At 49.5% G+C, this 140,587-nt stretch overlaps 4 protein-coding genes and 3 pseudogenes across 13 annotated transcripts; all 7 read right to left on the bottom strand.

Annotated features, from left to right (window-relative positions):
* Nucleotides 1-29,002: 29,002 nt before the first annotated feature.
* Nucleotides 29,003-33,337, bottom strand: LOC139360212 (uncharacterized; annotated as a pseudogene).
* A 14,579-nt stretch (nt 33,338-47,916) lies between these two features.
* LOC105495528 (putative elongation factor 1-alpha-like 3) lies at nt 47,917-49,338 on the bottom strand (annotated as a pseudogene).
* A 9,190-nt stretch (nt 49,339-58,528) lies between these two features.
* On the bottom strand, nt 58,529-59,559 carry LOC105495529 (G-protein coupled receptor 42-like; annotated as a pseudogene).
* Nucleotides 59,560-66,469: 6,910 nt separating this feature from the next.
* On the bottom strand, nt 66,470-68,773 carry LOC105495530 (free fatty acid receptor 3). The gene is made up of 2 exons (XM_011765200.2): nt 68,307-68,773; nt 66,470-68,080 (listed from the first exon to the last, which is right to left on the bottom strand). The coding sequence occupies exon 2, from the start codon at nt 68,067-68,069 to the stop codon at nt 67,029-67,031; it is 1,041 nt and encodes a 346-aa protein (XP_011763502.1). The 5' UTR covers nt 68,070-68,080; nt 68,307-68,773; the 3' UTR covers nt 66,470-67,028.
* A 4,904-nt stretch (nt 68,774-73,677) lies between these two features.
* On the bottom strand, nt 73,678-79,559 carry LOC105495531 (free fatty acid receptor 1). Of its 2 annotated transcripts, none has more exons than XM_071086322.1 (3): nt 76,545-79,559; nt 76,125-76,331; nt 73,678-75,759 (listed from the first exon to the last, which is right to left on the bottom strand). In XM_071086322.1, the coding sequence occupies exon 3, from the start codon at nt 75,375-75,377 to the stop codon at nt 74,475-74,477; it is 903 nt and encodes a 300-aa protein (XP_070942423.1). In that variant the 5' UTR covers nt 75,378-75,759; nt 76,125-76,331; nt 76,545-79,559; the 3' UTR covers nt 73,678-74,474. The 2 variants fall into 2 exon arrangements, with proteins under 2 accessions (XP_070942423.1, XP_011763504.1); XM_011765202.2 differs by having other exon boundaries at nt 76,125-76,286.
* A 34-nt stretch (nt 79,560-79,593) lies between these two features.
* Nucleotides 79,594-121,697, bottom strand: LOC105495532 (CD22 molecule). 7 transcript variants are annotated; one of them, XM_071086318.1, is made up of 18 exons: nt 121,679-121,697; nt 120,307-120,406; nt 119,990-120,034; nt 102,912-103,033; nt 101,637-101,678; nt 97,839-97,880; nt 93,276-93,650; nt 90,180-90,485; nt 88,817-89,083; nt 88,407-88,670; nt 85,589-85,846; nt 85,121-85,384; nt 84,762-85,025; nt 82,047-82,143; nt 81,855-81,930; nt 81,270-81,388; nt 80,756-80,840; nt 79,594-80,443 (listed from the first exon to the last, which is right to left on the bottom strand). In XM_071086318.1, exons 2-18 carry the CDS (start codon nt 120,309-120,311, stop codon nt 80,312-80,314), a joined length of 2,763 nt encoding a protein of 920 aa, XP_070942419.1. In that variant the 5' UTR covers nt 120,312-120,406; nt 121,679-121,697; the 3' UTR covers nt 79,594-80,311. The 7 variants fall into 7 exon arrangements, with proteins under 7 accessions (XP_070942419.1, XP_070942420.1, XP_070942418.1 ...); XM_071086319.1 differs by lacking the exons at nt 119,990-120,034; nt 121,679-121,697; XM_071086317.1 differs by lacking the exons at nt 102,912-103,033; nt 119,990-120,034; nt 120,307-120,406; nt 121,679-121,697 and adding an exon at nt 102,786-102,882.
* Nucleotides 118,587-139,940, bottom strand: LOC105495533 (myelin associated glycoprotein). Of its 3 annotated transcripts, XM_011765211.2 has the most exons (12): nt 139,803-139,940; nt 137,671-137,726; nt 136,523-136,591; nt 135,997-136,365; nt 132,877-133,173; nt 132,336-132,593; nt 130,030-130,290; nt 122,162-122,449; nt 121,679-121,775; nt 120,307-120,406; nt 119,990-120,034; nt 118,587-119,104 (listed from the first exon to the last, which is right to left on the bottom strand). In XM_011765211.2, exons 3-11 carry the CDS (start codon nt 136,566-136,568, stop codon nt 120,002-120,004), a joined length of 1,749 nt encoding a protein of 582 aa, XP_011763513.2. In that variant the 5' UTR covers nt 136,569-136,591; nt 137,671-137,726; nt 139,803-139,940; the 3' UTR covers nt 118,587-119,104; nt 119,990-120,001. The 3 variants fall into 3 exon arrangements, with proteins under 3 accessions (XP_011763513.2, XP_011763512.2, XP_011763514.2); XM_011765210.2 differs by lacking the exon at nt 119,990-120,034; XM_011765212.2 differs by lacking the exons at nt 119,990-120,034; nt 137,671-137,726 and having other exon boundaries at nt 139,803-139,923.
* Between the last annotated feature and the right edge of the window lie 647 nt (nt 139,941-140,587).

Raw genomic sequence — 140,587 nt, 5'->3', positions numbered from 1 at the left:
GAGACCCATGTCCTAATTCCTGGAACCCGTGAAGGCTACTTTTCATGGGCAAAAAGGACTTTGCAGTTGGGATTAAGAAGCTTGAGATGGGGAGGTCATTTTGGACTATCTGAGATGGCCCTAAACATAATCACAAAAAGAAGGAGGCAGAGCCGGGCACATTGGCCCACGCCTGTGTTCCCAGCACTTTCAGAGGCCGAGGCGGGCAGACCACTTAAGACCAGGAGTTCGAGACCAGCCTGGCCAATATGGCAAAACCCCGTCTCGCCTCTACTAAAAATCCAAAAACTTAGCCTGCCATGGAGGTGTGCATCTGTAATCCCAGCCATTCCGGAGGCTGAGGCAGGAGAATCACTTGAACATGGGAGGTGGAGGCTGCAGTGAGCGGAGATCATACTGCTGCACTCCAGCCTGGGCAGCACAGTGATACTCCGTCTCAAAAAAAAAAAAAAAAAAGAAGAAGAATCTTTAGATGGGGAGATCATCTTGGACTATCTGAGATGGCCCTAAATGTAATCACGAAAAGAATGAGGTAGAGGGAGAAATCAGACAGAAAGGGAGAAGATGCTGTGATCACGGAGGACCGCAGTGATGTGGCTGCAAGCCAGCGCCCACCAGAAGCCGGAAGAGGCAAAGGATGGATTTTCTCAAGAGCCTCCAGAGAAATGGGATCCTGCTGACACCTGTGTTCCATCCCAGCCGGATCCGGCTGGAGTCACCCCGAAAAGCTGTGGCAAGGGAGTTTCTGCCAAGGAGTTCCCCAAACCATCCCAACATGGGGCCAGATGGGTTCCCAAAGAAAGAAGCACCAACGCCAGGGTGATTAGTGCAAAGCATTTCGGAGGGGAATTTGCAGAGTGGGCTTTGGCATCCTGGACACTGAGAGAAAAGGGAGGGGGCAGGGAAGGGGTTTGCATGAGGGTTTAAGGAATTTGGCCCAGGGCCAGGGCTGGTTTCTTTCAGTGTCTTGGGCAACAACCTAAAGACCTTTATCAGTGCCTGGGAATGTTCAAACTCTGGCTTGGGTTCAAGTCTGCAGAGAAAATGCGCAGCTGGCTGTGTCGCAGGTTGGTCAAGGCACTCTGCTTCTTGGTCAGGATGGAGAAAAAAGGAGGGAAAGTTAGGAGACCCTGCACCTTGATTTCAGCCCCGTGACACTGGTTTTGGATTTCTGGTCTTCAGTACCGTGAGAAAAAAAATTGCTGTTATGTTAAGCCACCAAGTTTGTGGCAATTCATTACAACAGACAGAGGACATAGCAGACATAGCAGCCAACATTTATTGTATTGTATCACATTGTGTATCAAGTGCCACGCAAAGAGCTTTGCAAAGATGAACTCACGTAAACCTTAAAACATCCTAGGAAGTTACACACTCATCCCCTTTAATGGACGAGGAAGCTGAAGTATGTAGAGATAGGAAGTGATTTGCCTGGAGTCATGTATCTGGTGGATGGAGGAACTGAACTCTGAACTAAAAAGTCCATGGCCTTTTTTTTATTTTTTATTTTTTTAGACAGGGTCTCGCTCTCTTGCCCAGGCTGGAGTGCCGGGGCACAATCATGGCTTACTGAAACCTCTGCCTCCCACGCTCAAGTGGTTCTCCCGCCTCAGCCTCTGGAGTAGCTGGAATTACAGGTGCATACCACCACGCCTGGCTAACTTTGTTTTGTTTTGTTTTTCTTTTTTTTTTTTAAAGACAGGGTCTCACTGTGTCACCCAGGCTGGAGTACAGTGGCACCATCTCGGCTCACTGAAACCTCCAACTTCAGAAATCTTCCCACCTCAGCCTCCCGAGTAGCTGGGATTACAGGCGTGCGCCACCATGCCTGACTAATGTTTGTATTTTTTGTAGAGACAGGGTTTCACCATGTGCCCAGGCCGGTCTTGAACTTCTGGACTCAAGTGATCTGCACACCTCGGCCTTCCAGAGTGTGGGGATTACAGGCGCGAGCCCCTGTACCCGGCTGGAGTCCATAGTCTTTACCACCACACTACACTTGCCACTGTACTGTGAGGGCCCGGGTTAGACCCTACTTCCTTGGCAGCCCCTGGAAGTCCTGTGCATCCAACAGAGGAGGACATTGGGGACAGGTCAGGGTGTGAGATGGTGTCACCTGCTTCCTGCAGGGTGGGTCTGTGTGGTCACCAGGCTTCTTGCCAGTGGCCTTCACTCTTTCCCTGAAACCATGAAGGAATAACCTTCAACCCCAGACCCCCAAGACCCAGGCAACTCCCAGCCTTCCACATGTCCTTGTTCCTGCCATAGGCCCAGATCCCAGATGCTGCGATCTGTCGTCAGTCCCCACTCCCTGTCTGTAAACATTCTGGATACACAGGAAGTAGAGGGAAGATTCTATTTACTGTTTCTGTCTACCGTTTACCAAGTTGTTTAGCTTTCATGGTTTCCATGAATGTTTACAAGACTCTGGATTTGATTGTGAAACAGAATGAAGAACTTGGGAGAAGGAATGTTTATTTCAGGAATCCTGGAGAGGTTGCCTGACATTTTCCTCCTTCCCCGAGACCCCTTCTCCATCTGCTGTCCAAGCAGAGGTGACCACTGGACTAGGCACGGGGCTAAAAAGCCCTCCCACTGCCGCTTCGAGGCCAGACCATTGGGTAGTTTGCGTGGGTTCACACCACCCTTGGTAAAGGCCAGAAGGCCGCTGGTCGTTTCCTTGGGCTGCCTTTCAGTGCTGACCCTGAGCAAGGGAGGAGAGGCAGCAGAGTGTCTGGAGGCAGAAACTTGCAGTCAGGTGCTGGCTGATCCTGCAAAAGGCACACCAGATCGGGGGCAAAACTGGTTGCTCTGTGTTCCTCTCCCCAGTCCGACCTTGTCTCTGTTTTCCTCCATTACCTGCTTCTGCCACATACATGACTCATCTTCCCCTCAGAGTTGTGGTATCGCTGGAGTCACCAGGGTTTCTGTCTACTTTGCAGAATCTTAAGAAACTTAAGTTAGACCGCGGATTTTCAGGAAGTGCAGGGAGGATATCAGAAACTCCCGGGTGTCGCAGCGGGGGAGATGGCAGCACATTTGAAAATGCTTGGAAATTTCCCGAGAGAGAGAGAGAAAAGCCCTGGTTTTCTTAATGCAAACCAGAAAGTAAAGTTTCTGTTTATCAGAAGTGGGAGGTGGTTAAAAATAGATTGAGAAACAGTGATGCAGTGGACGTAACACTGTCAGACCCGCTCTCGGGAAAGTTGACGTGAACCGAGATCCTCTTCACGTTGAGCCATCTTCCCTGAGCCCTTTCCACTGCCAGGAGACTTCAGATTCCACAGGAAGCAATGAAGGTTGCTATCAGGAGAAGGTGGGAGGGGAGCATGTAGTCTTAATTTTGGGAGTGTCTTGGGGATCCCTTCCCCCACTTTTTTTTCCTTGAGCCCTTGCTACACGATGATATGAAGCCACAATGAATTAACATCCAGAAGCTCACTTCTGTCTCTAGAAGTCTTTGCCATTTATGAAGATAAAAGCCTTATATCTCATTTGAGGACTGTCAGATGTGCCCAGATAACAGAGACTTAAACACGTAGAGATTTATTTTTCTCATGGGACATGAAGGAATTAGGGAGCCCACGTCCAGGGCTGCTGCTCAGGATTACTCATCCGTCCACATCCTGGGGTCCTCTGGCTGTCTCTTTCACTATCCCCAGATCTTGGCTTTCGCTTCATGGTCATAAGAAGCATCTACATTCTGAGCAGAAAAATGGGGCAGGGAGGACAGAGAGCAAAAGATGTATGAGAGATGGATCTATCCCGTTTTCAAGCAGGAAAATGACAGCTTTTCTAGATGCAGTGGCTCACGCCTGTAATTCCAGCACTTTGAGAGGCCGAGGTAAGAGGATTGCTTGAGGCCAGGGGTTCAAGACCTGCCTGAGCAACAGAGTGAGACCTCCCCCATCTCTGCAAAAAAAAAAAAAAAAAAAAAAATCTAGCTGGGTGTGGTGGTGAACTCCTGTAGTCCCAACTACTTGGGAGGCTGAGGTGGGAGGATCGCTTGAGCCTGGGAATGGGAGGCTGCAGTGAGCTGTGATGGCACTACTGCACTCCAACCTGGGCGACAGAGCGAGACCTTGTCTCTAAAAAAGGAAAAAAGAAAATGATAGCTCTTCTGGAAGCCCTACCCAGCAGACGTCTACTTATTTCCGACTGACTGGCATTGTATCTCGTGGCAACTCCTAACTGCAAGAGAGTTTGGGCAAATGAGTATTAATTGGGCATTTCCCTAACCTAACAAAATTGGGATTCTGTTGGTAAGGAAAAAGGAGAGAATTCCAAAGTTATACAGATCTTGAATAGCAAATATGGGGAGCAAAACCAATTCTGAGCCTAAAATATCTGTGGTAACCATAGGAAGATGTGGGATTTTAGAGGGGGGTTTTATCAATTGTTGTTATTAACAGGTAACATACATACAAAAAGATGAGCTCATCTTAGGGATACAGCTTGATGCATGTTGACATATCTGTACAAATCTGTATGACCACCCAGGTTGAGATGGAGGCCGTTTTCAGTACCCTAGAGGCCCTTTTGTTCCCTCTCAGTCAGCAAACCTTCCACCACCAAGATAACCACTTTTCCAACTTCTACCTCTTTTTTTTTTTCTTTTCTTGTGAGACAGAGTCTCTGTTGAGTGAGTGCTCATATGAGCACTCCCAGGCTGGAGTGCAGTGATGCAATCTTGGCTCACTACAACCTCTGCCTCCTGGGTTCAAGTGATTCTTCTGCCTCAGACTCCCGAGTAGCTGGGGTTACAGGCGCATGCCAACAAGCCCAGCTAATTTTTATATTTTTAGTAGAGACAGGGTTTCGCCATGTTGGACAGGCTGCTCTCGAACTCCTGACCTCAAGTGATCCGCCCACCTCGGCCTCCCAAAGTGCTGGGATTACAGGCATGAGCCACCATGCCCGGCCTTGTTTCTATTTTCTTTGACACAAGCACTGTTTATCTTCCAGTGTAAAAACGCAGTCAACCATAGCACTGTGGGATAGCAGCCAGGAGGCCAGCTGTATCCCGCTGCAGCAGCCACCGCACACGGAGGGTGGAGGGACAGCCACCCTGTTGCGTAGCTCTGTGTGGACCGGCTGTGTCCTTCAGTGCAGGTCCAGTCAAGAGCCGTGGGCCACAGAGGACGCTGGTGCAGAAGCAGAGGGCAGACTAGGCAGAGGCAAGGCTTTCCTGTGCCCTGAGCTATCAGAGATGGGCCAGAGCCTTCAGCTTCCTCGATAGGGCAGAAGTAACCACGCTAGCTCCATTCAGCAAAGGACGTGGACAGAACTGCCGGGCTTGCCTGAGAGGAGGAGAAATGTGGAATTGAGTGAGGCTTTCTGAGAAGGTTCTGCTGGAGTTGAGAAAAATTAGGGTGAGGCACCTCCCTGATTTTATGTCCCTTTTCCTGGGTCCAGCCTCCTGAACAGCTACCATTTGCTTCTTTGAAACACCTATCAGTACCTCCTTTTCCAGCCCTTAATGGAACAGTGAGTGAGGTTCCCTGATTGGGGTGGAGTCTGCTTGTGAGTTTCCCCATCCCATGTCTCTCTGACTCCTGCTCCAACTCCTCACCTCGCCAATTCCTCTCCCAGCTGCCTCAGACTCCCCATACCACCCTCCCTGGACAGGAAGTGTTCTTACAGGAGTTTGAAGCTTCAGGAGTGCCCTCCGGCCACGTGAACACCAGGCGCTAACAAACTTCTGCAAGTTACACCAACGCCGACTCCTGTCTTACTCTCGCAGAGGCCTCCTGGGCTCTTCAGAGAAGGGTGAACTTGGTTGGAGGGAAGAGAGGGGTTTGGTGGCTCTTAGTAAAATTGCTTCCCACAGTGACCTTTGGCAAGTTAGCATAATAACCTGTGCAGAGAGAGGGTCTCCTGTCCTGAGGTCACAGCCCAGATCTCCAGGCCGGCTCTGCCGCCTCTGAATGGTTTGTGGGTCACACACGCCGACAGCGTCGCCAAGGGCTGGCATCAGCCTGCTTGAGCCACAGAAACTGAGTGGACAAGGGTGAGTTCCCCAGCACAGAGGGAGGCCTTCTCCGTCAGGACCGTCTGTGCATGTGCTGTGCAGTCTCCAGTCTGCACTGCGAGGTTAGTGCTTCTTCCTCCCTCTAGAAAGTGTAATGAGGGCCAGTTGTGGTGGCTCACGCCTGTAATCCTAGCACTTTGTGAGGCCGAGGCTGGCAGATTGCCTGAGCTCAGGAGTTCGAGACTGCCCTGGGCAACATGGTGAAACTCTGTCTCTACTAAAATACAAAAAAAAAAAAAATGTAGCTGGCTGTGGTGGCGGGCACCTGTAATCCCAACTACTTGGGAGGCTGAAGCAGGAGAATCGCTTGAATCCGGGAGGCAAAGTTTGCAGTGAGGCGAGATCGCGCCATTGCACTCTGGCTGGGGCAACAGGGCCAGACTCTGGCTCAAGGAAAGGGAGCGTCACAGAATACTCATAACTGACAGTGATGTTTTAACAGCTTACCTTGTATCCTCTCATTTCTTTATTTACTTAAACTTCCAAAGTCGAGTTTTTTCAGGAACCGTGGACTGACATTTCTTGCCTCTTGGTGTGTTGCCATATCGCAGCAGTGTGTCTCAATGTGCTTTTGAGAACTGCTTCAAGCGGGGACCAGATGCGCAGAGACAAGCTTCCAGCCTGGCCAGGGATGGACCCTCTGGGGGGGATGCTCCTCTGGCTGGGCACCAGTAGAAGCACCTGCCTCCATCCACACCCAGACACCATTCCCTTTTCTTCACCGCTGCTTCCCATCAGATGGTCCCCAGGAGTGGCACCCTCCCACCTGGTCTCACAGGAGTCCCCGTGCTTCTCAGGTATGTGTGCCACATCCCTCTTCTATGGACACACAGTGGTCAGGATGCCTGCACAGGGAAGGGCACCACAGTCCACCCCGGGAAAGGTCTTCAGGCTTTCAGTAAAGAACCTGTAAGCACCTCGACTGCTCTTCTCCCCTAGGGCAGAGAACTTTCTTACCCTAGGGGTCCTTTGTCAGAGAGAGGGAGAGCATCCGTGAGCTCTTTCAGAGGCAGCCGAGCCCTCTGCCTCTCCCCAAATCCCTGCTCCTATGAGTCGAATTGATCTCTCCTAGAAATCTAAGTCCTGACTTCCTCTAGGCCTTTTTACATCCGTCTGCGTAGCCCACCCTTTCTTCTTTGGAGGGACCCCTCAGGTAACTTCCATCTGCTCCTCAGTGTGTCTTACCCCTTCCTTCTGTTCTTTCTTTACCTCCCTCCCTCTCCACCTCCACACTGGACTATAGCAAGTTCCTGTTCATTTTTTAGCATGGTCCAGTCAAAGCAGGTTAATCTCTCAGTCTTGGCCAGCAGAGGACATTTCACAGAAATATTCTCTAAGTCCAGGGCCAGCCCAGGAAAAATGCCCCAAGTCCAGGCAGCCTCCCAGAGTCTGCTGCCTTCTGGAGAATCCGGCTCAGCTCTTGCCCCCGCACATCTTCTCCTTTCCAGTGCTCTGTGTCTGGTTCCTGCACCATCTCCTCTCCTGTCCCCGGTGTCTTCTGTCTAAATTCCGTGGGCCCAGGACAGTCCCAGCCTTCTCAAAGGCACCAGCATGTCTCTTGGATTAGGCAGCTGAGTGCAAGATGACAACCAGATCATGCATTTTCATCTCTCCATGGATGGATGGGGATAACATCACAAGACAGGTGGCTGGGTGTGTTGGTTCATGCCTGTGATCCCAGCACTTTGGGAGACCAAGGCAGGTGGATTACTTGAGCTCAGAAGTTCAAGACCAGCTTGGGCAACATGGTGACACCCCATCTCTACAAAAAAATACACAAATTAGCCAGGTGTGGTAGTGTGTGCCTTTAGTTCCAGCTACTCAGGAAGCTGAGGTCAGAGGATCACTTGAGCCCAGGAGATTGAAGCCGCAGTGAGTCTAGATTGTGCCACTGCACTCCAGCCTGCGGGACAGAGTGAGATTCTGTGTGTTTTTTTTTTTTTTTCCAAAGGCAGACATGGTTCTTGCCTTCTTGGAATTGACACTGTAGTTGTGGGGAGGGGTGAGACACTAGTACAGTCTCTACCAGAATATAGGAGGTAATGTGTGGCATCCTTTCAGAAGAAAATAGAACTGGATGATAGAATAGAATAACCTGTGCTGGGGGCAGCAGGTAAGTGTCCCTGAAGAGGTGACATTTGAGCCGAGGCCTGAAGGTGCTCTCCATGGAAGAGCCGGGGGAGGAGCACTCGGGGCAGACAGGACAGTTTGTGCAAAGACCCTGAGGCGATACGAAGCTTGGTGCGATGGAGAAACGAAAAGGAGGCCAGTGTGGCTGCCGGGGGGAGTGAGCGTGAGAGAAGTGATGGGAAACTAGGTCAGAGATGTGACAGCGGAGGGTGGAGGGAAAGCACGTTGTGCAGGGCCCTGTTGTCCGAGGTAAGGATTTGGATTTTATTCCCAAAGTCTTAGGAAACTCTTGAAGGGTATAAGGCAGAGGAGTAAGTGATCTGATGTATGGGTTTCATTTATTTTATTATTTTTTATTTTCTTTCTTTATTTTTGTATGATGTGTGGGTTTTAAGGATTCCTCTGGCTGCTTGTTTGTGTGCGAGTGTCTTGCCCTACTGTCTGTCAAAACTTTTATCTTTCCCTGCCATTAGGGAAGGCCTCGTGATTCAGCAGCTGCTCATTTCTCTCTCTCTCTCTCTCTCTCTCTCTCTCTCTCTCTCTCTCTCTTTCTCTCTCTGTCTCTCCTGGCTTCACTGTCCTCCTGTAGTTGAATCCAAAGCTCATACCACTGTCTGCACAACAGCCAATAAATCAAGAGACAAGATATTGGTGGAAGGAAAATGACATTATTTCAGAGAGCCAGCAGACTGAGGAGATAGCAGACTAGTGTCCTGAGAACCATCTTCAGTAACAGAATTGTAGGTTCCTTTTACATTAGGGATGGGGGAGGAGGGTGGAGCTTAAGATCAAGAGGTGACCGATGATCGCAGACATCTGGGCGGCAGTGAGTGTCCGAGGTGGGGCATTGTGCAACTTCTTTGTCCTTGCTGAGGTCATAATGCTCCTATAAATCTTTAACATGAAATAGCTGCTAGTGTGTACCCTCCTTATCTCCTCGGGGGTGAGTGTTGGGAAGGGACTATTGTCACCCTCACTTTAAAGTTAAACTGTAAACTAAATTCTTCCCATGATTAGCTTGGCAGATGTGCAGGAATGACAAAGGCCATTAGCTTGTGAGGTTAGAAGCAGGATGGAGTCAGCTATGTCAGATTCCACTGTTACACTCCACACAGACCCACTTTCTAGATGAAGAGGGGGAGCATAAGGGTCCTTTGAGTCTCTTGACTGTCCTCACATTATCTGCTTTTATTATTTTCTGTAAATGTTTATGATGTCCTGGATTTGAGTGAATACCACAAGCTTCCTGGCAAGGAGATGTTGATAAGAATGAGTGTGGCTTTCCCCTCGAGTTCTGTCTCGCCCAGCCTCCTGCCCACTCTTGACTAGATCAAAGGGACCACAGGCGCTGAGGATGATGGAGGAATCTCCACTTGGGGAAGAAGTCAAGCCACACATGGTCTCGCCATCCTTAGACCCCTGCAGTGTCCTCCTCTCCGCTCTGGTCACCTAGGGGGCATTCCTACCCCGCCCCTTTCCAAGTGTTCAGCCTGGGTAGGTGGGAGGAGGAGGAGGCATTTCAGGTGTGGAAGTATGAACCTGGAGTAAGGCTGCGTTCCTCTTGCTTTCTGCCAGCTGGCCTCAACTTCCCCCTTTTACAACCCTCCCGTCTGATCTGGCATGGGGAACATCAGGCTTCCATGATGCACCCCGCCCCTGTCCCGAGCACATCTTTCCTGGGGTTAATGGGCGATCTTGCTGAAGACAGACTCTCCTGTGGCCTGCGGAGTATTCAGAAGCCTTTACGTTGGCCAGTGTTTGTCCCCAGCCCTGCTGAGCCACCCTGTCTGGTATCTCTGAAGATGCTGGAGTGCGGTGACACAATCACAGCTCACTTCAGCCTCGACCACAGAGCCAGACTCTGTCTCAAAAAATCCCGTATGTATGTATGTATGTGCCTGATACAGAGCAAGTACTTAGAATTGCTGGCTGTTACTATTATTAATATTTGATTTTTGTTTAGGGTAAGGCTAAATTATATGTGAGAAAAATAAGTCAATTAAAAAAGCTGAAAAACAAAAAACAAAAAACAGTGGCTCTGCCAGGTGTGGTGGCTCACGCCTGTAATCCCAGCACTTTGGGAGGCTGAGGTGGCTGGATCACCTGAGGTCAGGAGTTTGAGACCAGCCTGGCCAACATGACGAAATCCTGTCTCCACAAAAAATTACAAAAAATTAGCCAGGCGTGGTGGCGGGCACTCCACCTCAAAAAAAAAAAAAAAAAAAAAAAAAGCGAGTTTGCTCTCTCTATTGAGTTGGGATGTCCATCTTCTCCTGCCCTCAGACATCAGTTCTCAGGCCTTCAGATTTGGACTGAATTACACCACCAGCTCTCCTGGTTCCCCAACTTGCAGACAGATGGTACTTCTCAGCCTCCATAATCACATGAGCCAATTCCCACAATAAACCTCCCTCTCTCTCAGAATAAGTGAGGTAACACATGTGAAAACACTTTGCAAAACGGCAGAATACTCCTGTATTGTAAATTGTGTGAGAAACAAACTCTGCCAGGTGCCGTGGCTCACACCTGCAATCCCAGTACTTTGGGAGGCCAAGGCGGGTGGATCACCTGAGGTCAGCAGTTTGAGACCAGCCTGACTAACGTAGTGAACCCTGTCTCTACTGAAAAGACAAAACTTAGCCAGGTGTGATTACAGGCGGGTGCCTGTAATCCCAATTAGTCGGGAGGTTGAGGCAGGAGAATTGCTTGAACCCAGTAGGTGGATATTGTAGTGAGCTAAGATCATGCCACTGCACTGCAGCCTCGGTGGTAGGGTGGGAGTGGGTGGTTAAAGAAGCCCTGACTGATAGGGGCCTGGCAGCTAGATGAAAGGGAGAAAAAAAAAGAAAGAGAAAAAGAAAAAAGAAACAAACTCACTCGTCCAAACCAAAGAAAGGACTTAGGGACGGGAGAACAGGAGAAGCGAGACCTTAATGGCTGTCTTGCAAGATGGGGTGTTTGGCGTGCAGGCACACCTGGAACGATTTCAACAAGCAATGTATTCCCAAGTGCGCAAGTCCCTCCACCAGTTCCTCATTGGCTGAGTACTACTGGGTTACAATCTTTCTGGATGTTGCCTGTTAGCAGTTGGGTTAAGGCTTTCAGTATGTTCTTTAGGGTCTTTCTGCTGCATTTTATTGCAGCCCATAATGCATTGCGAGTATCTCAGGACTCTTCAAACATTTGCGTTATGGTCATAGTGGCTGGACTTAGTGGATAAGAAAGAGTAAAATTATTTATGTTGCAAGCTAGCCTAAACTAAATTTTTTTTTTTTTTTTTTTTTTGAGACCAAGTTTTGCTCTTGTTGCCCAGACTGGAGTGAAGTGGCGTGATCTCGGCTCACTACAACCTCTGCCTGCCCGGTTCAAGCGATTCTCCTGCCTCAGCCTCCTGAGTAGCCGGGATTACGGGTGCCTGGCTAATTTTTGGATTTTTAGCAGAGACAGGGTTTCACCATGTTGGCCAGGCTGGTCTCGAACTCCTGACCACAGGTGATCTGCCTGCCTTGGCCTCCCAAAGTGCTGGGATTACAGGCATGAACCACTGTGCCTGGCCCAACTAAATTCTTTGGTGGAGTGGGAGGGGGTGGTTAAGGGGGCCCTAACTGATAGGCGCCTGGCTGCTAGATGAAAGGGAAAGCAAGAAGCGGGATGGGCGGGGGGGTGACTTAGTACATTCTGCTTCTTTATCTCTTTGTAGCCTGTTTAAACCTATATTAAGGCACTTAGAATTGAAAATGGACCACCACACATAGGTTGTTTTCTGTAATTGTAACCAGAAAACTGAACTTTTTTTTTTTTTTTTTTTTTTTTTGAGACAGGGTCTCACTCTCTCACCCAGGCCGATGTACAATGGCTCCATCAATCATGGCTCACTTCAGCCTTGGCTTCCCAGACTCGAGCAATCCTCCCATCTCAGCCTCCCAAGTAGCAGGGACTACAGGTGCACACCACTACGCCTGGCTTAGTTTTATATTTTTTGTGGAGTTGAGGCTTTGCCATGTTGCCCAGGCTGGCCTTGAACTCCTGGGCTCAAGCAATCTGCCTGCCTTGGCCTCCCAAAGTGCTGGGATGATAGGCATGAGTCATTGTGCCTGGCCTCAACTGAACTCTATACAGGAGAGTTTTTTTTTTTTTTTTTTTTTTTTGAGACAGAGTCTCAGTCTGTAGACTCCAGGCTGGAGTGCAATGCGTGATTTTGGCTCACTGCACACTCTGCCTCTCAGGTTCAAGGAATTCTCCTGCCCCAACCTCCCAAGTAGTTGGGACTACAGGCATGCACCACCATGGCTGGTTAATTTTTGTAATTTTTTTTTTTTTTTTTGAGATGGAGTCTTTCTCTTTCGCCCGGGCTAGAGCGCAGTGGCACATTCTCGGCTCACTGCAAGCTCCACCTCCCAGGTTCACGTCATTCTCCTGCCTCAGCCTCCCAAGTAGCTAGGACTATAGGTGCCTGCCACTATGCTCAGCAAATTTTTTGTGTTTTTAGTAGCAACGGGGTTTCACCATGTTATCCAGGATGGTCTCGATCTCCTGATCTTGTGATCCGCCTGCCTCGGTCTCCCAAAGAGCTGGGATTACAGGCGTCAGCCACTACACCAGGCCTAATTTTTGTATTTTTAGGAGAGACAGGGTTTTGCCATGTTGGCCAGGCTGGCCTTGAACTCCTGACCTCAAAGCGATACTCTTGCCTTGGCCTCTCAAAGTGCTGGGATTACAGGTGTGAGCCACTGCGCCCAGCCTAGGAGCGGTTCTTAACTTCTTTCCAGTGACAACACAAGGGGCAGGTTATATCCACATGCTTGATAGGCTCGCAAGCAATCTAGCTGCAATTTCTCCCATCCTGCTCCTGCTCAAGAGAGGGAATGTTAACACCTCTCAGTCAGAAGTTCCAAGGGGCAGAAGAGATGCCTCTGTGCCTGTGGGCACGCCTTAGCTGTTCCCAGCTCCCCAGCTCCAGCCCAGGAGAGCATCACGCCGTCTCTCCATTAGAAGCTCTCCACTCCTGTTCCCTTTCTGCGATCTTTGCCTTCCCTGGTTCTGTCTGTCCCTTGGGAGTGAGCCCCTTGCCTTGCCCCCAACAGTGTGGCCCTCTCCCGATTCCTTCTCCACCAACATCCTTTTCCAGAGTACAGGCAGCTGCCTGGAAACCTTGCTCTGCTCTCATTTTTTGTTGGGGAGTGGACTGGTAGCCTCCAAACAGAAGGCTTCATGCTCCTTACTGAAGTTGCACAGTTGGAGCTGGCTTTTTCTCCTCTGGCTCTGCTCTAGGGACAGCCTTTCACACTAAGATGGGCTGTGTCCATTGGAAAGTTGGTAGTTGATTACCTCTATGAAAAAAAAAAAATCTGAAAAATTCCGCCTTTTCTCTAGAACTGATTCCGTGAATCTAATGTACGGATTCCCAAATGCAGACCTTGGTTGCTTCCCCAGTATTCCTTTGACTTCTACAGTTAGGTATCTGGAGAGGCATCTCGTGAGGCTGTGTAGAGTGGCGGGCGAGAGCATGGACTGGACGCAGACTGCCTGGATTCCAGCCTTGCTGGGCTCCCTTCAGCTGTGTGTGCTTGGACAAGTCCCGTAGTCTCCTGGGCTGTGGTTTCCTTCCCTCTGAGTGGAGGAAATGATAGTGCCCACCTCATGGGCTTTTGTGAAGGCTGAATGGATCGATATATCTAAAACTGCTGGGGAGCCAGGTGCGGTGGCTCACGTCTGTAATCCCAGCACTTAGGGAGGCTGAGGTGGGCAGATCACCTGAGGTCAGGAGTCCGAGACCAGCCTGGCCAACATGGTGAAATCCTGTCTCTACCAAAAAATACAAAAATTAGCCTGGCGGTGTCGGGGGGGCTCCTTTAATTCCAGCTACTCGGGAGGCTGAGGCAGGAGAATCACTTGAACCTGGGAGGCAGAGGCTGCAGTGAGCCAAGATCACACCACTGCACTCCAGCCTGGGCAACAGAGTAAGACTCCGTCGCAAAAATAAATAAATAAATAAATAAATCTCTTGGGTCAGGATCTGGGATGCAGTCAGCGCTGTGTGTTTTGTGTTTGTCCTTCCTCGTGGTAGCCTGGATTCCTTGATGTCCCGGTAGGTCCACTCCTTCATCACAACCAGGACTACTCTCTTATTTGTTCCCTCCTATCCTGAGTCCTAGTAGGTTTTCATTTGCACTCCAGGGTTCAACTGCAGACCCACCAGTGAAGACCGACCAGGTATGTGTATGGGCAGTGGGATTACGTGGCTTGGACCCGAGATCTTTTCTTCCACTTGGAAAAGGTTTACTAGTTCCAGCTTCATCCAGGTATGGTTCCAGGGGAATTGATGGCCTGCTGGCCTGCACGTTCTCTTTCCCAGCACACCTTGCCCTGCTTCTGGGCCATGTCTCTCCAGTGCACCTGCAGGAGACCTCTGTGGATGCACCGTGTCTCCTAGCACTGTCTCCAGCCCACACTGAGCTTGTCTCGCGTGGAAATCTTTGTCCCTGCTGTTGCCTTTGCCTGAAGCGTCCTTGCCCCACACTCTCTCGCGGCTGCCTCTCTGTGATCTTTCCAGTGTCTGTCCTCGGAGAGCCCTTCCTGGCCACTCCATCTAAAGGTGTCCTTGGCCAGGTGCGGCGTCCCACACCTGTCATCCCAGAACTTTGGGAGACGGAGGTGGGAAGATCACTTAAGGCCAGGAGTTCAAGACCAACCTGAGCAACATACTGAAACCCCCATGCCTATAAAAATAAAAAAGGAAAAAAGTAACCAGGGGTGGTGGTGCACACTTATAATCTCAGCTATTCTGGTGGGTAAGGCTTGAGCCTAGGAGTTCAAGGCTGCAGTGAGCCAAGATCGCACCACTGCACTCCAGCATGGGCAACAGAGTGAGACCCTGTATCAAAAAATAATTAAAAATAGTCTGGATGCAGTGGTTCACTCACGCCTGTAATCCCAGCACTCTGGGAGGCTGAGGCAGGCAGATCACCTGAGGTCAGGAGTTCAAGACCAGCTTGGCCAACATGGTGAAACCCCATCTCTACAAAAATACAGATAGTCAGGCATGATGGTGGGTGCCTGTAATCCCAGCTACTCAGGAGACTGAGGCAGGAGAATCGCTTGAACCTGGGAGGTAGAGGTTGCAGTGAGCCGATATTGCGCTATTGCACTCCAGCCTGGGTGACAGAGCGAGACTCTGTCTCAAAAATAAATAAATAAATATAAAAAAAGGAATTCCCCTCTTCTTATTACACTAATTGATTTGTTTTCTTCACTATGCTTTACCAAAATCTGAAATTGTTCTATTTATTCACCTTTTGTCAACAATTCCTGGTAAGAGGTGCTACCAGTCACAGAACTGGTTTTACGTTGCTCCAGTAAAAACTTTTTGCTGTCCTTAGCAAAAAGAGTTGTGCACATAGACATGCTTTCAGGTGAAACCAACACGTGTTTTTAATATGCTACCCCTCACCACCTCTTGGCCTAGGAACAGGGAGGAGGAAGCCACGCTTGCATTATTATTAACTATCTCGGGCCTTTTATCAGTTTGATCAAGTAATAATCATCTAAAGTGCATCTCCTTTGTGGGGAGTCCAAATTCCAGGCCGGAAAAGGTCCAACCACTGTTCCTCCACTGCCGGTGATTTTCCAGAATATGAACTTCACGAGAGCGGCAGCTTCCTGTCTTGTTCACCAAAATATTCTCAGCAGCTTGAACAAGTCCCGTCAGGGAGCAGTTGATGAAGGAGTGAATGACAAGGAGGCAAATTGGGATGCAAGCAGGTGTCTTTTTCTTCCCAAACCCCTGCAACAAGAGCCTTTGAGGAGAGCCGATAGAGTGCTGTAGAGCACAGGAAACCTTTGAAACAGCGCCGAACTGTTGACAGAAATGTAAATTAAAACAGTCATTATGGAAAACAGTATGAAGGTTCCTCAGAAAAGTAAAAATAGCACTGCCATATGATCCAGAAATCCCTCTGCTGGGTGTAGATCCAAAGGAACTGAAATCAGTATGTCAGAGAGATGCCTGCACACTCATGTCCATTGCAGTGTTATTCACAATGGCCAAGATGAGGAGGCAACCTAGATATCCATCATCAGATCAATGGCTAAAGAAAATGTGGGCCAGGCGCGGGGGCTCATGCCTGTAATCCCAGCACTTTGGGAGGCCGAGGTGGGAGATCACTTGAGGTCAGGAGTTCGAGACCAGCCTGGCCAACATGGTGAAAGCGCATCTCTACTAAAAATGCAAAACTCAGATGGGCATGGTGGCAGGCACCTGTAATCCCAGGTACTTGGGAGGCTGAGGTGGGAGAATCGCTTGAACTCAGGAGGTGGAGGTTGCAGTGAGTCAAGATCGTGCCACTGCACTTCAGCTTGGGCAACAGAGCAAAAACTCCATGTCAAAAGAGAAAAGAAAAGAAAATGTGGTGTAGGTATACAATGGAATACTAGCCAGCCTTGAAAAAGAAAGAAACCCTGTCATTTGAGCCTGGAGGGCCTTCTGCTAAGCGTCATAAGCCAGGCACAGAAAGACAAATACTGCATGATCTCACTTACATAAAGAATCTTAAAAAGCCGATCTCCTAGAAGCAGATCTCATAGTGAGAAGTATGCCGGTTACCAGAGGCTGGGGGAAGGGGCTGGATGGGGAAAGGGAAGATGCTGACTGAAGGCTTCCAAGTTTCAGTTAGGAGGAATCAGCTTTAGTGATCAATTGCACATAATGGTGTCTATAATAAATAATAATGTAATGTATATTTCAAAGCCATGAAAAGAGATTTTAAATCTCTTATCTTGCAGTTTACACTGCAAGAAAAGGATAAGTATGTGAGGTGATGGATGTGTTTAATTAGCCTGATTTAATCATTCTGCGTTGTAAACATGGATCAAAACATCACATTGTATCCCGTACATAGATACAATTATTATTTGTTAATTAGGATGGAACTGTGCTGAGCCCACAGTAAGTACTCCACAATGTTTCCTGCTCCCCCAGGACCCAGGCAGAAACTCCAGCAGCTTCGATTCCCCTCCAGGATCCTGGGCATTCAATCCTTTAGTGTTCCTGTCACCACACCCCATGCTGTAGTACAGAATGCGCACAGGGGAGTGGAGACTGGCAGATTCATTCGTCGTGGGGCCAGGACCATGGTGCGAGGCGCAGGCAAGCACAGGGAAAGCCCTGTTCCTGCGCCAGATTCCAGCTGGTAGCCGCTGCCCCAGGAGAAGCCAGACTGACAAAGGCACAGACCACGAGCCACCGTGGGAGCTGGAGCAGCCTGGCCATCTCGCATAGTGGCAGTTGCCACAGCAGGTGAAGCAGGGCAGCATTCTTCCCGGGCCACACACATGGCCAAGAAGCTGGCAGGGGGACCGATAGCACAGACAGGATGCAGCTGCAGAGGACTGTCAACCTAGAGACCCTGGATGCTCTCCTGATTGTGTCCGTCAGCCTTCCCACTACAGGCAACAGACTCCTCTTGCCAGGCTCTCCTGATTGTGTCCGTCAGCCTTCCCACTACAGACAACAGACTCCTCTTGCCAGGTTAAGCAGGAAAGGAATTTTGTTCTTATTCTATTTTATTTATTTTTTATTTTTTTTGAGACGGAGTCTTGCTCTATCATCCAGGCTAGAAAGCAGTGGCGCGATCTCGGCTCACTGCAATCTCTGCCTTCCAGGTTCAAGCAATTCTCCCACCTCAGCCTCTCAAGTAGCTGGGATTATAGGCACCTGCCATCACACCAGGCTAATAGTTGTATTTTTAGTAGAGACAGCGTTTCATCATGTTGGCCAGACTGGTCCCGAACTCCTGACCTCAGGTGATCTGTCTGCCTTGGCCTCCCAAAGTGCTGGGATTACAGGTGTGAGCCACTAAGCTCAGCCTATTTATTTTATTTTAAAATTATTTTTATGGAGATGGGATCTCACTATGTTGCCCAGGCTGATCTCAAACTCCTGGCCTCCAGTGATCCTCCCACTTGGAGCCATCCTCCCATCTCAGCCTCCCCAGACACTGTGATTACAGGTGTGAGTCATCCCACCCAGCCTAGGAATTTTGTTTTTAAAGGGTATTAGGTAGCTTGTGGAATCTCCAGACCAGCCAGAACACCAGGCTTGGAGGGTATGCCTGGATGTTCCCCTTGCAGACACCACTGCCTCCACCACTGGCACAGACTCTGCCGTTTACACACATGTTGGGCACTGCTGCTGCGCCCTCGGCACCTCTCTCTGCCGCCCTGGCAGCTGGCTGTGTGCTGCCAGCTCCCTAGAGTGGCCTCCCGGCCTAACGCCACAGTTGTGCAGCACTGCCCCCAGCTGGGCTTGCTAATTGGCTGGACTTTGGTCACATGCCTGTGCCCTAGATGGGAGCCGACTCTGAGAAAGCAAGTTTCTGCTTCTCCCTTGGGCAGGCATAGATTCACAAGCAGGGAGTTCAGAGGTTCCAGGTGGCCAAAAAGAATAACGTAAGTCCTTGATAGAAGAGGTGTAGTCAGGGCCAGGTGCAGTGGCTCAGGCCTGTCATCTCAGCACTTTGGGAGGCTGAGGTGTGCAGATCATTTGAGGTCAGGAGTTTGAGACCAGCCTGGCCAGCATGGTGAAACCCCGTCTCTACTAAAAATACAAATATTAGCTGGACATGGTGGTGCACACTTGTAATCCCAGCTACTTGGGAGGCTGAGGCAGGAGAATCGCTTGAACCACGGAGGTTGCAGTGAGCCGAGATCGTGCCATTGCACTCCGGCCTGGGTGACAGACCAAGACTTTGTCCCCCCACCCCTCACAGAAAAAAGGCATAGAAACTAACTTCATCAGATTGTTTTACGACTGAGGAGTGATAATATGTGTGGAAACTTCCAAAACCGCAGAATGCACTTCTGACTGAAATCGTTGTTAAGCAGGCATCTGATTTATTGGTGCAGGGAGGGCCGTCGCCAGCACACTGGGGTGAAATGCCATGCCTGGCCCATGGGCTGTGACTCTAACCCTTGCATGTCAGAATGTGAGTGCATTCGTGAAAGCATTACGCAGCTAGCTTTGAATCTTCTCTTATTTTTTAAAATCATAAAAGATACAATTCAGAAATGCCCTTATTCTTTTCCCTTTTTGAGATGTAGTCTTGCTCTGTCGCCCAGGCTAGAGTGCAGTGGTGTGACCTCAACTCACTGCAACCTCCGCCTCCCAGGTTCAAGCGATTCTCCTGCCTCAGCCTCCCAAATAGCTGGGATTACAGGTGTGTGCCACCACACCTGGCTAATTTTTGTATTTTTAGTAGAGACGGGGTTTCTCCAGGCTGGTCTGCAACTCTTGACCTCAAGTGATCTGCCCGCCTCTGCCTCCCAAAGTACTGGGATTACAGGTGTGAGCCACCACGTCCGGCCCTGGAAATGCCTTTATTCTTTATTATTATATTATTTATCCTTTATTATTATTTACAAGTTATCTAAAAAACGTTTGTGTTCATTGCTTCCAGGTAACAAAACACCTTGCTTCAGCTAATTGTGCAAAAATGGGAATTTATTAGCTAAGCTATGAAATTGAAGAGTTGAAAGTGGCTTCAGGAATGGTGAGATCCATATGCTGAAATGAAACTCTCAGCCTCCTGTCTCCATGTCTCAGCTCCGCTTCTCTATGCTGGCTTTGCTCTCAGGCACATTCCTCCTGCGTGGTGGCAGCAAGCTCCAGGATTACCTTCTGCCTTCGTCACCACCCTGTGGAAAGAGAAAGCTGCTTTCTGAATTAGTCTAGAAGAGTCTAGAAAAGATCGACTCTAGATGGACTGAGGTTGTGAAGTCTGGGTTGCATGTCCTGCAGTTACAATGGGGCCAACCTCCCCTTCTCCCCCGTCCCCCTCCCCACATCCCACAGACCAAGAGTAGAGGAGGAGTGGTTAACTAGAGGAAAATTGGGATGCTGCTACCGGAATAAGGACGGATGAACTCTAGGCAGACAGCACCCAGGTACCACTCATGGTAGGTCGCCACACAGAGTGTGAGGACTGTCATATCACAGGCGAGTTGAATGCCAGGGCATTGCTCCACTCTGAAGAGAAATCCAGGCAGAATAAGTGATGAGGGGAGCAGATCTGGATCCCAATACCACTTTTGGCAATTCCCAGCTCTGTGACTTTGAGAAAATGATATAGCATTCTGTGCTCAGGGCAATTCTCTGCTCTGAAGAGGATTGGTGCCTTCCCATTTCAACCTCTGTCATCCCTCCACCAATTTCTCTCCAAGGTTTTGTTCAATTTTCTTAATCTTTTACTATTCTGGTTTCCCTCCTGCACTGGAAATGAAGGTCAGAAAACCTTGTTCCCCAGTAAAGTGAACCTGTGGTCACCTGGGTCTCTCCTCCTTTTCCTTTCCCGGGTGGGAGCTCAGGGTGTCATCTCCCAGGACGTGCTGGGAGTGTTTTAGGTATCTAGCTTCATCCTGTTTCTAAGCAGACAGCTCTTAGTGATCAGCCTTAAGTGGACTTTTACCAACTTGTTGAATAATGTGCATAGATAGAGCCACCTCTGCCATTTCAGGGTCTCCCAGGAACCAAGAACTTTTACACTTGAGCTTGCTATGTGTTAGGAAGAGAAAGGTCAAAAGTTGAGCTATTTCTCAGGCCACTTAGCCCTCTGTTTCCCCTGAAAGTCTGTGCCCACAAATCTCATTGATCCTTTCTAGATCTCAAGCCCTGATTATTCTTTCAGACTTTGTTCTGCTTTCATAATTCATTCAGGCATTCTGTTTCATTTCCTCTCTTGGTGGAGTATTCCAAAGGAGCTTGCCCACTGCCAGTTTCTCCTGTGCTTCCATCCCTGCCCCTGGCTACTCTACTTGTTTGGTCGGTTTTCCCTATTCAGGGTCAAAGTGGAATTGGTTATTTTTGTTTGCTTGTTTCTTGAGACAGGATCTCACCCTGTTGCCCGGGCTGGAGTGCGGTGGCACGACCATGGCTCACTGCGGCTTTGACCTCCTGGACTTAAGCAATCCTGCCACCTCAGCCTCCCAAAGTGGTGGGATTACAGGCATGAGCCCCTGTGCCTGGCTGGAATTGGTTATTCTTTAGCTCAGCCTCACAAAACCTCCCTAGAATCCCTGGACACAGGAGCACCTGAGAAGAAAGCGGGGCCACTTATTAAAATGTCCACAGAGGGCCAGGGCTCCTCACACAGCCCATCGCTCTCTGCAGGCAGGAGCTCTGATTCTGTCTCACACTCTGGCCTCATGTCTCGGTGTCCCATCCCCTACCTCTGCACTATTCCTGGCTTCTTTCACTTGTGCTTTCCTTAAACATATAGACCTGAGTGGCTCCAGTGGCTCCGGAAGTCATTTGACACAGACACATGAGCACATGACAGACAGACCACTCTCCATCTCTCTGTAGGAACCATGTCTTATCTTGGCCCATGTCACATGACCCAGAGCCAAGAGAAGCTTCATTCTCATCCCCATGAACCAGGAAGCTTGGCCACCGCCCCACACCCTCCCTCAGGATCCCAGCATCTTATTTTCCCCTGCCCTCCGTCTCCAATCTGCACTCTCCTCCAAGACCAAGATTTCCTAACCTTCCATTGACTGTTTCTCTCCTGCATGCTTGTGCTTTCTATATAAATGGTGGGACCAGGGGAGAAACCCCCTCTGTGCTGAATTTAATTGCGTCATTTTACCTTCATGCTTTTCTCGAATGTTCACGACAATCTGGATTCGGTTAAGAAAGGCAAGGAGCTGGGAAGTGGGCCACTCCTTTACCCCTGGAGTCCTGGAGACAGTGTCTGTCCCGCTTTGCCACACCATGGTCCATGGATACGTCTGGTGCTTGTGCCAGTCTGCTGGGTTCCTACGAGCGTCTCAGGTGCTTGTTTGAACTCCCTTTCCTCTGAGCAGGTCGTGCATGCCTGGGTCACTCCCCACCACCTATTACCTAGGGTCAGGTTGCAGGGCTGGGGTGGGGAGAAGAGTTGGTGGGAAGGCTGGTGACCCTTCTTGCAGAAAGAACTGGATTTACGCCATCACTTTGGAGAACACCTGGGCAGCTTCTACTGAAATGGAGAATGCACATGCCGTGCCGCCCAGTGGAAGAACTCTCCGGCGTGTGTGCAGAGATACACACAGGGATGTCTAAAGCAGCATTGCCACGCTGGCGAAGAAGGGGAAGTGATTTAAATTTCTATCAATAGTAGAATGGAAAAAAAAACTCGTTTTATTAATATGAAGGACTGTTAGAGCAGACAAAAGAAATCAATGAGATATGTAAGGTTCAGTGATGGAGGCCAGATAGCAAAAGCACGATGTGGGGTAGAAAGTAGCTAATTGCAGAATGACTTGTACTATAGGTATTTATGCATATTTGAAGTAACACAAAAGAATACTAAACAGTGTTTAGGTGCAAAGTATATTTGCAAGGTACAATTTAAAATCATGGACAGGAAGGATGAACTTAAAGTCCAGTATGATGCTGCCTCTGATGAAGAAGGTAGGAGATTCAGTGAGGGAGAAGCATAATGGGAACATCAACCACAAAAACCTAAAGAAATACGACTCAGTGTTGGCCGGTGCGGTGGCTCACGCCTGTAATCCCAACACTTCGGGAGGCTGGGGTGGACTGATCAACTTGATGTGGTCAGGAGTTCGAGACTAGCCTGGCCAACATGGTGAAACCCCATCTCTATTAAAAATACAAAAATTAGCCAGGTGTGATGGCGCACACTTGTAATCCCAGCTACTCAGGAGATTGAAGAGGGAGGATCACTTGAACCCAGGAGGCGGAAGTTGCAGTGAACTGAGATCATGCCACTGCACCCCAGCCTGGACAACAGAGAGAGACTCTCTAAATAAATATCTCACAAAACTCAATAGCAAAACAAATAAAAAACCAAGCAATTCAATTAGAAAATGGGCAAAAGGCATGAATAAAATGGGCAAAAGGCTAATCTTTAGAACAAGGACGAGCATAAAGCAATGAACATACATGACTGTGCAGAGCAATTACATTATGTCCATCTCGGCTTCAAACTGGCTTTAAGCTAAGGAAGGAGAATATTTGGTTTTCAAATCTAAAAAATCCCCAGAGCAGATCTGCTTTAGGACATCAAATGCCTGAATGTGGGGTTTTTCTCTATTTCACCTTCCTTTAAGTTGACTTCAGGCTTAGGCAGCCTCTCTTCACAATGGCCCCAGAAGAGAGGGACCAGCCTTCAAGTTCAAGTTCAGTAGAAGAGATGTTCTTTCTCCTAGTGGTTAAAAGAGAAGGACTGACTGAGTGCAGTGGTTCATGCCTGTAATCCCAGCACTTTGGGAGGCAAAGGTGGGCGGATCACAAGGTCAAGAGATCGAGACCATCCTGGCCAACATGGTGAAACCCCATCTCTACTAAAAATACAAAAATTAGCTGAGCGGTGTGGTGCGCGCTTTTTGTCCCAGCTACTCAGGAGGCTGAGGCAGGAGAATCGCTTGAACCGGGGAGGCAGAGGTTGCAGTGAGCCGAGATTGTGCCACTGCACTCCAGCCTGGCGAGACTCTATCTCAAAAACAAAAACAAAAAACAAAACAAACAAAAAAATGGCTGGGTCCAGAGTGGATGCACTCTGTCACTCGGGCTGGAGTGCAGTGGCATGATCTTGGTTCACTGCAACCTCTGCCTCCTGTGTTCAAGCGATTCTTCTGCCTCAGCCTGCCAAGTAGCTGGGACGAAAAGCGCGCACCACACCGCTCAGCTAATTTTTGTATTTTTAGTAGAGATGGGGTTTCACCACGTTGGCCTGGCTGGTCTCAAACTCCTGACTTCAAGTGATTCACCTGCCTCAGCCTTCCCATGTGCTGGGATTACAGATGTGAGCAACCACGCCCAGCCTAGGTCCATCTTTCATTGGTCTGGATTGAGTCATGCACCCAAGTGTGAACCATCACTTGGTCAGAGGACGAACTGCAGTTGATCAGGGTCGTGGTTTCACATGTGCCCCTGGAGCAGGAGCTAGGGGTGAAGTCAGCTCCACCAAACCACATGGTAGAGGGCAAGGGAGGGATGCAGTTTCTAAGGAGGAAGGGATGCTGCCAAGAAGGCCAAACCAACCAGTGCCACCTCTGATTACTGGTTCATTTTTGAAAAGAGACTGTAGAGCATACTATGATAAAATTGCAATCCTCAGGGTCCACCAATCAGTACACTCTTCCACCCCTTCCTCTTGTTTTTTTTTTTTTTTTTGGTTGTTTGTTTTTTGTTTTTTGTTTTGACGGAGTGTCTACTCTTATTGCCCAGGTTGGAATGCAGTGGCGTGATTTTGGCTCACTACAGCCTCTGCCTCTCAGATTCAAGTGATTCTCCTGTCTCAGCCTCCCAAGTAGCTGGGATTACAGTTGCATGCCACCATGCTCAGCTAATTTTTATATTTTTAGTAAAGATGGGGTTTTGACATATTGGCCAGGCTCATCTCAAACTCCTGGCCTCAGGTGATCCGCCTGCCTCCGCCTCCCAAAGTGCTGGAATTACAGGCATAAGCCACTGTGCCTGGTACACCCTTCCCTCTTATCACTGTGTCTCACCCCTAGGAGCAGGACTTCCCCAAGGTCATTGAGAGTAACATTGTAAATGGTGGCATCTTGAGCCCATCTTTAGGAGAAAGGTCTCCCATAAGTTTACAGAAACCAAGTGACCTGACTTCACATCACAGTCCCTTTCCAGTGGACACTCACTCTCCCCACCATTAACCTGCAAACCAGAGAGGGCTGAGGGGAGCCTTGCTGGTAACCTTCAAACTTGTGTTCCTTGCTTAACACAATGCCCCAGGAACCATTTATTTACCGGGGAGGTGCAACGGAACTAGTTGAATTGCCCTATATTATATGAAGTAGATGCTATCAAGCAGTCTGACAGTAAAATTGAGGCTTTCACAAAGGCTTTGTGAATTCCCCCGTTCAAAATAAAACACACTAAGCCTGTTCCTAACTTTTGCCCTGAAAACCTTTCTTTAATCTTTGCTGACAAGAATTAAATGTGCACTTTCCCCAGGATGACATAGGACAAATATAATTAGTATTACACTTTCTTCCTTCGCCAGTTCCTATAGCCTCTAAGATTGGAAATCCTACATACAGTTTGGGTTAATGTTCCACCTAATTGTAGGTGAAGTAATCCTTCACCATAAAACAAGAAGAAAAACTCCAATTTAAAGAATCCTCAGGCCGGGCGCGGTGGCTCACGCCTGTAATTCCAGCACTTTGAGAGGCTGAGGTGGGTGAATCACTTGAGGCCAGGAGTTCAAGACCAGCCTGGCCAACATGGTGAAACGCCATCTCTACTAAAAATACAAAAATTTGCCAGGTGTGGTGGCGCATGCCTGTAATCCCAGCTACTCAGGAAGCTAAGGCATGAGAATTACGTGAGCCTGGGAGGCAGAGGTTGCAGTGAGCCAAGATCATGCCACTTCATTGCAGCAGCCGGGGCGACAGAGCGAGACTCTGCCTCAAAACAAAAACAAAAAACAAAAAAACAAAACAAACAAACAAACAAAAACATCTTTAGAACAGGAACTAGCATAACGTGGTGAATACAGGTCTGTGCGGAGAGATTACATCCCATCCAACTAAGCCAGTTTTGGCTTTGTTACTTCTTTATATCCTCATGAAATAGTTCTGTTTGTTAAGTCTCATATTTAATACCTCAACAAGCTTTGCATTTTACCAGGCAGACTTTAAACTCACTTTGAGAGCTTAAGTGGCATTGGACTTTATGAAATTTTGAATCATTAAACACATATCAGGTAGCAGAATGTTTTATATGTGCACAATTGCACTTAGCAGAGTAAGCCTGTCTGCCATTTCACCAGCTCAGCAATTCTCAAACTTGTGGATCTCAGGGCCGGTTTATACTCTTGAAAATTACTGAGGGGGTGGGTGTGGTGGCTCACCCCTCCAATCCCAACACTTTGGGAGGCTGAGGCAGGCTGATTGCTTAAGCTTGGGGAGTTTGAGACCAGTCCGGGCAACACGGCAAAACCCCATCTCCACAAAAAATACAAGAATTAGCTGAGCATGGTGGCGTGCACCCGTAATCCCAGCTACTCAGGAGACTGAGGTGGGAGGATCGCTTGAGCCTGGGAAGACGAGGCTGCAGTGAGCTGTGTTCATGCCACTGTACTCACCCTGGGTGATAGAGTGAGACACTGTCTCAAAAAAAAGAAAAGAAAAGAAAAGAATAAAAGAAAATTCCTGTGGGCGCCATGGCTCACGCCTGTAATCTCAGGACTTTGGAAGACTGAGGTGGGCGGATCACGAGGTCAGGAGTTTGAGACCAGCCTGACCAACATGGTGAAACCCTGTCTCTACTAAAAATACAAAAATTAGCCAGGCATGGTGGCATGTGCCTGTAATCTCAGCTACTCGGGAGGCTGAGGCAGGAGAATTGCTTGAACCCAGGAGGCAGAGGCTGCAGTGAGCCGAGATCACGCCACTGCACTGCACTCCAGCCTGGGTGACAGAGCGAGACTCCATCTCAAATGAAAAAAAAAAAAAAAAAAAAGGAAATTCCTGAGGACCCCAAAGAGCTTCTGTTTAGGTAGGCTATATCTGTTTACATTAACCATATTCAAAGTTAAAACGGGGCCAGGCACAGTGGCTGATGCCTGTAATCCCAACACTTTGGGAGGCCAATGTGGGTGGATCACCTGATGTCAGAAGTTTGAGACCATCCTGGCCAACATGGTGAAACCCCGTCTCTACTAAAAATACAAAAAAATGGCCGGATGTGGTGGTGCATGCCTGTAATCTCAGCTACTTGGGAGACTGAGGCAGGAGAATCGCTTGAACCCAGGAGACAGAGGTTACAGTGAGCCGAGATCACACCACTGCACTCCAGCCTTGGCAACAAGAGTGAAACTGCGTATCAAAAAAACCAAACCAACAAAGTTAGAACAGAAAAATTTTAAAATGTGTATTATCTTATAATAATAATAACCATAAAGACATTACATGTTAATATAAATAACACGTTCCTAGAAAAAAACAACTATATCTTCAAAAAATTCGTGACAGTGGCATTGTTTTACATTTTTGCAGATCTCTTTAATGCCTGGCTTAATAGAAGACAGCTGTATTTTCCTAGCTGGTCTGCATTCATTCCGTCATGATATCACGTCACGTAGCTCTCGAAACCTCCACTGTGCACATTATTTGTGCGATAATGAAGGTGAAGAGAGCAATCAGCATCTTAATAGCATTATGAATAGTTTTGACCTCACAGACCGTGCTTTGAGAAATGCTGCCCTAGATTCACATAGTTTGAAGCCACTTGGGTTGGTTTTTCCTTGATGTGTGGTATCAAAGGGAAGAAGGAAGGGAGGGAGGGAGGAACTCACCGAGGAAGTCCTAACATCTTACAGAGTTTAAAATAACCACCAAATAATGGAAACAGAACATACAGTTTCGAAGTCAATGGAGGAATAAATGAAATGAGAAAGAAAAGAAATAAACAAACTGAATCCCAAAAGAAGGCTAGAGAGCAGAAAAAAAGAAACATTAAAAGATGAGGGACGGCCGGGCAAGGTGGCTCACACCTGTAATCATAGCACTTTGGGAGGCTGAGGTGGGTGGATCACCTAAGGTCAGGAGTTCAAACCAGCCTGGTCAACATGGTGAAATCCCGTCTCTACTAAAAATGCAAAAATTAGTCAGGCATAGTGGCACACATCTGTAATTCCAGCTACTCGGGAGGCTGAGGCACAAGAGTTGCTTGAACCCAGGAGGTGGAGGTTGCAGTGAGCTGAAATAATGCTGTCAAACTCCAGCCTGGGCAACACAGTGAGACTGTGTCTGAAAATAAAATAAAATAAAATATAAAATAAAATAAAAGATGAGGGAAATAAAAAGTACAAAATAAGATGGTAGACGTTTCGCTTTTTCTTAAATAGGTGTGTTCACTCTGTGATATTTGTGGTAATTTATTTGGCCTATACACTTGTTATTTGGCTATGCATGGTGATATGGTTTGGCTATGTCCCCACCTAAACCTCATCTTGAATTGCAGTTCCCTTAATCCCAAGTGTCATGGGAGGAACCAGGTGGGAGGTAATTGAATCGTGGGGTGGTTGTCCTCATGCTGTTCTCCGATGGTGAGGGAGTTCTCAGGAGATCTGATGGTTTTATCAGATGGCTTCCTCCATTTTGCTCTGCACTTCTTGCTGCTGCCATGTGAAGAAGGACCTGTGTGCTTTCCCTTCTACCACGATTCTGTTTTCTGAGGCTTGCTCAGCCCTGTGGAACTGTGAGTCAATTAAACCTCTTTTCTTTGTAAATTACCCAGTCTCGGGTACGTCGTTACTAGCAGCGTGAGAATGGACTAATACATACGGAATGCATGTATATTTCAATATATGTACATACTTCACTAAAAGAATTTAAAATAAGATGACAGAAATAAATTCAAATATATTGGAAATTATTATTTTATAACTATACATGGACAAAATAATATAGTTAAAAGACAAATATTGTCCAATTGTCAGGCCGGATTATAAAAAAATCCAACCTCTCTATACACTGCTTAGGAAAAGCACATTTAAAACATAAAGATGGCCGGGCGCGGTGGCTCACGCCTGTAATCCCAGCACTTTGGGAGGCCGAGGCGGGCGGATCACAAGGTCAGGAGATCGAGACCATGGTGAAACCCCGTCTCTATTAAAAATACAAAAAATTAGCTGGGAGCGGTGGCGGGCGCCTGTAGTCCCAGCTACTCGGGAGGCTGAGGCAGGAGAATAGCGTGAACCCGGGAGGCGGAGCTTGCAGTGAGCCGAGAGTGTGCCACTGCACTCCAGCCTGGGGCACAGAGCGAGACTTTGTCTCAAAAAAAAAAAAAAAAAAAGATATAGCAAGGTTGAATGTAAAAGGATGGACAGAGATGGACTAGGCAAATAATAACTAAAAACGAAGTCGATGTGGCTCTGTTAATATCAGACAAAATCAGTGTTAAGGCAGAAGGAATTTTGAAAGTTTCAGTTCACCAGGGAGACAGAACTACAAGGAGAAATAGACAAATTACCATGATAGAAGGAGCATGTAATGCACCTCTTCATGTAACTGATAGATTAAATAGATGAAAATGTTTATAAAGGTTATGAAGATTTGAACATCATAAATTAACAAGTTCGATCTAAGATATATACAGAGAAGATGGCACCCAACAATTGCAGAATCTCTCTTCTTTTCATTACTGGAATACTAGAATACTGTTTATATTCCAAGCCAAAAAACAATTCTCAGCAAATTTCAAAAGACCGATACCATTGAAACAGCACTCTCTAGTTAGAAATAAGTAACAAAAGAATAAAGGGGAAAAAATTCTGTGTTTGAAAATTAAGATACATTTCCAAAGTCGAGAGTCAAAGAAAAAAATCACATGGAATTTGGAGCCTATTTAGAACTCAAAATAATGAGAATTCTGCAAATCAAAACTTGTGACATCCCACTAAAGCTGTTCTTAGAGGGAAATCTGTCCAATGCACTAAATGCTTACATTAACAAAGAAGAAAGGCTAAAGTGAATGAGCATCCAAGTTAACATGTTAGAAAAGGAGCAACAGAGGAGACTGAATAAAGTAAAACGAAGGAAACAATAAAGATAAGATTAGAAATTAATGCAACAAGAAAACAGAGATAAATGCCAGAAAGGATCTTGGTTTTCTGAAAAGACAGATTAATGGACCTCTTGGCAAGACTGAGAAAGGAAAAAAGAAGGCACAAACACAATAGGAGGTAACCACTAAAAAGTATCATGACCTGTTTCTTCCCACCACGTGGACTCTGCTCTGAAGGACTGTTGCTTCTCTTGCCCAGTTTGTCCACCTGTGCCAGTCACTGCTTTGTTTTGGGTGCTGGTCCTTTGAGTCCACATGCAGGCTCCTGCCTTGCTCCCCAGACTTGCCTGTGCTGGGTTGTTCAGATCCGGCATGAGGAACCCCCCTTTCTGAATCAGAGCCAAGGATAGAATTAAGAGCTCTGCGGCAGATAAGTGAATGCTACCATCTTCTAGATACAGAATAGGGAAGATAAAGAATTCCAAGATTCTGATATTACAGGATAAAAAGACTTGTGGTTTACCACGAGGTAGTACCAGCCATAATGAAGAAAATGTTATAGGCTGGGTGTGGTGGCTCACGCTATAATCTCAGCACTTGGGGAGGCCCAGGAGGGAAGATCGCTTGAAGGCAGAAGTTGTTGAACATCCTAGGCAACATAGTGAAACCCTGTCTCAATAAAAAATAAACAATTAGCCGGGTATGGTGGCGTGCACCTGGGGTCCCAGCTAATCAGGAGGCTAAGGCAGGAGGATGGCTTGAGCCCATGAGTTTGAAGCTGCAGTGAGATGTGACCACACCACTGCATTCCAGCCTGGGAGACAGAGGGAAACCCTGTCTCTAAAACAAACAAACAAACAAACAAAACAAAGCAAAACAAAAAAGAAAAAAGAAAGAAAAGAAAATGGAATATATCACAGACACGAAGGAACACTCACTCAATGGCTGAGTTGGCTTTGAGCTATCTACTACTCTCCTTTGCCTCTGAACTCACCTTAGTTCTGTTTCATCGTTCCTCTTTTTGAGCCCTTCTTCCCCAAAAAGTTACCCCAAGCTGGCACCTCTAATCTCCTGTGAAGGTGACATTGGCTATCCCTAAGATCTGCATCTTCTCTCTGCACCTGGCTCTCCAGCGCTTTCACCACTACCCAGACAGTGAGACCCCCCATGCTGCCGCCTTTGTGGCCCTCTGTCAAAGGCTTTGTGCACGTGGAGGAAGAGAAACAGAAAATCAAAGGGTTAGGCTGGGCATGGTGGTTTATGCCTGTAATTGCAACACTTTGGGAGGCCAAGGTGGGTGGATCACTTGAGGTCAGGAGTTCGAGACCAGCCTGACCAACATGGTGAAAACCCGTCTCTACTAAAAATACAAAAATTAGCCAGGTGTGGTTGTGGGGGCCTGTAATCCCAGCTACCCAGGAGGCTGAGGCAGGAGAATCGCTTGAACCTGAGAGGCAGAGGTTGCAGTGAGCCAAGATCACATCACTGCACTCCAACCCAGGCGACAGAGCGAGACTCCGTCTCAAAAACAAAACAAAACAAAATAGAAACAAAAACAAAAATAAAGAAAATCAAGGGGTCAATGCAGCATTGAGAGCACTGAGCAACACTGCGCCCGCCCACCAATTTGACTCTTCCACTGGGGGAACCCACCATGGTAGACAAAGTGTAGGGTCCAAACAGACCAGGAAATTGAAGAGGATCATGGCAGCCAGTCTCCTGGCTCTCCTGCACCTCCAGGTCCCCACTTGGGGCCAGGAGAGCATGATCTGCACAAAGTGCCAGGTGGCAGAAGGTGGTGACCACTATGGGGATGAAGAAGAGCTCCAAGCACAGCTCCAGCTGCAGCACCACGGCCAGCTGCTCTTGGGGGAAGTTCTCATAGCAGATACAGGGTCCTCTGGCATATCTCATCGTCTTCTTGGTTGGTAAAAACTAGACAATGAGGCTAGGCGCGGTGGCTGATGCCTGTAATCTCAGCACTTTGGGAGGCTGAGGCAGGCAGATCACTTTAGGTCAGGAGTTCGAGACCAACCTGGCTAACAAGGTGAAACCCTGACTCTACTAAAAATACAAAAATTAGTCGGGAGTGGTGGCACGTGCCTGTAGTCTCAGCTACTCGGGAGGCTGAGGCAGAAGAATCACCTGAACCCAGGTGCTGGAGGTTGCAGTGAACCGAGATAGTGCCACTGCACGCCTCTCCTCGACCTGATCATTGAAAGGTAGACATTTAAAATAAAACTTGTGGCTGGGAGCAGTGGCTCATGCCTGTAATCGCAACACTTTGGGAAGCCAAGACGGGAGGATTGTTTGAGTCGAGGAGTTCAAGACCAGCCTGGGCAACACAGGGAGAGCCTTTCTCTACAAAACGTTAAAAAATTAGCTGGTATGGTGGTATGCGCCTGTAGTCCTGGTTACTCTGGAGGCTGAGGCAGGAGGATCACTTGAGCCCAGGGTTTCAAGGTTACAGTGAACCATGGTGGCACCACTGCACACCAACCTTGGCGACAGAGCAAGACCCTGTCTCAAAAAAAAAAAAAAAGTTTAAAAATTAATAAAATAAAACTTGAGGCCTTAACCTATGATAGATAACATATCACCGCTGGCCCATCTGTACGTTTCATTCTGCATTCCAGAATTTCAGAAGTAGAGGACCAGATGAATGGGAGCGGTCCTGCTGCCGTGGGGCTGAGCTCCACCGCCTTCCTCCTGCTCCTCCCGGCCAGGCCCTGACCATCTCTCCACTGACTTGTCCTGGCCCCTTTCCCATTTCTGTGGCCTCTTCCCTCTCCTCCTTGGAGAGTAGCCCTGTCCTCTGCTCCCTGCATGCTCTCCTTCCATCCTGTCTCTCCCTGGGGTTATGGTCCCAGCAACCTCTTCTCTGAGCCCAAGTGAGGTCAGGTCCCTTGCCTCTTCCTGCAGGTAGATGGATGGGTTTTCAAAATGTCTGGTTTCAGAAGCAGGCAGCATCTGGTCTAACTGGACCACCTTTTCCTTTTCCACCAGCGGCAGGCTTTTATACCTGGAAGAGTCATGTGGTCAAAAAGAGGAAAGTCAGCAGCTGAGCTCTTTCTAAAGCAGCTTGACCTTCTGGGTCTCCCACCACATTTTGCCCCCAGCAGACTTATTTCACCCAGAGTCCTATTTGTTTGTTTGTTTATTTATTTATTTATTTTGAGACAGAGTTTTGCTCTATCGCCCAGGCTGGAGTTCAGTGGTGTGATCTCAGCTCCCTACAAACTTTGTCTCCCTAGTTCAAGTGAGTCTCCTACCCCAGCCTTCCGAGTAGTGGGATTACAGGAGTGTACCACCACGCCTGGCTAATTTTCGTATCTTTTGTAGACGGGATTTCACCATGTTGGCCAGGCTAGTCTCGAACTCCTGACTTCAAGTGATCCGCCTGCCTTGCCTCCCAAAGTGCTGGGATTACAAGCGTGAGCCACCATGCTTGGCCCAGAATCCAAATTTGAACAGCTTTTTCAGGCTTCCTCCTACCCCTGCATTCCAAGAGGCTGCATTCTGTTTCCTTCCCACAGGCAATTATCCCATACGACTGCACACACACATCCATCTCTCACCTCCTTCCTTCCTTCTTTCTTTCCTTCCTTCCTTCCTTCCCTTCCTCCCTCCCTCCTTTCCTTCCTTCCTTCCTTCCTTCCTTCCTTCCTTCCTTCCTTCCTTCCTTCCTTCCTTCCTTCCTTTCTTCCTTCCTTTCTTCCTTCCTTTCTCTCTCTCTCTCCCTTCTTTCCTTTCCTTCCTTCCTTCCTTCCTTCCTTCCTTGCTTCCTTCCTTCCCTTCCTTCCTTCCTTCCTTCTTTCTTTTTCTTTCTTTCTTTCTCCCCCTTCTTCCCTTCCCTTCTATCTCTTTCTTTCTTTCTCTCTCCCCCTTCTTCCCTTCCCTTCTCTCTCTCTTTCTTTCTCTTTCTTTCTTTCTTTCTTTCTTTCTTTCTTTCTTTCTTTCTTTCTTTCTTTCTTTCTTTCTTTCTTTCTTTCTCTTTCTTTCTTTCTTTCTCTCTCTCTCTCTTTCTGTCTCTCTCCCTCTCTCTCCCTCCCTCACTCACTCACTCCCTCCCCCTCTCTCTCTTTCTTTCTTTCTTTCTTTCTTTTGTTGTTGCTATTGTTGTTTTGAGACAGGGTCTCACTCTGTTGCCCAGGCTAGAGTTCAGTGGTGCGATCACAGCTCACTGCAGCCTTGACCTTTTGGGCTCAAGCGATCCTCACACCTCAGCCTCCCGAGTAGCTGGGCCACAGGTGCACGCCACTGCATCTGGCTAATTTTTTGTATTTTTGGTAGAGACAGGGTTTCACCACGTTGCCGAGGCTGTTGTCGAACTCTTGAGCTCTGGCAATCCACCTGCTTCAGCCTCCCAAAGTGCTAGGATTACAGGTGTGAGCCACCATGCCCAGTCCGAAGTTGGTTTTTAGAAAAAAAACCTAGCACTGTCCCTTGCCTATAACAGACACTCAAATCCTTGTGGAATGTAAGGATGGAGGCTGGATGTGCCTGTGAGTGCTTGCTAACTGATGACACAAGCAAAGAGTGTGTCAGAACCTGCGCCTTTTATCTTCTGTCCTTTATCTGCATTCTGTTGCCCAGGCTACTGGTATGGGGCCATCTTTGGTGCTGAGGTCTAGGTTCCAATGAGGTCAAAGGGAGAATTCAAACTAAGTTGTTTGGCAGCACCCCAAGGCTGTGCTGACCTCACACACAGCTGCGTCATGGGAGAGGGCAGTGCAACATCTCAAATCCAACTCAACGGAGCAATCGTTCAGGCTGAGTCACACCATGTATGAATGGGGGGGCGGGGGTATGTGGCTCCTCTCCAACAAGCCACACTGCTTCCCTGTCACAAAACACAAGGGACCCTTACTCTGTGCGAGGTACTGTTCTAGGAGATAGAGACAAGAGTAAACAGGATGGACAGAAAACAAGTAGACAAACCAGCAAGGCAATTTCACAGGAAGAAAGGAAGTAGGCCAGGCAAGGTGGCTCACATCTGTGATCTCAACGCTTTGGGAGGCCCAGGTGGGAGGACTGCTTGAGGCCAGGAGTTTAAAACCAGCCTGGTCAACATAGTGATAACCACATCTCTACAAAAAATGAAATAAAAAGTCAGGCGTAGTGGCTCACACCTATAATCCCAGCTACTTAGGAGGCTGAGGCAGGAGGAGAATTGTTTAAGGCTGGGTGTTTGAGACCAGCCTGGGCAACATAGTGAGACCCTTGTCTCTACAAAAGAAAGATAAAAATAAAAAATTAGCCAGGCATGGTGATGCACACCTGTAGTCCCAGATACTCAGGAGGCTGAGGCGGGAGGATCACTTGAGCCTAAGAGTTGGAAATTAAAATGAACTATGATGGTACCACTCCAATCCAGTGGTCCTGTCTGTTGGGGGAAAAGGGAGAGAAAGAAAAGAAATTGGCTAGGTGTGGTGGTTCACACGTGTAACCCCAGCACTTTGGGAGGCTGAGGCAGGCACATCACTTGAGGTCAGGAGTTTGAGACCAGCCTGGCCAACATGGTGAAATCCTGTCTCTACTAAAAATACAAAAATTAGCCGGATATGGTGGCGGGCACCTGTAATCCCAGCTACGTGGGAGACTGGGGCAGGAGAATCACCTTAACCTGGGAGGCAGAGATTGCAGTCAGCCAAGATTGTGCCACTGCACTCCAGCCTGGGTGACAGAGGAAGACTCTGCCAAAAACAAAAAACAAAACACCAAACAACAATGACAACAACAACGAAAGCAAGCAGGGAAATTGAGAGAGAGAGCGATGGGCAGGGCCTGTCAGGAAAGGCCTGAGACATTTGAATGGGTGAGAAGGAGCCACTATCTGAAGAGCGTTCCAGGTAGGGGCACCAGTGGGAACTTAGCCTGAACCATGGCTCAGTTGAATTGGACTTGAGACGTCGCACCGCCCACTCCCATGATGCAGCTGTACGTGAGGTCAACACAGCCTTGGGATGCTGCAGAACAGCTTAGTCTGAATTCTCCTTTTTTTTTTTTTTTTTTTGAGATGGAGTCTCACTCTGTTGCCCAGGCTGGAGTGTGGTGGCGATCTCGGCTCACAGCAACCTCCACCTCCCTGGTTCAAGCAATTCTCCTGACTCAGCCTCCTGAGTAGCTGGGATTACAGGCACTCGCCACCACACCTGGCTAATTTTTGTATTTTTAGTAGAGACAAGGTTTCACCATATTGGTCAGGCTGGTCTCAAACTCCTGAGCTCAGGTGATCCACCCACCTCGGCCTCCCAAAGTGCTGGAATTACAGGCATGAGCCACTGTGCCTGGCCTGAATTCTCCCTTTGACCTCATGGAACCTAGGCCTCAGCACCAAGGATATCTGAAGCCCTGAAGCTCTGAGATGGGAGAAGCTGCTGTGTTGGAAGGATGGAAAGGAGGCTGGAGGAGGGGCCCTGGCTGCTCTGCCTGCGGCCACAGGGAGAGTGCACTGGAGCCAGCTGGAAAGTGCTGACTTTACTTTGAAGCTGTTTGCCCTCAGTTGATGGTTGCCTCATCTGTTGATTATATCGTCCTCTCCTGATCTGTGATACGTTCTGATAAGCTACTACAGCCAGTCAGAATCTGACAGCCCCCTTCTGGTTCCACGCCCTTGTGGTATCTTGACAACAGAAACCCGCTTTGAGCAGCCACACCGTCCTTGTCAGCATCCTGCAATGACAGATACGGTAAAGGTCAGAGATGGGGCACCCCAGACAGAATGACTGGGAAGCATTTTAAGATAAAAGGGGGCCAGATGTGGCGGCTCATGCCTGTAATCCCAGCACTTTGGGAGGCTAAGGCAGAAGGATTGCTTGAACTCAGTTGTTTGAGACCAGCCTGGGCAGCATAGCGGTAGCTCATCTCTACAAAAAATTAAAAAAATTAGCTGAGGGTGCTGGTGCATGCTTGTCTTCCCAGCTACTCAGGAAGCTGAAGTGGGAGAACTGCTTGAGCCCGGGAGTTCCAGGCTGCAGTGAGCTACGATCGTGCCACTGCACTCCAGCCTGGGCGACAGAGCCAGACTCAGTCTCTTAAAAAAAAAAACAAAACACACACACAAAAAAACACGCTGGGCCCACGGGCTCATGCCAAAGTGCTGTAATCCCAGCACTTTGGGAGGCTGAGGCAGCAGATCACTTGAGGTCAGGAGTTCGAGACCACCCTGGCCAACACGCTGAAACCCCATGTCAACAAAAAATATAAAAATTAGCCAGGCGTGATGGCAGGCACCTGTAATCCCATCTACTCAGGAGGCTGAGGCAGAAGAATTGCTTGAACCCAGGAGGCGGAGGTTGCAGTGAGCTGAGATTACACCACTGTACTCCAGCCTGGGTGACAGAGTGAGACTCAGTATCAAAAAAAAAAAAAAAAAAAAGGAAGGGAACACAGGTGTCTCCAGCTGTATGGGCACCTGGGCACCAGCATGCACCAACAGGGGAAGGAAGTAGAGGGAAAGGAGGAGTGTGGGCCTAGCTGGGGGACAGGATTTGAGTTAGTTACTGCCCTCATTTGCCTGTAGGCTGGCCCTTCCTTACAGTTCAGCCTGCTGCAGTCCAGCTGTACCTGTTTTGAAATCACCCTGACAGGCTAAGATCAGGAAACCTTATCAGTTGAGAAAGGGAGTTTACCAGATGCCTCCCCTCTACCAGCTGCTGCCCCTGCAGGCCCATGGTGCCAACATCTTGGGAACGGGGCACCCATTACACAGACTCTTCCACCCCGTCCTTCCAGTTGCTCAGGCCCTGAGAGATCTCTGATTCTTGTCTTTATCTGACACTTACCCCACCAGCAAATCCTTTCCACCCTGTCTTCAGAATAGCTCCCCAATCCAGCCACTTCTCAGCACAGCCCTGGTCCAGGCTGTAAGCACTGTGTCTCACCTGTGTCTCTTCAGCCTCTACTCTCTGGCCCCCTACTTCACACCACACAGCAGCCAGAATGGTCTTATAAAAGCACAAGCAGGGCTGGGTGCAGTGGCTCACACCGGTAATCCCAAAACTTTGGGAGGCCAAGGCGGGAGGATCGCTTGAGCCCAGGAGTTCAAGACAAGCCTGGGCAGCATAGCGAAACCCTGTCTCTACAAAAAATAAAAAAAATTAACCGGGTGTGGTGGCACGTGCCTGTAGTCCCAGTTACTGAAGGGGCTGAGGTGGGAGGATCACTTGAGCCCAGGAGGTTGAGGCTGCAGTGACTCGTGATTATACCACTGTTCTCCTGCCTGGGTGACAGAGTGAGAACTTGTCTCAAAATAGATAAATAAATAAAAACGTAAGTAGGCCACATCCATTCCCTACTCAAAACCCCACAGAGGCTCCCCACCTCTCTGATCAAAGCTAGAGTCCTCCCAGTGTCCTGTAAGTTCTGCTCCACGGGCCTTCTGTCTGCAGCAGTGTCTGGCCTCATCTGCTCCTCTTTTCTCCCATCTCCCTGTGACTCTGGGGATTGCGATTCTCTGGGGACTTCTCTGGGGACTGTGATTTGATGACATCTTTCAAAATGAAACACTCCGGCCAGGGGGTAGTGGCTCATGCCTATAATCCCAGAACTTTGGGAGGCTGAGGTGGGCAGATCACTTGAGGTCAGGAGTTCAAGACCAACCTGGCCAACATGGCAAAACCCCGTCTCCACTAAAAGTACAAAAATTAGCCAGACATGGTGAGGCACACCTGTAATCCCAGCTACTTGGGAGGCTGAGGCAGAAGAATCGCTGGTATCTGGGAGGAGGAAGTTGCAGTGAGCTGAGATTCCACCACTGCACTCCAGCCTGAGTGACAGAGAGAGATTCCATGTCAAAAAAAGAAAGGAAAAAAAAAAAAAGAAGGAAAGAAAACAGAACAAAACAAAAAAAACCAAAATGAAACATTCCATACTATTTGACCCAAGAAGCTGATATCTACAGATTTATTGTATGGATATACTTTTCTGTTTTTTATTGTTGTTGTTGTTGTTGCTGTTTGTTTTGTGATAATAAAAAATCGGGAGCAAAGTGTCTATCAGTAAAGGCTCTGGTTAAATAAAGATCGTGGAGCTTCCACATGGTAGGAATCCCACACACCTGTTACAAAGAACGAGGCAGGTCCACGTATGCCAATGTAGACCAGGCCCTGACATGTACTGTTCAGTGGAAAAAAGCAAGGCAGGAGAATGGCCACGCGTCTCCACACCCATTCAGCGAGGACTTGCTGAGCAGCCCCTGTCACAGCACTCGCCGGTGCTGGGGATTCAGCGGTGGACAAGGCCTGGCTCCATGGAGCTGACCATTGCAGCAAGACAGGCCAGAGACTGATAAACAGCGATCACTTAAAACTCACTGAATTTATACACGTAGAAAAGGGGAGGAGACTGTGATTTCCTTTTTCTCTTTCCTCCTTTCTTTCTCTTCTCTTCTCTCTCTTCTCTTCTCTTTTCTCTTCTCCCCTTCTCTCTTTCTCTCTCCCTCCCCTCCTTCCTTCCTTTCTTCCTTCCTTCCTCTCTTTTCTTTTTCCTTCCTTCCTTCTTTCTTTCTTTCTTTCTTTCTTTCTTTCTTTCTTTCTTTCTTTCTTTCTTTCTTTCTTTCTTTCTCCATCTTTCTTTCTTTTCTTTCTCTCTCCATCTTTCTTTCTTTTCTTTCTCTCTCTCTTCCTTCCTTCCTTCCCTCCTTCCTTCTTTTTTCTTTCTTTTTTTTCCACAGGATCTCACTGTGTTGCCCAGGCTGGAGTACAGTGGCACAATCATAGCTCACTGCAGCCTCGACCTCCTGGGCTCAGGTGGTCCTCCCACCTCAGCCTCCTGAGTAGCTGAGACTACAAGCACACAGCACCATGCCTGACGAAGACTTCGTTTCTTATAAAGGGTTACAGCCTGCAAGGTGGCTGTCCCACAAGCTGGGAAGTGTGCCTTTGGCCAAGAACAAAGACAGGCACTTTGAAGAAAGAGGGTTTGAGGTAGGAGTTTTATACTGAATGGGTTGGCTAAGTATACATATTCAACAGATTCCAAGAAAAACTATGAATATTCAAGAGGTAGTCATGACACATGCATATTCAACAAATATGCATGTAACATACGACCTATGTTGGCCAGGTGCAGTAGCTCATGCCTGCAATCCCAGCCCTTTGGGAGGCCAAGGCGGGCAGATCACTTGAGGCCAGGAATTTAGGACCAGCCTGGCCAACATGGCTAAACCCGTCTCTACTAAAAATTAGCCAGACATAGTGGCACACCTGTAGTCCCAGCTGCTTGGGAGGCTGAGGCATGAGAATCGCTTGAACCTGGGAGGCAGAGGTCGCAATGAGCTGAGATAAAGTCACTACACTCCAACCTGGGAGACAGAATGAGACTCTGTCTTCAACAAACAACCAACCAATGTTCACCTTGGAGAGGAGACTTAGCATTTAAATGTTATTACAATTAGGTCCTATATATCAAAAGGTATTTTCAAGACAGGAAGGCAACCTGTGTGCAACCTCTGTAAACCAGCGAGGACCAGTCCATGCTCTTCTTACCAGGAGAAAGTGGCCGAAATCAGTCTCTTGTGCAGTCAAAGCTGTAGTTGTGGCTGGTGGAACAGAGGCTGGAGGTCAGTTATTCAGCATCTGCAGGAACTTCCAAATGTTTCAGTGTTGCTTATCCTGAGACCAGTGCTTGCTTATCTGCTAGAGAAAAAGAAAAGCCTCGTGGCAGTTAGAACATAAGCTATTCTTTAAGTGTAGAGGTGAGTGACTTACCCCTTGTCTGGAATGACCTTAGTCCTATTTATAATTTGGTATCTTACTTCCACGAAAGGTCCGTTCTGTGAGTGTCATGACCTCTATTTTAACACGAATGCTGGTCAGTGTCTGAACTATAAAAGGTGAAGAGGTATAAAGAGGCATGTCTGACCTCCCATCCTTTCACGGCCAGGAACTCAAGTTTTAAGGTTTTTCTGGGGTCCCCTTGCCCAAGAGGGAGTCTGTTCAGTCACTGGGGGGACTTTGGATTTTTTTTTTTTTTTTTTTTTTGAGAGACAGAGTCTTGCTCTGTCACCCAGGCTGGAGTGCAGTAGCGTGATCTCAGCTCACTGCAACCTCTGCCTCCCGGGTTCAAGCCATCCTCCCACATCAGCCTCCAAAACAGCTGGTACTCCAGGCTAGCTCCACCACGCCCAGCTAATTTTTGTACTTTTAGTAGAGGTGAGGTTTGGCCATGTTGGCCAGGCTGGTCTCGAACTCCTGGCCTTAAGTGATCTGCCCGCCTCGAACTCCCAACGTGCTGGGATTACAGGCATGAGCCACCACGCCCAGCCAGAATTTTAAGTTTACAGCAGTTACCTTACCATAAAGCCTGGGGCTGCGGTCTGGAGTCGGGTAGGAAGCCTCAGACTGGGAGGACAGAGGAAGAGGGCGCAGGCAGCCCAGGAAGGCCCCTCGGAGGAGGTTGTATTTGAGGAGAGAACTCCAGCAGAAGAGTCAGAGGCTGGAGCCTGTAGGGACATTCTAGGCAGAGGTACAGCAAGTCGTGAGATAAGCCATGGGGTGTCAGTGGGGGCCGGGGAGGCCAGTGCAGCTGCAAGGGGTCGGGGTGGGGGAGAGCCGTGGGAATGAGGCCGGGGCAGACGACTGGTCCAGATTACGCAGGGCTTTGTCGCCACGGTAGGATGTAGAATGACATCCGAAGAATGATGGGAAGCCCCTGGAGGGCAGCGGTTGTGCTGTAATCTGTGTCACATTTCTGAAGGACCCATCAGGATGCTGAGTGAGGAATAGACTTGGGGAAGGGTCACCCACGAACCTGTTCTCCGCGGCTGTCTCTGGGAAGGGGCTCTGGGCATCGGTGCGGGAGGGAAACTCACCTTTACCCGTATATCCTTTTCTGCCGTTGAAGAAATTCTCTAAATATGTAAGTATGTGTGTGAATGTTTAATGTTGCTAAACAAAATGAATTAAAAGCAAGAAGAACGTGACCTATGATTAAGGCGGAGGCAAGCGGTGTGGCCCACTCCGTCCAGCCACAGCCCTTTCTTCTGTTGAGCTGTTGAGTGTATGGAACCCAAATAGACATAAAAATAGACATAAAAAAGAAAAAGGGACCAGGTGCTGTGGCTCACACCTATATCCCGGCACTTTGGGAGGCTGAGGTGGGAGAATCATTTGAGCCCATGAGTTTGAGACCAGCCTGGGCAACACAGCAAGAACCCTGTCTCTACAAAATAAAAATTAAAAAACTGGGCGTGATGGCATGTGCCTGCAGTCACAGTTACTTGGGAGGTGGAGGCAGGAGGATCACTAGAGCCCGGAGGTAGAGGCTGCAGTGAGCTACAATTGCACCACTGCACTCCAGACTAGGCTACTGACTGTCTCAAAAAATTAAAATTAAAATTAAAAATTAAAAAAAGAGAAAAAATTTTAAAAAGCAAACTTTTGTTTGTTTTTTGATAGAGTCACTCTGTCACCAGGCTGGAATGCAACGGTGCGATCTCGGCTCACTGCAACCTCCACCTCCTGGGTTTAAGTGATTTTCCTGCCTCAGCCTCCTGAGTAGCTGAGATTACAGGCGGCTGCCACCACGCCCGGGTAATTTTTGTATTTTTAGAAGAGACAGGGTTTCACGATGTTGACCAGGCTGGTCTTTAACTCCTGACCTCAGGTGACCCACCTGCCTCGGTCTCCCAAAGTGCTGGGATTACAGGTGTGAGCCATCGCGCCTAGCTGAGAGAACACATTTTTTTTAAAAAAGGGAAAAGGGTATAGTTACGGGCCACAGGGCAATTGGATCTCCGAGCCACACCCCCACCCACTCTTGGCATTATCCAGCGCCTGAGATTTTGCCAGTCACATGGATATCAAATAGCGCCTCCATGCTGTTTTAGTGCCCTCTCATTTTTCTGATTTCTAATGGGCTGCCCATCTCTCAGCAGAACGCAGGCTTCCTTGCTCATGATCATTGCGCTGGACTCGTGTCTCAGCAATGGCTCTTAATTGCAGCAACAGAGACCAACTCTGGCTCATTTAGGGATTTAATGATAAGATATTGAGTAGCTCAGAGATGTGCCAGGAAGGCTGGAAAACCAGGCTTCTAGAATCAAGGAAGCTGCACAGCCAGGGCCACATTAAAAGTCATGCCATTAGCTCAGTCCAGGGAGTACGTGGGAGTCCCCCCACCACCGCACACTAGGACCTAGAGCCACATTCTGTTTGCCACCGCTACTGCCACTGCCAGAAATAATTTTCCACTTTTCCTCCTTTGTGCCATTAGCCTCAGATTCAGAATTTGGGGCAGGTGCACCTGATTGGCTAAACGCAGGCATCAGGGATGCTTGGAAAATAAGGTCCCTGCATCAGTAGTTTCTCTAGTGGGAGATGGGCTCTGCCTCCTCACAAGGCTCATACGTGGCCAGTTCCCTAAACACAGAAGTGGTTCAGAAGCCAGGAAACCAAAAGATGGCCCGTGTCCCCTCAGGGCCCTTCAGAGGTCAGAACAGCTTACACCACTTCCATTTTTTGTTTCCCAGTATATGAAAAAAATGATGCAATACCAAAACTGTGAGATTTATGTATTTGTGTGCTCATTTGGGGTGACCAAAACCATGCTGTCGGCTGGGTGCAGTGGCTCATGCCTGTAATCCCAGCACTCTGGGAGGCCAAGGTGGGTGGATCACCTGAGGTCAGCAGTTCGAGACCAGCCTAGCCAAGATGGCAAAATCCCGTCTCTACCAAAAATACAAAAATTAGCCCCGGCGTGGTGGCTCACACCTGTAATCTCAGCTACTCGAGAGGCTGAGGCAGGAGAAATGCTTGAACCTGGGAGGCAGAGGTTGCAGTGATCGCGCCACTGCACTCCAGCCTGGGCAGTGCACTTCAGAGCGGGACTCGGTCTCAAAAAAAAAAACACAAACAACCAAAACCAACCAAACAAACAAACAAAAACAAAACACACACACACACACACACACACACAAAAGCCAAAACAAAAACAAAAACCGTGCTGTCTTTACAATAACAGAGCAACATTTTTAATGTGAAATAAGTAATGTATTGTTCACGAAATAATTTTAGGATGTTATTTGTTTGGTTTTTGACAGAATTCATCACAGTATAGAGCCAGAAATAGGCCACAGGTTTAAAGTTGGGTGCTGTCAAGATAGCCCTGTGACTGTATGTTTACCTTCATTCAGTATTCATGACAGAAGAGTGATTATGAGGCCGGGGCCAGATGGCCCAGGACTGCGATTCAGCGTTGCTGTGAGTACAGGACTTGTCCTTGGTCAGCGACCCCTCCTAGCACAAGCAGCCTGATCTCTCCGCCAGCCCAGAGCTGCACTGGATGTCGTGTAGACACTGAATGCCAAAGAGGTCAATTACAGCACAGCACCCTCCTGCTTAGAGAAAACACTCCTGTTTTCAATGCCTGAGGCTTGGGAATGGTTTAAGCACCTCGCTCCTCCCCAGTCCCAGGGATGGGCACTTAGAAGCCTGAGCACGTTAAATCATTTATTTACGCCCATGATTCCAGCTACCCTCACGGAGACCCTGGAGGTCTCCAGGCAGTTTGAATCCCTGTGCTACCTTATCTGCTCTTGCTTGGTCAGAATCAAGGTGCTGAATGGTTTCCCATTATTATTTCTCTAATTTTAAAAAATTGCATTATAATGCATGAATATAGCCTTTTAAAAAAAACCCAACGGTACAGAAGTAAAATGTGAAATGCCAGTTCGCTTCTTCCTTCCCACATGAAACCACTATTTTGTTTATGTCCATATATGTACATATACAAATATTTGACTTAAAAATGAATAAGTGAGGCCGAGTGTAGTGCCTCATGCTTATAATCCTAGCACTTTGGGAGGCCAAGGCAGGCAGATCACTTGAGCCCAGGAGTTTGAGACTAGCCTGGCCAATATAATAAAACCCTGTCTCTACTAAAAATACAAAAAATTAGCTAGTGTGGTGGTGCGCACCTGTAATCCCAGCTACTTGGGAGTCTGAGGCAGGAGAATTGCTTGAACCCAGGAGGCAGAGGTTGTAGTAAGCTGAGATCGGGCCATTGCACTCCAGCCTGGGCGACAGACCAAGACTCCGTCTCAAAAAAAAAACAAAAAACCAAAAAACATAAATGGGGCTGGGCCCAGTGGCTCGCGCCTGTAATCCCAGCACTCTGGGAGGCTGAGGCAGGTGGATCACCTGAGGTCAGGAGTTCGGACCAGCCTGGCCAACATGATGAAACTCCATCTCTACTAAAAGTACAAAAATGAGCCAGGCGTGGTGGCAGGCGTCTATACTCCCAGCTACTCGTGAGGCTGAGGCAGGAGAATCACTTGAACCCAGGAGGCAGAGGTTGCAGTGGACCGAGATGGCACCACTGCACTCCAGCCTGGGTGACAGAGCAAGACTCCATCGCAAAAAAATAAATAAATAAATAAATAAAAAATGCGTAAATGGAATCATACTCTATATATTTTTGTGAAATTTTATTTTTCACCTTATAATGTGCTTTCGTAATCTTTTTATGGCAGCCTGTACCAATCTAGAGTCTTTCTAATGGCTACGTGGTACTTTGTTTTAGGACTGTCCTATAATTTATGTAACCATTTAGGATTAATTTACATAGTTTATAGTTCTTTTGGTATAACAAACAGTGCCTCTGCAAATTTGTCTATTATCTATCTATCTATCTATCTATCTATCTATCTATCTATCTATCATCTATCTATCTATATCTTTCTAGCTAGCTAGCTAGCTAGCTATCTGAACAGGTGTGAGTATTTTGGTTAGACGAATCTTTAGATCCATAATTTATGTAATTTCTAGGTCAAAGAGATGTGCCTTGAAATTATTGATAGATATTTACATATTACCTTCCGGATAGTGTTTGATAATTTACATTTCCACCAGCTGTACACGGCATAACCCCTTCCCCTGCACCTTCTCCAACATTGAATGTTTGTATCTTTAATATTTTTGCTAATTATGGGTAAAGATGGGTAAAAATGATGAAATCTTGTCATTTTAGATTACATTTGGAGGATTCTTTCTACTTAAGTGATCTAGGTCCATTTCAAACTACTGTGGGTAAGGATGGACCATTCAGTAAATTATGTTGGGATAGCTGACTATCCACTGGGAAGAATTACAGCCAGGTAACAAGAATAAAAGGCAGGTGCATTCAAGATAAAAAATGGTTTTAAAAATTATAAATGTTATGTAGATATCGTGTAATTTTAAAAGTCTTATGAATAAGGAGGTTTTTTTCCTAGTATGACATAACGTAGAAGTCATCAAAAAATGATCAGACATTTGAGCACATAAAAAGAGAAAACTTATGAAAAACATTACAATCGGCCGGGCGCAGTGGCTCACGCCTGTAATCCCAGCACTTTGGGAGGCTAAGGCAGGTGGATCACGAGGTCAGGAGATTGAGACCATCCTGGCTAACACGGTGAAACCCTGTCTCTACTAAAAATACAAAAAATTAGCCGGGCGTGGTGGTGGGCGCCTGTAGTCCCAGCTACTCCAGAGGCTGAGGCAGGAGAATGGTGTGAACCCGGGAGGCAGAGCTTGCAGTGAGTGGAGATCGTGCCACTGCACTCCAGCCTGGGTGACAGAGTGAGACTCCATCTCAAAAAAAAAAAAGAAAAAAGAAAAACATTACAATCAACAAAGTAAAAGGCCACTATGCTTCTACTTACATACCTGATATGGGGTTTGTCAGCCAATATTCAAAGAACTCCTGTAAGTCAAATAAGAACAAAGCAAGTATTGGGAGAAACACAAATGACTCTACACAATATGCAAATATTGTCTATCTCATTTTTAATCTGGGAGATTAATATGAAAATAATACAGAGTATGATGGTTAAGTTTATGTGTTGGCTTGGCCAAGCCACAGTGCCCAGATATTTGGTGAAACATGATTCTGGGTGTTTCTGTGACGGTGTTTTTGGATGAGACTGACATGTAAATTGGTGGACTCTGAGAAAAGCAGATTGCCCTCCAAAACGTGGGGGCCTCTTCCAGTCACTGAAGTCCTGAACAGCACAAAAGGCTGACCTCCACATGCAAAAGAGAATTCTCCTACACACTGGATTCAGACTTTGTCTGTAGCAGTGGGTCTTCCTGGCTCACCATTAGGCTCTCTTTAGACTCAAACCATAACTTCTTCCTGAGCCTCGAGTCAGCCAGCTTCCTCCATCAGATTTTGGGCTCATCAAGAGTTCACAATCACATGAGCCAATTCCTTAAATAAATCTCTTTATACACACACGCAGACATGCACACACACACACACAAACACACACAGACACACAGAAACACACACACATGTACATAGAGACACACACATAGACACACACCTCCCACCTCAGTCTCCTGTATATCTGGGACTACAAGTGCATGCCACCATGCCTGGCTAAATAGGAGGTTGAGTGTGGTGGCTCATTCTTGTAATTACAGTACTTTGGGAGGCTGAGATGGCAGGATCAGTTGAGCCTAAGAGTTTGAGATCAGCCTATGCAACATAATGACATCCTGTCTCTACAAAAAGTTTAAAAATTAGCCAGGCGCGGTGGCATGGATGAAGCTCAGTGACATTGTGCTGAACGAAAAAAGTCAGCTAGCCAGGTGCAGTGGCTCATGCCTGTAATCCCAGCACTTTGGGAGGCCAAGGTGAGCATATCACCTGAGGTAAGGAGTTTGAGACCAGCCTGGCCAACATAGTGAAACCCTGTCTCTACTAAAAATACAAAAATTAGCCTGGCATGATGGCACATGCCTATAATCCCAGTTACTCGGGAGGCTGAGGCAGGAGAATTGCTTGAACCCGGGAGGCAGAGGTTGCAGTGAGCTGAGATCACACCATTGCACTCCAGCCTGGGCATTGCAGTGAGATTCTGTCTCAAAATAAATAAATAAATAAATGAATAAATAAATGCCAGCTCAAAAGGTTACACACTGTAGGATTCTGTTTATGTGACATTCTTTTTTTTTTTCTCATTAAACTTTTTTAATGGGTCTCAAAATTCTGTGACACATTTTTGGTCAAGTTGTTTCCATTAAAAAGCACTGATTTTAAACACTAATAAATTAAAACTGCCACACGCAAAAAAGAAAACCAAAGTGGTCCACATAATATTATCCTTTCCTTGAACTGAAAGTTTTACGATGCATCGTTATCATTAACCAGTCTTTTAATACTAAACTTAAATGGCCAACTGAAACAGTTCTAAGACCATTCTTCCAGCACTGATTAATACCAGGGTGGCAGGTATTAGGGATAATATTCATTTAGCCTTCTGAGCTTTCTGGGGAGACTTGGTGACCTTGCCAGCTCCAGCTGCCTTCTTGTCCACTGCTTTGATGACACCCACAACAACTGCCTGTCTCATATCACGAACAGCAAAGCAACCCAGAGGTGGATAGTCTGAGAAGCTCTTAATACACATGGGCTTACCAAGCACCATATCAATGATGGCAACATCACCAGATTTCAAGAATTTAGGGCCATCTTCCAGCTTTTTACCAGAATAGCGATCAATCTTTCCCTTCAGCTCAGCAAACTTGCATGCAATGTGAGCCATGTGGCAATCCAGTACAGGGGCATAGCCAGCACTGACTTGGCCTGGATGGTTCAGGATAGATCACCTGAGCAGTGAATCCAGCTGCTTCCATTGTTACCATGACGAACATCCTTGACAGACATGTTCTTGACATGGAAGCCCACATTGTCCCCAGAAAAAGCTTCACTCAAAGCTTCATGGTGCATTTCGACAGATTTTACTTCAGTTGTAGAGTTGACTGGAGCAAAGGCAACCACCATACCAGGTTTGAGAACAACAGTCTCCACTCGGCCATCAGGAACAGTACCAACACCACCAATTTTGTAGACATCCTGGAGAAGCAGGCTTGTCAGTTGGACGAGTTGGTGGTAAGATGCAGTCCAGAGCCTCAGGCAGCGTGGTTCCACTGGCATTGCCATCCTTACAGGTGACTTTCCATCCCTTGAACCAAGGCACGTTAGCAGTTGGCTCCAGCATGTTGTCACCATTCCAACCAGAAATTGGCACAAATGCTACTGTGTCGGGATTGTAGCCAATTTTCTTAATGTACTGCTGACTTCCTTAACAATTTCCTCATATCTCTTCTGGCTGTGGGGTGGCTCAATGAAATCCATCTTGTTAACACCAATGATTAGTTGTTTCACAGCCAGTGTGTAAGCCAGAAGGGCATGCTCTTGGGTCTGCCGATTCTTGGAGACACCAGCTTCAAATTCACCAACACCAGCAGCAACAACCAAGACAGCAGAGTGAGCCTGAGATGTCCCTGTAATCATGTTTTCGATGAAGCCTCTGTGTCCTGGGGCGTCAATGATAGTCATGCAGTACTTGCTGGCCTCAAACTTCCACAAGGAGATGTCAATGGTGATACCACGTTCACGCTCAACTTTCAGTTTATCCAAGACCCAGGCATACTTGAAGGAGCCCTTTCCCATCTCAGCAGCCTTCTTCTCAAATTTTTTAATGCTTCTTTTGTTGATGCCACCACATTTGTAGATCAGATGGCCAGTAGGGGCGGACTTGCCCAAATCTACTTGTCCACTGACGACAATGTTGATATGAGTCTTCTCCTTTCCCATTTTGGCTTTTAGGGGCAGTTTTCACGACACCTGTGTTCTGGTGGCAAACCTGTTGCGAAAAGCTATGTGACATTCTTGAGAAGATAAAACCCTAGTGATAGCACATCTGTGTTTCATAGTGGCTAGGTGTGAAAGGAAGGTGTGACTATCATTGGTCTTTATCTTGATTTTGTTGCTGGTTACGGGAATCTGTCTGTCTGTTTGATTCACAGAACTGTACACATTTCCTGAAAATGTTCATTTTATTGTGTGATCATTTTAAAAATTAAAAAAAGAACCGAATCTCTAAAAAAAGAAAGGACTGGGCATGGTGGCTCATGTCTGTAATCCCAGCACTTTGGGAGGTTGAGGCAGGCAGATTGCTTTAGCCCAGGAGTTCAAGACCAGCCTGGATAACGTGGTGAAATCCCATCTCTACTAAAAATACAAAAGTTAGCCAGGCATGGTGGTGCATGCCTGTAATCACAGCTACTCAGGAGGCTGAGGCAGGAAAATCACTTGAACACAGGAGGTGGAGGTTGTAGTGAGCCGAGATCACACCACTGCACTCCCGACTGGGCAACAGAGTGACTCTGTCTCAAAAGAAAAAAAAAAAAAAAGAAAAGAAAAGAAAGAAAGAATGAATGAATGACATCTGGGTTTCTGGTGTGGGCAGACTGTGGGTGGTGTTGCCATTTATAGAGGTGGAGTAGGCTGGGTGGTGGGGCCAGATTAGGGGGAGGAAGTAAGGAGTTAGGTTTGGTCTTGAAAGTCTAGAAGTTGAGACGTCTCTGTATACAGGTGGATACACAAGAGTCTGGTGCTGGCGATGGAAATGTGGGAGTCACGGATGTTTACAGCCATTGTGATGGATTAGAATGCGTGCAGAGAGGAGAGAGAAAACGAGCAAAGGTGGGCGGGGTCCGAGCCTGAGGAACACCTGCCTTCAGTGCCAGTTGGGAGGGGGAGTTGGGAGGGGAAGGAGGGAGAGCCAGCATCAGTCCTCGGAGCTTCCCTCCCTGCCTGGTCTGTGGCCTCCAAGATCTTTTTGTGGATGAGGGAGACAGCTTTCAGAGAACAGCTGTAGGGGCAGGGAGGGACCGCAAAATAAGAACGAGGGACGAGGAAGAACGTCTTCAGAACGCCAGCAGGTCTCGTCAACTGCCTGTCTTGGGTTCTGAGCAAAAGTATGGGCTGTGCTTACTGCAGAATCACACTTCCTCATGCTCCTTCCCCTTCCCTCCCGACCTCTGAGCCCTCCTCCACCTCGGCTGCTGCAGAGGTCACAGGCCGGAAACCTAGAAGGCAGTCCACAACCCTCAGGCCTGATTCACTTTCCCCACACAAATACTTAAACGTTTTCAATTTGTTATCAGTTTAAAAAAAAATGTAAGATTTCAAAAACAGCAATAACAACTGGATTTTCAGCTTGGAAAATTGGAAAGTATGACAGAGCTGCCCCTACAGCCCCACGCGGTGACAGAAGGTGAAATGAACCATTGCACTGTCCAGTTGCCACCCTTTCCACCACGCCCTGCAGATCTCCAGCACCAAGATAAAAGCTGGTTGCCATGTAGCATTTGTTTGCACATGGTTTCTACACTTTTATGTAACCTGGGTTATCATCCAGCAGTCACACCCTCTGCAGAGCAGCCCAGCAGAAGCAGAGACCCGCTTGGCTGAAGGAAACTTAGCAAGATTTATATTAGGTACACAAACACTACAAGCCAGGAGGTGAGGTGACACCGGCTTTTAAAAACGTTATTGAGGCTTCATTGACACACCATAAAATGCACCCATTGCAAGGAGAGAGTTCAATAAGTTTTGACTTCTTGTGTGACCCCCACTGCAATCAAGTAATCTAACATTTCCATCACCTGAAAATGTCCCTCTGATATCTTCCCAGGCAACACCCTCCTCTCTCCCATCCGCAGCCCCTGGCAACTACTGGTCTGCTTTTTGTCAGAGGCCACACTGTGAATCAAAAGAAAGTTAGCTGGAAAAGCTGTAAGCAGAAGGGTTCACTGCAGAGTGAACAAGCAGACCAGCAAACGTGGGCTAGGGAAGCAGTCTGCTGGCCTGCACTGGCTGGGGATGCCTGGCAGTGTTCCTGCAAGTCATTGGATTGTTCACCAAAGGATTCACAAACAAGGAGTTATTTTTATGGAGGTTTTAAGAGAGCATTCTAGACTGTTTAAAAAAAAAAGATGAGAGTAATGCTCTAAGCATAGAGAACCACTGGAGATTATCAAGGCTAGGCTTACGCCTTTCATGCCAGCACTTTGGGAGGCCAAGGTGGGAGGATCGCTTGAGCCCAGGGGTTCGAGACCAGTCTGGGCCACATAGCAAGACCCCATCTCTACAAATTTTTTTTTATTAGCCAGGCATGGTGGCATGTACCTATAGTTCCAGCCAGCTACTTGGGAGGCTAAGGTGGGAGGATTGCTTGAGCCTGAGAAGTTGAGGCTGCAGTGAGCCATGATCACGTAACTGCACTCCAGCCTGGGTGACAGAGCCAGACTCTGTCACAGAAAAAAAAAAAGGAAAAGAAAAGAAAAGAAAGAAAGAAAAAAGAAAGGGAGGGGAGGGAAAAGGGAATCATCTAATTGTGTGCATTAATTGTAAGTAGTAAATTGGGCATCCAGGACCACATATCCCCATCCTCATGTGGGCATTGTGTGTGTTCAAGTGATTCCACAGGCACAAGGACTGGGTAGCTCTCCTGTGCCCAAGAACACTGAACAGAGACAAGTACTTTTCCATAGGATAACATTGCTCATGGTCCACATCCTACTCTTTCAGCCCTCTCTTGTTTCCATGGCATCCAAGAGCCCATAATAAGTATGAGATTTTTTTTGTTTTTGTTTTTGATTTTTTGAAACAGAGTCTCGCTCTGTTGCCCAGGCTGGAAGGCAGTGGCATGATCTCGGCTCACTGCAACCTCCATCTCCTGGATTCAGGCAATTCTCCTGCCTCAGCCTCCCGAGTAGCTGGGATTACAGGTGTGTGCCCCCACACTCAGCTCATTTTTGTATTTTTAGTAGAGACAGGGTTTTGCCATGTTGGCCAGGCTGGTCTCGATCTCCTGACCTCAGGTGATCTGCTCAAGTATGGGAATTTTTATTAATAAAAGTGCAGGCTTGCAATTGAGATTGTCAGTCAGATGAACATTTTATCTTAAAAATATCCCATCTAGCATTTTTTTTTTTTTTTTTTTTTTTTTTTTTGTCTTGGAAAGCTATGTTCGTGCAGCCCCAGCCAGTCAGCTCTCAAAAGCCTCCTTCTGAATGAGGAAAGTCCAGACATCTTGGTGCTAGAGCTAGTGTCTAGAACAATAAGACATCTGAGTTCAGCCTTAACAGATAAGGCAAACGCTAACATCACATAGCTTCTATAAGGCAAATAGGCAGAGTTTAGAAACCCCAGGACGTTAAAATATTTTAACACGAGAGAAGATGTCATTGGGTATGTTCTAGTAGCATATAGGCTGATCTACTGTGTTCACCTGTAAGTTAGAGGGTATCTGGCCAATAGTGAGTCGACATTTACTACAGTGACTTTGGAGGTTGGTGGTCCCACCTCAACAGGGTCAAGGACGCAGGCCCTTTACATCCTGCTGCTCTGCTGTCCTTACCTTGTTTGTCTTCTTCCTCAAGTTTGTAACCTCGTGGCCCCAACATGGCTGCTGTAGCTCCAAGTATCACATTCTTCCATAGAAAGTTCCAGATCAGAAGTGGGAGAGCAGCTCCTTACGCATCTATTTTTTTTTTTTTATGAGATAGAGGAAAATCTGTCCCAGAGGCCCCCAGCAGACTTCTTTCTTTTTGTTGGCTGGAACTGGGTCGCATTTCCATCTTGAGACCAATCACCAGTAAAGGGGGTCGAGAGCATCATGATTAGTGCCAATCGCGATTTGACCCCTGAGACTGGGGGATCTGCAACAGGGGATGATTGATTGGGTTATCTCACTGTACTCTTCTTTTAATTTTAATTTTTTTTGAGAAAGGGTCTCACTTTTTCACTCAGGCTGGAGTGCAGTGACCTGATCATGGTTCACTGCAGCCTCAACCTCCCAAGGTTCAGGTGATCCTCCTACCTCAGCTGAGACTACAGGTATGTGCCACCACACCCAGCTAATTTTTGTATTTTTAGTAGAGACAGGGTTTAGCCATGTTGCCCAAGCTGCTCTGGAACTCCTGGGCTCAAGTTACCTACCTGCCTCAGACTCTCAAAATGCTGGCATTACAGGCACGAGCCACCACATCTAGCCACTATATTCTTCTAAATCCACTGAAAGCACCCTCTCCTTAAAAAATATTTCTGTATCCCATTTCCTCTTTTGCAACATTTTCTCTCTGCTAGTTCCACCCTGGCTCCCATGGGAAGTGAGCTTTGCACTTCCCCACTTCTACCAGTGTTGATCAGCTTTCTTCTTTTTATGGAGACGGAGTTTCTCTCTTGTTGCCCAGGCTGGAGTGCAGTGCTGCAATCTCAGCTCACTGTAACCTTGCAACCTCACAACCTCAGCTTCCCAGGTTCAAGCGATTCTCCTGCCTCAGCCTCCTGAGTAGCTGGGACTACGGGGACATGCCACCATGACCGGCAAATTTTTGTATTTTTAGTAGAGACAGGGTTTCACCATGTTGGCCAGGCTGGTCTTGAGCTCCTGACCTCAGGTGATCTGCCCACCTCAGCCTTCCAAAGTGCTGGGGTTACAGGCGTGAGCCACCACACCCAGTCACGTTGATCAGCTTTCATTCCTTCTATCCCATCTTTTCTCTGGAATGTGATCCCAGCATCCTTTTCCCAGAACACAGGCTGCTGCTTTGATAGTTTGATTTGCCTCCGTACGAATGGCTTTTCAGAACTGGCCTCAGAGGAAAGTCAGAAGGCTTCCCACAGATGTTAACGAAGTTTTGGGAACCGCAACCATCAGTATCTCTTGGGGACTTTTTACTGTTGTTTTCTAAATCAGAAGAGTCATGTCCTCAGAGAGGAAGGTCAAAAGTTGAGCACCTTCTCACACTGTAACCCCACAATAAAAACCTCTATCTCCCACTTGCAATTCCCAGGAACAGTGGCCTCACTTTTCTTTCAGGTGTCTTTCAGCTTTTTTCGATGCTCTGCTTCCTTTTTTTGGAAGAGTCCTGCAACTAATTTTGTAGACTCCCAGGCTTCTTGCTCTCCCTGTCTGGTCTTTGCCTCCCTTCTGACGTAGGGCAGATGAGCCCTAAATTGGGGCTTAGCCTGGGAAGTTTCTTGGCTTTGCCCAGGAAATTATTTATTTATTTATTTAATTTTTAAATTTTTATTTTATTTTTTTGAGATGGTGTGTCACTCTGTCACCCAGACTGGAGGGCAGTGGTGTAATTTTGGCTCACTACAACCTCTGCCTCCTGGGTTCAAGCAATTCTCCTGCCTCAGCCTCCTGAGTAGCTGGGATTACAGGTGCGGGCCACTACGCCTGGCTAAATTTTGTATTTTTTGGTAGATACTGGGTTTCACCATGTTGCCCAGGCTGGTCTCGAACTCCTGATCACAAATGCTCTGCCTGCCTCAGCCTCCTAAAGTGCTGGGATTACAGGTGTGAGCCACTGCACCCAGCTCACCCAGGAAAGAATTTAAAGGCTACCCAGTGGTAGAAGAAAATGGCTTTATGGAAGCGGTGGTGTTATAGTTTCGGCAGTGTGACAGCTCCATGATTGCCCTTGCAGAGCAGGGCTACCCCATAGCCATGTGCTAAGAGTAGCAGCTTAGGGCAGTTTTGCATTCATATTTATATCTATTTTTAATTACATGCAGATTAAGGGGCGGTTAATGCCCAAAGTTTTAGAAAAAGGGTGGTAATTACCAGGTGTTACCATGACAATGGTAAACTGTCAGGGGACACTGGTGGACGTGTTCTATAGGAAGCCGCTTAAGCCCCGTCCCTGTTTCCCTGTTTTAGCTAGTCCTCAATTTGGTCCAGTGTCTGAGCCCCACCTCCAAAGTCAAGTCCAGCCTCCTGCCTCCCTTCCACCTCCCCCGGCCCTGACCAGGTCTATGTCTGTCCCCTCCCATTGAACCCAGTTGAAGCCGACTGACGGATCCTGTTTTGTAGCACAGCTTCCCATGCCCCACCAGGCACATTCACAGCCTGAAAGGCCACTTACTGCACTCTCCAGTGGATACATGTTTAACTCCGGAAAAAGCACTGGCATCCTGTCTCCCAGTGGGGAGTTCCTGCTTTGCCTCCTGCCTGCCACTGCCACTGGTTTACTGAGTAGTCTGAGCTTAATGGGCTCAACCCTGCAATGGTCTTACTGCCTTCCCTGGGATGGACTGAACCATCTTTGTCAGTTTCTTAGGTGGCTTCCAAAGGTTTCTGGTTACTCTTGGTGATTTTTTCTTTTCTTTTCTTTTTCTTTTCCTTTCTTCCTGTCTCTCCTTTCTTTCTGTCTCTCTTTTCTGTCTCTCTTTCCTTCCCTCCCTCCCTCCCTCCCTCCCTTCCTCCCTCCCTTCCTCCCTTCCTCCCTTCTCTTTCCTTTGTTTTTTTGTTTTAGGGTCTTGCTCTGTTACGCAGGCTGGAGTGCAGTGCTACAATCACGGCTCACTGCAGCCTCGACCTCCTGGGCTCAAGCGATCTTCCCGCCTCAGCCTCATGAGCAGCTGGGACCATGGGCACGTGCCCCTATGCCCCTATGCCCAGCTAACTTTATTTTTCTTAGAGGAAGGAGTCTTGCTTCAAGCAATCCTCCCACTTCAGCCTCTCAAGGCACTGGGATTACAGGTGTGAATCAGCGCACCCAGCCAACACTGGGTAATTGAAAATTTCTAGTTTCCTGTCACTCCCCTGTAAGCTGAGACTTGACCTGTGGCCCCGGGAAGCTGTAGCCGAGATGGATTGAGTCTTCCCTTCCTCTTGTCCTTCTGGGTTGACCTGCCCTTGGTTTCAGTAAAGGATGATCTCTCCTTCTAAAAAAGTTCCTCTTGTAAACCTTTAAAAACTTGTTTTGCTAATTAACAAAAAGATATTGCTAAAAAACCTAGTTCTCAAAAGTCAAAGATACTCGGATGCATGAGATCATGAGTAAGAAAGGAATATGTACTTCTGCTTAGAGGATCAGAGTCTCTGACACAGAGATGCAACCTTGATTTTCAACCCACCAGAGCTTCAGATAAGGAGTTTTTCAATACAGAGTTCTACCTTTATCTTTGCTTCATATTTTCCAGAGAAACAGGATCTTGAGTAGTCTTCCTGACCTCCACCTGACACTGGCCTGTTTCCACACATCCCTGCTTTGTGTTGAGGCCATCACACACCTCTTCATCTAAATTCACACTACCCTTAGCTCAAATTCGATGATAACTGGCTCTCTTCTCTTGCACGAGGCCCCACACTTCTTCCGGAGTGTGATCTCCCTTCCTGTAGCAAGATCTTCAGCCTAATTTTGTTGGGCTACAGTTCCGTGAGACAGGCTCTATCAGTATATGAGATGGGACCATTTCCGTGGCTCAGACATTCTCAGCAGCAGCGATGTTGGTCCCAAATAGGTGAAAACTAGTTCTTGGGGAACAACAGCAACAAAAAATCTCACAATGATTTGTGTCTTGTCTTATCTTGTCTTTTCTCTTTTCTTTTCTCTTTTCTTTTTTTTAAATTTTTTAATTTTTTTTGAGATGGAGTCTCACTCTATCACCCAGGCTGGAGTGCAATGTTGTGATTTCGGCTCACTGCAACCTCTGCTCCTGGCCTCAAGCGATTGTCCTGCCTCAACCTCCTGAGTAGCTGGCATTACAGGTGCGCACTGCCACTGTGGCTAATTTTTGTATTTTTAGTAGAGACGAAGTTTCACCACATTGGCCAGGCTGGTCTCGAACTCCTGACCTCAAGTGATTTGCCCGCCTCAGCATCCCAAAGTGCTGGGATTAAAGGCGTGAGGCACTGCGCCCAGCTGGTTTCTGTCTTTCTAAAGGGCCACAACATGTAAACAGACAGTGTGTTGGTTGCACTGAAATTGCATAAGCAGGCAGAGGAATGTGCTGTGTAGGAAAGATGTATGTCCAAACAGGCTCCTGAAGGGGGCAAGGATGTAAAAAGTTGAAGAGATCTTGCGTTAGCTAAGATTGAGGAGCCCATGTGAGTCACCTGCCCAATCATTGACTCCAATTATCATAATCTGTATTTTTCAAGAAGGCTTCTTTACTGGGGAGAGGATGCACCCACACAGATAGTCACTGTGCTTTGCATTTAGTTCTGTTTCTTATCATGGCCTGTTTACATTTGTCCTGCTCAGACAGCCTTATCTGACTGGGTCAGGTGACCACAGGTGACACAAAGCTGGAGAACAGCAGGGTGGCTTAGGGCATGGGTGTCAGAGTCAACTGACTCCAGCTTCCCATCCCACTTCAATCGCCCACCAGCTATAGGATCTCAGATAGGAGATGTCGCCTCTCTGGGCCACTCCCTCTTCTGAAACTGGGGATAATGCTGGTACCTACCACAAGGCTATTGAGAGATAGAAGGAGATGATGTGTCAGGCTAAGTCCTCTAGACAGGGCAGCTGTTATTTTCATCCCTGCAAGCCAGATCCTCTCCCGGCATCCAGGCGTCCCAGTGTTTGGCCCTTTTCCTCCAGTCTGGTGTTTTCTCCTTCCATCCACCAGTCCCACCCGGCCCAAGCACACCACCAGAACAAAACCGGAGAAAAGGAAACACTGTTCTCTTTTGCTTGCTTCCACATTTATTCGGGTAATTTTTCTTCTGTCATTGTTCATAAATGACTCTGATGATCCAGATTTATTGAGCAATGGGAACTTTCTGAAAAAGGCACTGTGGGAGCAGAATGTGGCCTCATTCCTGGCGCCCTGTCTCCCCCACTCCTGACTCGCTGGCTTGGAGCAGCCCTGAGGATAGGGTTCTTCCCTCTCCTGCCCCTGTCACTCACTGGGCAGCCCCCTCAGACCCTGGGCACTGCTCTTAGCTCCTCTGCCACCCTCAAAAAAGCACAAGAGCTGCCTGCTGCTACGAGAACCTCATTGTTCTCCAGAGCAGCCTCTCACCCTGACCCCTTTCCAGAGCCCAATCCATGGTGTGTGGGTGGATGGGGATGGAGGTGAGATAGAGAGCTGGGCTTTAGTGAGCACACCCTTAGGAAGGCTAGATGTCAATTCTGCCCCCAAGCCCCATCGGGCCCCAGCTCGCCACTCCAAATCCCTCCTGGCGTGAGCGAGGAAGTGCCCTGAGGATGACACGCCAGCTACACCCTCCTGCCCCGGAGGACCTAGCTTTCAGCATAGGCCACCTGGCCACCAGTTCCACAGCCCTGTTATAGTCCACTACTCTTCCTTTCTTCCGTGAGGTCCTCCTGGTGCCCCTCCCCTCCCTTCTGCTCCTTCAGCTCCACGCTGCCCTTCTGCTGCCACTGGCCCCAGAGCCCACACAGCCTCCTCAGCAGCCCATGAAAGTTGGCTTGGAATCCGGAGGAGTAGACAAGGGGGTCGACATAGGAGTTCAGGGTGCTGAGACGCATCATGTAGATCCTCCACACCGTGCTTTCACCCTGGACAAAGCCCATGACATGGGACATGTGCAAAGGCCCAAAGCAGACAAGAAAGTTGAGCAGTGTGGCTGCCACCAACCCCGCCACCCTTCTCTGCCAGCGGTGTCTGCCCCGCCTGCCGAGGATCCACATCAGGCAGCTGTAGCAGCAGTTCGTGATGGTCAAGGGGACCACAAAGAGGGCCACGACCATCTCCAGCCACACAGGCAGGAGGATGACCAGCTGGTCCTCCTGGAACTCCATGTAGCAGGTGTCAATGGTATTCTGCCTATGGGAGGAGTTCCTTGAGAATTCCATGACATAGACCACACTGCAGTGAGCAGAAGACAGCAGCCAGCAGGCCACACTCACCAGACCCGCCTGTCCCAGCCTCGGCCGGGTCTTGTACCATAGCGGGTGGGCCACGCTCAGGAAGCGCTCAATGCTCACGGCTGTCGGGAAGAGGGCAGTGAGATAGACGGCAGTGAAGAAGATGAATCCGGAGAGAGGGCAGAGGATGAAAGGCAGGGGCCAGCGCATGCCACTGGCTGCCTCCACCATGCGAAAGGGAGGAACAGCAGCAGGAGCAGGTCCGAGGCGGTCAGGTTGAGCAGGAGCACGTCCATGGCCACCGGGCAGCACTGCAGCTTGCCCACGAAGACCACCAGGGCCAGCAGGGTGAGGGGGAGTCCCACCAGGAAGGTGAGAAGGTACACAGAAAAGGCGAGCCAGGGATTGCCGGAGAAGTAGGACTTGTCGGGGCCTGCACCCATGGTGGTGGCCACTGGTGAGAGAGAGTGACATGGAGTTGGTAGTGGGGGGCCTTCCTGCCCCTGGCCAGCAGCATCTCACCCAAAAGGGCACGTGGTCACCATGCCCACCCCTCTTGTCTCCGGGTATCTTCCAGGCGGGGTCAGCCTGCCTGTCTTCCTGAACATGCCCTGTCCCCTGTCTCTTCCCCAGCAGAGAAGCACCAAGATGCTCCTCCACCCAGCCCCTCGGGCCCAGGCTCACCTGCTTCTTTGAGACCCAAATGCTCCGCCGCACAGCACCTTGCTGTCTCTCCAGACCTAGAGCAGTTGGCTATTTATCCGGCAGAACTGATAAAGACCGGGCCGTGCCCATGATATCACTCACTGTTGAGCAGTGGCACAAAGATGCCTTGAGCTCCATTGCCAGGGCTGGTCAGTATGCAAAAAGGGGAACAAATTCCACGACTGCGTGCCTCCCTCCTCATGCAGCCTCAGCTGGGATGCTCTAAACAGGCCCCAGCCGACGTCTTCCTCCCCTCCCCTCTCCTCCACTTGAATTCTGTCTGCTTCTCAAGAATGGCACTTATCCAGTTTGCCTTGTAAGGGCACAAAGCATGAGGCAGTGACAGACTGGACTCCGTGAGGTCTGTTCCTTCCCGACTTTGTGATTTGGGGGAAGTGATGTGGCTCTGCTTTCTCCCCTACAGAACAGGGATCGTCATAGTACCCGTATCATATTTCAAAGCATGAACACATGCAGATTAAAACATATATACAGATAGATTAAAATGTTAATAATATAGGTCAATTGCTTTTTGGAAATATTTATTTTAGATTTGGGAGCACATGTGCAGGTTTGTTATATGGGCTTATTGCATAATACTGAGGTTTGGGCTTCTATTGAACCCATTATCAAAATTGTGAACTTGGTACCCAACAGGTAGTTTTCCCACCCTTGTCCTCTACCCTCCCTCCCCTGCTTTGGAGTCCCCATTGTCTATGGTTTCCATCTTTAATGTTTGTGTGTATCCATTGTTTACCTCCCACTTAAAAGTGAGAACCCAGCGTTTGATTTTCTGTTTCTGTGTTAATTCACTTAGGATCATTCACTTAGGCCTCCAGCTGCATTTATGTTGCAGCAAAGGACATGATTTCATTCTTTTTCATAGCTGCATAGTATTTCATGTTGTATACACAGCATTTTTTCTTTATCCAGTCTACCATTGATGGGCACCTAGGGTGATTCCATCACTTTGCTATTGTGAATAGTGCTGTGACAAACATATGCACGCAGGTGTCTTTTTGGTAGAATGATTTCATTTTGTGAAAAATGACATTGATAATTTGGTAGGAATTGGGTGGAATCTGCAGATTGCTTTGAGCAGTATGGACATTTTAATGATATTGATTCTTCTGATCCATGAACATGGAATGTTTTTCATTTGTTTGTGTTTTTTAGTTCTCCTTGTAGAGATCTTTCACTTTCACTTCCTTGGTTAGAGGCATTCCTAGGTATTTTATTTTTTGTGTGTGGCTATTGTAATTAGGATTGTGTTCTTTATTTTTCTCTCAGCTTGACAATTGTTGGCATATGGTAATGCTACTGAGTTTTATACTCTGATTTTGTATCCTGAAACTGCCAGTCTCATTTATCAGGTCTAGGAGTATTTAGGAGGAATCTGTAGGGTTTTCTAGGTATAGAATCATGTCATCAGTGAACAGAGATAATTTGACTTTCTCTTCCTATTTGGATACCTTTTATTCCTTTCTTTTGCCTGATTGCTCTGGCTAGGACTTCCACTACTATGTTGAATAGTAGTAGTGAGAGTAGACATCCTTGTCTTGTTCCATTTCTTAGGGAGAATGCTTCCAACGTTTGCACATTCAGTATGATGTTGGCTGTGAGTTTGTCCTGGATGGCTCTTATTATTTTGAGGTATGTTCCCTCGATGCCTAGTTTTTTGAGGGTTTTTATCATGAAGGATGTTGGATTTTATTATACTTTTTTTCTTCATCTATTGAGATGATCATATAATTTCATTTTTAATTTTGTTTATATGGTGAGTCACATTTATTGATTTGCATATATTGAACCATCTTTGCATCCCAGGAATAAAACCCACTTGATCATGCTGAATTATGATTTTGTCGTGCTGCTGGATTTGGTTTGCTAGTATGTTGTTGAGGATTTTTGGATCTATGTTCATCGGGCTATTGGCCTATAGTTTTCTTTTTTCACTGTGTCCTGCCAGATTCTGATATCAGAATGAGACTGTTTTTGTAGAATGAGTTAGGGAGGAATCTCTCCTCCTCAATTTTTTGATATAGTTTCAGTAGGATTTGTACCATCTCTTCTTTGCAGGTCTGGTAGAGTTTGGCTGTGAATCCGTCTGGTCAAGGGCTTTTTAAAGTTGGTAGGTATTTTATTACTTATTCAATTTTGTAACTCAATATTGGTCTGTTCAGGGTTTCAATTTCTTTCTGATTCAATCTTGGTTGTGTGTTTCCAGGAATTTATTTGTTTCCTCTAGATTTTCTGGTTCATGTGAATATAGATGTTCATCGCAGTCTCTAAGGATCTTTTGTATTTCTGTGGAATTAGCTGTAATGTTGCCTGTGTTATTTCTCATTTGCTTTTTTGGAGGTTTTTTTTCCTTTGTTAATCTAGCTTGCAGCCTATAAATCTTCTTTATTCTTTCAAATAACCAATTTTTCATTTCATTGATCCTTTGAATGGCTTATTGGTCATAATTTCATTTAGCTCTACTCTGATTTTAGTTATTTCTTTACTTCTACTAGCTTTGGATTTAGTTTGCTCTTGTTTTTCTAGTTCCTTTAGGTGTAATGTTAGGTTATTAATTTGAGAGCTTTCTAACTTCTTGATGTAGGCATTTAGTGATATAAACTTTCCTCTTAAAACTGCTTTTGCTGTATCCCAGAGGTTTTGGTATGTTGTGCCTCTATTTTCAGTTGTTTCAAAGCATTTTTTGACTTCTGCCTTAATTATTTGACTTCTTCCTTAATGACTTACCCCAAAGTCATTCAGGAAATAGTTGTTTAGTTTCCATGTATTTGTGTGATTTTGAGAATTCCTTTTGGTATTGATTTCTATTTTTATTCCACTGTGGTCTGAGAAGATGGTTGGTATGATTTTCATTTCTTTAAATTTATGGAGATTTGCTTTGTGACTAAGCATTGGGTCAATCTTAGAGTATGTTCTGTGTGCAGATGAGAAGAACGTATATTTTGTGGTCGTTGGAGTATTCTGTAGATGTCTATTAGGTCCATTTGATCACGTATCCAATTTAAGTCCAGAATTTCTTTGTTAGTTTTTTGCCTCAATGATCTGTCTAATGCTGTCAATGGCTGCTGAAGTGTGGCTGTCCATCTCTTTTCTTAGGTATAGTAGTAATTGTTTTATAAATCTAGGTACTCCAGTGTTGGGTGCTTATATAAACAGGATGTTAAATCTTCTTGTTTAATTGAACCCTTTATCATTAGGAAGTGCCCTTATTTGTGCTTTTTTACTATTGTTGGTTTAAAGTCTGTTTTATCTCATACAACAATAGCAACCCTTTGTTTTCCATTTGTGTGAAAGACCTTTCTCCATCCTTTTGAGGGTTTGGGTGTCGTTATATGTGAGATGGGTCTCTTTAAGACAGCAGAAGGTAGGGTCTCATTTTTTTAATCCAGTTTTCCACGCTATGTCTTTTAAGTGGAGTGTTTAGGCCATTTACGTTCAAGGTTAATATGTGAGGTTTTGTTCCGGTTGTGATTTATCATAGTGTTGTTAGTTACTTTGTAGTCTTGATTGTGTAGTTGCTTTATAGGGTCTGTGGGCTTTGTACTTAAGTTTGCTTTTGTGGTAGCGAGTATCATTCTTTTGTTTTCACGTTTAGAGTTGCTTTGAGCATTTTTTTTTTTTTTGAGACGGAGTCTCGCTCTGTCACCCAGGCTGGAGTGCTGTGGCCGGATCTCAGCTCACTGCAAGCTCCGCCTCCCGGGTTCACGCCATTCTCCTGCCTCAGCCTCCTGAGTAGCTGGGACTACAGGCGCCCGCCACCTCACCCGGCTAGTTTTTTTGTATTTTTTAGTAGAGACAGGGTTTCACCGTGTTAGCCAGGATGGTCTCGATCTCCTGACCTCGTGATCCGCCCGTCTCGGCCTCCCAAAGTGCTGGGATTACAGGCTTGAGCCACCGCGCCCGGCCGAGCATTTCTTATAGGACCAGTCTGGTGGTGATGAATTCTCTTAGCATTTGATTGTCAGGGAAAGAGTTTATTTCTCCTTTGTGATGCTTACTTTGGTAGGATATGAAATTCTTGGCTGGCATTTTTTCTTTAAGAAGCCTAGAAGGCTGGGAGCAGTGGCTTACACCTGTAATCCCAGCACTTTGGGAGGCTGAGGCGGGTGGATCACAAGGTCAGGAGTTTGAGACCAGCCTGGCCAATATGGTGAAATCCTGTCTCTACTAAAAATACAAAAAAATTTAGCTGGACATGGTGGTGCATGCCTGTAATCCCAGCTACTTGGGAGGCTGAGGCAGGAGAATTGCTTGAACCCAGAGGCAGAGGTTGCAGTGAGCCAAGATCACGCCACTGCACTCCAGCCTGGGCGACAGAGCAAGACTCCATCAAAAAAATGAAGCCTAAAAATGGCACCCAATCTCTTCTGAATTGTAAGACTTCTGCTGAGAAGTCCACTGTTATTCTGAGTGGACTCCCTTTATAGGTAATTTGGCTCTTTTCTCTAGCTTCCTTAAAGATATTTTTCTTCCATGTAGTCTCATGACTATGTGCCTTGGGGATGGTCATTTTGTATAGTCCCTCTCTCAGGCATACCCTGAATTTCTTATATCTGCATGTTGACCTCTTTAGCAAGATTGGGGACATTTTCCTGAATTATACCTTAAGATGCATTTTCCAAGTTGCTTGTTTTTTCTTCTCTGTCAGGAATAAGTCATTCCAGGGCTGGCAGAAGGATGGGGAGGAGGAAGGCAAGGGACGGGAGCAACCTCCGCCGGCCGGCACTGGAGGACCCAGGCAGTGGCCTCAACTCCAAGGACTCTTCCCGGTGTGCGTGGCTGGAAATATTGGGTGTCCCTCCCTGAGGCACAAGGGATTCGGCCCCAGCCGGCTACGCAGCTTCCTTGCCTCAACCCCGGGAATCCCGTCGGCTGTTCAGCTCCCCGGTGGGGTCACTTGGACCTCCCAGGAGGACCTAAGGAAGATTTCTAACCTCTCCGGACGCTCTCTCCGGTGAGAAGCCAGCTCTGCTCTATGATTCTGTCTGTGTCTCTCACTATGCCCATGCCTCTGTCTGTCTGTCTTTGTTTCCTCCCTCAGAATGACAACACAGCCTCTCCACATCTGTTTTCTCAGGCATGTGTGGGTCACCTGACCACTCGGCCCCCTCCGAGTTCCAGGTCCCCCATCATCAGCCTCTCTCTGTGCGGCCTGGCAGCTCCAGTCACCAGGCTTCAGCGGGGACAGCAAGAGGGTCTCAGGCTATCACCACCTCCCTCCAAAGATGCCATCTCCCTCCCTCTCCCGTTCTCTGACAGCCCCTTTCCCTTGGCTTCTGAGATGTAAGGAAAATGCTCACCCCCACTCCCACGATCGCTCACACCCTGATGGCTTTTCATCTTCACCACCCCTGGGCTTTTGCTTATACAGACTGGTCTGAGCTGGGCAATGGCTGGGGACAGCAAAGCCCATGAAGCTGCCTCTGATTCCCTCTTATAAACCCTGGGAGAGGAGTGAGACTCCAGCTCTTCATGGCTCTCTTTCCACTGTGGCGTTTTCAGCTTTTCTGTTCTCTGCCTTGGGGTGGCAGTGCCCATTCTGAAGTTGCAGGATTCCACAGCAGCTTTGTCCCCTTTCTGAGCCATGAAGACCCCTACTTGCATCCACTTCTTTGCAGCCACCAGGGCTGAGTGCCCCGGGGATGGACAGGTGAGCCATGGGACCGAGAGACAGCTCGTGGCTTCAACTCTCCACAGAGTCCCTCTCCTCCCACCTGAAATCCCGTTCTCCACACACAGCCCGTCCTCATTCTTCCAGCATACTTAACCCCAGGGAGGAAGCAGATATTTAAAGACCATGGTGTCGAACTCCCCAACATTCTGAGCCCAGCTGTCTGCATGCAATAGGTGTTCAACAAATGCTTCTGAAATACTGCCGACAGCACGCAAACAGGGGCTGGTGAGTCTCAGGTTGGGGAGGAGGTCCTGAGCAGCTATTTCTCATGGGCCACCACTCGGGGAACATGAAAACTTCCTGAATGGCCACACTTTGATGAATAGAGCTCTGAGGAACATCCTTCTGACTTTGCAGAAACCTGAAGTCCATTGTACTGACTAATAATCTTTTTAATTTCTTTCCAAGAGGACTTTTTTTACTGGGAAAAGGTTGAACCCACACAGATAGCCAATATGCTTTGCATTCAGTTCTGTTTCTTATCATGGCCTGTTTACATTTGTCCTGCTCAGATGGCCTCATCTGACTTGGGACATTTGACTGGGTTAGGTGACCACAGGTGACACAAAGCTGGAGACCAGCAGAGTGGCTTAGGGGCATGAGTGTCAGAGCCCACTGATGCCAGCTTCTGGTCCCACTTCAATCACCCACCAGCTATGGGATCTCAGGTAGGAGATGTCACTTCTCTGGGTCACTCCCTCATCTGAAACTGGGGATAATGCTGGTACCTACCACAGGGCTATTGAGAGATAGAAGGAGATGATGTGTCAGGCTAAGTCCTTTAGACAGGGCAGCTGTTATTTTCATCCCTGCAAGCCAGATCCTCTCCCAGCATCCAGGCATCCTGGTGTTTGGCCCTTTTCCTCTGGAGTCTGGTGTTTTCTCCTTCCATCCACCAGTCCCACCCGGCCCAAGCACACCACCAGAACAAAACCGGAGAAAAGGAAACACTGTTCTCTTTTGCTTGCTTCCACATTTATTCGGGTAATTTTTCTTCTGTCATTCTTCATAAATGACTCTGATGATCCAGATTTATTGAGCAATGGGAACTTTCTGAAAAAGGCACTGTGGGAGCAGAATGTGGCCTCATTCCTGGCGCCCTGTCTCCCCGCTCCTGACTCGCTGGCTTGGAGCAGCCCTGAGGATAGGGTTCTTCCCTCTCCTGCCCCTGTCACTCACTGGGCAGCCCCCTCAGACCCTGGGCACTGCTCTTAGCTCCTCTGCCACCCTCAAAAAAGCACAAGAGCTGCCTGCTGCTACGAGAACCTCATTGTTCTCCAGAGCAGCCTCTCACCCTGACCCCTTTCCAGAGCCCAATCCATGGTGTGTGGGTGGATGGGGATGGAGGTGAGATAGAGAGCTGGGCTTTAGTGCGCACACCCTTAGGAAGGCTAGATGTCAATTCTGCCCCCAAGCCCCATCGGGCCCCAGCTCGCCACTCCAAGTCCCTGGCGTGAGCGAGAAAGTGCCCTGAGGATGACATGCCAGCTACACCCTCCTGCTGCAGAGGACCTAGCTTTTGGCACAGGCCACCTGGCCACCAGTTCCAGAGCCCAGTGAGTGTTCACTGCTCTTTCCTTCAGCTGGACGGTCCTCTCTCTTCCCCTCCCCTCCCTTCTGCTCATTCAGCTCCACGCTGCTCTCCTGCTGCCACTGGCCCCAGAGCCCACACAGCCTCCTCAGCAGCTCATGAAAGTCGGCTTGGAATCTGGAGGAGGAGAAGTAGAAGACAAAGGGGTCGACACAGGAGTTCAGGGTGCTGAGAAGCATCACGTAGGTCCTCCATGCCGGGCTTACACCGCAGATATAGCCCACAACGTGGGACATGTTGTAGGGCCCAAAGCAGACAAGGAAGTTGAGCAGTGTGGCTGCCACCAGCCCCGCCACCCTCCTCTGCCGGCGGTGGCTGCCCCCTCTGCCAAGGATCCACACCAGGCGGCTGTAGCAGTAGCTGGTGATGATCAGGGGGACCACAAAGAGGACCACGGCCATCTCTAGCCGTACAGGCAGGAGGAAGGCTAGCTGGTCCTTCCGGAACTCCAGGTAGCAGGTCCCATTGATGCTCTGGCTGTGGGAGGTGTCCCCCGAGAATTCCACAATGTAGACCACGCTGCAGTGAGCAGAGGCCAACAGCCAGCAGGCCACACTCACCAGACCCGCCTGTCCCAGCCTCGGCCGGGTCTTGTACCATAGTGGGTAGGCCACGCTCAGGAAGCGCTCAACACTCACAGCGGCCAGGAAGAGGGCGGTGAGATAGACGGTGGTGAAGAAGATGAATCCAGAGAGCGGGCAGAGGATGAAGGGCAGGGGCCAGCGCATGCCACTGGCCGCCTCCACCATGCGGAAGGGCAGGAACAGCAGCAGGAGCAGGTCCGAAGCGGTCAGGTTGAGCAGGAGCACATCCACGGCCACCGGGCAGCGCCGCAGCTTGCCCACGAAGACCACCAGGGCCAGCAGGTTGAGGGGGAGTCCCACCAGGAAGGTGAGGAGGTACACCGAGAAGACGAACCAGTGATTGCCGGAGAAATAGGACTGGTCGGGGCCTGCACCCATGGTGGTGGCCACTGGTGAGAGAGACAAGGAGTCGGTAGCAGGGGGCCTTCCTGCCTCTGGCCAGCAGCATCTCACCCAAAAGGGCACGTGGTCACCATGCCCACCCCTCTTGTCTCCAGGTGCCTTCCAGGCGGGGTCAGCCTGCCTGTCTTCCTGAACATGCCCTGTCCCCTGTCTCTTCCCCAGCAGAGAAGCACCAAGATGCTCCTCCACCCAGCCCCTCGGGCCCAGGCTCACCTGCTGCTTTGAGACCCAAATGCTCCGCCGCACAGCACCTTGCTGTCTCTCCGGACCTAGTGTGGTTGGCTATTTATCCAGCAGAACTGATAAAGACCGGGCCGTGCCCATGACGTCACTCACTGTTGAGCAGTGGCACAAAGATGCCTTGAGCTCCGTTGCCAGGGCTGGTCGGTATGCAAAAAGGGGAGCAAATTCCACAACTGCGTGCCTCCCTTCTCATGCAGCCTCAGCTGGGATGCTCTAAACAGGCCCCAGCCAACGTCTTCCCCTCCCCTCTTCTCCACTTGAATTTTGTCTGCTTCTCTAGAATGGCACTTATCCAATTTGCCTTGTAAGGGCAGGAAGTGTGATGCAATGACAGAGAGCGAGCTCCGTGAGGTCTGTTCCTTTCCGACTTTGTGATTTGGGGGAAATGACTTAAATTCTCCACGTCTCTGCTTTCTCCCCTACAGAACAGAGCTCGTCATGGTAGTCATCTCATAGATCAACGCATTAACACATGTAAATTAAAACAATATGTAGGTAGATTAAAAGACTACTAATACATGTCGAATGCTTTGACGGAAGCCTGGCATGTGGTGGTGAGTGGGCAGCTGATGCCAGCTGCTATTTTCCCTGTCACTGGTTCAGGATTATCTCTGGGGTGATAATAATAATAATAACAATAATAATAATAATAATAATAATAGCAGTGGTGGCGATGATGACAGCAGCTGCCTTTTCGTGGGCACATAATCCGTAGCAGACACTTTGCTTCTAGAGCAACGCTTTTATGTCATATCCTTGTCCCTCACCGTGGTGAAGTCACTTGTTCCAGGTGATACAGCTTGTGAAATGTCACCACCAGGGTTCAAACCCAAGTGCTGTCCAGTTTCACGGGTGATCTCTTAGTTCATTCAAACAATCACGGGGCACGATGAGATATGATTTCACACCCACTAGAATGGCCACAAGCAAAAAGTCAGACAATGCCTATGGTTGGCGAGAATGTGGAGAAACAGGGGCCTCATTCGCTGCTGGTGAGAATAATGGGAGGTGGTGCCCCCGCTTTGGAAAGCAGGTGGCAGTTGCTTAAAAAGTTAAACATAAATTCACCATGCGATCCAACAATTCCACCGTAGGTATTTACTTAAGAGAAGTGGAAACTCAGGTCCACTTAAAGACTCAGTCCTAAATGTTCCCAGCAGTGTTGGTCATAGTCGCCAACAGTGGAAATGTCACCTGGCAGCCCATCAGCTGGTGAGTGAATAAAGAAAGGTGGCACATCCATATACCGGAATTCTATTTGGCCATAAAAAGGAATGAGCTACCCATATACACTACAGCCTTATGCTGAGTAAAACAAGCCAGACATAAAGACCATATATTGTCAGATTTCATTTATATGATATGTCCAGATTAGGCAAAGTTATAGAGTCAGAAAGTAGATTCGTGGTTGTCTGGGGGATGGAGATCAAAATGAAAATTAAGTTGGTTTTTTCCTTTTTTTTTTTTTTTTTTCCTGATACAGGGTCTTGTTCTGTCACCCAGGCTGGAGTGCGATGGTGCGATCTTGGCTCACTGCAACCTCTGCCTCCCAGGTTCAAGAGATTCTCATGCCTCAGCCTCCCAGGGCGCTAGGATTACAGGTGTCCACCACCACGCCTAGGTAATTTTTGTATTTTTAGTAGAGATGAGGTTTCGCCATGTTGGCCAGGCTGGTCTTGAACTCCTGACCTCAGGTGATCCACCCGCCCCAGCCTCCCAAAGTGCTGAGATTATAGGCGTGAGCCACCCTGCCTGGCCCAATATTAAATTTAAATGAACATGAAGGATTTTACTAGGGTCATGAAAATGTTCTAAAACTAGCTGGTGGTAATGGACCCACACCTGAGTCAATTTACTAAAAATCATCGAATTGTACACTTAACATTGGTGAATTTGATGATATGTACATAATATCTCAATTAAGCTGTTACAAGTACAGCAGCAGGCTGTGTGCGGCAGCTCAGGTCTGTAATTTTAGCGCTTTGGCAGGCTGAGGTGGGAGGATTGCTTGACCACAGGTTGTTTGAGACCAGCCTGGGAAACATAGGGAGACCCTGTGTCCACAGGGAAAAAAAAAAAAAAAAAACAGGAAAGAAAGAAAAAAGACATTAGCTGGGTGTAGTGGCATGTGCCTGTGGTCCCAGCTACTTGGGAAGCTGAAGTGGAAGAATCGCTGGAGCCCAGGAATTCAAGGCTGCAGCGAGCCACGACTGTGTCACTGCACTCCAGCCTGAGCAAGAGTGAGACCCTGTCTAAAAAAAAAAAAAAACCCGCAGTCGTGAACGAAAAGTTTCTGCTGTCATGCTGTTTACATTACGTTTGGTGGTGAGGGCTTGGGGATGTAGAGGAAGGCTCGTGAAGACATGGATGCTGAAAAGGCAAAGAGCCACTGGAGGGAACACTGGGGTGGGGGAGTCATGGGTGCACAGGCTTGACCTGCTGGGTTTGGTGATAGGAGGTTTGGGTCTCACAGGAGTGAGAGGCGCCTGGGGTGGATCTCACTGAGTCTCCCGGGTCCCAGGGAGGCACTGGATTTGCCCTAAGTGGGAGGAGGCAGGAGGAACGGGGAGAAGCAGCCCAGTACCCAGCAGGGGCTGTGGAGCAGGAGCCAAAGTGAGTGGGCCCTGGCGCCCCGCGGTGCGGGAGGAGGCACTGGGGCTCCCTGGGGTGGAGTTTGGGGTTTTACTGAAATTCCCTGGTGGTGTCACTGCACAGGGGTCGGGCTTGTTTCTGGCTTCCAAAAGAAGTTACTTAATTTCTCTGGCCTGTTTCCATATTGATAAAACAGATGTAGAACTTTCTTTGGAAGGCCAGTAGAGGCATTCATTTATTCATTGAGCAAACATTTACTGAGCACCTACTGTGTGCCAGTCTCTCTTCTGGGTGTTGGGGGTATATCATCAGTTACAAGAACAATCCTTGGATGCGTAGACATTTCAGCCCGAACAGAGCTCATTTGTAGAAATTGGTGTGTGCACGCCAGCTGGTGGCTGCCATTTGTTGTGCTCCAATACATCATCATGTGCATGGCATTGCTGTCACTTAGAGCAGGTGCCCAGGTGTCTGTCTCCTTCACAGCCACAGCCACTCCCCTCTGCCCTCCCTCTCATGGATTTGGGATGCCATCCTTTGCAAAATGGACCACAAATACAGGGTTAACTTCCACACGCCCAGGTTTCCCAAATATCCCCTGGCCCTTGGGGGTCCCGCTTGGAAGGATCACATCCTGCTTTTACCCTGTCCTTGCTGTAGGGCCTCAGGCAACTTTCTTCATCCTGTTCCAGGATCGCAGCTACCTGGTGCAGCACCTTTGTGCAAACTGGGTGCTCCCTTTCCAGAGGAGCCCACCCCGCACCAAGTGCTGCCTAAGGAGTGGCTGGTGCATTTCTTCAAATTAGAACACAATACTCCTTCCCTTGATGCAAGCAAGACAGGCATGTGGCTTGCTGAACAAAGCACAGGCTAGAATTTAGGCAGTGTTTGCCCCTCTGCCCAGTACCCTCATGTAGTGAACACCCACCCATCTGCACAGAAGTCGCATGGCTAAACCACAAGGTTGTGTGAAGCTGAAGTGAGACAACACTCATTGCAGACACTCAGCATGGCACCTATCACATATTACAGACTATATAGTTGACCTTTGAATAGCACAGGTTTGAATGTGCAGGTCCACTTACTTGTGGATTTTTTTTTCAGTAAATATATTGGAAACATTTTCAGAGATTTGCAACAATTTGAAAAAAACTTACAGAGGAACCACAAGCCTAGACATATATTTTAAAAATTAAGCAAAAGTTAAGTATGTCACGAATGCAAAAAATATATGTAGGTACTAGTCTATCTTATCATTTACTGCCACAAAATGGATGCAAAGCTTTTTTTTGTTTGTTTGTTTTTTGTTTTTGAGACAGGATCTGGCTCTATTGCCCAGGCTAGAGTGCAATGGCATAATCTCGACTCACTACAATGGCATGATCTAGGCTCACTGCAACCTCCGCCTCCCAGGCTCAAACCATCCTCCCACCTCAGCCTCCCAAGTAGGCATACACCACCATGCCCAGCTAATTTTTTTGTATTTTTGGTAAAGACAGGGTTTCGCCATGTTGCCCAGGTTGGGTAAATCACTTATAGAAAGTTAAAATTGGCCGGGTACCGTGGCTCATGCCTGTAATCCCAGCACTTTGGAAGGCTGAAGCGGGTGGGTCAACTGAGGTCAGGAGTTCGAGACAAGACTGGCCAACATGGCAAAACCCCATCTTTACTTAAAATACAAAAAATTAGCCAGGTGTGGTGGTGGGTGCCTGTAATACCAGCTACTTGGGAGACTGAGGCAGGAGAATTGCTTGAAGCCGGGAGGCAGAGGTTGCAGTGAGCCGAGATCACACCATTGTACTCCAGCCTGGGAGACAGAGCAGGACTCTGTCTAAAAAAAAAAAAAAAAGTTAAAATTTATCAAAAATATATGCACACAAACACAAACTCTACTTGGTGCCATTTGAAGTCAAGAGAAATGCAAGCAAACATAAAGATGTGCAGTATTAAGTCATAAGCACATAGTTACTGTAGATATACTATACTCCTGTAATAATTTCGTAGCCACCTCCTGTGCTGTCTCCGTGAGCTCAGCTGTTGAGTATCTGCTTAAAACACCACGTGAAGCTAATCGTCTCCTGGTGAGCAGTTCTCACCAGCACATTGTGTATAGAAGTAAAAAGCGATGTCTCGTAGTTATTGCATATTTTTCACCACGTTTAGTGCAATACGGTAAACTCTGAATAACCCCCTGGGCCTCATATGCGGGGCTGCTAGTGATGCCAGACTGCTTCCAAGAAGCAAAGAAAAATTACAACATTACAAAAAAGGGTTGAACTGCTTGATATCTACCATAGATTGAGATCTGCAGCTGTGGTTACTGCTGCTTCAGACAGACACTTTCTCTTATAAACAGACAGCATAAACTTACGGTATGAATAAATACAGCACAGTGCTGTGAAGGTATTTTCTCTTTCTAATAATGTTTTCAGTAACATATACTTTTCTCTAGCTTACTTTCTTGTAAGAATACAGCACATAATACATATAACATACAAAATATGTCTTTTTTCTTTTTTTTTCCAGAGAGAGGGTCTTGCTCTGTCACTCACGCTGGAGTGCAGTGGTGCGATCACGGCTCATTGCAGCCTCGATCCTGGGCTCAAGCAATCCTCCCACCTCAGCCTCCTGAGTAGCTGGGACTACAGGCACGCACAACCACGCCCAACTAATTATTTTTATTTTTATTATTTGTAAAGGTGGGGGTCTCACTATGTTGCCCAGGCTGGTCTTGAACTCCTGGCTTCAAGCAGTCTTCCCGCCTCCGCCTCCTAAAGTGCTGGGATTACAGGCATAAGCCACTGTGTCTGGCTTCAAATTGTCTTACTCAATTGTTTATATACTGAGTAAAGCTTTTGGTCAACAATAGGCTATTAGTAGTTGAACTTTGGGGGGAGTCAAAGTTATGCACAGATTTCCCACTGCGTGGGGGTTCGGCACCCCATCCCCACGTTGTTCAAGAGTCAACTGCGTAGCCGCTGCCCATCACTGCGGGACCTTGCATTTTCCCTCCCCGGCTGAAACATCTTTTCCGGCCAGCCTCCGTTCCCAGCTCCAAGGCTGCCCCCTTGCGAGTTTCACGTGGTATAACAGTGTCATTATCCTGCCTCCTGCCTCCTCTCCTACTCCGAAATCAAATGTTCTCACCTGGCAACTGATTTCAGCGTAGCGTGTCCTCAAGTGCATCACCGGAGTGACCGCTCGTGTGGGTCAGAAACAGATTGCCTCCTCCTTCCCGTAAGTACAAGGCCTCTGCTCGCGGCCCACTGAAGACAGGCAGGTGAGGACGTGCAGAGGGCAGAGACAGACGAGAAAGGGGCCGACGTGTGCGGGGGCAAGCTTACCTCCCCCTGCCGCCTTGCTTTGGCTCCGTGCTCCTCTCTTGACTGGGGTGCTGCCCTCAGCAGGCGCCGCTCTCCGCTTGAGTGGCTCCAGGGAGGCCTCCGGGCCAGGCTGCCCTGCAGTTCCTCCGAAGCAGCCCTCCTCAGGGGCCTGGAGACGCAGCCGGGCCCTCCTGCCTCATGCTCCTTCCCCCGAGCGATGGCGTTACTTCTGGGACGTGCTCCCTTGCGTTCTTGCCGCACACACTGTCTTCAGGCCAGGACCCCTTCCCAAGTAACCGGTCACCAGCGGGTTGAGCACCACACTCCAGGCACCCGTGATGAGCCCCAGCTTCCGCCAGGAGCCTCCCAGATTGGGGTTCAGAAAGCTGGCCACATTGGAGGCGTTGTAGGGTCCTACGCAGAGCAGCAGCGTGAGGAGGGCCCCGCCGGCTACCCAGGCGGCCCTCAGCTTCCGCCTGTGGGTCAGGCCGGAGTGGGCCAGTGCCCGGAGGCAGCCCACGTAGCAGAAGGCCGTGATGGCCAAGGGCAGGAAAAAAAGCAGGAGAGAGAGGCTGAAGCGGGCCGGGCCGGCAGAGGCCGGGTCCCAGGCCTCCAGGCAGACGGGAGAGCCGTTGACCGGTGTGTTGATGCCCAGGGAGGTGTTGCTGTGGTCCAGCCAGCCTCCCGGAGCCTCCAACACAAAGACCAGACCCAGGTGACACAGGACGAGGGCCCAGATGGCCGCACACACTCCCCAGGAATAGCACGGCCTCCTGAAGGCTTGGTAGCCCAAGGGGAAGGCCGCTCCCAGGTAGCGGCCTGCACTCAGGGCGGCCAGGAAGCCCCCGCCGGCATAGAGTGGAGCAAAGTGGGCCACCCCGAAGACAGGGCACAGTGAGGCCGGCAGAGGCCAGGCCCCGGAGGCCAGCGCCTCCACCGCCTTCAGGGGCAGGGAGACTGTCAGCAACAGGTCGGAGCAGCCCAGGTTCAGGGCGTAGACCAGGCTGGGGGTGAGACGGCGCCGGGCGTGGGCCCTCGCGCCTCGGATGGCCAGGACGTTGAGCGGGAAGCCCAGCGCAAAGGCCGCCACATAGAGGGCAAAGGAGAGCTGCGGGGGCAGGTCCATGGGGCCACTGTCCTGGCCTGCAGGGCTCCTGTGTGCAGCTGGCTCCCTGGTCTCAGATCTTGGGGCCCCTGAGAGGAGGGGCTCCTGGGATCACTGACGGGTTCCAGCCCTGCCTGGAGGATTAGAATTCACCTGATGGGATCACCGAGGAAACGGAGGCCCACAGTGGAAGGCAGCAGCCAGGGAGCCGCCGAGCCTGGATGAGAAGCTGGGACCTGTGGCCCCTAGTCCTGTGCTTTCTCTCCACCATATCACTTCTTAAAACCAGGGAAGCTCCTGGAGTGTCACAGGAGATAGGATGTGGCACAGATGTCCAAGCCGACTCCCCCAGGGTGCATGGCTGGGAGGTGCAGAGGAAGAAGGCTTCTCCACTTCTGAGACTCTGTGGGGAGAGAGAACTCAGGGGTGGAGAGAATTCAGAACAGGGCTGGGCCCCACAGCCTGAGCCTTCCCTGGGAATGGGAGTTTGACTCCTGAGCCCACTGCCCTCCCCGGTTCCCTGGCAAGGCAAGAGCTGCTCCCCCACAGTGGAAAGCCGGCAGGGCAGCAGGGAGGAGAAGGGTGTGGATGAGGTGAGGGTGTGGCCAGGGGCAGGAAAAGGGGGTCCCCCAGGGAGAGCTCAAGGGTCAGCTGGGCCCCATCCATGTCATGGTTGAGCTTAGCAGTTCTCAGGGGCCACCTGGGCAGGGGTCTGGAGGTCTGGGGAACAGTTAGGTGAAGAGAGGAACCACAGAGAGAGGGACCCACCTCCTGGCGCCGCCAGATGTCTGTGAGGCTCAGCAGTCCCCTCAGCGGGCTGATGGAGGATGCCCGGGATGAGCAGTGAGCCGGAAGGGGAGGAGGGCGGGTGGCAGGGCCATTAGCCTGAGGTTCTAGCAGCTTGGGTGAGCAGCTAATGGGGCATCCCGGCTGGAGGTGAGGCCACACCAGAGGAGGTGAGGGGCTGGGAAGATGCTGGAACACAGAGGGGCTAGGGAGGAATCGGGGTCCTGTCTGGGTAGGGACCGGGTGTGTAGCCAGTGCCTTGCAACAGCAGGGCTTGGGGGCTTGGCCACAACCCAGTGCTAGTCCCTCCCCAGCCCTCCTGCTTGTTTATACCCGCGCTGGGGCCAGGTCTGCTCCACCCTCGATGCACCCCTGGGCAGGCCCCGGGTCTCACTGGCTCACCTCTGACAACACAGGGTGCCCCGTGACCGCAGCCATGAAGCCATCTCCACGTGGCAGTGGGTGTGTGGGATAAGGAGTGATCACACCCAGGTGCAGCTCTGCACAGGTTGTGGGCTTGTTTTCGTTTTTGCAAGGAGGGGCCCCTCTGTTCTGCCTCTCCTTCCCCTCTAGTTCCAGGATGGTGGCTTCTGACCTTTCCAGGGCTGGAGAAAGGAGCAGGAGGAGGAAGGCAAGGGATGGGGGCAGCCTCTGCTGGCTGGCACTGGAGGACCCAGGTTGTGGCCCCCACTTTGCCTGACAAGGGGTGGCACAAATGTCCAAGCTGACTCCCCCCAGGGTGCATGGCTGGGGACATTGGGGGGCACTCCCTGAGGCACAAGGAATGTGGCACCGGCTGGCTGAGTAACTTCCTTCTCTCAGCCCTGGGAATCCTCCCAGCCTTTCATGTTTCCCATTTGGGTCACCTGAGTCTCCCAGGAGGACCTAAGGAAGATTTCTAACCTCTCTGGATGCTCTCTCAGGTGTGCCCATGCCTGCTGGTGAGAAGCCAGCTCTGCTCTGTGATTCTGCCTCTGTCTCTCACTGTGCCCATGTCTCTGTCTGTCTGTCTGTCTGTTTCCTGCCTGAGAATGACAACACAGCCTCTCCACATCAGTTTTCTCAGGCGTGTGTGGGTCACCTGACCACTCTGCCCCTTCCAAATTCCAGGTCTCCCATCATAAACCTCTCTCTGTGTGGCCTCCTGGCAGCTCCAGTCACCAGGCTTCAGGGGGAACAGCAAGGGGGTCTCAGCCTGTCACTAACTCCCTCAAAGACACCATCTCACTGCTTTTCACACCTTGGAGTCACTAAATTGGTCCATGCTCTCCTTTTTCTCCCCCAGCGGGAGCCGCGCATGGGGTGTAGCACCCGCTGTGAGCAGAGAATCGGCCTCCTACTGTTCCGTCTGTTGTTGGGAACCGAGAAAGGGACAAAACCGAGGAAGAATCCAAAGCAGTGCCATTTCCCCTCCTATAGCAAAAGTGAAGCCCCGGGGAGCTGTTGGGTTTTCCAGATCATCTCTGCTTTGGATCCACCCACCTGGCGTCTGGATCTTTGCCCAAGGTCACCTCCTCCAAGGGCCTTCCCGGGTGCCTCAGCCACACTGATCCCTCCCGTGAATCTCACTTTTGTTGTCTGTCTTCAGTGCGACATCGTCTTGGCTGGCTCCTGAGCTAGAACGCCGGGCCTCCTGAGGGCAAAGGCTTTGGTCTGCTTTGTCTACTGCATGTTGCACAGCAGGTGTTTGGGAACCTAATTGCACGATCCATTATCTGGACCCTGGGAGGACGGTGAGAGCTGGGGTTGTGGAGGGCGGCGGCTTGCGTCTGGAGTCCTGGCCGCCCAGCTTCCTGGGCACCTGTTCTTCGTGCTTCAGCAATGTCTATTGATGGCCACATCTCATGGTCAATCAGCCATGTAGTAGGTTTATGTCAGCAGCTGTGCTGAGGGACAGGGTGGGAAGGGGAAGACGCTCGATGGTTGCCAGGGAGCCTGAGCCAGGCCCTTCAGGCTTAGGACTGCCTCAGCTCCCTTCAGGGGGTCTTGCCTTAAAAACCCTTGGCAGCCCTAGACTACAGATCCCCAAGGTTGGTCCTATGCCTTATCTTTTTGGTGCCCTAACAACTGGCTCTGTACTGGGTGCATTTCCAGGTGCTCAGTATCTGTGTGCCGAGTAAATGAAAAAAGGGTTGAATGACATCAGACCTCATTTTGGGCACAGACACCCCAACACCCTCCCTGTCTCATTTAAACAGTTGTTGTTGTTGTTGTTGTTTTGAGACGGACTCTTGCTCTGTCACCCAGGCTGGAGTGCAGTAGTGTGATCTCGGCTCACCGCAACCTCCACCTCCCGGGTTCAAGCGATTCTCCTGCCTCAGCCTCCCAAGTAGCTGAGATTACAGGTGGGAACCACCATGCCCGGCTAATTTTTGTATTTTTGGTAGAGAGAGGATTTTGCCATGTTGGCTAGGCTGGTCTTAAACTCCTGATCTCAGGTGATCCGCCTACCTTGGCTTCCCAGAGTGCTGGGATTACAGGCGTGATCCACCACGCCTGGCCTTTAAATAGTTCTTAAAGTCTCACCTGCCTCCAGAAAAGTTAATGGTGCTCATGAGAAATCAAACAAGGGACAAAGTGGATTGATGGGGAGATCAAGGCCTCCCTGCACCATAATTCCTAGAGTTACCATCCAGGTACTGAGCAGAGATGGGAGGGAAAGGAGGATGGGAAAGGAAGGTGGCAGTTTGGGGAAACCTGCCACATGCCAGGAGCCGATCTCCTTGATGGTCAGATAATCACACCCCTGCCCTCTAAGGAGAATGGGCCCCTTTGCCGAAGCAGGTGAATGGGTGGAGAAAGATCAAACCTGAGAAGCGAGAGGGGAGCTGGGGCACCTAACTGGAAAGTCTGAATCAGTGAAGAGAATTACGGAACGGGTGCAGAGGACCTTGAACGACAGAAAAGCTGTGAGGTTTCTCAGGGTGGCTGGTCTTCAGGACTTTCTCTGGCAGCTATGGGTTGTGCAAGAACTGAGTAGCGTCACTTTTGGGAAGAGCCGTTTTGAACTGGCTTCCCCTTTTCACATTCTTCGAGAAATGCAAATAAAGGACGGGGGTTTGTTTTCTGGGGGACTTTCAGTTTCTGTGCTGGGTCTTAGTGTGGCTCCAGCATATATAAGACGATGCCTCACTTCTTATCGTGGGCCACCTGCGTGGTAGGCAGTGGTCTCTCCCTCTCCACTTTACAGATGGAGAAAACGAGGCTCAGGCAAGCTGGTGAACCCTGCCAAGATCACTGGGCTAGTTAAGCCAAAGAATCAAGATTCAAGCTCTCACGCTTGTCTGCCTGCAGAGCCAGTATGCTTTTCCTAACAAGACACCAGACTCTCTAATCTGCTGGTCTGATCACTAAACCACGGTGACTCCATTTCCTTCCCCCCAGGCCCCGTGAAGCCTTTCCCCTCTCCTCATCCCCACTCTGACTCCACAGACTGAAAAGCGTTCGCTGGTTCTTTGAAGTGGCATCTGAGCCATTTTTATTGTGAGCTCTGTCTCCATGGCATGTTAATCCATACCAGTGTGTCCGTCTCAAACCCGGAGTCCTTGGAGTCAAGGGGCTGCTGTTATGTACGCCTCCCTGTGCAATGCCTCACTTCCAGAGGGGAAGCCAGGCCAGGACCGGGCCCTTTCCTACTTCATTTCTGTCCTTTTCTGGGCTCTCCCCCAGAGGCAGAAACTGGGCATAGTATTTGTGACTGGGGATGTCAGATCAGGGGTAGGGGACCAGAGAGATGTAGAAGGGAAGGAAAAATGATGACAAGCAGATCCCAGGAGGGACACAAGCCACTGGGGGTGGGGGTGGCCAGTGGCCGTGGTGGGGGCAGGGGGAGGTGTGCATGTCAGGGCAGGTGTTTAGATGGGTTTCTGGGTAGCAAGGAGCTGGGTGGAACAGAACAGGGACAGGAGCTTTGGAGTGTTGGGGTTACCCTCACCGAAAAGGCTGGCTCTGAGCCAGGCACAAGGTTCTCCACAGTGAGCATGTGTGTGGTGTGTGTGGTGTGTGTGGTGTGTGTGGTGTGTGTGTGGTGTGTGTGTGTGTGTGTGTGTGTGTGTGCACGCGCGCATGCGCATGCGCGGAGAAGGAAGCCATGTGGTGGTGTCTGGGGAAGCTCTGGGACTTCCCTGGCCCCTGCTGCCCCCAGCGCCTCCGCCGCAGTCCGTCCGGTGTCAGTGCTTGACGATCACATAGTCCACATTTTCTTGTGCCTGAGGCCGCTCCCCGAACCCAAACTGAATCAGCTCTGAGTAATGAATCCCCTCATCTTCTGGAAAATCTGGAATGACGTTCTCATAGTCGCCCTGAGAAAACCACGTGGTGGTCAGCCTGGCCCCGCTGTCGCCAGCCTCCACCGCTGCTTTTCTCTGCATTCTCTCCTTCATTCCACCCGGGGCTCCAAAAGCCCAGGCGGGCGTCCTCGTGTCAGGAAACTGGCTGTGGCCAGTATCCAGGACCCAGAGGTACCTGCCTGGCTCTGACCCGCTCTGCCAGAGCAACCGTCTCCAACACCCAACCTCTGCCACGATGGATGCCTACCCAAGTCCTTCCTATGTGGGACCCACCGCTGAAGCCAGGCGTCTGTCCCCAGCCTTCCACAGCCCCACCCTCCTTACCACCTGACGCTTCTGCAACACTGAATAAGTGACTGTGTCATCGCAGTCTGGGGGAAGTCTCTGCAGCTCGGAGGTCTCTGCATCTCTGAGAGAGAGGGCAGACAGATGACCACGTATGAAGCATCTCCCATGAACTCTCCTCCCTCTCAACACCCAGAGCCCCCAACAGCACCCCAACCTCAGCCCCTTATGTAAAACCTGAGGCCTCCCCAGTGCCCAAAGCTCACAGCAGGAGCTCATGCAAATGTGTGTGCAGGGAGTAGGCGTGGGTGTGTATCACGAGGTCTTGACCTTTGTGATAAGAACGGACTGGGCATGTGCGCTGCTGACTTGAAGAAGCAGGTCCACTTCCGGAGACTGGCCCTTACCCAGAGGCTTGTTACGGAGCCAGAATAAGGTAGTGCATGTATCAGGGTGCCTGGCATGGGCCTGGCACAGAGGGCAGGCGAGACAAGAGCTTTTCCTCCCGCCTGCCTCCCAGGGTGCAGGGTCACCCTCCTGGTACCCTCAGTACCCAGTTCGTGGTGTGTTCGTCTCGGGAAAGCGCAGGGTGGCGTAGCTAATGCCATCTTCCATCATCGGATTGTAGCATCCTAGGGAGTGGGGACCTTCAGAGAGGGGGGTCCTTCTAACCTGGGAGGGAGACGAGGGTGAAGTGCTAACCACCTGTTACCCAACCCTCGTCCCCTTCCCTGGCCTCTGACAGCCCAGGTCTCCCCAGAGGACATTTTATCTCCTTCCTTCACCTTGTTTCCCCACTCAGCTTCACGGTCTGCCTCGTGCCTATCCCTTTTTTTGGTCGGGGGGGGCAGAGTCTCAGTCTGTCACCCAGGCTGGAGGGCAATGGCGCGATCTTGGCTCACTGCAACCTCCGCCTCCCGGGTTCAAGCGATTCTCCTGCCTCAGCCTCCTGAGTAGCTGGAATTACAGGCATGCACCACCACGCCCGGCTAATTTTTAAAATATTTTTGGTAGAGACGGGGTTTCACCATGTTGGCCACGCTGGTGTCAAACTCCTGACCTCAGGTGATCCACCTGCCTCAGCCTCCCAAAGTGCTGGGATTATAGGCATGGGCCACCGCACCCAGCTCCATCCTACCTTTTTGTTCCTCACAAAGAAGCTCTGGCCACTGGAATTCTCCTGAAGCCCCTGCTGGCTCTGTGTCCTCTTCCAACTGAGAAATAAAAGCACAGGTGTGAGGGTCAGGGACTCCACAGGCTGGAGGCTTCGAGATGGACACGGGTCTCTGCCAAGGGAAAGAGGAGGTGGTTGGGGGCAGCAGGAGCTCACCGTCGCTGGACCTTGAATCCACACATTGCCAGGATGAGGATGGCCAAGCAGGACCCAAGTCCCACAGCCACTCGCCTGCCAATGGTCTCCGGGCTATCTGGGTGGAGAAAGGAGAGACCTTAATCAGCTGAGAGGCCAGCTCTGCCTGGCAGCCTTTGCCTGGAAGGCATCCTGGACTTCTCCCCTGCATGCATGGGACAGGGGTGCAGAGGAAGAGGGTGACACCGGCCCCTGCTTGCTCTGGGCCTCCCTTTAGGAGGAAGGCACTAATTCTCCTGAGGAGCTGCTTTTCCCACAGACACGGCACGCCCAGAGCCTGTGACCCGCACTCGCATGAATGGGTGCAGCTCTTCACAACAGTATGGCTGTGTGATCAGCTCTGAAAATGCACCTGTCTTCCACCCAGCAATTCCACATGGGAATGCATCTTGCAACTGTCCTTGCAAGCATGCCCAAAACAAGAGGCTGCAGACCTAGGCCCTGAAGAGGGCACTGGGAGGAGGACGTATGCAACCTTCATATGCGAGGACTCCATGGCCCTGGGAAAGAGGAGGCTGTCAGGCTGTCTGCAGAGGGGACACCCAGGGAACAATGGTTTTATATGATGGGATGTGTCTGTTAGATTTCTGATAACATGTTCCAGATATTTTCCTTTGGCCTTCAGTTGTGCTGGTGATGGTTCCCTAGATTGACTGATTGATTGATCGAGACAGAGTCTCGCTCTTTTGCCCAGGCTGGAGTGCAGTGGTGAGATCTTGGCTCACTGCAACCTCCACCTCCCGGGTTCAAGTGATTCTCCGGCCTCAGCCTCCTGAGTAGCTGGGACTACAGGTGCGCACCAGCACACCCAGCTAATTTTTGTATTATCGGTAGAGATGGGGTTTTACCATTGGCCAGGCTGGTCTCGAACTCCTGGCTTCAAGTGATCCACCCACCTCAGCCTCCCAAAGTGCTGGGATTATAGGCATGAGCCACTGTGCCTGGCCAGGTTCCCTCAATTTAAGGCCATGTTTCCAATTATTAATCTGAAAAAGTACAATGAATTAATTAAATATGTTTCCTATGCTTCCAGATTCTTTTCTGTTGTTGTTATTGTTTTATTTGTTTATTTTTTAAAAATTTTTTTGGTATTTTTTGTAGAGATGAGGTCTTGCTATGAGGTATGGGCTATGTTGCTGGTCTCGAACTCCTGGGCTCAAGTGATCCTCCCACCTCGGCCCCTCAAAGTGTTGCGATTACAGACATGAACCACCACGCCCAGGCTCCAGACTTTAGACACTCTGTGTATGCATAGATACAGAACAATGTCCAAGCAGTATTATTACATGGAAAAAAGCAAAGAAAATTCCTGGGCAAAGTGTGAGCTCTGCCTCGTCTGTGTCACGAGGAAGGGTGTATGTGCACAGACCTCTGTATGTGAATTGTGTGTGTGAAAAATACCCCTGGGGGGAGATGGGATGACTGTGTGCAGTGAGGACCTTCGGTGGGGATAAGAGTCCTTGGGAATCAAGAGTGAGCCGCATCTGTCTTTCCACTATTTACCCTTTCATGCTTACATTTTATTTTTTTACCGTGTGCTTGTATGATCTGTTTAAAAATCACTGAAGTCAACTACTCTGGAGGCCAAGGCAGGAGTATCACTTGAGCCCAGGGGGTTGAGGCTGCAGGAGCTGAGATTGTGCCACTGCACTCCAGCCTGTGCAACAGGGTGAGACTCTGTCTCAAAAAAAAAAAAATCATTTACATCTTAAAAAATAAAAACAAGGAGGCTGTCAGGGCTGAGAGAGACAGAGTAGTCAGAGAGAGAGAGAGAGAGAGAGAGAGACAGGGACTCAGTAGGCGCTCAGGACATCTGGAAGGTGGAGCAGCCTGAGAGGGGACCCTAGACAGAGGCAGGAGAGACTGCAGGGGAGGTAGAAAAAGAGAGAGACTGATGACGCAGGACAGGATGACTTCTCCAGCACAGTGGCAGGTGGCCTGGAGCAAGGGGTGTGAATGGGAAAGGGGACAGTGAGGTGGGGAAGAAGGGGCCAGCTGGTCTGGAAGGCTTTTGGGGAAGTCACAGGAGCAGACAGGGCCAGAGAGGAACCTGAGAGGAAACAGGGAGGAACTAAGGGCACAGTGGCTCATGCCTCTAATCCAAGGGCTTTGGGAAGCTGAGGCAGAAGGGTCACTTGAGGTCAGGAGTTTGAAACCAGCGTAGGAAACATAGTAAGACCCCATCTCTACAAAAATGTAAACATTGGCCGGGTGGTGCATGTCTATAGTCCCAGCTACTCAGGAGGCTGCAGCAAAAGGATTGCTTGAACCCAGGAATTGGAGGCTGCAGTGAGGTGTCATTATGCCACTGCACTCCAGCCTGGGTGACAGAGTAACACCTTGTCTCTATAAGAAGAAGGAGAAGGAAAGAGAAGAAGAAGAAAGAGGAGGAGGAGGAGAAAGCAGAAGAAGAGGAAGAAGAAGAAGAGGAAGAAGAAGAGGAAGAGGAAGAAGAGGAAGAAGAAGAAGAGGAAGAAGAAGGAGGAGGAAGAGGAGAAGGAGTCGAAGAAGAAGAAGGAGAAGAAGAGAGAAAAGAAAGGAAAGAAGGAAAGAAGAAAGAAAAGAAAGAAAGAGAAAGGAAGAAAGGAAGAAGAAAGAGAAAGAAAGAGAGAAAGAAAAAGAAAGAAAGAAGGAAAGAAGGTCACCACCAAGAACAAGAGCAGGAAGAGGCCTTACAGTAGACGGTGAGGGTGATGAGAGGCGAGTGGCCCTTGCCCACTCTGTTGGTCCCCTGGCACCAGTAAGCACCGGAGTGCTGGACCTTCACCGGCTCCAATCTCAGCATCCGGCCGGAGTAGGGAAGGCTTTGGTTATTCCAGTCAAACCAGGCGTAGCTGTAGACGGGAGGGTTGGCGTCACTCTCACAGGTCAGGGTTGCTGTCTTCCCCTCCATCACTTGGTTCCCCTGGCTCATGGACACACGCAGCCTCCTGGGTGCATCTGCATGGCGGGCAGGGGGAGGGGGTGCAAAGTCACCACCAGGCAGGCCACTGGTCCCCGCTCTGCTCCACTCCCAGCCTCTGGCCCCAACTCACACAGCACTTCGAGTGTCCAGGCCTTGGACGCCGTCTGTCCTATGGAGTTGTTCACCCAGCAGCTGTAACTCCCAGCATCTTCTGGGGAGATGGAGTCAAAATTCAGCTGGCTTTCTTTCCCCAGAAGGCTGCCATTTTTCTCCCAGAAGAACTGGACTTCTTTGGGGTGGCTGCTTGAGAAGTCACATTGGAGGCTGACCAAGTTCCCAGAGTGAATCTCAGAAAGGGGCTTGATTTTCCGGACCCTCACGCCTCGGGGGGCATCTGGAGGGCAAGGGTCCCAAGCTGACCTCTCCGCTCCCTGTCCCTTTTGCTGTCCCCAGGCCTCCCCTCCCCTTGGCCCTGAGGCTGGGCTCCTGCCCCTCAATTCTCTTGAAGACACTGGCCCAGGCTCTGGCCTCATCCCCTTCTTCCCCTCATCCCAGCCGGGACACCTCCCAGATCCCCCTGCCTAGCCCAGAGACTCACACAGGACATTCAGGGTGACAGGGGAGGCCCACGAGCACCAGTTGTTACAAGCTGCGCAGGCGACAGCTGTGTTGTTCCAGCCAATGTTTTGGATCTTCAGCACCCCAAGTGATGGCTCCTCCCAGGCGCCACGGGGTCTCCATTCATAGTGGTTAACAATGGGGTTACTGGAACTGTAGTTACAGGAAAGGGTCACCGTGTCTCCTTCTCGAATCGGCGTGGGGTTTTCAATCACCATGGTCACCTTCTTGGGAGGATCTGGAAGAAAGCTGGAGAGGTGAGTAAAGAAAAGCCAGCTGTCCATAGTACCTCTTCCCTCCTGCTCCCTCTTCTCCCGTTACCTGTCCCGGGCATCTGCACAGGTCCTAAATTAATCTAAGGGGGGCTTGTGCTTCCTTCCTGTATCTGTGCAAGAACAGAAACCTTGCCCTGGCTCTCTGGCCTGGCTGTGGTTTGGTGCAGGGGTTTGGGGCACAGTGCTGAAGCCAGACGGCTGCCGAGAGGTGCACGGGCATGGGCTGCGGGTCTCAGTTTATGCATCTGTCAAACGGGGTCCTGAGGCCGGGCACGGTGGCTCACACTTGTAATCTCAGCACTTTGGGAGGCCGAAGCGGGCGGATCACCTGAGGTCAGGAGTTCTAGACCAACCTGGCCAACACAGCAAAACCCCGTCTCTACTAAAAAGTTTAAAAATCAGCTATGCATGGTGGTACATGTCTATAGTCCCAGTTAGGAGGCTGAGGCAAGAGAATCGCTTGAACCTGGGAGGTGGAGGTTGCAGTGAACAGAGATCAAGCCACTACACTCCAGCCTGGGCAACAGAGGGAGACTCCATCTCAAAAACAAAAGGCCACGGAGGGTAGGTGGGGGGTGAGTCCTGAGAGTTCCTAACCTCCTGGGAATTGTTTCAAGAAGGAAATGAGACGATGCCCTTAGAGCAGAGTGTGGCGTGTGGCAAACACTCCACAAACATCGCTGCGGCTGTTGCAGTCGCACATCCAACTGTCTGAGATGCTCAGGATTTGGGCACCCTGTACCGTTAGCACATATGACATCTCAAGGTCCAAGGATGAAGGCTATGCGTTTTTTTTTTGTCCTGTGCCCTACTCGGTGACAAGATTCACTGTGTTAAAGAGGGTCTCACAATGGAGAGGTAATGAGACAGTTTGCCCCAGTTTTTATCAAAAATTTCAAGACCTCTTTTAAGACTCAGGCACTGCCTAGGTTGGCTAAGTCTCTGTTTGTGTCCCTCATGGAGTCCTGGTATCTTGCAGTTAATTATTCTTTTTTTTTTTTTGGAGACAGAGTCTCACTCTATCTCCCAGGCTAGAGTACAGTGGCCTGATCTCGGCTCACTGCAACCTCTGCCTCCTGGGTTCAAGCGATTCTCCTGCTTCAGCCTCCCAAGTAGCTGGGATTACAGGTGCCCACCACCACACCCAGCTAATTTGTCGTATTTTTAGTAGAGACAGGGTTTCGCCATGTTGACCAGGCTGGTCTCGAACTCCTGACCTCAGGTGATCCGCCCACTTTGGCCTCTCAAAGTTCTAGGATTACAGGCGTGAGCCACATGCCTGGTCAATCCTTCTTTTTTTTTTTTTTTCCTTTTCTTTTCTTTTCTTTCTTTTTCTTTTTTTTTTTTTTTGAGACAAGTTCTCACTGAGTCATCCAGGCTGGAGTGCAGTGGTTCGATCACCAGCTCACTGCAGCCTCGACCTCTGGGCTCAGGTGATCCTCCCACCTCAGCCTCCTGGGTAGCTGAGACTACAGGCGTACATGACCATGCCAGGCTAATTTCTTGTAGAGATGGGATTTTACCATGTTGCCCAGGCTGGACTCGAACTCCTGGCCTCAAGTGATCTGCCCACCTCGGCCTCCCAAAATGCTGGGATTACAAGTGTGAGTCATCATGCCCAGCTCACACCTATAATCCCAGTCCCAGCATTTTCTTTTTCTTTTTCTTTTTCTTTTTGAGACCCAGGTCTTGCTCTGTCACCCAGGCTGGAGTGCAGTAGCAGGAACACAGATCACTGTGCAGCCTCGACCTCCTGGGCTCAAGCAATTCTCCCACCTCAGCCTCCCCAGTAGCTGGGACCACCAGCACGCACCACCATGCTCAGCTAATTTTTGTATTTTTTTGTGGAGATGGTATCTCGATGTGTGGCCCAGGCTGGTTTCAAACTCCTGAGTTCAGGAGACCCTCCTGCCTCAGCCTCCCAAAGAGTTGGGATTGCAGGTGTGAGCCACTGCACCTGGCCTCATTCATTCAACAAGCATCTACAGGCTGGGTGCGGTGGCTCACGCCTGTAATCCCAGCACTTTGGGAGGCCGAGGCGGGTGGATCATGAGGTCAGGAGGTTGAGATCTGGCTAACACAGTGAAAGCCCATCTGTACTAAAAATATAAAAAATGAGCCGGGCGTGGTGGCGGGCGCCTGTAGTCCCAGCTACTCAGGAGGCTGAGGCAGGAGAATGGCGTGAACCCGGGAAGGTGGAGCTTGCAGTGAGCCAAGATCACACCACTGCACTCCAGCCTGGGTGACAGAGCGAGACTCCGTCTCAAAAAAACAAACAAACAAACCAAAAAAAAAAAAAAAAAAAAAACCCAAGCATCTACCAAGCACTCTCCGTGAGCTAGGCACACAGCTGTGAACAGCAACAAACAACAGAGCCCCTGCCCTGAGAAGCTTACAGGTCAGGAGACTCTGGCTGCTCCTTGCTCTTGACTCTAGGACCCTAGAATGCCCTGCACCCCATCTGCCTTCCGCCTTCCCCATCCATCTTCTCTCCCTAGAACCAGAGACTCTGTGGCTACTCACACTGGACATCCAGCTCAGTTCCCGGGCCCCTCTCTCCAATACCAAGAATGTTTTCCGCCTCACAGGAATAAGTCCCAGCGTGCCAGGGGAGGATCTTTTGGATCTGGAATTGCTTCTCTGTCCTTCCCTGCACTTCTTTGCCATTGTGGTACCACGTGTAATTTGTTGGAAGAGGATTGGCTGGTGATATGCAAAGAAAGTTGACTTCACTTCCCTCCACAGCCGGTGACTGGGAGATCTGAACCCTGGAAGGTTCCGGGGCATCTGGAAGAGGGGGCAGAGGTGAGTGGAGGGGTGAGGAGAGCACCCCCAATCTGTGCACACGGTCCCGAGAGCCCCCGTAGCTTGCCTCTCCGGGTCCACCCCTGCTACCTCCCTGCCTGGCCCATCCCCAGCTGCGAGGGGCTCACACTGCACTTGCAGGAACACTTTTTCCGACGTTGCCGGGCCCACGTCATTGGAGACCCTACAGCAGTACCTCCCAGTCTGGGACTTGGTCACTTCGTGCAGGGTTAGCATGAGCGTATTCTGCTCCTTCAGCAGGATGCCATCCTTGAGCCAGGATACCGTCGTGTACTCCGGGTTGCTGCTGTTGACCTTGCAGGTCATGGTCACAGAGTCCCCCTTCCTCACTATGGTTTCATTGGGAGTGACCTCGATCGTCAACTTTGGGGTGTCTGAAGGAGCAGAGGGGCAGTCAGGGAGGGGGCGGGGAATTCTCAGAGGGCGGAGGGTGTGGAAAGTGCTTTTATTCTGACAAAGTGGTGACCTGCCAGTCCCTTCACCCAGGTGATGGTCACGGCCTCCTAACTCGGCTCTCAGCTTCCCCCTCCCACTTCCTCTACCTGCTAGTCTCCACCAGCAGCACGCAGGGTTCCTAACACCATCCACCAGACCTCACCAATTCTGCTGGAAACCATGAGTGGTTTCCGTGCTTTGCATAGAATCCCAAACCCTCACCTCAGCCGTCGGGATCCAGAGTCCTGCTCCATCTCCTGCCTCCTGTCCTACCATGTGGCCCTCAGAGGCCGTGAACTTCAGCCTCTGAGGTCCTCCCACTCCCAGCTCCTGCCTCAAAGCTTTGAACCTGCTCTTCTCTTTCCCTGAAATCCTCCTCTCGCAAATATTTGCTGGCCTCAGCCCCTTCCTCCATTCCAGTCAGCTTAAGTGCTCACCTTCTTAGAGAGGTCTCTCTCCATCACTCCCCTCTGCCGGCCTCATTTTTTCCCTAACACACATATCACTACCTACAATAGTGTTGTATATTTCTTTGTTAACATTGCTTTGTTCCATATTCTAATGTCTTGGCTCATGCTGTGTATTTCTTTGTTAATCCATTTGTTGTCTGTCTCTTTCACTGCAGTGCCGGCTCCGTGTGGGGCAAGAGCTTTGCTCACTGCTGTACCCTGCCCCCCACCCTGTGCCCCCCACTGGCAGCCGTAATAAGGCCTGGTGCCTAGTAGGTTCGTGATATATATTTATTGAATGAATGAGGCACAAGATAATGATGCGAAAAAAAAATCTCCACCAAGAGGGGAACAAAAAGACCTAACCAGATAATCCCCAAATCATGTCATGGCTTGAGGATGGACCGTTTTATTCTGTTAGGCTAAAGCAAATCTGTTTCCCAAAACACCAGGGCGGCGTGACCGAGGTTGGAGGACGCCACCGTCTGTGCAGGCTTCTCGGTGCCCTGGGTGTGTGCCCCCTGCAGGGCTGGGGAGAAGGTGACACAGACCTTGCCCTTCCCATAGACACGTCGGGGAGACTCACGCTTCACGTTCAGCTGCACCGTGTCTTCGGAGAGGACCTTCCCGTCCACATCGTGAAGCTCGCAGGTCACGATCTTCCCATGGTGACTCCACTGTGGCGAGAACTTGAGCTCGCTCCGGGTGAAGACAGACTTGGTGCTCAAGGAGGTCAAGGTGACAGCAGCCTGCCTCATTGGAGCCCCCTCTAGTAACCACTGCAATTGGATCTGATACCCATAGCAGGAGAAATTCAGCAAGCAGGTCAGAGTGACTTCCTGGGATTCTTGAAGTTTTGGAGGGAGCTGGATACGAGGTGGAAAAGGCCTTTCTGCAAAAGAACAGAGTCCACGCTGGAGCCTGGGGGACTGAAGATGTGAACGTACACCTGGCTTTAGATGTCCTGTCCCAAATCACCCCTCAGGAACCCCTTGCCACTTCATTCCACCTCTCTCCAGTCCTGCCTTTTTTTTGTTGTTGTTGTTTGTTTTTGTTTTTGTTTTGTTTTGTTTTTTTGAGATGAAGTTTCCCTCTGTCACCCAGGCTGGGGTGCAGTGGCGTGATCTTGGCTCGCTGTAAACTCTACCTCCCCAGTTCAAGTGATCCTCCTGCCTCAGCCTCCCAAGTGGCTGGGATTACAGGTGCCCACCACCATGCCCAGCTAACTTTTTGTATTTCTAGTAGACACAGGGTTTCGCCATGTTGGCCAGGCTGGTCTTGAACTCCTGACCTCAAGTGATCCTCCTGCCTCAGCCTCCCAAAGTGCTGGGATTACAGGTGTGAGCCACCACATCCGGCCTCGATTTTTTTTAGAGACAGGGTCTTGCTCTGCCACCCAGGCTGGAGTGCAGTGGCACAATCCTAGCTCACTGTAGCCTTGACCTCCTAGGCTCAAAGCAATCCTCTCACCTCAGCCCCCTGAGTAACTGGGACTACAGGCATGTGCCACCACACCTAGCTAGTTTTTTAAACATTTTGTAGAGACAGGGTCTTTCCATGTTATCCAGTCTGGTCTCAAACTCCTGGGCTCAAATGATCCTCCAACCTCAGCCTCCCAAAGTGCTGGGGTTAGAGGCGGGAACCACTGCACCCAGCCCAGTCCTGCTTTTCTCCACTTTGAATCACTTTTGCTCACCTGAAATCCTCTCTGAAAGGCCTTGACCACACTAAACCTCCTTGGGAACTGTAATCCACTCTTTTTTCATTCTCATTGCCAGATGTCTGCTTTCTGAATGACTGCAAAGTTCTATTCCCACCACCTCTAAGTGAATTTTATCAGTTTAGTTCACAGGCTTTTCAGCTTTGACAAACCTGTGTTGGTTTCATGGCTTCCTTCAGTATTGCAGCCATCCAAACACCGCATTCCTTTAGTGGGGTGGGTCTGTGTGCACCCAGCCTCAGCTCTCCCCAAGGCTGGACCACCTCCTTCAGACAGCGGGGTCTGAAACTGCATTGCTCACTCCAAACTTAAAGCTGCTTAGAACTGCCCATCCAGGAAACGGTGTGGAACGGAGTGCCCACACTCCCTATGGCAGGGGCCCCTCACACCTGTGTTTCATGGGTCAAAGCCACGCCTACATATGCAGTGCTATGGCTGAACTTATGTTATACAAATTGTAAGATGTTCGTTTTGCTTCTTTTCTTTTCTCTTTGTCCTTTTCTTCCTCCATGAAAGATTAGTTACATTTGGTCATTTCAGTAGCAGGTAACCATTAATTCACTAATAATTGTTTAACTTACATCCTGACCCCCCGGCAGCTGCCTGCAAGATAAATGAACTTGTCTCTCTTTCAAAGAACAATGATCCTTAGGTCACACAGACCTCCTTGATGACATCCAGAAATTTGATGAGCCGAGAGACACAACAGCTTTAATGATCAGGAGGTCACCTCCTGCACACCTACTTTATTCATAAAAGCCCCCAGTAACGCTCAAAGTCGGGTCAGATTTGAGAGTTTCTCTCTTCTGTCCCCTCGCTTTGGCTAAATTAAATAATCCTTTCTTAGCTTCTAAGTACTGATGTGTCAGTGTTTGGCTGACTACGCATCGGGAGCTCAAACCTGGCCTGTGGGGTTCGACAACGGTGTCATCTAACCTTGAAGAGCTCATGAGAACTTGCCATGAACATTAACACACTGAGAGATTTCACTGGAAAATCTAGATTTCCATCATCTCTTGAAAAACCAGAAGATCAGGCCGGGTGCGATGGCTCACGCCTATAATCCCAACGCTTTGAGAGGTTGAAGCAGGAGGATTGCTTGAGGTCGGAGTTCAAGACCAGTCTGGGCAACATAGGAAGACCCATTTCTACAATAAATTAAAAAGTTAGCCGGGCATGGATGGTGGCATGCACCTGTGATCCTAGCTACTTTGGAGGTGGGAGGATAGCTTGAGCCCGGGAGATCAAGGCTGCAGTGAGCTGAGATCGCACCACTGCACTCCAGCCTGGGTGACGACAGTGCGAGACCCTGTCTCATAAAAAGGGAAAGGAAGGGGAAGGGGAAAAGAAGAGAAAAAAAGTTAAAAAATATTTTATGATTTTTATAACACAGGTTCAGTTATGGCACTGCACATGTAGGGGTGGATTTGACTCATCAAACACACGTCTGGGGCCTCTGCCCCAGGGAGTGTGGTTACTCCGTTCCACACACAGTTTCCTCTATAGGGAGCTCTGAGCAGCCCTAAGTTTAGGGTGAGCGATGCAGCTTCAGACCCCGCTGTCTGAAGGGGGCAGTCTAGTCTGGGAGAGAGCTGAGGCTGGCTACATGCAGACCCACCCCACTAAAGGGATGCGGTGCTTGGATGGTTACCGTACTAAGGCCAAACACGAGTTTGTCACAAAAGCTGAAAAATACATGGTGAGAAAGAAAGAGAGAAAGATCAGGAGATCCGACAACCTTGGAATCCAGGTCCCAGAGGGGCAGGAACTGAGGGTCAGATGGGACATCCGAGGTCCCGCAGCTCCGACTAGTGCTGATGCGTCGCCATCGTCACCCGCTGGCGTCCCCTGCCTGAGCTCTGCAGGAAGCTCGGTTTGTGAGCTCTCTGCCAGGAGTCAGGTATTTCCTGCCTCCCACTCACCCCTGCCCAGAGCAGAAGACCCGCTCCCCGAAGGCCTTACCGGAGACATTGAGGTGTATTCGTTCCATCCATTTCTCAGTCTTGGACACCATCCTCAGCCCCAGCTGACCACTGTCATTGACGTGCACTGGGTGGATACTCAGTGTGCAGTTGTTGTTAATCTTGTTCCCCAGGAATTGCACCCTTTTCTGCCCTGAAGGAACCTTCCCATCCTTTGTGCTTTCATAGAGTCTGGTCCCTTCGAACTTCGACATGTTCTGGTTATACTCAGGATTGTGGAACAGGATGAAGGTTTCCAGGGCACCATCTAGGACTCTGTAGGTGCAGGGGACCCAGACGCAGGCCCCCTCCCAGGCGTAGATGGTTCCAGGGTGCTCAATATTCCATTTACTTGAGTCAGAGAAAGCCAAGTATTCTAGAACTCACCACAGTGATCAGAAAGCATTACTGAGGGGGCACGAGAGCCTTCTTTTACAAATTATTCTTTATTTTAAAATTTGTTTAATTTTTAATTCTTTTTAGAGATAGGGGTCTTGCTAAGTTGCCCAAGCTGGCTTCAAACTCCTGACCTCAAGTGATCCTCCCGCCTCAGCCTCACAAAGTGCTGACATTTCAGGCATGAGCCATTGCACCCAGCTGAGAGCTTTCCAAAAACTAAAGAATTCTCTCTGAAGATAGTGGGAGAAATACAGAGATACACAAAGACAGCAGGATGCAATGAGAGAAGCGTATGTATATATGGGAAACATATATATTTGTATGTACATCTATCTATACACACTGCCACCCCCACCCTACCCTATGTTGACGCCTCTCTGCCCGGGTCTTTCCTCCTCCTCCAGTGCCCACTGACATCCCAGAACCCCAGTACTGGCCCAGGCCACAGTCCTTACCCAGGAGCAGGAGCCAGGGGCCGAGGAGATGCATGGTGTCGTGTCTGGGTGGAAGCCTGAGCAGGGGAGAGTTTGTCTTTGAGCCATCTGGCCACTGACTTCTTCCACATGGCTTTTCTTGCTCACCCACTGAGCTCCAACCCTTCCCCTAGATCTAGGAGGACTGGGTCTGGTTGCATTATGGGGATGTGGCATTTGAGATGCTCACAGAGTTCTTTCTTTTTTTTTGAGACAGAGTCTTGCTCTGTCTCCCAGGCTAGAGTGCAGTGGTGCAATCTCCGCTCACTGCAACCTCTGCTTCCCAGGCTCAAGCACTTCTCTGGCCTCAGCCCCCCAAGTAGCTGGGTAAAGGCAGGTGTCACCACGCCTGGCTGATTTTTGTATTTTCAGTAGAGATGGGGCTTCACTGTGTTGGCCAGGCTGATCTTGAACTCCTGACCTCAGGTGATCTGCCAGCCTCGGCCTCCCAAAGTGCTGGGACTACAGGGGTGAGCCACCACTCCTGGCCGGGAGTTTTTTCTAGGTATGCTGTGCCTCTCCTTCAAACTGAGAGCCCTGTGAGGGCAGCTTCTCTCTCTTCCCAGAACTCCTTCCTTTCTTCCTTCCTTCCTCCCTTGCTTCCTTTTTTCCATCCATCCATTCATCCATCTCTAATTTTACAAACTTCCTGCCTGGCTCGCAGGCTTTGAGTGGCACCAGACCACTGAGTGCCTTGAATGCCAGGCCCCGGATAACATGGAGCTCTCTCTGGTGCTACTCATCAAGGATTATACTCAGGGACAGACATGGTCAAAACTTGGTTTGAAAGACCAGGCAAAAAGGAATTTTAAAACCAGTAACAAAGTATGGGTGAGCCAGGTGCAGTGGCTAACACCTGTAATCCCAATACTTTGGGATGCCAAGGCAGGCAGATCACTTGAGGTCAGGAGTTCAAGACCAGCCTGGCCAACATGGCAAAACCCCATCTTACTAAAAATGCAAAAAATTAGCTGGGCATGGTGGCGCACACCTGTAATCCCAGCTACTCGGGAGGCTGAGGCAGGATAGTTGCTTGAACCCGGGAAGTGGAGGTTGCAGTGAGCCAAGATCGTGCTACTGAACTCCAGCCTGGGTGACAGACCCAGATCCTGTCTCAGAACAAAATCAAAACAAAAAATAAAGTGTGACACCAGGAGAGCATTTTGAGGGGTCTGGAAGGTCTCTGGAGAATGCCCCACAGGCCAGGTAGGAAACGTAAATCAACCAAGTGGGGACAAAGGTTGTACCTCCTCTAAAGGTGGTAGCTGTCTCAGTTCTAGTCAGTTATTGCCAGACAGAACCTGAGCTCAGCACTGTCTGACCTTCCACTGTAAGAGAAGTAAGAAGCTAAACTTCTAAGTGGAATGACCTACTTAAAAAGAAAAATAGACCAAGGAGAAGTGGCCAATGTGGGAGGATTACTTGAGGTCAGGAGTTTGATACCAGCCTGACCAACATAACAAGACCACGTCTCTACAAAAAAAAGTTTAAAAATTAGCCAGGCATGGTGGCGCACACCTGTGGTCTCAGCTAATTAGGAGGCTGAGGTGGGAGGATCAGTTGAGCCCAGGAGGTCAAGCCTGCAGTGAATGGTGATCTCCCTACTGCACTCCAGCCTGGGCAATAGGGCGAGACCCTGTCTTGAAAAAATAAAAAATAGGCTGGGTGCGGTGGCTCACGCCTGTAATCCCAGCACTTTGGGAGGCCGAGACGGGCGGATCATGAGGTCAGGAGATCGAGACCATCCTGACTAACACGGTGAAACCCCGTCTCTACTAAAAATACAAAAATTAGCCGGGCGAGGTGGCGGGCGCCTGTAGTCCCAGCTACATGGGAGGCTGAGCCAGGAGAATGGCATGAACCCGGGAGGTGGAGCTTTCAGTGAGTGGAGATCGCGCCACTGCACTCCAGCCTGGGCGACAGAGCGAGACTCCGTCTCAAAAAAAAAAAAAAAAAAGAAAAGAAAAAAGAAAAAATACACAAACTAAAAATATGCAGAGCTGGTCAAACAAAACCTATCTGTGGGTTAGGTTCTGTAATTGCTGCCTATCTTTCTCTCTTTCTCTGCAATGAGCTTATCCTCCACCATCCCTGACCTCTGCATAGAGTTATATTTACATAGAGTTAAATTTAAGTCCCAATTTACATGATCGTGGCCCTCCGTGCTGGCCCCCGGGGACCCCGAAGGATGTGACAGCAGAGTGTGTCTCCGGTCTCAGCACCAACCCAAGTCCCTCCCACTCACCTGCCAACATTTCCCACGCATCAGTGTTCCTCTCTCTCTCTGTGTTTATCTCCTCGGGCCACACGGCTCATGCCGAGGGCTGCCAGGTGTCAGTTCATGGGTGTGGGGAAAGCTAAGCTGCTTGTGGACAGGAGGAAGGGGGTCTCGCTTGACCTGAGCATGAATTTGGGGTGCAGGGTCTGAAGCTGAGGCAGATTCCCCAGGCAGAGTTGACATGAGCCCTGCAAGTGCTCATAATGTCATATGCAAAAAACGTCTTCAAGGTCACATACACTTGAGAAAGGCAGGGTTAAAGAGTTAAGTAAAATTATTATTATTATTATTATTATTTTTTGAGACAGAGTCTCATTCTTCTGTCACCCAGGCTGGAGTGCAGTGGTATGATCTCAGTTCACTGCATCCTCTGCCTCTAGGGTTCAAGTGATTCTCCTGCCTCAGCCTCCTGAGTAGCTGGGACTACAGGCATGTGCCACCACACCTGTCTGATTTATTTGTTTGTTTGTTTGTTTGTTTTAGTAGAGATGGGGTTTCACCATGTTGGCCAGGCTGGTTTCAAGCTCCTGACCTCAGGTGATTCCCCCCAACTTGACCTCCCAAAGTGTTGAGTTTACAGGCGTGAGCCACCGCACCTGGCTTAAGTAAGATTCTTTACTGCAGGGCTTTAAAAACCTTTTAGGAAACTCTATCTACACCATTAATCTCTAGATATGGAGATTAGAGTATAGCATAATACATTGTCCATACTTCTTTGACCATGGGATCTATTTTACATGTTCCATAAAAAACTTTGCAGGGTTGCAGGACCAGTGTTCTCTGAAATCCCCTTAAGGTTACCTAAGGGGTAACAAGGGCTTTGGGATGGAATAGACTCTGTTTCCTGCAGCCAACACTTGCCTCCAGGAGCCGGGCCATCGTCCCTCCTCTGCCGGCACCCTCCAGCCACAGCCTGCTCTGGGCCGGGCTGGAGCATCCCAGCATGAGTGGGAGATGAGTGTCTCCAGAGCAGGGCTGTGTGCTGCCTCAAGGAGCTCCAGGAGTCTCTGGAGCACAGGAGTAGGGCCCCAGGCCCGGGAATTGGAAGGCTGAAGGTGGGGTGGAGGTTAGGGACAGCAGTTATTATGCACAGAGGCTCAGGACAGGGCCATGCTGTCCAGACCTCCTCAGTCCAGGCCTGTTGAGGGCCTTGCAGAACCTTGGGGCCGGCCTCCCTGGCTCCTTCTTCCCTCCTAGGCATCCAGTAACCTACCCTACTCTCAGAAGACTCAACAGGCCTGACAAGGAGGATGCTCAAGACAGGGGTCTGTCTACAACCTGTTGTAACACAGGTAAGAGAGAGCCAGGGAGGTCCCCACTGTATTCCCAGCTCTGGGAGGTATGCCTGGCCTATAACTGCTGTTCCATAATAATTTGCTTGTTGAATGCAAAATAAAAGCAAAATGGTTTTTACCTCTTTCCGCGTGTCTTCCCTCTTCAGGGACCCTGGCAGCATCTGAGAGCAAAAGGAGAAGTACAGTAAAGTCTCTGGTGACAGAGGTTTCCCCTCCATGGCCACACCCCCTGCTTCTCTATGGCTCTGAGGGGGACAAAGTAGCATCATGATCTGGGGAGTGGGGAAAAGAGACGAATGAGGGGGATGCGGGCTCGGAGTCAGATCGGAAGACTCGAGTATGTATGGGCAGTTCTTCCTTTCAGTGTGTGGGTTTGCAATATCAGATCAGTTTCAGAATGGGCTCCTTCACAACTCCCCCTCTACCCAGCTCTCAGGAAATGCGAATGACTCAAGTCAAGCAGGAGAACTGGAGCCCGCTGAAAAAGGCACAGGCCCACCTGAAAGTATTTGTAGTTTAGTGACACCATCCAGTTATTACCATTTCCACTCCTTTCATCAGAGGCATAAATGGTGGGGAATCTGACCACCTACACTGAAGCCCCCAAAGGTTGAGGGAGGAGCACATAGATATTGAAGAGGAAAAAGATATCTTGGCCGGGAGCAGTGGCTCATGCCTGGAATCCCAACACTTTGGGAGGCTGAGGTGATGGATCACTTGAGGTCAGGAGTTCGAGACCAGCCTGGCCAACATGGTGAAATCCCGTACCTACTAAAAATACAAAAAATTAGCTGAGCGTGTTGGCAGGCGCCTGTAGTTCCAGCTACTCAGGAGGCTGAGAAAGAGAATCACTTGAGCCCAGGAGGCAGAGGTTGCAGTGAGAAGAGATCGCAACACTGCACTCCAGCCTGGGCGACAGAGTGAGACTCTGTCTCAAAAAAAAAAAAAAAAAAAAGAAAGGAAGGAAACGAAAAGATATCTTGTAGGGCTGGGCATGGTGGCTGTGCCTGTGGTCACGCCTGTAATCCCAGCAGTTTGGGTGGCCAAGGTGGGCAGATCGCCTGAGCTCAGGAGTTCAAGACCAGCTTGGGCAACATGGTGAAACCCCATCTCTACTAAAAAAAAAAAATCCAAAAATTGGCTGGGCATGGTGGCAGGTGCCTGTGGTCTCAGCTACTCAGGAGGCTAGGGCAGGAGAATCACTTAAGCCTGAGAGGCTGAGGTTGCAGTAAGCAGATCGTGCCGTTGCACTCCAGCCTGGGCAACAGAGCCAGACCCTGTCTCCAAACAAAACAAACAAAAAAAGATATCTTGTAGGAAGTGTTATTGAATGGAGAGTCTTGAGGCTGAAACCTCATCACTTTTATAATCTTGTAGCCAGCGAGTGTCTCAGGAGCAGAACAGATAGCAGTGGAAGCCATGCACATCCTACAGATGATGAGGGATGCGCTGAGAGGTCTTCCCTCCAGCACCACTGCCCTCTACAGGCAGCTGGCCATAGGGAGGGAAACAGAGAGAGGGAAGAACACCTTCTTCCAAAAGCACCGATGGGGCTGGGTGTGGTGGCTCACGCCTGTAATACGCTTTGGGAGAGCGAGGCAAGAGGATCGCTTAAGGCCAGAAGTTTGAGACCAACCTGAGCAACATAGCAAGACTCTGTGCAGCTACCCAACAAAAACAAAAAATGAAAAGTAGCTGGGCATGGTGGCATGTGCCTGTGGTCCAAGCTACTTGGGAGGCTGAAGCAGGAGGATCACTTGAGCCTGGGAGTTTAAGGCTGCAGTAAGCCATGATAGCACCACTGCACTCCAGCCCAGGCAACAAAGTAAGACCTTGTCTCAATAAATAATAAATAAATAAAATGAACAAAAAGCAGTGATATTCTGGAAAGATGGACTGGCTGTATTTATTTATTCTGCCAAGTATAACTGAAAACCTTGAACATGATAAGACAAGCGTAAGAAGACTGAAAGATGGAGAGAAGCAGACTGGTTAGGGACCTCGGGACTTAAGGAACGGTGGTGAATTCCCTGGGATTTCTCTTTGCCTCATATATCTCCGGGTGAATATTGAAGAAGTCAACAACTGAAAATGCCAAGGGGCACAAATAAAACAAGTCCCAACAAAACAAGTTCTAGCAAAACTATGATTTTCTAGCCAAAGAACAAGGAAAGGGGCATCGTAGAAAGACAGAGTCTTTTAGTCAATACCTGCTCTGCTCCTGCCAAGTTCCATCCTCACCCCTGTCAGCAAAGGCTGGCTGGGAAACCTGGACTTTCACCCTCACCAGGCTGTAACAAAGAACCCTAGGCCACTCCCATACTCAGTCGGAGTGATGCCTGACTTGGAGCTGGGACCTTCACCCCTACTGGGATCACCCTCCCCCAGTGTGGTGTTGGTGGAGACCGTGTGGGCAGCCTGGACACCCACTGCCACCCCAATGCAGAAGTGAGGGCTTTCCCCCACCCCCACTGGAGTAGTGTCAGAAGAGGCCTAGTGGAGAGTTGGGACTTTCACCACCACTCAGTGGTAACAAGCGCCACTCTCTCTCTCTCTGCCACACACAGTGTCAATGAAAGCCATATAGGGAGCAGTAATGAAGCAACCCTCCCACTCCCAGCCTGGGAGTTGTCGTGGATTCCTAGTGGGGAACCTGAACTTCTACCCTTACCTAACAATAACATGGAGGCCTCATCTCTCCCAGTCCCCCAGGTTCAAGAAAGGCTGAATGGAGAACCTGGACTTTTATCCCTGTCTGGAAGCAATGAGGCAGTGCCCCACTTTATTTCACTGGAGCAGTGTAAAGGGAAGCCCGCTACGACAAAAGATTTAAATAAGATCCAGACTCTTATAACATAGTGCCCAGAATATCCTGACTTCAATGGCAAATCACTTGTCATACTAAGAATCAGGCATTCTCAGACTGAGTAACAAAAGATAATTAACAGGCACAAGCATCAAGATGACACAGATGTTAGAATAATCTGACAAAGATTTTGGAGCAGCCATCATAAAAATGTTTCACTGAGAAATTATAAATGTGCTTGAAACAAATAAAGTAATAAAAAGTATCAGCAAAGAAGTAGAAAATATAAAGAAGAACCAAATGGAAACTTTAGAACTAAAAAATACAAGAGCTGAAATAAAAACCATAATGGATTGGCTCAGTAGCAGAATGGAGAGTGTAGAAGAAAGAAGCAGTGAAACAAAACATATAACAATAGAAATTACCCATTCTGAACAATGGAAAGAAAATAGATGAAAGGAAATGGAACAAAGCCTCAAGGACAAGTGTAACTATAATAAAAGAAGATCTAACATTTTGTCATTGAAGTCCCAGAAGGGGAGGTAAAGGAGGGTGGGCCTTAAAAAAATTCCAAGAAGTATTGGCTGCAAATTGTCTTCATTTGACAACATACATGCACAATATATGTCTACAGATTCAAGAAGCTAAGTGCATCACAAACAGGATAAATCCAAAGAAATTCATGCCCAGACACATCATAGTCAAACTTCTAAAAACAAGAGGCAGAGAAAATTCTTGAAAGCAACCATATAAAAATGACACATTACCTATACCAGGAAAACTGTTCAAATAACAGTGGGTTTCTCATCAAAAACTATGGAATCCATAAGAAAGTGACACAATATTTTTCAGGTGCTCAGAGAACTGTCAATCTGGAATCAGTCCTGTATCTAGTGGAAATACCCTTCATGAATGAAGGGGAAATTGAGATATTCTCAAACGAAGGAAAACAAAGAGAATTTTTGTTCAACACAGACCTAACCTAAAATTATGGCTAAAGGCAATTCCCTGAACAGAAAGGAAGTAATTTTTTTAAAAAAGAATCTTGGAATAGCGGGATGGAAGAAAGAACACTTGTTGAATGCGAAAAAAGAACAAAAATGGTTTTTACCTGTTTCCTCACATCTTCCCTCTTCAGGGACCCTGGTAGCACCTGACAGTAAAAGGGAAAGTACAGTAAAGTCTCTGGTGACAGAGGCTTACCCTCCATTGCCACCCCCTGCCTCTGGAAGAGCAAACCTATGGGTAAATACAATAGACTCTTCTTTTCCTCTAGAGTTTACTAAATTACGTTTGACACTCAAAGCAAAAACTGTAACACTGTCTAATTCTGTTCTCAGTGTATGTAGATAAAATATTTAAGCAATTATCCTATAAATGGGAGAGGAAAAAGGGTTGTAAAGGGAAGTAACTGGTAGAGTGTTGAAACCAGTAGACTCTGATAAATTATGTATATTGTAATACCTAGAGCAACCTATAAAAAAGCTATACAAAGTAATATACTCAAAAACACTACAGATAAATCAAAATGGAATTCTAAAAAACTGTTCAGGAACTCACTAGAAGCTGGAGAAAAGAAAAAAGAATCAAAGAAAACAAAAAATAAAATGACACGCATCAGCCTTAGCATATAAGTGATTACATTAAATGTAAATGGCCTAAATAAATGCTCTTTACAAGAAAATAGCTTGAAGGCTAGGTGCAATGGCCCACACCTATAGTCTCAGCACTTTGGGAGGCCAAAGTGGATGGATCACTTGAGGCCAGGAGTTCAAGACCAGCCTGGCAAACATGGCAAAACCCTGTCTCTACTAAAAGTACAAAAAAAATTTGCCAGGCATGGTGGTGCATGCCTGTAATCCCAGCTACTCGGGAGACTGAGGTGAGAGGATTGTTTGAACCTGGAAGGCAGAGGTTGCAGGGAACCAAGATCATACCATTGCACTCCAGCCTGGGTGACACAGCAAGACCCTGTCTCAAAAATAATAATAATAATAATAACTTCAAATATAATGGAAATATACCATGCAAAAAGTAGTCAAAAGAAAGTAGGAGTGGCTATATTAATAACAGATAAAGTAGACTTCAGAGCAAAGAAAATTACCAAGGCCAGAGATGGACATTATATAATGTGGGAAAAGTCAATCCACCAAGAAGACATAACCATCCTAAATATGTATGCACCAAACAACAGAGCTGAAAAATATATGAAGTAAAACCCAGTAGAAATAAAAAGAGAAATAGGCAGCTGGGCTCACACCTGTAATCCCAGCACTGTGGGAGGCCGAGGTGGGTGCAGTCAGGAGTCTGAGACCAGCCTGGCCAGCGTGGTGAAACCTCATCTCTACTAAAAATACAAAAATTAGCCAGACATGGTGGTAAGCACCTGTAGTCCCAGCTACTTGGGAGGCTGAGGCAGGAGAATCACTTGAACTCAGAAGGTGGAGATTGCAGTAAGCTGAGATCGCACCATTGCACTCCAGCCTGGGTGACAGACTGAGACTCCATCTGAAAAAAAAAAAAAAGGAATAGGCAAATTCACAAACATAATTGGGAACTTCAATATTCTCTCTCAACAATAGAACAATCAAGCAGAATATCAACAAGAATATATAAGAACGCAATGACACACCATCAACCAACAGCATCTAATTGACATTCATGGAATTATCTACCCAACAATAGCATAATACACCTTCTTTTCAAGCATCTATGGAATATATACCAAGATATATATACCAAGATATCTATGGAATATAAATCATATGCAAGGTCATGAAACAAACATCAGACATTTGAAATAACTGAAATTACGGAGAGTATGTTCTATTACCACAATGGACTCAAATTAGATACCATAACAGAAAGTTAAAAGAAAAATCTTCAAACACTTGTAAACTAAACAAAGCACTTCTAAATAATCCAAGGGTCAAAGAAGAAATCGCAAGTAAAACTTTAAAAATACACTGAATGGAATGAAAATAAAAATAGAACTTACCAAATTTTAGGAACCAACTAAAGCACAAGAGGGAAATTTATATCACTTTGGGAGGCCGAGGCAGGTGGATCATAAGATCAGGAGATCGAGACTATCCTGGCTAACACAGTGAAACCCTGTCTTTACTAAAAATACAAAAAATTAACCAGGCGTGGTTGCGGGTGCCTGTAGTCTCAGCTACTTGGGAGGCTGAGGCAGGAGAATGGCATGAATCCGGGAGGTGGAGCTTGCAGTGAGCCAAGATCGCACCGCTGCACTCCAGCCTGGGCGACAGTGCGAGACTCTGTCTCAAAAAAAAAAAAAAAAAAAACAGGAAATGTCAAATCTGTAATGTAAGATTTGATCTCAAGAAACTAGAAAAATAAGAGCACATTAAACCCAAAGCAAGCATAAGGAAGGATATGATAACGAAAAAGGGAGAAAGCAATGAAACTGGAAACAGAAAAATAATAGAGAAAAGAAAATATCTTTTCAGATCAACAAAGTTGGCAACCTCTAGCAAGACTGACAAAAAATAAAATAAAAACAGATTGCTAATATCAAGAATGAAATAGGGGATAGCACTACAGACCCTGCAGGTATCAAAAAGATAATAAGGGAATACTATGAACAACTTTACACACATAAATTTGACAATTTAGATGAAATGGATCAATTCTTCAAAAAGTACAAACTACCACAACTCACCCAATGTGAGTTAGATAATTTGAACAGCACTATAACTATTAGGTAATTTAAAATGAGAAAAATAAATCTTCAGACCTATATGTTTTCACTGGAGAATTCTGCTCAATGTTTAAAGAAGAATTTACACCATTCCATATAATCTCTTCTAGAAAATATTAGAGGGAATGCTTCCTAACCCTTTCTATGAAATTAGTATTAACATTAAACCAAAAAAGGAAAGTACAGAAAATAAAATTATAGGCCAGTATTCCTCATGAATATAGATGCCAAATCCTTAACAAAATATAAGCAAATAGAATTCAGTAGTAGTCCAGGCACGATAGCTCACGCCTGTAATCCCAGCACTTTGGCAGGCTGAGGCGGGAGCATCACTTGAGGCCAGGAGTTTGAGACCAGCCTGGGCAAAATAGTGAAAGCCCTATCTCTACAAAAAGAAATGTTTTTAATTAGCTGGGCATGGTGGCACGTGCCTGTAGTCCTGGCTACCTGGGAGGCTGGGAGGGAAAATGATTTCTTACACCTAGGAGTTTGAGTTTGCTGTGAGTCATGATTGCACCACGGCACTCCAGCATGGGTGACAGAGCAAGGCCTTATCTCAGAAAAGGAAAAAAAAAAAATCAACAATATATAAAAATAATTATACAGCATGACCAAGTGGGATTTATTCATTCCAGGGGTGCAAGGCTGGTCTAACAATTGAAAATCAATCAGTGTAATCTTCCATATTAACAGGATAAAGAAGAAAAATCACATGATCATATCCATTGCTGTGGAAAAAGCATTTGATAAAATGAAACACCCATTTATGATTTTAAAACTCTTTGAAAACTAGGAATAGAGGGGAAATTCCTTGACTTGATAACCTACAACTAACCTATAAAAACTACAGCTAGCATACTTAACTAACACTGCAGTCCTGAATACTTCTCCCCTAAGATCATAAACAAGACAAGGATGTTTACTGTCATCACTCCTATCAACATAATGCTGGAAGTTCTAGACAGTGCAATAAGATAAAGAAAGGCAATAAGAAGGACATAGATCTGAAAGGAGGAAAGAAAACTATCTGTATTTGCAGATGACATGATGGTCTAAGTAGAAAATTCCAAAGAACCAAAAACAAAAAAACAAAAAAAAAAACCCACCTAAAAATAGTAAGTGAGTTTCACACATTTACAGAATACAAGATTAACACAAAGATTAGTCACATTTCTTTATATTAACAATCAACATGTGGAAACCAAAATTTAAAATGCAATTCCATTTACAATGGCTAAAAAAATCTCAGATGTAAATTCAACAAAACACATATGACTTATATACTGAAAACTGCAAAACACTGCTGAAAAAAGTCAAAGAATAGCTAAATAGAGAGACATACCATATTCATGGATTGGGAGACTAAACATAGTAAAGATATCAATTCTCCCAAAATTGATACACATACAGATTTAATGCAATTACTACCATAATCCCAGCAAGATTTTTTATAGATATAGGCAAGATTATTCTAAAGTTTACATAGAAGGAACTAGAATAGGCCAGGTATGGTGGCTCATGCCTGTAATCCCAGCAGTTTGGGAAATCAAGGTGGGCAGATCACTTGAGGCCAGGAGTTTGAGACCAGCCAGGGCAGTATAATGAGACCCCATCTCTACAAAACAAAATTTTTAAACAATAAAATTTTTAAAAAGAGAACTTAAAATTTTTTTTTTAATTTTAAATAAAATTTTTTTAAAAAGAACAGTAAGTATATTGTTTTCTTACCTATGGGAGAAGCAAAAAATAGTAATAAAAAGAGCTAGAATGGAAACCATTTCTGAAACAGAAGAATAAAGGGGGAAGAACCACTATACTTGATATCAAGGTTTATTATAAAGTAATATACAGTAATCAAAACTGTGTGGCCCTGGTGAAGATATAGACACATCAATCCACTGAACAAACTAGAGAGCCCACAAATAGACCCACACAAATATGGCCAACTTGTTTTTAACAAAGGAGCAAAACCAATTCAATGGAGGAAAGACAGTCTTTTCAACAAATGATGGTAGAGTAATTGGACATCCATACACAAAAACATGAACCTCAACCTAAACCTCATACTTTCTATAAAAGTTAATTCAGAGTGGATCATAGATTTTCATGTAAAATATTAAGCTATAAAACCTCCAGAAGGGCCGGGCGCCATGGCTCACACCTGTCACCCCAGCACTTTGGGAGGCCAAGATGGATGGATCACCTGAAGCCAGGAGTTTGAGACCAGCCTGGCCAACATGGCGAGACCCTGTCTCTATTTAAAAATGCAAAAACAATTAGCCAGTTGTGGTGGTGCATGCCTGTAGTCCCAGCTACTCGGGAGGCTGAGGCAGGAGGATCACTTGAACGCAGGAGGCGGAGGTTGCAGTGAGCTGAGATCATGCCACTGCACTCCAGTCTGGGCAACAGAGTGAAAATCTGTCTCAATTAAAAAGTAAAATAAAATAAATTGAAAAAGAAAACCTCTGGAAGATAACATAGGAGAAAATCTCTGAGACCTAAAGCTTGGTGAAGCATTCTTAGACATGACACCAAAGGCATGATCCCTAAAAAAATCAATCCAACTTCATCAAAATTATGATTTTTTTTTGCTCTATAAAAGACCTAGTTAAGAGAATGAAAAGACAAATTACAGACTCAGAGAAAATATTTGCAAACCACATATCTGGCAAAGGACTCATATCTAGAACAAATATATAAAGAACTCTCAATTCAACATAGAAACGCCACATAAAAAAATCAGATAATCAATTAGAAGACTGGCAAAAGACATAAAGAGAAATTTCAGCCAAGGGGATATATGGATAGAAACTAATTATCTAAAAAGATATTCAACATCACTAGCCTTTAGACAGGTTAAGACCACGATGAGATATCACTACTACACATCTATAAGAACAGCTAAAATAAAAGATAGTATCAAATACTGGAGAGGATGTACAGAAACAAAATCATTTATATATTGCTAGTGTGAATATAAAATTGTCCAGCCACTCTGGGAAAAAGTCTCAAAACAGTTCCTCCAAAGATTAAGCATAGAATAACCATACACTCCTGCATCTCCACTCCTACGTATATAACCAAGAGAAATAAGAACATGTTCACCCAGAAACTTGAACACAAATGTTTACAGCAGCATTACTCATGAAAGCCAAAAAGTAGAAACAACCCACATGTCCATGAAGAGATGAATGAATAAAGAAAATATGGGAGGCCTAAACAATAAAATATTATTTGATAATAAAAAGGAATGAAGTACTGATAGATCCTACAACATGGATGAACTTTTTTTTTCCCCTGAGACCGAGTTTCACTCTCGTTGCCCAGGCTGGAGTGCAGTGGCGCCATCTCGGCTCACTGCAACCTCTGCCTCCTGGGTTCAAGCGATTCTCCTGCCTCAATCTTCTGAGTAACTGGGATTACAGGCATCCGCCACCACGAACAGCTAATTTTTCGTATTATTAGTAGAGACGGGGTTTTACCATGTTGGCCAGGCTGGTCCTGAACTCCTGACCTCAGGCGATCCACCCGCCTTGGCCTCCCAAAGTGCTAGGATTACAGGCATGAGCCACGGTGCCTGGCCATGGATGAACTTTGAAAACATTAAGTGAAAGAAGCCAATCACAAAATGTCACATATTGTATGATTCCATTCATGTGAAATATTCAGAAAAGGCAAATCTGTAGAGACAGAAATAGATATAGTGGTTGTGTAGGGCTGGGGTGGGGTGGGGAATGTGAGAGGAAATGAAGAGTGACTGCTAATGGATGTGAGATTATTTTGGGGGTGATGAAATGTTCTAAAACTGGTTGTGGTGAAGGTTGCATAACTCAGTGAATAGGCTCAAAACCATTCAATTGGACATTTTATATGGGTGTGTTTTATGGTATGTGAATTGTATCTCAGCAAATCTGTTATGTATGTAGAATAAATGTAATATATAACAGCTTTATATACAGTGTGTGCATATATGTGTGTGTATGTATATTGTGTGTATATATATATAAAATAAAAATCACGCTGGGCGTGATGGCTCACACCTGTAATCCCAGCACTTTGGGAGGCTGAGGCAGGCGGATCACCAGAGGTCAGGAGTTTGAGACCAGCCTGGCCAACATGGCAAAACCCCATCTCTACTAAAAATACAAAAATTAGCAGGGCATGGTGGTGTGCACCTGTAATCCCAGCTACTCAGGAAGCTGAGGCAGGAGAGTCACCTGAGCCGGGGAGGCGGAGGTTGCAGTGAGCCGAGATCCCACCACTGCACTCCAGCCTGGGCGACAGAGGGAGACTCTGTCTCTAAATAAACAAATAAATAAAAACCAGTCCAATTAGAAAATAGGCAAAAGACATGATAGCCCATGTCCCTGAAGAAGGTATATAGAAGGCAAACAAGCACATGAAAAGATGTCCCACATCACCAGCCATTAGTGAAATGCAAATTGAAACCCATGACAAGATACCGCTTTAGAACAGCTAAAATTAAAAAACCAATAATGACAACACCAAACACTGGTGAGGATGCTGTGAACTTGAATCGTTCACACATGACCGGTGGGAATGCAAAATGGTCCAGCTACTCTGGAAAACAGTTTGTCAGTTTCCTGAAAAACTAAACAAAATATACCTACCAGATGACCCAGCAATTGAATTGCACTCCTGGGCATTTTATCCCCAAGAAACGAAAACGTATGTCCACACAAAAACCTGCACACAATTAATTATTCACAGCAGCTTTATTTGTAATAGCCAAAAACTGGAAACAGGCTGGGCGCGGTGGCTCACACCTGTAATCTCAGCACTTTGGGAGGCTGAGGGCGATCACCTGAGGTCAGGAGTAATCCCAGCATTTTGCGAGGCCAAGGAGGGCGATCCCCTGAGGTCAGGAGTTCGAGACCAGCCTGGCCAACATGGTGAAATCCTGTCTGTGCTAAAAATACAAAATAAGCTGGGCGTAGTGGTACATGCCGGTAATCCCAGTGTAAAAAGTAAAGTAGAAGTTCCTCTTCAGAGACTCTCCTCCCCATCTAATTAAGAATAAATAGTAATTTCTCTTAGAAGCAAAATTTATTCAAAGATCTGTGCTAACATTCTTAAATATCTTCTAGCCGTAATAAAAAAATCAATGTACTTTATGTTCTTAACTCCCACAATTTAGCCTAAATACTTCCCCTAGCGTGCTTATACTAGTCCAAGAAAGCATTAAGTCATAGCCTGTTCCTCTTCCTTATGTAGAAATGTTTTTATCTTTCTCAGCATTCCACAAGTTACTTCCTCCTTCTTTTTGTTCTCCTCTGCCTTTGCCTCTTTTAAAAAGTTCTAAGTTGCTAGCCAATCAGGACAAATACAGAATGTGAGGTCCCGTTCCAGCCAATAGAAACCAGACGTAGCAATAAAGCAGCTGTGTCAAATTATAAACGACCCTGTCTCCTTTGTTCGGTGTACTTTTGGAGCAAAACCGCCAGCGAGTATACCCTTTCTGCAGAAAGTAAAAATAGCCTTGCTAAAGAAATTAAATTTATATTCAAGTGCTATTTCTTTACAGCACCAAAAAACAAGCATTTCTAACACAGGCTACTCAGGAGGTTGAGGCAGGAGAATTGCTTGAACCTGGGAGGCGGAGGTTGCAGTGAGCCGAGATAGCGCCATTGCACCCAGCCTGGGCAACAAGAGCGAGACTCCATCTCAAGAAAAAAAAAACAAAACAAAACCAAAAACTGGAAACAACCAATGCGTCCTTCACTAGGTGAGTGGCTTGACAGATTACGCTACATCCATGCCATGGAGTACTATGCAGCAATAAAAATGAGTGAGATATGAAGAGGATACAGGTAACAACTTGGACGATTCTGAAGAGCAGTACAGAGAGTGAAAAAAGCGTCTCTAAGGATCACATGTGTTACAACATTCTTTTTGTTTGTTTGTTTTTTGAGATGGAGTTTCGCCCTTGTCCCCCAGGTTGGAGTGCAGTGGCTCGATCTCAGCTCACCGCAACCTCTGCCTCTTGGGTTTAAGTGATTCTTCTGCCTCAGCCTCCCCAGTAGCTGCCTGACACCATGCCTGGCTAATTTTTGTATTTTAGTAGAGATGGGGTTTCACCATGTTGGCCAGGCTGGTCTCAAATTCCTGACCTCAAGTGATCCACCTGCCTTAGCCTCCCAAAGTGCTGGGATTACAGATGTGAGCCACCACGCCCAAGCGTAACATTCTCAAAATGACAGAATGATAGAGGTGGAGAAGATGAAAAGTTGCCAGGAGTTAGGGATGGTGGGGGAAAGTGTTTGACTATGAAGGGCGTAGCACAAGGGAGGTCTTTGTAGTAACAGAATAATTCTGTATCTGGACTGCAGTTGTCATTATATACATCCAGATGTGATAAAATGACAGAACTGTACACACATATTATACAAATGTCAAATTCCTGGTTTTGATACTGTCCTGAATGATTTAGTCGAAGTAACCATCAGGGGATGCTGGGTGAAGCACACACCAGACTTCTCTGTTCTATCTTTGCAACTTCTGTGAATCTATACTTACTTTTTTTAAAAAAAGAAATTTAAGAGAGTCTCCCTCTGTCACCCAGGAAGGAGTGCAGTGGTGCGATCATAGCTCATTGCAGCCTTGAACTTGAGGTGGGCTCAAGCAATCCTCAGCCACCTGAGTAACTAGAACTACAGGCATCAGCCACCATACCCTGTTAATTTATGTTTTATTGTTTGTTGAGTTGGGGTCTCTCTACATTGCCCATTCTGGTCTCCATTGCTTGGCCTCAAGCAATCCACTTCCTCGGCCTTCCAAGATGCTGAGATTACAGGTGCCAGTCACCGCACCTGGACATAAATTTTTATTTTCTTAATTCCAGCAATCTTAATGGGGGACTCCAGGCCAGGTGGCCAGGTCGCCAGGTCCCAAAGGTCTCAGGCAGGGGACCCTTTGGGACTTGAATTCCTGCTCCTCACCTAGAAGGAGTAGCTGAGGTTTCTGCTGGCCACAGCGCCAGGTGTGGCTCATAGTCTTGCTACAGGAGGGGATTGGACAATGGGTCTGTGGACGTGTCTTGATTTCCGGAGGCCAAGGGCTGCGTGGAGAGGGCAAGGGAGGAGGAGCACAACTCCTGAGAATGCAGCCTCGGCGCTTTCACTCTTCCTCCCCGCCGTTCCTCCAAACATGTCGTTGGTCTCCTTTTTTGGTGACTTGACTGTCACCCCCTTACCAGGGAAGCATTGAAAGCAGGCAATGAACAGAGTCCCTGAGAGCCCTGGGTGGCCACTCCCTGCCTGGCTGTGTCCCCCTCACCCCCCCCACCTCTGCCCAGGACGGTAAGATGGGAACAATGATAGTGCCTTCCTCACAGGGCTGGCGACAGCACACACAGGACACGCTCAGCAACCCGAACATCCCATGACAAGCATGTGGTAAACAGACGTAGGTTCCAGTCCCAGGTCTGCCATGTGTTTGCTGTGACATCTGTCGGTTTCCCCTCCCAGGGTGATAATAAGATTGCTGTTACGACTTCAGGGCTGTGCTGCGACAGGTCCCCAGTCCTTACAGCACTTTGCACGGTGGCTGCTATGGAACGGGCTCTCTGTGAAAGTGAGCCGTCATTATTCCAGACATTGTCAGGTACCCTGCTGACCCATCACTCCCTGCAGACATCAATTCACGCACCTCTGGCTACTCAGCCCCAGCCTGAGCTTCACAGAGAGACCCTTTGAGACGAAACCGTCATTTCCTTCCCGCTCCCCGGGCAGATCGCGCTCTAGGGTGGGAAGGGGTCTTTGGCTCAGCTGCCACCAGACTTCTCTGTTCTATCTTTGCAACTTCCTCTGATAATTATTTCAAAATTAAAAGAAAATTTTTTTAAAATTCGCGAGGTGAGGTTGTCACCTCCTGTTGAAGGAGCAGCCTGGAGTTGAGAGCGAGAAGAGTGGGGAAACAAAGAGGCTTGGCTACTTCTCCTCTTTTTTTTTTTTTTTTTTTTTTTTGAGACCAAGACTTGCTCTGTTGCCCAGGCTGCAGTGCAGTGGTGCAATCTCAGCTCACTGCAACCTCCACCTCCCGGATCCAAGCAATTCTCCTGCCTCAGCTTTCTGAGTAGCTGGGACTACAGGTGCGCACCACCACGCCTGGCAAATTTTTGTATTTTTAGTAGAGACAGGGTTTCACTATGTTGGCCAGGCTGGTCTCGAACTCCTGACCTTAGATGATCTGCCCACCTCGGCCTCCCAAAGTGGTAGAATTACAGGCATGAGCACCACAGTCGACCTTTTGTTTTCTTTTTTAGCGACCGAGTCTTACTCTGTTGCCCAGGCTGGCGTGCAGTGGTGCAATCACAGCTCACTGCAGACTCAAACTCCTGGGCTCAAATGGTCCTCCTGCTTCAGCCTCCTGAGTAGCTGGGACTACAGACATGCGCCACTGTGCCCAGCTGATTTTTAAGCATTTTTTTCCTACATACAATGTCTGCTATGTTGCCTAGGCTGGTCTTGAACTCCTAGAAAGCACTTCTCAGCAGTGCAGTGCATCTCCATCCCTGGCCAGTCGCAAGAGCCCAGCCCTGCATGATCACCCACCTGGGGAGGAGGCTCTGGAGTGGCCAGTGCCGCTGGGAGCTCTTTCATCAAGGAGGATAATGGAGCTGCCTGCCCCAGGCACCGTCCCAGGGACAGGGTGGGGAGGCGGGCCAGGGATGGATCGGTCATCTCCGTCAGGAGTGACTCAGGAGGTTGGCAGACCGGGAGGGACAAAGAGACCCGTGTCATGACCATGGCCTGGTGCCTGGGTGTCCTCCCTCCCGCACATGGTGGCCCAGCCCTCCTGGCACGTGAGGCCATGAGACCTTCTCACCTCCCTTCCTGCCTGGCCAGCCCTCATCTCAGCATCTGCCCCCATCTCTCTGAGTCACTATGTCATGTGTTCTGATTCTTCCTCAGCTTGGCATTTCAGAGGGAGGGGGTGCCATCTGTCTTCCCTGTCCCTGAGGGCCTCCCTGGGCGTGAACTCGGCCGGAGTAGGTCACTCTTGCGTTCTGCACTGAACCTGCCCCTCGCGCTTTCTTCGACCTCTTAAGGAAGCAGCTGGAGTCACCTTTGACTCTTCAAGTGAGTCCTGCCACTTCCTCCTCCAAAATGGGTCCTGACCCCACTCCTCTTTCCATCTCCACTTCCTCTCTCTTGGACAATGGCCAGGGCCTCCCAGCCCTGTCCCTGCCTCCACTGATAGCCTGTGTTCACTGTCCATGCAGCTGCCAGTAGGCGTCTGAAGCCTCAAGCCCTCCATCACACCCTCCGAGCTCACTTCTCCAGCGGCTTCTCAACGTGCTCTTTGAAAGCCCAAGTTCCAGCTGGGCGCGATGGTTCACACTTGTAATCCCAGCACTTTGGCAGGCGGAGGCAGGCAGATAACTTGAGGTCAGAAGTTCGAGACCAGTCTGGCCAACATGATGAAACCCTGTGTCTATTAAAATACAAAACTTAGCCAGGCGTGGTGGTGCATGCCTGTAATCCCAGCTACTTGGGAGGCTGAGGCAGGTGAATCACTTGAACCCGGGAGGCAGAAGTGGCAGTGAGCTGAGATCACGCCACTGCACTCTAGCCTCAGCGACAGAGCAAGACTCCATCTCAAAAACAAAACAAAACTAGAATTAAATTCCATTGCTGGATGGAGTGGCTCACGTCTGTACTCCCAGCACTTTGGGAGGCTGAGGTGGGTGGATCACCTGAGGTCAGGAGTTCAAGACCAGCCTGGCCAACATGGTGAAACCCGGTCTCTACTAAAAATATAAAAATTAGACTGGCGTGGTGGTACATGCTTGTAATCCCAACTACTCAGGAGGCTGAGGCAGGAGAATCGCTTGAACCCGGGAGGCAGAGGCTGAAGTGAGCTGAGATTGTGCCACTGCACTCCAGCCTGGGCAACAGAGCGAGACTGTCTCAAAACAAACAAATAAACAAGCACCAGTCCTGCCTGTGGCCTACAAGACTCTGTGTGATCAAGCTTCCTTGGGCAACCACTCCACCTCCATCACTCCACTCAAGCATGCTTCTTTCCTTCTTGTTCCATGAACGTAACAAGTGCATTCTCGCCAGGAGTCTTTGCACTTGATTTTGGCCTTCCCTGGACCCACATTCCCCAGGAACCCACAGATCTCCCTCCCTCACTTCCTTCCGGTCTCAAGTCAAATGACTTCTCTTTCTGAAATGGCAGCCTGACCCAGCACAGCCTGACATTGCACCCCTCTGTGGTTCCTTCACTGTCAGAGGTCACGTGTTTGCTTGTCTTTCGGATCGTTGTCTGTCTCTTCTGCAGAACGTCAGCTCTGGGAGGCCAGAGAGTGATTTTTGGGGGGCACTGCTGTGACCCTGGGGCCCGGCATAGGCCTGGCACACAGAGGTGCTCAGTGAGCATATGTTGAATTCTGGTGTTCTGGTGGGATCCAGGAGCTGGGTGGGGAAGTCTGAGAGAGTGAACTCGAACTCAGGTCCTACTTGTTTGTTTGTTTGTTTGTTTGTTTTTTGAGACAGGGTCTGACTCTGTTGCCCAGGCTGGAGTGCAATGTTTCAGTCTCGGCTCACTGCAAACTCCATCTCCTGGACTCAAACGATCCTCCCACTTTAGCCTCCCGCGTAGGTAGGACTACAGGTGCACGCCACCGTACCTGCCTAATTTTTGTATTTTTTGTAAAGACAGGGTCTTGATACGTTGCTGAGACTGGTCTCAAACTCCTGGGCTGAAGCCATCCACCAGCCTCAGCCTCCCAAAGTGCTGGGATTACAGGCATAAGCCACCGCGCCCGGCTCGGTCCTACACATTCACCATGGTTGAGTGCCAGTCCCTCCTAAGGGTGGTCTTTGTGTCAAATTCCTTCATTGTTTCCCAAACTTTAGAGGTTTGCCTACAACCTTCAGGACTTTTGTCCTGTCTATGAGTCACCTGCAACATGTTTATTGAATACATTTTAAAAATCAATTCAGTTGATTGATTTTTTTTTTCTTATTTATTTATTTATTTATTTATTTTGACTTAGCCTCATGTGAAGCCGGTTTGGCATTCTGGTTTCCTGTTGTTCTGGCGCATACTAAATGAAGCATACACAGTAGCGTCACAGTGGCTCCCGGGGCCCTCAAGCTGCACTTTGGGCAGAGCGGGGTTACTCCCCGATCCCTGGTTATTGACAATGTTCTGCTCCTCTGGGCGAAGTCCTCCCAGGCCAGACCTGCTGGAGCCAGGATCTGTCGTCAGGGGACAGGTGTGTCAGGGCAGGGCTGTTGAGCATGTATGCAGCGGATCTGGAAGGGGCTTCCCTCCCGGCTGCCGAGAGGGCCCTGTGTATCCCCAGCCCCATCTCATGCCTCTCCGGCCTTGCTTCAGCTCCTCGAATTTTGCAGTTTTGCTAAACATGTTCCCACTTGGGGCCTTCACACATATGTGAGTTTCCTTCCACAGGGAAGCCTCCTCTGGCCCCTCAGACCTCAAGTCACACTTAGATTCTATGCTGTAAAACAGCGGTCCCCAACCTTTTTGGCACCAGGGATCGGTTTCATGGAAGACAATTTTTCCATGGACCTGAGAGTGGGGAGGGAGCTGGGGATGATTCAAGCACATTACATGTATTGTGCACTTGATTTCTATTATTATTACATTGTGATATACAATGAAGTAAGTCTACAACTCACCATCACGTAGAATCAGTGGGAGCCCTGAGCTTGTTTCCCTGCAACTAGACGGTCCCATCCGGGGCTGATGGGAGACAGTGACAGTTCATCAGGCATGATCTGTGAGTACGCAACCTAGATCCCTCGCATGCACCGTTCACGATAGGGATCGTGCTGCTACGAGAATCTAAAGCCGCTGCTGATCTGACAGGAGGCGGAGCTCAGGCGGTCATGCTTGCTCGCTGGCTGCTCACCTCCTGCTGTGCAGCCCAGTCACTAACAGGCCACAGACCAGTATCAGTGTGTGCAGTACAGCACTGGGGACCCCTGCTGTAAAAACTCTGAGCTACCCCTTGGGAGCAGGTGTCACAGTTGTGGTTTGATATGTGCATGAGATTCTTTCATGTCCTTCTCCCTGCAAGACTGTGAGCCCCGTGCGGAAAGGGCATGCACTCTGCCAGCTTGGACAGGCCCCACAGAGTGCCTCCCTTCCCACTGCCCACGGCCTGGCCCCCACCCATGTCTGCTTTCCTCCTGCATGTGGACTTCCCGTCCCAGCCAAGCAGCCCCATGTCACCTCCCCTCCCGACCTGGTTTGTTCATTCCTGCCTCTAGGCCTTTCTTTTGGTCTCTGTGCTGCGTCCTCTGCCTTCTTCAAAATGCAGGGAGAGGTGGGCATGGTGGCTCATGCCTGTCATCCCAGCACTTTGGGAGGCCGAGTTGGGTGGATCACTTGAGGTCAGGGGTTCAAGACCAGCCTGGACAACATGGTGAAACCTCGTCTCTACTAAAAATACAAAAATTATCTGAGTGTGGTGGGCACCTGTAGTCCCAGCTACTCAGGAGGCTGAGGCAGAAGAATCGCTTGAATCTGGGAGGCAGAGGGTGCAGTGAGCCAAGATTGTGCCACTGAACTCTAGACTGGATGACAGAGTGAGACTCCATCTCAAAAAAAAACAGAAAACAAAACAAAACAAAAACCAGGCAGAGCTGCCGTATAGGAAACCCTGCCCTCACGGCTGCAGCCCACGGCTTAACCTGACTGCTCCTCCAGCACCCGAGCTCTGTGAGCAGCCTTTGGTTCTCACCGACACAGCCGTGTAGCACAGCGTCGGAGTGTGGCCTCTGCAGCCAGTGGTTGGGGCTCAAATCTGGGCTCCACTGCTAACAGCTGGGGACCGCGGAACTGATATAACTTCTCCAGGCTTCAGCCGCTTGTTCTCAAACATGCACGTGCATCAGAATCCACCAAGGACTTCTCAAAACACAGATTCCTGGGCCCCACCCCAGGGTTTTTGATTCCTGAAGTCTGGGGTGGGGGCTGAAAATTCGCCTTTTTAGCAAGCTCCCTTGTGCTGCTGATGCTGCTTCCTAGGGACCACACTTTGAGAACCATTGTCTAGTTGTTAGGGAAGGTAAATGAGGTTAATGGAGATTAATTAACGCAAACTGGGTAGAATCATAGAAAGCGTTCAACAACTGTTAGTTACTAATCCCATTTACACGAGACACTCTGGCCCTTTTTTACTTCCTGACAGGTATTATAGAAAAAGTGCAATTGATACAAAAATTAGCTGGGCGTGGTGGCAGGTGCCTGTGATCTCAGCTACTCGGGAGGCTGAGGCAGGAGAATCGCTTGAACCCAGGAGGCAGAGGTTGCAGTGAGCCGAGATCGCACTACTGCACTCCAGCTTGGGCGATAGAGCGAGACTCCATCAAAAAAAAAAAAAAAGAAAGGAGAAAGAACGAAAGAGAGAAAGAGAAAGAAAAAAAGAAAGAAAGAAAGAAAGAAAAAGAAAGAAAGAAAGAAGGAAAGAAAAGAAAAGAGAAAAGAAAAGAGAAAGAGAAAGGAAGGAAGGAAGGAAAGAAAGGAAAAGAAAGAGAGAAAGGAAGGAAGGAAGGAAGGAAGGAAGGAAGGAAGGAAGGAAGGAAGGAAGGAAGGAAGGAAGGAAAAGAAAAGAGTGTATTTGAATCAGAAGAATTGACCCCAGGGCCTGGCCACACCATTTCTGAGCTCCGGGACCCTGGGAAAATCACCTAACTTCCCTAAGTCTCAGCGTTCTCATTGTCATAGAGTTGTCCTCGGAGACCCTTCTCAGGATAGCCTGAGCCTCTGGAAAGTGCTTGGTATACAGCTGGTGCTTAATTAATGTTTCTTGAACTGAATGTAGGGATGTGTAAAATTTGCTGACACTGCAAATTGCAGCATGAATATGAGAGATGGGGGTGAAACCAACATGGGCTCGTGAGACCTACATCTGCGGCTCACACTCCAAGCTGCAGGGACCAGGAGGTAATCTCAGTGTAAGAAGCCGGCCAGGTGTGGGACAATAGGGAGTGCTGGGGACTGTGGCCAATGCACAGGACCCTCCCTTTCAGCAAGCCATGGCCACGTGCAAGTGCAAGCCTGGTGCTGTCAACTGATCTGACTGCAACAGAAACCAGCATGAGGATTTTTATGTGAAATCACCCAGAAGTCAAACCAGACCCAGCCCGCAGCTACCAGCTCAGAGTGGGAGCAACTTAATGGCCACTGACCCTGGGTTCAAGGCTAAAATCCCTGGGCCCTTGCCTGCACACCAGGCTCAGCCGAGGGCAAGGAGAAATTCTGTCATCGTTCTGTAGACGGTGGGATGGCAGACTGCCCAAAGACGGGTCAGAAAGCATCAGGATCTAGACTGGCTTTAGCTTCGGGGCATTTATTTCATGTCCCTTTTGTACAGGCCCTGGGGCCAGGTGTCGGGGCAGGAGACCAGGCAGGAAGTAGCAATAAATAACACGGACAGACAGAGCTCCTCTCCGGACAGATGAGGGTAAAGGTGGTTGGAGAGGAGCCGTAATGAGGGCGTGGGGGTGTTGGCAGGGAGGGGCAGCTGGGAAGGAGGGGGAGGTCAGGTCCCCAGGACCTCACTGTCACCTGCCTCATTCCCCTCCTGCCCCAGCCCCCGCTACTTTTGGGAGGAAGGGAGCCCGCAGCCAGTGGGGGCCAGCGAGGGTCCTGAGGGGGGTCAGCCACATGGGCTGCCCCCAGCTCCTTCACTTGACCCGGATTTCAGCATACTCAGCTAGCTCCTCCGTCAGTGTGTAGCTGTCCTTGGTGGGCCGTTTCCCCAGGTCCGAGTGAGAATAGCTCAGGTCCAGCTCTGGGGGTTCTCCCCGAAGGCCCAGCAGCCTCCTCTCAGATCCCAGGCGCCTCTCGCTCTAGGAGGGGAAATCACCCATTAGCAGGGTCCTGCTCCCTGCCTTTTCCCCATGCAGAGGCCAGAGTATTTGCACCCTCAGAGCTCCTGAGTTCCGTACCAAGTAAATACCTGTGTCAACCTCCTTTCTCAAGGACCGCAGGCCCAGCAGGCCCAGCGGTCACCAGGTCCCACTCTGGAGCTTCTGCCAGTGTTAATCATTGCTGAGCTTGAAATCTGCCTACAAATTCAGTCTATCCAGGAAGCTTTCTTCTTCTTTTTCTTCTTCTTCTTTTTTTTTTTTTTTTTTTTTTGAGACCCAGGCTGGATTGCAATGGCTCAATCTCGGCTCACTGCAACCTCCACCTCTGGGGTTCAAGCGATTCTCCTGCCTCAGCCTCCCGAGTAGCTGGGATTACAGGCGCCCGCCAACACGCCTGGCTAATTTTTTGTATTTTTAGTAGAGATGGGGTTTCACCATGTTGGCCTGGCTGGTCTCGAACTCCTGACCTCAAGTGATCCAACCGCCTCAGCTTCTCAAAGTGCTGGGAAGCCACCTAGTCAGGACCCCATCTTTCCAAATTCCTGGAAATACCTGGTTTGGTACGTATCCCCCATGTTTAGATCCGGCATGGGTTCCCCCTCCATCTGGGAGGTCCTGCAAGTGACACGTGGGTTCCCCTCATGCTTCCCACCCCCCAGTCACAGGAATTTGGACACACAGGACGGGGGCCACAGACAGAAGGGAGCTGCAACAGGAGAGACTAGACAAGGCCAGCACCGCCGGGCAGGCCCAAACTTCACCAGAGACCACCTTGACACCTGACAGGGACACACGGACATGCACGCCAACCCCAGGGCCCAAGGAGGGCCCAGAGGAGGGCACACTGAGGCCCCTGGAACCTACCTCCTGGGGCGCTCAGTGAGAATCCAGGGTAGAGACCTCTTTGGACTATTGGAGAAGGAAATGCAGTCACAGACGCAGGCAGCGGGAGGGAGGGGTTCCTTGGGCCCCATGTCCCATCGCCCCCTACAGAGCTTCAGCCTGGGCACTTCCTCCCCAGCCTCCAGGTCCAACCCAGCCCTGGAATGTCCTTCCTCTCCTCCTCTGAGAGGCCACCCCACTCCCCTGCCCCTTGGCCTCACAGGCCCCTCCCAGGCCCTCGGTGATCCTGGTATCCAGGTTCCCAGGCCAGCCTGGCGCTGCAGGGCTCTAGTCCTTACCTCATACTTCTCTGGTGCCCCCGAGATGCGGAAGTCGCTGCTGAACAGGACGGGAGGGCTGTCCCCTGCCGAGAAGCTGGGGCTCTCTGTCACGTTCTTTCTGTAGGGCGGGACTCGTCAGACCTCCCTCTGCCCTCCCTTTCTGCACCCCCATGTGTTTTAGGAGTTCGGCTCAGGGGACCTCAGAGTTCTCCCACCCATCTCTAAGATGTGGCAAGCAGCCCTTTCAGAACCAGCCTCTCCTGCCCACACAGCCCATCCTTCCCACCTCTGCGGCCCCTGCCTGGCTGGGGATGAGCCACCTGGCCGCTGGGCTCTGCTGTTTTTCAGGACCCCCGTCTGGATTCTCCAGGTTCCCCCTCATAGGCTCTGGGTCTGTCTGCCCCTCTTGCCGCCAGGATGTGGAGCAGAGAGGTGAATTTATTTCTCAGGACAGCTGATGTGTGTACACCACAAGGAAGAAACACAGCTGCAGTTCAGTTGGGCCAGGTAGCTGTGGTTTGGGGCTGGAGAGGTTTTCTGTCTGTTTATTTGTTTGCTTGTTTGTTTGTTTTTAGAGACAGGGTCTCTCTTTGTCACCTAGACTGGAGTACAGTGGTGAAATCATAGCTCACTACAGCCTCAACCTCCCAGGCTCAAGCGATCTTCCCTCCTCAGCCTCTGGAGTAGCTGGGACCACAGGCCCGTGCCACTATGCCTAGCTAATTTTTTCATTTTTTTGTAGATGGGGTCTCCCTATGTTGCCCAGGCAGGCCTCTAATTCCTGAGCTCAAGCAATCCTTCCACCTCAGCCTCCCAAGTAGCTGGGACTACAGGTGTGTGCCACCATGCCTGGCTAATCAAAAAAAAATTTTTTTTAGAGATGTGGTCTTGCTGTGTTGCCCAGGCTGGTGTCAGATTCCTGGCCTCAAGCAATCCTTCCGCCTTGGCCTCCTAAAGTGTGGGATAACAGGTGTGAGCCAATGCACCCGGCCAAGGCATATATTTTTTGCCACAGATGTGTGTAATCTTTGGGGCTTCTGGCGTCAAGTGGACCTGCTGTTGTGGCTGTAGGGGGTACCTGGGCTTTCCCCACCACACTGGAGTGTGTAGCGGAGAGTTACTGGAGATAGGGAGGCCGTCAAAATAGAATGTGGGGAAACAGGCCTCAAATGATGTGTGTAAAGGGCTCAGCCCAGGCCCTGGTGTGCCCCTGACCAGCAGGGGCTGGACTTAACAGGAACCGTCTCTCCTCTGTCCCGCTGAACATCCCAGAGCAGAATCTGCCTTCTCTACACTTAGGGTGCTGCCTTCCCCTGCCCACTCCAGGCCTCCATCTCCCACCAGGTCCCCTTTTTGGATCATCCCCAGATCAGCCCCGGCTGGCACTCACTTCCTGCGTGTCTGGGTAATGTAGCAGACGATGGCAATCAGGATGGCAAAGGCGACCACAGCGCCCACAGGCCCGATCTTGGCCCACATCAGTCGATCTGAGGACAGAGAAGACCCAGGCGCCCTTAGGGCTATGGGTGGTGGTGACAACACCTGAGAACTTTGGAGACGTGCTGGGGTGACAGTCAATGTATTCACGCAGCCGGGGCATCCTTGCACTGACTGACTGGCACGGAGGCTCCTGGCGCCAGGGCAATCCCTTTTGTGCTGGAGAGGCCCTGGGGAAGGGCTCATACCGCCAAGGTCAGAGCAAACTCGGGGCAAACTCAGGGCGGCTTCTCCTCTCCACCCGGAAAGGGAGAATTTGACCTTTTTCTCAATCTGCATAGCCCATGCTCTGTGGCTGTTGGTCAGCCTTGGGAGCTTGGATCCAAGAGGAGCCCGCTGCCTCCTGTGGCTCCCACCCCAAGTCCATGCCACTCACGGGCTCCCTGGAAGGGCAGCTCCAGGCTCTTGGCGCCATAGAGGTTCCTCGCGGTGCAGATGACGCGGGGCGGGGCCTGGGCCTGCCCCCGCAGCGTGAGGATGCTGGTGAGCACCAGGCCGCTGCGCTCGGAGTACACGAACTCCCGCTCGCTCTCGTTCACGGTCACATTGCGCGACGGCAGCTCAAAGGCCACGGATGGCTCCGGGTTGGACTTCACCACGCACAGGCACTGCACCGTGTCTCGGGCTGCCGCGCAGTGGGACTCCAGGAGGAGCACAGGAGCGACTGCAGAGGCAAAATCAGGACTGAAGGTGGCCAGGAACCAACGAGGCCCGGCCCGGGAGACTCCTTGGCTCAAGGCAAGGCCAGCGTGGCCAAGGATGGGGGCGGTAGCTTCAAGTAGAGCCCTCCAATTTCCCCCTCCTTTTTTCTCTGTCCTGACTGAGAGTGCCTTGACCTCACTACGACCCTGCCGGCTGCCTGTTTTCACTGCAAGCTTCACTAACCCACGCCAGGGGCCTTGAACATTCCCAGGCACTGATAAAGGTGTTTAGATTGTTGCTCAAAACACTAAAAGAGGTCGAGCACGGTGGGTCACAGCTGTAATCCTAGCACTTTGTGAGGCCGAAAAGTGGATGGATCACCTGAGGTCAGGAGTTCGAGATCCTGGCCAAGATAGTGAAACCCTGTCTCTACTAAAAACACAAAATTAGCCAAGTGTGGTGGTGCACACCTGTAGTCCCAGCTACTCGGGAGGCTGAGGCAGGAGAATCATTTGAGCCTGGGAGGCAGAGGTTGTAGTGAGCTGGGATCTCGCCACTGCACACCAGCCTGGGTGATAGAATGAGACGCTGTCTCAAAAAAACCCCAAACAACAACAACAAAAATGAAAGAATGAAAGAAACCAGCCCCAGCCCTGGGCCAAATTCCTTAAACCCTCATGTAAACCCATACCCTGACCCTCACAGACATGTCTGGGTAGAACCTCCCTTTCTCTCACTGTAGCACCGTGCCAGTTCCCCTCCCAAATGCTTTGGACTGGTGATCACCTGGTGTTTAGTGCCTCTCTCTTTGGAATCCCAAGTGGCCTCATTTCAGGATGGTTTGGGGTGCTCTCTTGGGGCGATTCTTCTGGTGCCGCTTTTGAGGCGACTCTAGCCTCAGGTTCGGCCTGGACGGAGCACTATGTCACAGGGATGGGCTGTTTCTCCTGGGCCCTGGCTCTTTCACTCTCTCTAACCTCATTCACTTTGAAATACATAAATCAGATCACAGCACTCTGCTCAAAACCCTCCTTCTGTTGCTCCGCGATTCACCTAAAATACAAATCCTTTATTTTTTATCGTTTTGAGACAGGGTCTGGCCCTGTCGCCCAGGCTGAAATGCAGTGGCAGTACTATAGCTCATTTGCACTCCTGGCCTCTAGCGATCCTCCCGCCTCAGCCTCCCAAAGTGCTGGGATTACAGGCATGAGCCACTGCACCCAGCCACATTCGACCATTTTTGACATGCAGAAAAAATTTCACATAGTTCAATGTAGTATATACAGCAAAAAGTACGAATATTCACCCTAAATGAAATCAGTACAGATTGCAAACAGCCTTGTGTTCTTTAGGGCAGATTTTGCCGTCAAATCAGGGTGTTGCCAAAATTGCAAAAAGCCTTTTGATTTTAAAGCTTTATGTTCAGAACTGCAGAGGACGGTAAATCCATCTTACTCATGACAGTTACTGGAGGGTTTTTGTTTGTTTTTGTAGAGACAGGGTCTTGCTATGTTCCCCACGCTGGTCTTGAACTCCTGAGCTCAAGCAATCTTCCTGCCTTGGCCTCCTAAAGTGCTGGGATTATAAGGTGCAAGCCACTGTGCCCAGCCCAAAATACAAAGTCTTTCATCTACAAGGTCCCTCAGGCCCTGCCTGACCACATGCTCTCTCCTTCTCTTCCCCTGGCTTAGTCCTTTCCAGCCACACCGGTTCCTTGCTGTGTCTCAAAATCGTGGAGCTTTCTGCCACTCCAGGATCTGTGTGTTTCTCCCTCAACCTGGAACACTTCCATCAATTGCCTGTGGAACGCCCTCCCTCGCTCCACATCGGCCTCTACCCACGCGGCATCTCCTTCTCTGACCACACAGGGAAGCTGCACCTCGCTCCATGCATCATTCACTCCCTGCCTAACTCAGCTCTCCTCTGCAGCACTAACCCTCCCTGCATCACACGCTGATATAAGGGGCCCCCTGTTTTCATCAAGACAGGGGCTTGCTCCATCTCCACTCTGGGCCTCACACGTAGAAGGGAGGAACTATGGAAATCTCCCAGCCCCCGGTCTCCCCAGACCCTTGGGGCTCACAAGGTTCAGACTATCCCTTCCTTTCTGGCTTCCAGCCTCTGCTCCTTCCTTTCAGTCCCTGCTGCAGATGCCCCCTACTTCCTCCCCTAAAGCCCCCTTGAACCCTGGCCCCCCCTCACCCATGGGATTCCCTTCTGCCACTAGCACCAAACACCACCCTCCACCCAAAGTCACTTGGTTGAGCTTTGCTTTGCTGCCACTGGATTACAAAAATAGTACTGGTAGGCTTTTTTTTTTTCATTTTCAAAAATAGGAAATTATTATTATTATTATTATTACTATGATTTTTTGAGACGGAGTCTCTCTCTGTCGCCCAGGCTGGAGTACAGCGGCGCGATCTCGGCTCATGGCAACCTCTGTCTTCCAGGTTCAAGTGACTGTCCTGCCTCAGCCTCTTCAGTAGCTGGGACTACACGGGCGTGGTGATGCCCGGCTAATTTTTGTACCAAAATACGAAACTGTTTCCCAGCACCGAATGCTGCTTTTTAAACTATGTTCTCTTTCTCGGCCGGAGAGTCCAGCACCCTCCTTGGCTTGCTCTAGACTGAGCACAGGTTCTCAGTGAGTTCTTACCAAAACCCACTTCCACACAGGCAAGAGACCCTTGGCTCACCTACCCCACCTATTTTCAATTTCCAGCAAAAAGAATGTGCCGGTAATGGTGGTGAGAGTCATACGGGCACACGGATTCACGACAGGGATGGGAACCTCTGTGCATACGTCTCTAAGTCTACTAAATAAAAAGTCCTCTTTGGGCAGAGATGCAATATGCTTGCTATAGCGTTAACCAGCTAACACACCATAGAGTACATTAATAACAGCGAACCTGAATGGACAGACTTAAAACTTTTTCAAAGCACTTCCACTCAAGACAGCATCACTGGTGCTCTGGTGACAAAGTGTCCGACCTGGATGTTGGCGGAATGCCGATACCCTGCTGGTGCACGTGCTTAGTATCTTTGCAGGCAACCTGTGAAGCTGCAGAAACTGTTATGGGGCTCTAGACAAACCTCAAAGACAAAGGTACAAAGAATGAGGAGTTTGCAATGGGATGGATTTGGCTTGAATCCCAGCTCTGCCATCTACTGGCTGGATGAGGCCACTCAGCCTCCTGGACCTACAGGATGGAGTTCTCATCTATGCAAACCAGGGGGTTACAGTCAGTAACTCACAAGGGGCTACAGGACTCCGAAGATAGGCGCGCAAGTGTGTTGTAAACACTTAACATCCCATCCGGGCGTGGTGGCTCACACCTGTCACTCCAGCACTTTGGGAGGCCAAAGCAGGAGGATCACTTGAGCCCGGGAGTTTGAGACCAGCCTGGGCAACAGAGCAAGACCCCATCTCTACAAAAAATTAAAACATTAACTGGGCATAGTGATGCATGCCTGTAGTCCCAGCTACTCAGGAGGCTGAAGTGTGAGAAACAGTTGAGCTCAGGAGGTTGAGGCTGCAGTGAGCAATGATCAAACCATTGCATTCCAGCCTGGGCAACAGGGCAAGACCCTGTCTCTAAAAAATAATAGTAATAATAAATATGTTTAAAAAATAAAATAAAAACACTTAACGTCCCACCCAAGTACTCATGGGTAGATAGACAGAACCATTCCAGCCGAGGGGTCACATGAGCAAAACCTCAGCAGCAGAACACACACAAATATTTAACCTGGAGTCCAAAGGAAAAATCAGTGAGAAAGATGATGACATCCAATATCCACAGAGTACGTAGCACTATGAACACTCAGTATTGTTCTCTTAGTTCTTCTTTTTTTCGGGGGCAGTGGAGGGGTGGGACAGAGTCTTGCTCTGTCATCCAGGCTGGAGTACACTGGCTCCATCTCAGCTTACTGCAACCTCCACAACCCCCAGGCTCAAGCGATTCTCCTGCCTCAGCCTCCTGAGTAGCTGGGACTACAGGTCTGCACCATCACGCCTGGCTAATTTTTGTATTTTTAGTAGAGATGGGGTTTTGTCAAGTTGGCCAGGCTGGTCTCGAACTCCTGGCCTCAAGTGATCCACCTGTCTCAGCCTCCCAAAGTGCTGGGATTACAGGCGTGGGCCACCATGCCCAGCCTAATTCTCTTAGTTCTCACAGCCATCTTTGTGGTAAGATACTGTTATGAACCCTTGCTAAGGGTTGCAAAACTGAAGTCACTTGCCTGAGCTCTTGCAGGAGGATGGGGACAGAGCTGGGATTCTGGCCCAGGTCTGTTCAGCCCTATTGGGACTGGATGCCAGTCAAACTTCTGTTTCCTTGTATTAAACTGGGGTGAAGAATGGTATCCTCCCCCCAGTCACATGGTTGTAAGAACAAAATAGGTCAATATGTGCAATGTGGCCGGGCGCGGTGGCTCAAGCCTGTAATCCCAGCACTTTGGGAGGCCGAGACGGGCGGATCACAAGGTCAGGAGATCAAGACCATCCTGGCTAACACGGTGAAACCCCGTCTCTACTAAAAATACAAAAAAATTAGCCGGGCGTGGTAGCGGGCGCCTGTAGTCCCAGCTACTCGGGAGGCTGAGGCAGGAGAATGGCGTGAACCCAGGAGGCGGAGCTTGTAGTGAGCCGAGATCGCGCCACTGCACTCCAGCCTGGGTGACAGAGCAAGACTCCGTCTCAAAAAAAAAAAAAAAAATATGTGCAATGTACTCAAGCTAGTTCCCTAGACATCTCAGGCACTCGGCAAGTTTGCACGCTTCCTACATGCCCCGTGCCATTCAGGGCTCTGGGGTGGGCAGGTAGGACAGAAGGCCCTGCTCAAGGGTCACCGCCATTGTCAGTGAACATTGGAGCCCTGGTGCCAGGGAACATTGACTGTATGCAGAGGGAGGGAGCCTGAGGGTCACACTCTCCAAGGGCAAGCACTTTGACACAGCCCTGGGTGAAGAGTGGGGAGCTGGCAGGTGGGGCAGGGGACAGGGCCACTGCTCCCCTCAATTCCAGCAGGGTGAGGCCTGCACACTCCATATCTGCCTGTGTGTTCGTTTTCAAGAGAAGCCAGATTGAGTCCTGGAGTGCTAAGAGCTGTGAGGGAGGTGAGGCAGCCAGAGGTTTAACAGCTGGGGCAGACAGGAGTCTGGAAGTATCGGGCTCGGACCAATTTTATAGCTGCCTGGCCTCAGGGAATTCCGCCCCTGAGTTTTCTCCTTGGTGAAGGGGAGAATGATAACACACCCCTGTTTCACAGGGTGACCCTAGGATTGAAACTGAACCAGATAGGCCGGGCGTGGTGGCTCACGCCTGTAATCCCAGCACTTTGGGAGGCCAAGGCGGGTGGATCACTTGAGGCTAGGAGTTGGAGAACAGCCCAGGCAACATGAAGAAACCCCATCTCTACTAAAAATACAAAAATTAGCTGGGCGTGGTGGTGCACGCCTGTAATCCCAGCTAGTTGGGAGACTGAGGCAGGAGAATCGCTTGAGCCTGGGAGGCAGAGGTTGCAGTGAGCCAAGATCGTGCCCCTGCACTTCAGCCTGGGCGACACAGCGAGACTCAGTCTCAAAAAAAAGAGAAAAAAGAACTGAGCCAGAAAACAGCTGTAGGGGATTCAAGGTCTGGCCCAGGGCAGGCCCCTAATGCCCGCTTGCTGCCCACTGCTCTTACTATAAAGGAGAGATCTGCGCCCCACCAGAAAATGTATGCGAGGTGGTGCTGCATGCTTGCTCAAGTGCTCCCATCACCTCCTCTCTCTGACTCTTAAACTTAAGAATCACTGGTGTGGGGTGTAGCAGGGGACAGGGGACAATAAGAGGGGGAAGCTGACCCAGGATGGCACGCACAGATGGAGGGAGCAGGGGACCACGCAGTCCCGCACCAGGATCACATCAACCCCACTAGGGAACAGAACCAGGAGGGAAAGTGCCCAAAGATTATAGGTCAGCAGGGAAGGGACGGCTTTGCCACGAGAGGTGGCCCCACAGGACTAACCTATATCTGCCATGTACTGATTGTCACCATGTACACAGCACAGAGCATATACCGTGTAGCAGACACTGCATTGAATTCTTTGCATGTTGAATGTCATCAAACTTTCTGACAAATTTGTGTGGTGGGCGCCATTATGGGCATCGTGAAGACCAGAAAGGTGAAGTTTAGAGAGGAGTGCTAGAAGCCAACAGGAACTTGGGGGGAAGCAGGGGAAATGGAAACAGGAAGGCGACATTCCAGAGGGAGTTGCTTGAGGAAGGGGAGTCAAAACTGTGACTTGGCTGCTACAACCTGGAGTGATGGCTGTGGCGGTAGGGGTGGTGGGAGATGGTGGCACAGTCCATAGTGAGGAGATGAGAAGCGCTGGCCAACCATGCAATGGTGAGTTTCATTTCCAAGACAGTAGCTTTCTATGTGCATCTATGTCATCTCTCCAGCTATTCTCTACCTGTTCATAAGCGTGGTGTCTTCTCAGCCCTATCCTCCACCTTTCACAGAGCCGCACAGTCTTTTGTGTATAACAACTACCCCATCAATGTATTCTGCTGTCATAACATAGGATGAGGTCAGCCTTGGGCAGGGAAGAAGAATGGAACCAGACTGCCTGGATTCAAACCTCAAATTCTGCCATTTCCTGGCTGTGGGGACTTAGGCAAGTGGCGTAACCTCTCTGGGTCTCAGCTTCCTTCTCCATAAACAGGGGAACAGTAATAGAATCTCCCTCATGAAGATGTCATGAGGATGAAATGAGTGGGTTGCTGTACAGCGCTTCCAACAGTGCCTGGTACATAGCGACACTCTACACAGGTTAGAGACCATGGTCATTGTTTTGGTTAATGCAGAGGGGCAGTAGCCACAGGATCCAGAAATTCCATTGGTCAAAAGTCCACCCCAGGCTGGATGCGGTGGCTCACGCTTGTAATCCTAGGACTTTGGGAGACTGCGGCGGGCAGATCATCTGAGGTCAGGGGTTCGAGACAAGCCAGGCCAACATGGCAAAATCCTGTCTCTACTAAAAATACAAAAATTAGCCAGGTGTGGTGGCTGGTGCCTGTAATTCCAGCTTCTCAGGAGGCTGGGTCAGGAAAATTGCTTGAACCCAGGAGGCAGAGATTGCAGTGAGCGGAGATTGCGCCACTGCACTCCAGCCTGGGTGACAGAGCAAAACTGTGTCTCAAAAAAAAAAAAAAAGGAAAAAAAAGGTCCACCCCTGGATGTGGGAACACAGTATTCTCAGATGGGATTTTATATTCCTGCTGTGAATTCAGCTTCCCTTCCTCGTCTCTCCGGAGGACAGGCAAAGCCAACACTGATTGGGATGCATGGGCACCCACAGTAACCCTGGTGTCCCCCACGGAACCATCCATCCCTGGCATAGGGGAGTGAAAGTTACTCACACTCCACAGCCAGGTTGAAGGGGAGTGGAAGGTACTCACACTCCACAGCCAGGTTGAAGGGGAGCGGAAGGTACTCACACTCCACAGACAGGTTGAAGGGGAGCGGAAGGTACTCACACTCCACAGACAGGTTGAAGGGGAGCGGAAGGTACTCACACTCCACAGACAGGTTGAAGGGGAGCGGAAGGTACTCACACTCCACAGACAGGTTGAAGGCGGTGGCCCTCTGGCCATACTGGTTCTCAGCCACGCACCAGTACTCTCCATCATCCTCAGGCGACACGGCTGGCAGCTCCAGCTGCAGCTCGCTCTCGTAGATGACTGTAGCCAGGATCTGCTTCTCCTTGAAGATGGTGAGAATAGGGTCCGGGTTGCTCTGCGTAGAGCACAAGATAGAGACCGTCTCCCCCTCTACGGCCACCATGGTCCCGTTCACCGTCGGCTTCCAGGGTGCATCTGAGGGGTGGGACGGGACTGATGGTCAGAACCCAGTAGATGTTTCTGCCAGCCACCCCCAGATAGGACCCCAGATCCCACCCCAAACCTAGCACACCAGTTCAGGAAGGCTCAAGTGACCCCAGTCCCGGCTATCTCGTTTCCAAGAACAGCAGCTCTGTAGCCAGAGTGCTTGTCTTCAGATCCCGACTCTACCCCTGCCCAGTTGTGTGTGGGCCCACGTCTTAACCTCTCTGGGCCTCACTTTTCTCATCTGGAAAATGGGCTTTATAATAGTTCCATCTTCATAGGGGCAATCATCTAACATTCACTGAGAACCTGCTGAGTGACAGGCATTGCTCTAGCTTGAATGCCTAAAGCATGTGGAAAGAGCAGATGTACTTAAATAAAATATATACTTTGTAAGATGGGAAGAAGTATGTAGAGAAAAATAAAGGGGCTGAGGGTATGGCAAATCAGGGTAGTTATAGTTTGGGATAGGATGATGGGGAAAGGCTTCAGCGAGCCTAGGAGGTGGGCAGAGCCAGCCATGGGAATACTGGGGGGAAAAGGGCATGTCAAAAGCACGCAGGAAGCCAGGCATGGAGGTTCATACCTGTAATTCCAGCACTTTGGGAAGCTGAGGCAGGCAGGTCCCCTGAGGTCAGGAGATCGAGACCAGCCTGACCAACATGGTGAAATCCCGTCTCTACTAAAAATACAAAAATTAGGCCGAGCTCGCTGGCTCATGCCTGTAATCCCAGCACTTTGGGAGGCCAAGGCAGGCAGATCACGAGGTCAGGAGTTTGAGATTATCCTGGCCAACATGGTGAAACCCTGTCTCTACTAAAAATACAAAAATTAGCCAGGCGTGGTGGTGTGCGCCTGTAATCCTAGCTACTCGGGAAGCTGAGGCAGGAGAATTGCTTGAACCAGGAAGTGAGAGGTTGCAGTGAGCCAAGATTGCGCCACTGCACTCCAGCCTGGTGACAGAGTGAGACTCTGTCTCAAAAAAAAAAAAAAAAAAAAGCCCGCAGGAGCTATGGAGCAAATGTTGGCTGGGGCTGTCATTGTTAATATCCCCAGTGCTGGGCACTTTGCCTCAATACACATTTGTGAATGAATGAATGAAAGAATGAATGGTCTCTCCTTGGTTCACAGCTAAGAATCCTCTTCTGACCAGCTCCCTTCTTGCAGGCCCAATAATATAAATTTGCATACAAGGGGCTGGATGAGGCCTGAAGTCCCCTCAACCCTCTCATTAGAACTACAATGAAATTCATTTAAAAATGCGGATTCCTGGCCAGGCGCAGTGGCTCACGCTTGTAATCCCAGCACTTTGGGAGGCTGAGGCGGGAGGATCACTTGAGCCCAGAAGTTTAAGACCAGGCCAGGGAACATATCCATTCTCTGTCTCTACAAAAAAATAGAAAAATTGGCTGGGTGTGGTGGCTCCTGCCTGTAGGCCCAGCAGTGCAGCAGGCTGAGGTGGGAGGCTCGCTTGAGCCCAAGAGTTTGAGACCAGCCTGGGCAACATAGCAAGATCCCAACTTTACAAAACAATTTAAAAACTAGCCTGGCATTTGGTGGTGGTGCACACCTGTAGGCCCAGCTGCTTGGGAGGCTGGGGTGGGAGGCTTGCTCGAGCCCAGGAGTTTGAGGGCAAGGGGTGCTATGATGGCACCACTACATTCCAGACTGGGCAACAGAGCAAGACCTTGTCTCCAAAAAAATTTCATAAAGTAAAATTTTCTGGGGCCAGGCCCACACCAAGTCCCAGAACAGCCAGGAGCTGCCCTCAGGAAGCTGCAGCTAACAGGCTTCCCTAGGAGGCAGGCCTGGGTCTTATCCTGGGAAGGAGGGTGAGGCAGAGCAGGTGTTCCCCAGATTCTTGTGCAAAGAACGAAGGTGCACATTGACCTGCAACCCTCCTGTCCACCTTGGTCTCGACTGTGTTTATGGCCCGTCCCCTGCGGGGCTCAGCCCCTAATCGCCCTGGATGAGGCCTCTTCCCTTTGTCTCTCGGCTGCAGGTGGGCGTGTGGACACACAGGGCAGGCCACTCACACATGACACTGAGCCCCACGGTGCGGTTGTCCTGGCCGTAGGCATTCTCGGCCAGGCAGGCGTAGACGCCGTCCTCGGCGGGGGTCACCTCCTCCAGCTCCAGGAGCAGGCTCTCGGCCACGGCCTCCCGGAGCACCGTCCCGTCCCGCATCCAGGTCAGCAGCGGCGGCGGGTTGCTGTCAGCCCCACAGAGCAGGCTCACGTGGGAGCCCTCGATGGCTTCCACCGAGGAGTTCATCTCCACAATCACCGGGGGGTCTGAGGCCCGCGACACAGCGACTTTAGTGAGCAGGTGCTGGGGACTCGGCCCAGTGCCCTCTCCCCGCCAGCCCGGCCCAGCTTCCAAAACTGCCCGGCCTCGCCCTCAGCCTTGGCCCCACCCCGGGACTGCCTGGTTCCGCCCCCACCCCACCCACCAATCCCTGTCTGGCCCTGGCCCTGGCCCCGCCCCCATCACTGCCCGGCCCCATCCCCAGGTCCATCCCCTCCTTGGGCCCCGCCCCACCCCGTCCCACCCCGCCCTGCCCGCACCCAGGCTCACACTTGACGTCCAGGCTGGCGTAGCCTTCGAACTGCAGGGTGGTGTTGGGGAAGGAGGCCTGGCAGCCCAGCCGGTGGCCGTTGGCCTCCCTCGTGGGCACGAAGTGCAGCAGCGACACCTGCACCCAGGTGCCCTCGTCCTCCCGCAGCCGGCCCAGCACAGCGGGCTCCCCCAGCCCCTCGTGGCCCAGCCAGCTCAGCTCAGGACGCAGCTCTGGGCAGTTGTCTGGCACCATGCAGCTGACCTCCACTTCCGTGCCTGCCACCACCTCTGGGGGCACTACGATGTTGGGGGTGTCTATACGAGGCGGGGAAAGGGAGGGCTGAGGAAGCAGCACTGGGCTACGGTCCCAGTCCCACCCCACCCACCCTCCTCCTTGTCCACCTCCATTGCTGGCAATGGTACGCCTCAAGGGTACCGCCTCCGCTCCCTGCCTCCGGATCCAGAGTTCCCCTCACCCTTCCTCTTCTTGGTCACCCCGGAGCCCTCCACGGAGCCATCGGAGCACCATCGTAATGAAAATCACAGTGTCGTGGCCAGAGCACTTGACAGCGTTTAACTTGCCAGTCCCTCCCACGAAGTGAGAGGGCAAGTACTGTAATTTTGCTTATTTTGCAGATGAAGAAACTGAGGCTGCAGCTGGCACCAGGTAACACTGGCTACAAACCCCGTAGCTCTGGCGTCAGTGTGGGCTCCCCACACCTCATCGCTTCCCAAGCGGCTCTCCTCTCCCATGCCTGCTTGGTTTACCCTCTGCCTGGCACGTGAGTGTGTGTGTGCAGGGGGGTGTGTGTGTGTGGCGTGGGTGTGTGGTGCATGTGTGTAGTGTGATGTGTGTGGTTTGTGTCGTGTGTGGTGTGTTTGTGATGCATGTGTGTAGTGTGTGGTGTGTGGGTAGCATGTGCATTGTGTGGTTTGTGTGTATGGTATGTGTGCAGTGTGTGTTGTGTGTGTGATGTGTGGTTTGTGTGGTGTGAGTTTAGTGCTGGTGTATGTGGTGTGTGGTCTGTGTCATGTGTGGTGTGTGTGTGATGTGGGGGTAGTACATGTACGTGTGCAGTGTGTGGGGGTGTTGTGCAATTTGGGTTGTGTGTGGTATGTGGTTTGTGTAGTACGTGGTATGTGTGTGTGGTGTGTGGTGTGTGTGGTGTGGTGTATGTGGTGTGAGTGTAGTATGTGGTGTGTATGTGGTGTGTGGTTTGTAACATGTGTGATGTGTGTGCTATGTGTAGCACGTGGTATGTGTGTGGTGTGTGAGTAGTGCATGTATGTGTGCAGGTGTGTAGGGTGTAGTGTGTGTGGTTTGTGTAGCATGTGATTTGTGTGTAGTGCGTGGTGTGTGTTTGGTGTAGGGGTAGTGTCTGCAGTGTGTGTTGTGGTTTGTGTAGTGTATGGTGTGTGTGTGCAGTGTGTGGTGGGTATAGTGTGTGGTTTGTGTGTGTGGTGTGTACATGGTGTCTGATTTGTGTGGTGTGTGTTTGGTGTGTGGCGTGTATTTGGTGTGTGGGTAGTGTGTAGGTAGAGTGTGCAGTGTGTGGTGTGTGGTTTGGGTAATGTGTGGTGTGTGTGCAGTGTGTGGTTTGTGTAGTGCGTGTTGTGCATGTTTGTTGTGTGTGGAGTGTGTGGTTTGTGTTGTGATGTGTGGGTAGTGCATATATGTGTACAGTGTGTATACATAGGGTGTAGTGTGTGCATGGTTTGTGTGGTGTGTAGTGTGTGGTGTGTGGGTAGCATGTTCAGTATGTGGTGTATGTATGTGGTGTGTGTACTGTGTGGTGTGTGTAGTGTGTGTGGCGTATGGGCAGTGTGTGCAGTGTGTGGTGTGTAGTTTATGTGGTGTGTGGTGTGTGTGTGGTGTGTGGTTAGTATGTGCAATGTGTGGTGTGTGGTTTTTGTAGTGTGTGGTGTGTGTGGTGTGTGTTTGGTGTGGTGTGTGTGTGTGTGGGTTCTATGTGTGTAGCATGTGCAGTGTGTGGTGTGTGGTTTTTGTAGTGTGGTGTTTGTGTGTGTGATGTGTGTTTGGTGTGGTGTATGTGTGGTGTGTGGGTAGAGTGTGTGTAGCATATGCAGTGTGTGGTGTGTGGTTTGTGTAGTGCGGTGTGTGTTGTGTGTGTTTGGTGTGTGTGTGTGATTTGTGTGTGGGCAGTGTGTAGGTAGCATGAGCAGTGTGTGGTGTGTGGTTTTTGTAGTGCGTGATGCATGTGTAGTGTGTGATGTGTGTGTGGTGTGTGGTTTGTGTAGTGTGTGGTGTGTGTGGTGTGTGGGTAGTGTGTAGGTAGAGTGTGCAGTGTGTAGTGTGTGATTTCTGTAGAGTGGTGTGTGTGTGTGTACTGCACCTCTGCAGTCCCTTTCCGCACCAGGGTGAACCCGGCTGTCTCATAGGGACCCAGCACTGAGGGCTCCAAGCAGCAGCGCCACTCAAATGAGTGACTGCCTCATTTGAAATGAGGCAGGGGGATCCCATGAAATCAGGCAGTGTGCCCTATTCTGATTGCCGTGTCTGGCCATAGCTGTATTCTATTTGGCTTAAAGGATTTAAAAAAAAAAAAAAAAATCTGAATCAGCAGCCAAAATTCAAGAATTAGGAGATTACACCAAAGAATCCAAAATTCTGGTTTATCTTGAAAACTCAGAACGCCTGACAGCCATGGCCCTGCTTTCTGTTGGCCAGAGCTAGAGGCCACGTGCCAGGTGCTGCCCTGGGCACTTGACAGCATTTTACTCATTGCCTTAAGTGCTGTTCTTATCCCCATTTTCCAGAAGAGAAAACCAAGGCCCAAGGAAGTTAAGTCACTTGCCCGAGGTCACTACGCTGAAGTGGGGACCCAGCAGCCTTGCCCCTACCCACTGGCCCCACTGCCTTTCTCCAGGTGTTTCCAAAAGAGTAGGAGCACCTGTTTCCCTCTGAGGCTAGCAAGACTATTCTGGGGCCCTGCTTTGTTCATGTGTGTCATCTGCATGGTCTGCGTGGGCCTTGAGGTTTGCACCCCCAGCCAAATCAGCACCTCCCAGATCTGCCATCCAGGCCTGCTGGGGAAGGTGTGGGGAGGCCTTCCGGCCACACTCCTTCCTGCCCCGCTGCCGCAGCCCCCGGTGCCTGCACAACCGCTGGGGACTCACTGATGATGTCCAGGACGCTGTGCTCTGAGAAGGTGTACTGGTTGTAGCCGCCCAGGTCCCCACGGAAATAGTACTTCCCGCCCAGCTCGGGGCTGACGTTGCTGAGCAGGAGGGTGCAGTTGCGCAGGCCCAGGTCCCCCAGGAGGCGGCTGCGGCCCTGGAAGCTCTCGTGTACGACTTGGGTGCGCGACTTGAAGACCACCGGAGGGTAGTTCTTGGGGTAGGGGCTATTGAAGTACCAGACGCCATGCACCACGGCGGGCCGCAGCTCATCCGGGAAGTCAAAGCGGCAGGGGATGGAGACGCACGTGCCTTCGAAGGCCGAGATGGAGGAGGGCATCCAGGCACCCCAGTGACCCCCTCGGGAGGCTGCGGGCAAGCAGGAGAGCTGAAGTTCAGGGACACATCCTACCTGATCACCCCCTCCAGCTCCCATCCCCGACCACGTGCCAGGGGGTGCAGGGACCCACCTCCAACCTGCTCAGGGGCCAAGGCCCTTGAGTCCCCAGCACCTGTCGGCCATTACCTGAAATCATAATCCAGAACAGAGGCAGTGCCGTGAGGAATATCATTCTGTACAGCAAGTGAGTGATCGCTGGAAAGGGAGAGGAGAGGGTTAAAGGCTGGGGGAAGTGAAAGGGGGTGTTCCATGCGGCCTTCAGGAAGGGGCTCATTCACATGCTAGCTGCTGCTGCTATTATTATCTATTAATGCCTTTATTTACTTGTTTTTCTGAGACAGGGTCTTGGCTGGAATGCAGTGACACAATCACAGCTCACTATAGCCTCGAAATCCTGAGCTCGTGTCATCCTCCTGTCTCAGCTTCTGGTATGCTCCACCACACCCAGTTAATTTTTCTTCTTTTTTGTGGAAATGGGGCGGGAGGGGTCTCACTATGTTGCCCAGGCTGGTCTTGAACTCCCGGCCTCCGGCAATATTCCTGCCTTGGCTTCCCAAAGGATTACCGGTGTAAATCACCTTGCTGGTCTGCTGATATTTTTTAACTTTTTACTTTTTGAGATGGGGTCTCAGCTCTGTCGCCCAGGCTGAAATGCAATGGTGCAATCATGGCTCGCTCCCTGCAGCTTCAATCTCCCAGGCTTACGCGATGCTCCAGAGTAGCTGGGTCCTCAGGTGCGCACCACCATGCCTGGCTAATTTTATTGTAGTTTATTTATTTTGTTATTTATTTATTTATTTATTTTTAGAGATGGGAGTCTTGCCATATTCCACGTTGCTCAGACTGGTCTCAAACTCCTTGGCTCAAGCGATTCTCCTGCCTCAGCCTCCCAAAGTGTAGGGATTACAGGCGTGAGCCACCTCACTCGACCTGCTGCTATTACTTATAATTACAAACCCTTCGATGGCATTGGCCATGCGCCAGCCCTCATTGCTTATTCTGCTGTCTTAACTCATTTGATCTCTTTGAGGAAGATGCATTATCCTCATTTTATAGCTGAGGTCCAGAGAGGTTAAGTGACTCGCCCAAGGCCACACAGTCGGTCTGCAGTCTTAGCCGCATGCCCTGTCTCTGTGCAGTGATGATGTGCTGATCAGTATCTTTGTCATTATGATGGCCCTGGAGAGCTCCAGCAAGTAAGAACCAGAGAGCCAAGGCAGGGCCAGCATTGCAAAGCGGAAGCAAGGGAAGAGAATTGGTACCCTGCCCCTCACCTGAGTCTCCCTGAGTTGGGAACGTCTTCTGGGTCCACCTGAAGCTGCCAGACAGCCTGCAACAAGAGTCACTCAGGTGCAAGGGGGTGGGATCGGGGCCCCCAACCCGCCCTCGCTTCAGTAGCTCCTGCATGGGTTGTGATCTGTTGTCAGGCTGCCCGTGTGGCCTCCCATCGTGCCTGGGACCCTCCCACACAGCCTCGAAGCCACTCTCTGGCAACAACTCCCCACAAGCTGGGGTGTGGGAGAACTGTGGGGAGGGAAGGGGGGAACGGCTGCATCGGGGTTCCGGGGGTGAGGCAGGGGGGTGTGGCGAGTGGAGTGAGGGAGCAGATGTCCCACGGCCGGGGCCTGGGGGTGGCGGGCAGGGACCCAGCGCCATCAATGACTGGGTTTCACAACATCAGCATTCCCGACATGCCGTGTGAATTCCTGCCGCCCTCTCCCACCCCACAGACGGCCCCTGGTGTCTGCACCCTCACCAGAAGCTGGTCCCCGGTACAAAAGAGTCCTGTTCCCTCGGGGAGGGGATGCTTTAGCCTGCGGGGGGCTTTCAGGGTGGGTGGGGAGTGAGAAAGGGGTCAGGCACTCCTGACTGGGCTTTGCGCGGGGCCAGGAAGGCCCAGGGCGGGGACTAGCGAGCCCCTGGCACCCTGCTGCTCCGTGGGTTGCCTTGGGGTTGGAGCCAGGGTTTCCAAGTGATTGCTTTTCCCAGTCTCCACCACCCTCTTCCCACGGACAGAGACGCGTGCACACACATATCCAATCGCCGGGATGAAATGTGACAGATGTAGCCCCAGTCAGAAGGGGCAGGCACACACAGCAGAGACTCACACGGACACCCAGACAGGACCCTGAACACACAGACAGGCACGGGGACCCCTGTGCCCACAGAGATGGGCTGGCACTCACACAGTTCCCGAGGCATGCGTGCAGTGCCCCTGCTGCTGTCCACACACACCTGGACAGACATAGACCTGGCATTCGGCGCGTACACACACACACACACACACACACACACACACACACAGCCCTGCATGCACGGCAAGCTGACCAAGATGCAAGGAACTGCACACACACACTGAGGATGGCTACACACGGGTCCAGCCAGACACGCGCCAGTGGACACCTGGCCGACGCTGCCCTTGCACCTGTGACGGGAAGGTACAGGTGAGAGATGCAGATAAGGATGAGCACGTGCCTGGGCAGACATGAAACCATCAGGTAAATCATGTACTCTTAACAGCGGGGAAAGCCAGTTCTCGGGATGGGGGCCAAATCAACCTCAGCTGTTACAATGTGTGTGGTCACAGTCCATAAACATATGTACAGCAGATCTGTTGGGTTAAAATGTCAAGGGAAGGATGAGATGAGGACAAATGCATCTAGAAAGTTTCCTTAGTTGGGGCCGTGCGCAGTGGTTCACGCCTGTAATCCCAGCACTTTGGAAGGCCAAGTTGGGAGAATCTCTTGTGCCCAGAAGTTTAAAACCAGCCTGGGCAATATAGTGAGAGTACTGTCTCTTAAAAACATAGTAATAAAAAATAAAAAGTTTCCTTAGTGGGGATTAATGAATAAAAGTTGACTGAGGCTCACAGAGGAAGGTGCATGGGCAGCCGTGTGTGTGTGTGCGCGTGCACACACACACACACACACACCTGTTGGGTGCCCAGGTGCTAGAATGCAGTCACTTACAGTCCATTGCCCCATCTACCTCCCAGATTGCAGACTGCAGGTATCTGATCACCTGGACATCCTTCCATTCTTCAGCCAGACCCAGACCTTCTCCACCCCATCTGCTCCACACTTGGGAACCCCAAGGAAACCTCTCCTGCAAAACCTTCACCCACAAGGGGTGCTGAGGGGGGCCCTTTGTTCTTTCTCTCTGCGGTTTCTTCCCAGAGCCCCATCGCTGCCCCAGTGATGGTCCCAGCCCATCCCCAGAGCAGCTCCAAGCCACACCCTCCTGCATCCTAAATCAGTGGCGGTGCACAGCGACGCTTCCTCACCCAGAGCACCTGACTCTGCTCACGTCTGGGTGCCACTGCCCCGGCGCCCTGCTCCCCATGCCCCGGCCTCCCTGCCCCGGCGCCCTGCTCCCCATGCCCCGGCCTCCCTGCCATCGTACTCACTTGGACGCAGTTGCTTCTGCACCTCTGCTCCGCCGGCCCAGCTCGCAGTCCCCTGCCTCCCAGGGTCTAGGCCCCCACTTGCCAGCCCCTCCCCTCCCCCTGGGTGCCAGGGGCCGCCTGCCTCCAGGGCCCAGCTCCTCCCTACCCCCGGGGGAGGGGGGCACAAAAGGGCCCTTGTCACCACAGGGCTCGGACTGGGCAGCCTGACGCTTGGGTTCTCCTAGCTCCTTCCTGGAGGGGTTGGGGGTGGCTGCCTTGCTCTCTCCCCATCCTCCATCCCTGAACACCCTGATTCTGGGTCCTGGGGAGGGGGGGCAGTCTAACCTCTTTGGAAGTCCCAGGCTGAGGGACAGAGGCATTGTCCTCAGGGAATCTTAGTGGCAACATTAGGTGGGCAGCAGAAGGAGACAGGTCCTTTCCACCCTCAACGTCAGTGCCACCTCCTCTTGCCATCTGAAATGACCTTCCGTGTTCACCAGCTCCTTTCATGAGAACATGACCTCCACCAGACCAGAAGCCTTGTCTTGGAGATTCTCAATCCATCCCCACTCATAGACAAGTTCCTGGCAGGCAGTTGAGCTTAATAAACAGCATGGGTGGTTGAATGTGTTCTCCAGAGCCCCGGGGTACCTTCAGACTCAGGGCCTGGGCACCTGTTGCTCATTCTTCGTGGAAAGCAGTCCCCACTCCATAGCACTCCCCGCTCTGGCACTGGCTGCCGTTCACCCGTCCTGTAGGCTCAGCAGCCCGGGTGCCGCTTCCCCGGGAAGCTTTCCCATCTTCCC

Source organism: Macaca nemestrina, chromosome 20 (genome assembly GCF_043159975.1).
Source record: "Macaca nemestrina isolate mMacNem1 chromosome 20, mMacNem.hap1, whole genome shotgun sequence".
NCBI classification, from domain to species: domain Eukaryota; kingdom Metazoa; phylum Chordata; class Mammalia; order Primates; family Cercopithecidae; genus Macaca; species Macaca nemestrina.
The sequence above is the reverse complement of the archived record's forward strand: the minus strand, read 5'-3'. Positions and strand labels throughout refer to the sequence as shown.

Coding starts and splice junctions, on each gene's coding strand:
- LOC105495533 (XM_011765210.2), bottom strand. CDS start 136,568: ATGATATTCCTCACGGCACTGCCTCTGTTCTGGATTATGATTTCAG. Junction 136,366..136,522: donor GTTCTGGATTATGATTTCAG/GTAATGGCCGAC, acceptor GCTTGCCCGCAG/CCTCCCGAGGGGGTCACTGG. Junction 121,776..122,161: donor GCTGCCCTTCCAGGGAGCCC/GTGAGTGGCATG, acceptor CTCTGTCCTCAG/ATCGACTGATGTGGGCCAAG.
- LOC105495532 (XM_071086318.1), bottom strand. Junction 101,679..102,911: donor CCAAGTAGCTGGGACTACAG/GTGCTTACCACC, acceptor TTTTACTGTCAG/GTGCTACCAGGGTCCCTGAA. Junction 97,881..101,636: donor GGGAAGATGTGAGGAAACAG/GTAAAAACCATT, acceptor TTTTGCTCTCAG/ATGCTGCCAGGGTCCCTGAA.
- LOC105495530 (XM_011765200.2), bottom strand. CDS start 68,069: ATGGGTGCAGGCCCCGACCAGTCCTATTTCTCCGGCAATCACTGGTTC.
- LOC105495531 (XM_071086322.1), bottom strand. CDS start 75,377: ATGGACCTGCCCCCGCAGCTCTCCTTTGCCCTCTATGTGGCGGCCTTT.